Consider the following 144,179-nt stretch of genomic DNA (forward strand, 5'->3'; position numbering starts at 1 on the left):
ACAGTGTCTTGGGACCTCTGTTTGTATCAGATACATGAGTTTCATAAATATATTCAAATTCTTTTCAGCCAGTGATGGCCATCTGCTACAAACCATCCTGTGATTGCCTTTAATTTTTAATATTTCATATTTTCTATATATTTTTATAATTGCTTGTTTTTTGTATGTCTGATATTAAATTGATATGTGATATAGGTATTCTTTTTTATATCTTACTTAAGCCTCCTGTTCATTAACAGACAGCAAACCATATCTATATCATATTATATGTTCACACCGTGTTACAGTGCTTAGCGCAGTAAATCTTGTTTATTGAAACCCCCACAAAACAAGCTACCAATGGGCAGCTGACATTGCTGGCAATGATCTCTACGTGCACAAACTGGTTTTACAGAGGCAAGATGTTGTCGCCATCATCATCTGATTCCTCACCCTCATCATTGTATACATTATCTTCACATAATATTAATTTGTCCCCGCTGGAATCCACCATTACAGGTGCCTCTGTAATTTTTGCACATAATTGACGTAAAGGTCTTTCTCGTAGAATCTGTAGTTCATTTTGATGGACATCATCTTTTCCACATATTGGGGAAGTAGTCTCAGGCCGATCACTGACAAGGTTCCCGGTTGTGCTGAAAACTCTTTCTGAGTACACACTGGAGGGTGGGCAGCTCCAGTAAAGCAAAGCCAGTTTGTGCAAGGGCATCCAAATTACCTTTTTTTTCCTGCCAGTAGTCAAACGGACTGTCTGACATTAATTAATGTTAAAAACGAGCGTTTGGACATGTACTGTGTGTAGAAATAAGTAAATAAATGAACCACGATTTACTTAAAATAATAAATAAAAATCTCCTATACACACTCGTTGTTTATAGCTCTTTTTTGTGACAGAGTGGTATGGAGTAGAATGTCTCAAAGGTAGTCCGGTGAATGCGGGAACATGGGTGTTTGTAGAATAGCACACTGCCCCTACTCTTACCCTATAGTTGCCGTCCCTCCGGTATTCCTTCAGCTGTGCGGCGCGCGGTGTCTCCTCCGTCCCTTTTGGCTTTGGCGTGCTGTGCCTCCTTGCATGGCGGTCAGCAGCGTCTTGGTTCTGGTCTAGTGGGGAGATCAAACGAGCAGCCTGCAAACTATGCCGTCTCCAACACGTTTCGTTCGTCACATACTTTGTCAAGGATGACGTTCGCTTCCCTGGGGGGCCCTTTTATTCCTCCTCCATGGTTTCCTTTTCTTTTTTTCTTCATAAAACTTTATTGATTAAAACAACACTTTGTGTCTTTTCTAAGTTAAATAGTTTCAGTAATCGTGGTTACTATTGGTGTCAATTAAATGTAACTAAAAAAGTTCCAGAGGAATGATATATTAAAAATAGAGCAAGAAATCAATCTGATTCCAGATAAACAAAAATTAAGATATAATCTAACAATAAATGAAAAGAGAGCACTAAAAGATTTACAGAATGACAATACAGTTGTGGTCAAAACTGTGGATAAGGGTAGAGGAGTGGTCATTATGGACAGAGCAAAGTATGAAAGTGAGGTAGAAAAACTACTGGAAGATAAAAAAACTTACAGGAAATTGAATAAAGACCCCACAGGAGATTTTCAAATAGAATTAATGGAGCATTTAGATGAAGGATTAGAGAAGGATATTCTATCAAAGAAAGTATACGATTATATTTACATCAAGAACCCAAGAATCCCTGTCTTCTATCAGTTACCAAAAGTACACAAAGACATCCAGAATCCGCCAGGCAGACCCATAGTTTCGGGAATATCTTCAATTACATCCAACTTGTCGCATTACATTGACCAGTATCTGCAACCACTGGTATCAAAACAAAGAAGCTATGTACGAGACACTGCACAAGTAATACGAATTTTAAAAGACTTTGAATGGAAGAGTACATACAAACTCTGTACCAGTGACATAAAATCTTTGTATACCTGTATCCAACATGATGTCGGCTGTGAAAATGTACGATTTTATCTGTCTACTACCACAGAAATCCCAAATAGCCAAGTGAACTTTATTATGGCTAGTATTGAATACATACTAAAGCATAATTACTTCTGGTATAAGGGAGATTTTTTCCTACAGGTGAACGGGACTGCGATGGGAACCCGTTTCGCACCAAGTTATGCGAATCTGGTAGTCGCAAAATGGGAAGATGAGACCATTTGGAACAACAACCCATTTGCAGGATTCATAAAATGCTGGCACCGGTACATAGACGATCTTCTGTTCATATGGGATGGACCGGAAGAACAATTGAATGCATTCATCAGGTACATTAACAACAACAACATGAATTTAGAATTCACTACAGAGATCAGCAATACCATGGTAGTATACCTCGACTTGGTGATATACGTGGAAGATGGAGGGATCAAAACATGCACTCATCGTAAGAAGGTAGACTGCAATACAATTCTGGCAGCGAATAGTAATAACCACCAAAGATGGATTAATAACATTCCTGGTGGACAGTATAGAAGATTAAAACGGAACTGCACTAATGTAAAAGTTTTCAAAAAACAAAGTGAGGAGTTAACAGGGCAATTTCTGGAAAAAGGGTATGAACTAGAAGTACTTAAGAAGAGTTTACAGAAGACTGAATCAATAGAAAAAGAAGAATTAATTAAAGATAGAAACAAGAATGAAACCACAAATAATTTTGAACTTGTATTCCTGACACAATATAACGGCAACAACAAACACATTGAGGAGATGTTATGTAGGCATTGGCACTTGTTGGAATTAGATGAAGACCTTAAAACTATCCTCCCCCAAAAAAACGAGGATTATATATCGGAGAGCAGAGAATCTGAAACAGAAATTGACATCAAGCTTTATTCCTTTGGAAAAGGAAAGGATCACCATATTGAATAAGGGATTCCACAGGTGTTTGGACTGTAAAGGCTGTAAAAATTTAAAAAAAGAAGATCGCTCCACTTCAGTCATTAAAACATTTACTGTGAATGGACAAGAATTCCGTATTTCAAGCCATATAAGCTGTAACACCGAAGGAGCAATCTACCTTCTGACATGCCCATGTGGGTTAAATTATATAGGTCAAACTAAGAGAAAAATAAAAACCCGCATAGCAGAACATATAAACAATATTAGAAAAGGACTTAGCACACACAGCGTCTCCCAACATTTTACAGATGTGCATGGTAAAGATCCATCAGGACTAAAATTCTTTGGAATAGAAAAAGTTGAAATGAATTGGAGGGGAAGTGACATAGTGAAAGAGTTAAAAAAACATGAAAGCAAGTGGATTTTCGTATTAAAAACCCTAAAACCGCAGGGCCTAAATATAGATATTGAATTAAATGTTTTTTTATAGTGAAGTATCTATTTTTTAGAATAAAGTATCTATTTTTAATATATCATTCCTCTGGAACTTTTTTAGTTACATTTAATTGACACCAATAGTAACCACGATTACTGAAACTATTTAACTTAGAAAAGACACAAAGTGTCATTTTAATCAATAAAGTTTTATGAAGAAAAAAAGAAAAGGAAACCATGGAGGAGGAATAAAAGGGCCCCCCAGGGAAGTGAACGTCATCCTTGACAAAGTACGTGAGGTACGAAACGCGTTGGTGACGGCATAGTTTGCAGGCTGCTCGTTTGATCTCCCCACTCCACCAGAAGCAAGACGCTGCTGACCGCCGTGCAAGGAGGCACAGCACGCCAAAGCCGAAAGGGACGGAGGAGACACCGCGCGCCGCACAGCTGAATAAATACCGGAGGGACGGCAACTATAGGGTAAGAGTAGGGGCAGTGTGCTATTCTACAAAGTCCGCATTCCCCGGACTACCTTTGAGACATTCTACTCCATACCACTCTGTCACAAAAAAGAGCTATAAACAACGAGTGTGTATAGGAGATTTTTATTTATTATTTTAAGTAAATCATGGTTCATTTATTTACTTATTTCTACACACAGTACATGTCCAAGCGCTCGTTTTTAACATTAATTTATGACACTAGAATTTAATTGAGCAGCTTGTTCCGCGAAACACGACAATTACCTTAAATCTAGGACTGTCTGACATGCCTATTTGGATGCTATCATTAAACATTTTGAAATAGTCCTCAACCATTCTTTGAATGGTGACCATATCAGATGGAGTCACGGTAGAGGTATCATTAATTGTAGACCCAACCAGATGTCAAAAGTTAAAACTTGGGTCCTGATTCAGAGGCGCTCACTATTTGCGAGGGCTCGTTCTGAATCAGGGCAGATTTTTTTTTTTATAAAAATCCACCTCCAGGCCGCTCGCATAGCTGTGGTAGGGTCTCATCCACCGCAAGCCCTAGTGAACTTCCTGCTCTAATAGAGCAGGAAGTTCACTACTGACATCACGTGTCAGTAGGGTCGCCCACAAACGGCAGGCGTTCCTTCGGGAACGCCTCCATGTGTGCAGCCACCCCACTGACCCACCTACAAAATGAGGCAAGCTGTCGATCAACATCGACAGCTGCCCCGTTTTGCTGCAAGCCCTGAGCGTGTGAAGTTCTCACTCGCTCCGGGGCTTGCGCACGCACAGTGCGCACGCCGCGTGTGCGCACTGCCCTACTATCGACCAGCTTCCGAGCGCTATGCGCTCACGAGTGGGTCTGAATCAGGCCCTTGGTTCTGTTGACTCATTTGCATCATCAATGGGTGTTTTGAAAGTTTTTTTTTTTTTCTGCAGATGCACTGAAGGAGAAGCTATCGCTGCATCACATGCCACTTGAGCTGACAATTTGCTTACTAACAGCTCTTTACATCTCTTCAGATCTGTGTCCGTTGGGAAGAAAGACACAATCCACTCCCAGCAGCAGCAGGCATGGACACTCAAGGATTCTCAAGAAAGACACAACGTAAGACTTAAACCTTAAATCTTGCATTTGCTCTTTTCGGCTTGTCCACATATCTGTGGTTAAGTGGACATTGGGTACAATGGCAGTTTGGAGGCCACTATGTTTTTTTAATGTCCGTGTTAAGGTTGAGAAATGCTTTTAAGCTGGAATCTTTGCAAAGGATTATTTAACAGTTAATTGTTTTGGAAAGCACTACTAGTAGTCTTCCTGGTCCCCTCCTGGGATGAAAATCCACTCCCAGCAGCAGCAGCAGGCATGGCGCTCAAGGATTTTTCTGGGGCAAGGACTGATGTGAATGAGTAAAATATTTTTTGGAAATGCCTCCCCTCCCCTTCTCCCTCATAAATTTACTTCGGAATAATTTTTTTTTATAAAATTTACTACTAGGGGTGAGCGGGTTCGGATTTCTGAAATCAGAACCCCCCGAGCCCCCCCGGTCCGAGTCCGATCCGAGTCAGGCTCGACTTTTCCCGCCTGACTCGGATTCTGAAATCGAGGCAAAACGTCATCATCCCGCCTTCCGAGTCTCGCGGGTTTTGGATCCTATATAAGGTACCCGCGTCGGTGCCATTTTCTCACTCGGCTGTGGACAGTGAAGAGTAAGGGTGGGAGTTAGGGCTGGCTGGGCTATGTAGTGTAGTGTAGTGTAGTGCAGAGTAGTGTTGTGCTGTGCTGTGCTGAGCTGTGCTGCTGTTGTCCATAAGGGCTGTGTCCACTACTTCAAAGTCCATAGGGGCTGGCTGTGTTGTGCTGTGCTGCTGTTGTTAATAGGGGCTGTGTCCACTACTTCAAAGTCCATAGGGGCTGGCTGGACTGTGTTGTGCAGTCAGTTGTCCATAGGGGCTGTGTCCACTCCAAAGTCCTGTGCAGTGTCCCAGTCCTAAAGGGGTGCTGTAGTGTTGTCCAGGGGGTGCTCTGTTCGTCAGGGGTGCTCCCCCCAAGTGCTAAAAAAAAATATTTTTTCTGTGTTTGTGAATTGTGTGCGCAGTAGCCGCACGTGCATCAATAAAGTAGTGCCAAGCGTGCGCCTGTGTCATAAGTAAAGGGCCGGCTGGCTTGACCGTTAAAGGGTGCTGTAACCCCCAAAGTACACTCCAAACCAAATAAAAAAATATTTTCTGTGTTTGTGAATTGTGTGTGCAGTAGCCGCACGTGCATCAACAAAGTAGTGCCAAGCGTGCGCCTGTGTCATAAGTAAAGGGCCGGCTGGCTTGACCGTTAAAGGGTGCTGTAACCCCCAAAGTACACTCCAAACCAAAAAAATATATATTTTCTGTATTTGTGAATTGTGTGCGCAGTAGCCGCACGTGCATCAACAAAGTAGTGCCAAGCGTGCGCCTGTGTCATAAGTAAAGGGCCAGCTGGCTTGACCGTTAAAGGGTGCTGTAACCCCCAAAGTACACTCCAGTCCAAAGCAAAAAAAAAATTATTTTCTGTGTTTGTGAATTGTGTGCGCAGTAGCCGCACGTGCATCAACAAAGTAGTGCCAAGCGTGCGCCTGTGTCATAAGTAAAGGGCCGGCTGGCTTGACCGTTAAAGGGTGCTGTAACCCCCAAAGTACACTCCAAACCAAATAACAAAATACTTTTTCTGTGTTTGTGAATTGTGTGCGCAGTAGCCGCACGTGCATCAACAAAGTAGTGCCAAGCGTGCGCCTGTGTCATAAGTAAAGGGCCGGCTGGCTTGACCGCTAAAGGGTGCTGTAACCCCCAAAGTACACTCCAAACAAAAAAATATATATTTTCTGTGTTTGTGAATTGTGTGCGCAGTAGCCGCACGTGCATAAACAAAGTAGTGCCAAGCGTGCGCCTGTGTCATAAGTAAAGGGCCGGCTGGCTTGACCGTTAAAGGGCGCTGTAACCCCCAAAGTACACTCCAAACCAAATAACAAGATATTTTTTCTGTGTTTGTGAATTCTGTGCGCAGTAGCCGCACGTGCATCAACAAAGTAGTGCCAAGCGTGTGCCTGTGTCATAAGTAAAGGGCCGGCTGGCTTGACCGTTAAAGGGTGCTGTAACCCCCAAAGTACACTCCAAACCAAAAAAATATATATTTTCTGTGTTTGTGAATTGTGTGCGCAGTAGCCGCACGTGCATCAACAAAGTAGTGCCAAGCGTGCGCCTGTGTCATAAGTAAAGGGCCGGCTGGCTTGACAGTTAAAGGGTGCTGTAACCCCCAAAGTACACTCCAGTCCAAACCAAAAAAAAATTATTTTCTGTGTTTGTGAATTGTGTGCGCAGTAGCCGCACGTGCATCAACAAAGTAGTGCCAAGCGTGCGCCTGTGTCATAAGTAAAGGGCCGGCTGGCTTGACCGTTAAAGGGTGCTGTAACCCCCAAAGTACACTCCAAACCAAATAACAAAATATTTTTTCTGTGTTTGTGAATTGTGTGCGCAGTAGCCGCACGTGCATCAACAAAGTAGTGCCAAGCATGCGCCTGTGTCATAAGTAAAGGGCCGGCTGGCTTGACCGTTAAAGGGTGCTGTAACCCCCAAAGTACACTCCAGTCCAAACCAAATAAAAAAATATTTTCTGTGTTTGTGAATTGTGTGCGCAGCAGCCGCACGTGCATCAACAAAGTAGTGCCAAGCGTGCGCCTGTGTCATAAGTAAAGGGCCAGCTGGCTTGACCGTTAAAGGGTGCTGTAACCCCCAAAGTACACTCCAAACCAAATAACAAAATATTTTTTCTGTGTTTGTGAATTGTGTGCGCAGTAGCCGCACGTGCATCAACAAAGTAGTGCCAAGCATGCGCCTGTGTCATAAGTAAAGGGCCGGCTGGCTTGACCGTTAAAGGGTGCTGTAACCCCCAAAGTACACTCCAGTCCAAACCAAATAAAAAAATATTTTCTGTGTTTGTGAATTGTGTGCGCGGTAGCCGCACGTGCATCAACAAAGTAGTGCCAAGCGTGCGTCTGTGTCATAAGTAAAGGGCCGGCTGGCTTGACCGTTAAAGGGTGCTGTAACCCCCAAAGTACACTCCAGTCCAAACCCCCAAAAAAATTATTTTCTGTGTTTGTGAATTGTGTGCGCAGTAGCCGCACGTGCATCAACAAAGTAGTGCCAAGCGTGCGCCTGTATCATAAGTAAAGGGCCGGCTGGCTTGACCGTTAAAGGGTGCTGTAACCCCCAAAGTACACTCCAGTCCAAACCAAAAAAATATATATTTTCTGTGTTTGTGAATTGTGTGCGCAGTAGCCGCACGTGCATCAACAAAGTAGTGCCAAGCGTGCGCCTGTGTCATAAGTAAAGGGCCGGCTGGCTTGACCATTAAAGGGTGCTGTAACCCCCAAAGAACACTCCAGTCCAAACCAAAAAAAAATATATTTTCTGTGTTTGTGAATTGTGTGCGCAGTAGCCGCACGTGCATCAAAAAAGGAGCTGCGCCAAGCGTGCGCCTGTGTCCCATAAGTAAAGGGCCGGCTGGCTCATTTCTTAAAGGGTGGTGTAACCCACAAAGTGCACTACTCTCCAGCAAAAATAAAAAAATATTTTCGGTGTTTGTGTGCGCCTTAGCCGCACGTATATATCAAATCGATATAACATAAATGGAGGACCAAACTTTCTCCGATAAAAATAAAATAGAGAAAGATCAAGAACCACTTCCTCCTAGTGCAGAAGCTGCTCCCACTAGTCATGACATAGACGATAACATGCCATCAACGTCGTCTGCCAAGGCCGATGCCCAATGTCATAGTAGAAGCCACATACAATCCCAAATGACAAAGTTCAGGAAAATGACCTTAAAAAAAACATTTAAATCATCTGAAGAGAAACGTAAACTTGCCAATATGCCATTTATGAAACGGAGTGGCAAGGAACGGCTAAGGTCTTTCCCTATGACTAGTGTGTGTCATACTAGTATGACTAGTATGTTCATGACTAGTGGTTCAGCTTCACATGACGATGGAAGCCCTCCTCCCGCTAAAAAAATCAAACGAGTTAAGCTGGCAAAAGCACAGCAAAGAACTGTGCGTTCTAAGAAGATATCACAAATCCCCAAGGAGAGTCCAAGTGTGGTGGCGGTTGCGATGCCTGACCTTCCCAGCACTGGACGGGAAGAGGTGGCTCTTTCCACCATTTGCACGCCCCCTGCAAGTGCAGAAAGGAGCACCCACAGTCCACTTGCTGATATGCAAATTGAAGATGTCACTGTTGAAGTACAACAGGATGAGGATACTGGTGTAGCTGGCGCTGAGGAGGAAGTTGGTGAGGAGGATTCTGATGGTGATGTGGTTTGTTTAAATCAGGCTCCGGGGGAGACAGTTGTTGTCCGTGGGATGAAAAAGCCCATCACGTTCATGCCTGGGCAGAAGACCAAACATTCCACCTCTTTGGTCTGGCAATATTTCTATCCAAATCCGGACAACAACTGTCTTGCCATATGTACCATATGTAAACATGGAATAAGTAGGGGTAGGGACGTTAACCACCTAGGAACATCCTCCCTTATACGGCACCTGCAGCGCGTTCATAATAAGTTACTGTCAAGTTCAGAAACTTTGGCTAAGACCGTAAGCAGTCCAGGGACACCTAAATCCCGTTGTCCTGTTCCCTTATCCAAGCGCCTGCAAACCACACCGTCAACTCCCTCCTCGTCAATTTCCTCCTTAGTCAGGATCGGAAGTCGTCCTGCAGGCCATGTCACTGGCATGACTGACTCTCCTATCCGGGATTCCTCCGGAGGATCCTGCATTGCTACGCCTCCTGCTGCCGCTGCTGCTGTTGCTGCTGCTGGGAGTCGTTCATCATCCCAGAGAGGAAGTAGGAACACCACTACTTTTACTAAACAATTGACCCTCCAACAGTCCTTTAAGTATGACAGCAGTCATCCTGAAGCAAAACGTATAACTGAGGCCTTGACTGCTATGTTGGTGTTAGACGTGCATCCGGTATCCGCCATTAGTGCAGTGGGATTTAGACAATTGATGGAGGTAGTGTGTCCCCGGTTCCAAATCCCGTCTATATTCCACTTCACTAGGCAGGCGATACCGAGACTGTACAGAAACGTCAACAAAAGTGTCCTCAGTGTCCTGAAAAATGCCGTTGTACCCAATGTCCACTTAACCATGGACATGTGGACAAGTGGAACAGGGCAGACTAAGGACTATATGACTGTGACAGCCCACTGGATAGATGTATCACCTTACGCAGCAACAGCAGCAGCGTCACCAGTCGCAGCATCTCAGAAACGCCAGCTCGTTCCAAGGCAGGCTACGCTGTGTATCACCGGTTTCAGTAAGAGGCACACCGCCGACAACCTCTTAGAGAAACTGAGGGAAATCATCGCCCAGTGGCTTATCCCACTTAGACTCTCCTGGGGATTTGTGATATCTGACAACGCCACCAATATTGTGCAGGCATTCCATCTGGGCAAATTCCAGCACATCCCATGTTTTGCTCACACAATAAACTTGGTGGTGCAGAATTTTCTGAAAAGCGCCAGGGACGTGCAGGAGACGCTTTGGGTGGCCCGAAAAATTTCTGGCCACTTTCACCATTCAGCGACTGCGTGCCGAAGACTGGAGCGCCAGCAAACACTCTTGAACCTGCCCCGCCATCATCTGAAGCAAGAGGTTGTGACGCGGTGGAACTCAACCCTTTATATGCTTCAGACGATGGAGGAGCAGCAAAAGGCCATTCAAGCCTATACATCTACCTATGACATAGGCAAAGGAGGGGGTATGCACCTGACTCAAGCGCAGTGGAGAATGATTTCCGTGTTGTGCAAGGTTCTCCAGCCCTTCGAACTTGCCACACGTGAAGTCAGTTCAGACACTGCCAGCTTGAGTCAGGTCATTCCCCTCATCAGGCTTTTGCAGAAGCAGCTGGAGAAAGTGAAGGAGGAACTAAGACAGAGCGATTCCGCTCGGCATGTGGGACTTGTGGATGAAGCCCTTCTTTCGCTTTGCCAGGATTCCAGGGTGGTCAATCTGTTGAAATCAGACCACTACATTTTGGCCACCGTGCTCGATCCTAGGTTTAAAGCCTATGTGGTGTCTCTCTTTCCGGCCGACACAAGCCTGCAGAGGTGCAAAGACCTGCTGGTGAAAACACTGTCAGCTGAAGCGGAACGTGACACGTCAACAGCTCCTTCTTCATTTTCTCCCGCAACTGGGGCTGCCAGGAAAGAACTTAGGTATCCTAAGCAACCCGCTGGCGGTGATGCAGGGCAGGCAGGACCAAGGTTGGACATCTGGTCCGGACTGAAGGACCTGGCAACAATTTCTGACATGTCTACTGTCACTGCATATGATACTGTCACCATTGACAGAATGGTGGAGGATTACATCGGTGACAGCATCCAAGTAGGCATGTCAGACAGTCCGTACCTGTACTGGCAGGAAAAAGAGGCAATTTGGAGGCCCCTGTACAAACTGGCTCTATTTTACCTGAGTTGCCCCCCCTCCAGTGTGTACTCCGAAAGAGTGTTTAGTGCAGCCGGGAACCTTGTCAGCGAAAGGCGTAGGAGGTTGCTTCCACAAAATGTGGAGAAGATGATGTTCATAAAAATGAATTATCAACTCTTCCAGGGAGACCAGCCTCCAGAACGTACAGAGGGACCTGTGGTGGTGGATTCCAGCGGGGACGAGTTAATACTCTGTGAGGATAAGGATGTACACAACACTGAAGAGGGTGAGGAATCGGTGGATGAGGAGGATGAGGACGATATCTTGCCTCCGTAGAGCCAGTTTGTGCAGGGACAGATTAATTGCCAGCTTGTTTTGTGGGGGCCCAAACGAACCAATCATTTCAGCCACAGTCGTGTGGCAGACCCTGGCGCTGAAATGATTGGTTTGTTAAAGTGTGCATGTCCTGTTTATACAACATAAGGGTGGGTGGGAGGGCCCAAGGACAATTCCATCTTGCACCTCTTTTTTTTCTTTGCATTATGTACTGTTTGGGGCCTAGTTTTTCAAACGGCCATCCTGTCTGCCACTGCAGTGTCACTCCTAGATGGGCCTTGTGTTTGTGCCGCCCACTCGTGTCGCTTAGCATAGTCATCCATCTACCTCGGTGCAACCTTTTGGACATAAAAACACTATTGTGAGGTGTGAGGTATTCAGAATAGACTGGAAATGAGTGGAAATTCAGGTTTTTGAGGTTAATAATAGCATAGGAGCAGAAAAATCAGCACATTCTGTGATTTTAGCTGTTTTTATGCTTATTTAAAAAAAAATACAGTTCCAAAACACAAAACCCAGAACCCAAAACACCGAAGGGTGGTTTTGGCAAAACCAATCCAGATCCAAAACACGAAGAAAGATCCAGATCCAAAACCAAAACACGAAAAGTGGCCGGTGCACACCCCTATTTACTACCAATCAACTCTTCCTGTCCCTGCCTTCAACACCATACATACTCCAACTCCCTCAGGTCTCTTGAATAATAAAAACATTTGTTTCCTGATGTGCCATATTGGAAGTTGAACTGCCACGTGTTTGAGCCACCCACTGCTGCCGCTTAGCTTAGTCAGCCAGCTAGCTTGGTGCAAATTTTGGGCCTAAACTGGATGAAAACAATATTGTGAGCTGTGAGGTGGTCAAAATTGACTGGAAACCAGTGGAAATTAATGTTATTGAGGTTAATAATACCGTAGGAACAAACACAAATACAAATTATGTGATTTTAGCAGATTTTATAAATGTTTGAAAAAAAAATACAGATCCAAAACCAAACAGATCCAAAAAAAATACAGATCCAAAACACGCAAGGGGCAGTTTTGGCAAAACCAAATCCAGATCCAAAACAAAAGGGAGATACAGATCCAAAGCCAAAACACGGGGGTCGGAGCACTTCTTTAGTTACCATTCTGTGAAGTTTTCGTCCAAATTATGTGATGTCATCCAAATCCATCCAGTGGAAAGCCCTGTACAAGCCCCAGTGACCCCGAGTCAAAGTTCTTCCCAGCGTACATCAACGGTAGGTCCAACCGGGACCTAATCCCCCTAGTATGTCTTCTGGGATCCAGTGTTACCACTCTAAGAAGTTTTAGTCCAAATACATCCAGTGGAAGCCTTAGAACAGGCTTCTCGGGTCAAAGTTCTGCGCAGCGTACACCAACGGGAGGTCCAACTGGGACTCTAACCCCCCTTAAACCTGGCCAGGATCCAACTGGACCACCTAGCATTGGTTTCATCCCAATCGGGGCAGGGGTATCCGAATGCATAACCAGACAGACAGACAACCAAACAGACAAATTAATTTTATATATAAGATTGGATGCTTTTTGTTTTTTAAGCCCCTGCATTGATTCAGGAGTTGGACATATGATGATAAATTTAAGGCACTCTTGCAAGTATTATTCTGGTATGGAGATATTAATATCTTGAGAGTGGACATTTATTCTGTTTATTTGCACAAATTGAGTGCTGTTATATGTGTGGTGTTTTAGATCATTTTTGGAATCATTTATTGTATATATAAATTAAAATATTTTTTTAGCACAAAATTCTCTGCATCCTGAGCACATACTGGAATCACCAGTATTACACTATTATATATTCATTCTTTTTATGGTCCACAATTATCGCACATTTAATTTGGAATGGAGAGGAGAGTCCAAAAATCAAGTATTCTGATACGCGTGAATTACTAAAAAATCTAGTATGCATATCACTATACACTGTGATGGATTTTATACACTGAAGGCACTATTTCTTACCTTTTAATAACATTATTATTTTTTTTTTTTCTCAGAAGAGTATAATCCAATAGGGAGGAAAATATAATAAGGGGGCAGGGTCTAATTGCGGGATGCTTAGCCATGCCCCTTTAGATAGAAAACCTTCCTAGTTGCTGTGCTGGGGAGGGGGGTGCTGTGAGCCCCCCAGCCCGGCACTAATCCAGGGGGAGCACGATCAGTGTGATCACACCCCCCCACAGGCAGAGGAGACGGGATGCAGTCTGGAAGTCGACGGTTGAAATGTCGACCGCCGGCTTCCCGACTGTCAAATCCCTCAGGGTACTAATGATAGGCGTCGAAATCCCAATGCCTGTCATTGTACCTACGCCGGGAGCCTGATGCCTGGCATATCGAACGAAGATAAGCCAGGCAGCGGGCGCGGGGAGGAGGATTAGATTAGGCACCCCCCAGGAGGGTTAGGATTAGGCTAGGGGAAGGGGTGGTTAGGGTTAGGCACCCCTGGGGGGAAGTTAGGGTTAGGCATCCCCCGGTAGACTTAGATTTAGGCTGCTGGGACGGGGGGGTTAGGTTTAGGCACTTAGAGGGGGGATTTGGGTTAGGCACTAGGGGGGAGGTTAGGGTTAGGCACTCCTAAAGGAGGGTTAGAGTTAGGGGGGGGAATAGGGTTAGTAATACTTACCTTTTTAGCTGTCGGGATCTTCACTGCTGCTGGTCTTCCGGTGTCGGGATTTAAACCGCCGAACATAGGTCCGGTGGTATTTCATACTGATCCCGGGGAGACTGCTGTTGCTGAGCAGCAGCGAGCAGTCTCCCACTGACTGCAGCCCAGCACACAGCAGCATGTCCTGGTCTGCTGTCAGGTAAGAGGGAGGGGGGGGCGGCGTCAGACCCGGGCCCCTCCAACAAGACTGTGCCCGAGTAATTAGTACCTGTCCCCCCTCTTGGAGCCCCTGAATGCAATATATTATTATAGCATAAAACAAATTGTATTATACACAAGTAAAACAAAAAGAACAAAGCACATATAATCTTATCTAGTGTATAATTGGGGGCGCAAGTCCTGTACTTGGAATCTCATAGCAAGAGAGTCCTTTTAAATAGTGTCATTCACACAACAGTCCAGGGAAAATGGAAACACCATCAGTGGGATTTACAAACGAGCATCAATGATGGGTGGTAGAGGAAGCTACCCAACACATTTATTTAGTCCTTTTAAGACTTTCGCAGGGGAATAAATTCAAGAGTCCAAAGTGCTAGGTATTTATCCTAGTCAGTGCCAGGTATTTATCCTAGTCAGTGCCAGGTATTTATCCTAGTCAGTGCCAGGTATATATCCTAGTCAATGCCAGGTATCAGTGGCGTAAGTTCATCCTAGATGCCCAGAGGCAAGTTATAATTTGCCACAAGGGAGGAGTGGGACAGGGAGTTGTGGGTGAGGGAGGGGGGGTCGCCATAGTCACACTGAGGAGCAGCAACATCAATGAGCAGGGATGGAAGCGGCATCTGATTGTATGACACTAGTATATGGTTATGGTAGCTTTTCAGGTGCCAGGAAGAGATGCCATGTATTGGGCAGGCATGACGGTACATTATGGGTACATATTTACAGCCCTAAGTGGATGGATGAGATGTCCCTTCAGCAGTGGCGTAACTACAGCCCCTGCAGACCCCGCGGTGGCTTGGGGGAGTGGGGGCTTGTGGGGCGAGGTGGCTGCAGATTCCATGCGGACTAGCCGTCCGCATGGAATCTGCAGAAAACGGCCCCTCAAAATTGGCCGCCGCCTAGGAGGAGACAGATGCTAGAGGTCCTAGTGGACCTCTAGTATCTGTTAGTCATGCAAGCAGGGCGGTAGTGCGGACCACACATAAGTGCCATCCGCACTACACTAGTATAACAAACACACAGCCGCCAGTGACGGCAGCTGTGTGTTTGTTTTAGCAGCTGATGAGAGTCAGACAGACTCTCATCGGCTGCTTGTCTTGCGCCCACTGCCGGAGCCGGGCTCTTCCGGCTCCCGTAGTGGGTGATGATGGGAGAGATGTCATGACGTCTCTCCCATCATGCAGAGCGGGCCTGCCCGGGAGGACGCCGGACAGAGGAGCCGATGCCGGAGCGTTGATCAAGCTAAGTGCATTTTGTGTGTCTGTCTGTCTGTCTGGCGGGGGTGGGGGTGGGTTGTTTACTACTACTGGGGGCATTGCTGGGGGGGTTGTTTACTACTACTACTAATACTGGGGTATTGCTGGGGGGGTTGTTTACTACTACTACTAATACTGGGGTATTGCTGGGGGGGTTGTTTACTACTACTACTACTACTTGGGGCATTGCTGGGAGGGGGGACTACTACTGGGGGCATTGCTGAGGGGGTTGTTTACTACTACTACTACTGGGGGCATTGCTGGGGGGGTTGTTTACTACTACTACTACTGGGGGCATTGCTGGGAGGGGGAACTACTACTGGGGTCATTGCTTGGGGGGTTGCTTACTACTACTGGGGGCATTGCTGGGAGGGAGGACTACTACTGGGGGCATTGCTGGGAGGGAGGACTACTACTGGGGGCATTGCTGGGGGACTACTACTGGGAGCATTGCTGGGGTGGAACTACTACTGGAGACATTGCTGGTGGGGGGACTACTACTGGGGGCATTGCTGGGGGGACTACTACTGGAGGCACTGGTGGGACCACTACTGGAGGCACTGGTGGGACCACTACTGGGGGCACTGCACTGGTGGGACCACTACTACTGGGGGCATTGCTGGGGGAGGACTGCTACTACTGGGGCACTGCTGGGGGGTTAGTACTGGGGTCACTATTTAGGGGGGTCTACTACTGAGGGCATTATATAAGGGGCACTGCATAGGGGGATGACTACCTGGGGCACTGCATAGGGGGACCACTTCTGGGGGCACTGTACAAGGGGCACTACTGTATACTGTAAACTGTCTAGGGGGGTGGGAGCACATTTTCTACTTTTGCACTGGGGGCCAAATTGCATATAAATGGCCCTGTAATTATTTCACCAAAATGCCGAGGGGGGGGGGGCTGGGGGTGGTGACAGAATTTTTTTTGGCAGGGGGGAGCAAAATTTATAGTTACACCACTGCCCTTCAGAGCTGGCCTCCATTGTCTCCCATAGTTCTGCCCCTGCCAGGTATATATCCTAGTCAGTTCCAGGTATATATCCTAGTCAGTGCCAGGTATACTGTATAATCTAGTCAGTGCCAGGTACTGTATATATCCTAATCAGTGGCGGCCAGACTGTAATAATTTTGATAAGCAAATATAGACTTTGGTACCCCATGGTGGAATAAACTACTGCCGAGCTGTCATGAAGTGCTATCACTACCCTCAATGTGTTAGCATATATTAAAAATAGTTTGAGCAGTATAACAATCTAATTTCCTAAACAGTCATGTTGTAATAAATTATATTAGGACGGAGTGCATTTCATATGCAAGGAGTTACAGTAAACACCTGAGCCTGTGGGTGTCGGCCTCTAGACAAGAAGGGGCTAGTTGTTTAGTGAGGTAGTGTTGTTGGGTTGGGTTAGGTTTGGTTAGCCTATAGGATTGGCAGAGGGTGTGTCAGTACTATTTCAGAGTTGCTGCTTGGCAGCCATTTTATAGAAATTTCTCTGGACGGCTGTTTGTGCAGGTGCTGTGCTAGTGACAGGAAAACTTCACTTTATGTGACTTTATGTGACTTATACTTCTATTTATTATCTCTACCTACTTCTATTTCTTTTCTCTGTCTATTCATCTCCTTCTCTCTGTCCCTCTGCATGTTATTCCTGTATTCTGCCTTTTTCTTTTCCCATTTATTTATATATCTGCCTGCATTTCTGTCCTGTCTTCCTTCTTTCCATTGTGTATATATTTAATTATCCTCACTGAGGAGATCACTATTGGTAAACACTCTGCCATGTATAATAGTACAGTATATACACAGTGTGTAGTGATAACATGGAGGTGTACACACTGCCATGTAATAATGGTGCAGTATATACTAGGGGTGAGCGGGTTCGGATTTCTGAAATCCGAACCCCCCCCGAGCCCCCCCGATCCAAGGCCGATCCGAGTCAGGCTCGACTTCTCCCACCTGACTCGGATCTGAAATCGAGGCAAAACGTCATCATCCCACCTTCCGGGTCTCGCGGGTTTTGGATTCTATATAAGGTACCCGCGTCGGCGCCTGTGGACAGTGAAGAGTAAGGGTGGGAGTTAGGGCTGGCTGGGCTGTGTAGTGTAGTGTAGTGCAGAGTAGTGTTGCGCTGTGCTGCTGTTGTCCATAGGGGCTGTGTCCACTACTTCAAAGTCCATAGGGGCTGGCTGTGTTGTGCTGTGCTGCTGTTGTCCATAGGTGCTGTGTCCACTACTTCAAAGTCCATAGGGGCTGGCTGGACTGTGTTGTGCAGTCAGTTGTCCATAGGGGCTGTGTCCACTCCAAAGTCCTGTGCAGTGTCCCAGTCCTAAAGGGGTGCTGTAGTGTTGTCCAGGGGGTGCTCTGTTCGTCAGGGGTGCTCCCCCCAAGTGCTAAAAAAATATTTTTTTTTTCTGTGTTTGTGAATTGTGTGCGCAGTAGCAGCACGTGCATCAACAAAGTAGTGCCAAGCGTGCGCCTGTGTCATAAGTAAAGGGCCAGCTGGCTTGACCGTTAAAGGGTGCTGTAACCCCCAAAGTACACTCCAAACCAAAAAAATATATATTTTCTGTGTTTGTGAATTGTGTGCGCAGTAGCCGCACGTGCATCAACAAAGTAGTGCCAAGCGTGCGCCTGTGTCATAAGTAAAGGGCCGGCTGGCTTGACCATTAAAGGGTGCTGTAACCCCCAAAGTACACTCCAAACCAAATAAAAAAATATTTTCTGTGTTTGTGAATTGTGTGCGCAGTAGCCGCACGTGCATCAACAAAGTAGTGCCAAGCGTGCGCCTGTGTCATAAGTAAAGGGCCAGCTGGCTTGACCGTTAAAGGGTGCTGTAACTCCCAAAGTACACTCCAAACCAAATAAAAAAATATATTCTGTGTTTGTGAATTGTGTGCGCAGTAGCCGCACGTGCATCAACAAAGTAGTGCCAAGCGTGCGCCTGTGTCATAAGTAAAGGGCCGGCTGGCTTGACCGTTAAAGGGTGCTGTAACCCCCAAAGTACACTCCAAACCAAATAAAAAAATATTTTCTGTGTTTGTGAATTGTGTGCGAAATAGCCGCACGTGCATCAACAAAGTAGTGCCAAGCGTGTGCCTGTGTCATAAGTAAAGGGCCGGCTGGCTTGACCATTAAAGGGTGCTGTAACCCCCAAAGTATACTCCAAACCAAATAAAAAAATATTTTCTGTGTTTGTGAATTGTGTGCGCAGTAGCCGCACGTGCATCAACAAAGTAGTGCCAAGCGTGCGCCTGTGTCATAAGTAAAGGGCCGGCTGGCTTGACCGTTAAAGGGTGCTGTAAGCCCCAAAGTACACTCCAAACCAAATAAAAAAATATTTTCTGTGTTTGTGAATTGTGTGCACTGTGGCTGCACGTGCATCAACAAAGGAGCAGCGCCAAGCGTGCGCCTGTGTCCCATAAGTAAAGAGCCGGCTGGCTCATTTCTTAAAGGGTGGTGTAACCCACAAAGTGCACTACTCTCCAGCAAAAATAAAAAAATATTTTCTGTGTTTGTGTGCGCCTTAGCCGCACGTATATATCAATATAACATAAATGGAGGACCAAACTTTCTCCGATAAAAATAAAATAGGGAAAGATCAAGAACCACTTCCTCCTAGTGCTGTTGCTGCTGCTGGGAGTTGTTCATCATCCCAGAGAGGAAGTAGGAACACCACTACTTTTACTAAACAATTGACCCTCCAACAGTCCCTAGCGATGAGGATGAAGTACGAAAGCAGTCATCCTGAAGCAAAACGTATAACTGAGGCCTTGACTGCTATGTTGGTGTTAGTCGTGCATCCGGTATCCGCCATTAGTGCAGTGGGATTTAGACAATTGATGGAGGTAGTGTGTCCCCGGTTCCAAATCCCATCTAGATTCCACCTGCATCCTCAAAGCAGCAGCGACAAGCATACGTCTGTCTGTTAAAGGGTGGTGTAACCCTCAAAGTGCACTCCACAAACAATAAAAATATTCTTCTTTTTTTTTCTGTCTTTGTGAAATGTGTGGGCTGTAGCCGCACCTGCATCCTTAAAGCAGCAGCGACAAGCGTGCGTCTGTCTGTTAAAGGGTGGTGACACCCTCAAAGTGCGCTCCACAAACAATAAAAAAATTCTTCTTTTTTTCTGTCTTTGTGAAATGTGTGGGCTGTAGCCGCACCTGCATCCTTAAAGCAGCAGCGACAAGCGTGCATCTGTTTGTTAAAGGGTGGTGTAACCCTCAAAGTGCGCTCCACAAACAATAAAAAAATTCTTCTTTTTTTTCTGTCTTTGTGAAATGTGTGGGCTGTAGCCACACCTGCATCCTTAAAGCAGCAGCGACAAGCGTGCATCTGTTTGTTAAAGGGTGGTGTAACCCTCAAAGTGCGCTCCACAAACAATAAAAAAATTCTTCTTTTTTTTTCTGTTTTTGTGAATTGTGTGGGCTGTAGCCGCACTTGCATCCTCAAAGCAGCAGCGACAAGCGTGCGTCTGTCTGTTAAAGGGTGGTGTAACCCTCAAAGTGCGCTCCACAAACAATAAAAAAATTCTTTTTTTTTCTGCATTTGTGAAATGTGTGGGCTGTAGCCGTACCTGCATCCTTAAAGCAGCAGTGACAAGCGTGCGTCTGTCTGTTAAAGGATTACATCGGTGACAGCATCCAAGTAGGCATGTCAGACAGTCCGTACCTGTACTGGCAGGAAAAAGAAGCAATTTGGAGGTCCCTGTACAAACTGGCTCTATTTTACCTGAGTTGCCCCCCCCTCCAGTGTGTACTCCGAAAGAGTGTTTAGTGCAGCCGGGAACCTTGTCAGCGAAAGGCGTATGAGGTTGCTTCCACAAAATGTGGAGAAGATGATGTTCATAAAATGAATTATCAACTCTTCCAGGGAGACCAGCCTCCAGAACGTACAGAGGGACCTGTGGTTGTGGATTCCAGCGGGGACGAATTAATACTCTGTGAGGATGAGGATGTACACAACACTGAAGAGGGTGAGGAATCGGTGGATGAGGATGAGGACGACATCTTGCCTCCGTAGAGCCAGTTTGTGCAGGGACAGATTAATTGCCAGCTTGTTTTGTGGGGGCCCAAACGAACCAATCATTTCAGCCACAGTCGTGTGGCAGACCCTGGCGCTGAAATGATTGCTTTGTTAAAGTGTGCATGTCCTGTTTATACAACATAAGGGTGGGTGGGAGGGCCCAAGGACAATTCCATCTTGCACCTCTTTTTTTTTCTTTGAATTATGTACTGTTTGGGGCCTAGTTTTTCAAACTGCCATCTTGTCTGCCACTGCAGTGTCACTCCTAGATGGACCACATGTTTGTGCCGCCCACTCGTATCTCTTAGCATAGTCATCCAGCTACCTCGGTGCAACCTTTTGGATATAAAAACACTATTGTGAGGTGTGAGATGTTCAGAATAGACTGGAAATGAGTGGAAATTAAGGTTATTGAGGTTAATAATAGCATAGGAGCAGAAAAACACACAAATTCTGTGATTTTAGCTGTTTTTATGCTTTTTTAAAAAAAAAATACAGATCCAAAACACAAAACCCAGAACCCAAAACACGGAAGGGTGGTTTTGGCAAAACCAATCCAGATCCAAAACACGAAGAAAGATCCAGATCCAAAACCAAAACACAAAAAGTGGCCGGTGCACACCCCTAGTATATACACAGCGAGTAGTGATAATAACATTGAGGTGTACACACTGCTGTGTGTAATGGTACAGTATATACACATGGTGTAGTGATAATAACATTTAGCTGTACACTCTGCCATGTATAATAGTACAGTATATATACACAATGTGTAGTGATAATAACATTGAGGTGTACACACTGCTGTGTATAGTAGTACAGAATATACACAGTGTGTAGTGATAACATTGAGCTGTACACACTGCTGTGTATGATCATGCGGTATATACACAGTGTGTAGTGATAATAACATTGAGGTGTACACACTGCTGTGTATAGTACTACAGAATATACACAGTGTGTAGTTATAACATTGAGCTGTACACACTGCAGTGTATGATAGTGCGGTATATACACAGTGTGTAGTGATAACATTGAGCTGTACACACTGCCATGTATAATAGTACGGTATATACACAGCATACTTGCCTACCCTCCCGATTGGGTCGGGAGCCTCCCGAAAATCGGGTGCCGCTCCCGACCTCCCGGGAAGGCAGACAAGTCTCCCGGCTGCTGCCGACCCCTCCTGCCCCCCACTGCAATTACAAGAAGCTCCCCGACAGCAGGGGGCCTGTGACGCGATTCACGCCGAAATGCGTAATTTTGGCCCCGCCCCCTGCTTCTCACTGCCTGCCTGCTTCTCACTGCCTGTAATATCTGCCCCGAAAACGCTTGTAGTCTGGGCGGCCCCGCCCCCGTTTGCTGGCCACGCCCCCCAGTCAAGCCGATCTGGCTGCTCCCTCCCGGAAGGGGCAGCCAGATAGTCGGCAAGCATGATACACAGTGTGTAGTGATAACATTGAGGTGTGCATTCTGCTGTGTATAGTAGTGCAAAGTATACACAGTGTGTAGTGATAACATTGAGGTGTACACACTACTATGTATAATGGTACATAGTATACACAGTGTATAGTAATTACATTGAGGTATGCATACTGCTGTGTATTATAGTAGAGTATACATATTATAAATACACACTTGTGCACTCACACTGAAGGAAGGCTGCTTAATAGCTAAGTGATAAACACCAGATCACAAGATACAAATTCTTAAAATATAAAAAGGTCCAAGCGCTCTACCTTAAAAAGGTACTCCACAACCCAGAATTAACGGGTAAGGATAAATACATATAGTTTCAAAGATACAAATATAAGATCTTTGATATATAGTCACGTTTTTCATAGGAAGATAATTTCCTCCGGATAGTGATGTCACCAATACTTCAATATGATCCAGAAAGTCATAAAGTAATCCAAACTTGAATCCTCCAAAAAGCAGTTTTCAATACAATGTGTCCCTTAATATTCTATTGACGTCATAAAAAATATAAGGGGAACACATCCATAGTGTTAAGCAGTAAATCATTTATTGCAACATAAAATACACATGATAAATGGCTGCATACCATTTAAGTCCTTTTTGGAAAAGGTACAAATCAATACATATAGGGGAACTTTTCATTAGCTCCCCCTACTGAGCTGTACCAAAATACTCCACCAATGCATTTCAACCTATAGGTCTTTTTCTAGGTGTGTTTGTATATCAGACCAGGATCAGGTCTTTATAGGGATTCAAGTCTCCACCCATTTCCTGTCTTGTGTGCGGACATAGGTATAAATAAAAATAAACCTCTACACATCCAAAGTACTAATATATAAACTCATCGCTAATTAGGTCCCCTTTTGTTAGTGATAATCATCACTTCCTGTAACTCGAGGACGCTTCCTGCGTGCCTAGTAATGGAACGCATACTGCCGGCCACGTGACCCACGGACATGAAGTGGTGGCGGGGGACTCGGTGTGTGTGCAACGCCATGGAGCACATAACGCAAACTACATGACCACTAGGTCTAACATTACGGCAAAGTACTGGACAAGTCAGGGTGTACGTCTGCGTTCCAGCACTTGTCCGTCCACCGGAAATAACTACCCTGGGGACATCATTGTATAACATGATAAAATGCAAAATAGGTAATTCTCTACTATAATTAGTATATAGCAAACGGCTTTGGTATTCTAAACAATAAATATAAAACTGCATATCAATTATAATAAAAGTGCATTAAACTCCCTATCGGCAGATAATGCGTGCAACCACAAAGTTATTAAACCAAGCTTAAATAAAATAAAGGGACAGACCAAGTATATATGCGATCAAAAATATATGGTCAGCTTTATTTATTTTACAATCAGAGTATGGTGGCATAAGAAAGAGCGGCCAGTAATCTGACGCCCCACACTTGACTTATGCAAGGATGTAAAACACTCACTGAACGGGCCAATATCCCAATTCAAGTGTAATAGTGATATAAAACTTGCAAGGGCCGATATCCCTCTCTGGCAAGTGAGACGGTATCCAGCCCCATCCCAATGCACTATTTTAGCCCTCTCCGACGAGAGGTGTCTCTGACCCCAGTAGGGTAAAATCAGCCTAACCAGTGCATAGAAGGGGGCGCACCGCTCATACTGCAGCAAGGTGGACGCTTTATAGATACTGCCGTTCTTTCCCGCCACGCATGTTCCCAATGATGGAACGTGCCCACCACCATACAACCTACTCTCTAAAACCTCCCCACACTGAACAAAAAACACTCTATAAATGAAATTTGTCCCTGCTAGGCATCTTGTACCCCATTAAAGGGTGATGCTCCACAAATCTCCGCCCCCCCAACCATGCACCTACATCACCAGGAAAGACTAGCACAATATCGGACAAAATTATCACGACATCTGGCCAAAGCCAAGCAACCCACCCAAATCATGACAAATAGTGTGCTGCAAGTAAAGCGACATCTGCCGGCACAAATCATTCCCTCCCAGGTGAATTGCCAAGACCAAAGGAGAACCAAAGTCCTCCGCTGACGTCCGTATACAGGGCACTAATGCCTCCCAACCCATACTAGCCAAGCGGGATTGACCCGCCCAAAATATATACAAGAGTCCGATAAACAAAATGAGCTGTAATCCTGTAAACCACCTGCAATACATGAAACATACATGAGTATGGTGATTATGACATATTGCAGAGGGAGGTGATGGGGGGGAGGGAAAGGGGGGGAAGGAGGACTTGACCCGAGGTAAAAACCTACAAAAAACCTGCTGGATCTTTTTATATTGCTTAGTAATGTCATTCTCATATTTTTGTTATTTGTTTACACAAAGTTAAACAATAGCATTAGCCAAACGTTGTCCTAAGCAGGGCAAAAAATGGGGCAAAATCCCTCGAGACCCCCACCGGAAAGGTGGCAAGTTGGCCGGAGCACTCAAGTCCACAAACAAACATTACACATCATTAGTCCACATGAATACAGGCGTAGGACTTCCATCATCATAGAGCCTGTATCTCCTGCCGCGCTGAGACTACCAGAAAGACTCTCAATGCTGCCACAAAGTCTGATAGGCAATCATAGGACTGAGGAGCCACGGACTGACATGTGAAAACTCTCCAGGCAGCTTGAGAATTGAACAGGGGATCATCTGCGCTGATGACTCCATTCCTGGCAACAACAGAAGCGACAATATCGATCCCTGGGGTGGCGGAAGGAGGGGATCCGGCCACATCGATGTCTGAAACAAAAGAAAAACAGGGGCAGTATTGAAATTCAGGGTCCTTTGCATTAGGCAATGAACCATATGCGCAGGCGCAGCAGTGTAAAGAGCAAACGAGACACAAGGAACAACAGCCTCAAATCATACCTAGCTGTTTAATTAGTGGACTCAGCACGCCGACATATCGGATGCTGGGGGAGCAAACAATGCCAACCCTTGTTGTAAATAGAGCCCCCGACTGTTATGACAGCAGGGGCCTCAAAAACACCCCCACTGACAAAAGCAACACAGCGATGGCTCCTGAATCCAGGGATGTAGTATTCCCCGATATAGACAACCCCGCATAAACACTGACCAGCTTCTCCAAGCCATTAGGAGACCATAACCCACGGCCCGGGGAAACCCAAGCCAGGGGTGTGTCCCGTTATTACATAGGGCTGTGTATAAGATATGGTGTGCTTAGAAGAACGTTGTATGTGGGGGTGGTGGACTCTGGTCAAACCTGTTTCCCTATGTAAGATTTATATATAAATATATGATTAGGTATATATGAATGGGGATCAGATGCAATGTAAGCTGTGTAGCTCACCTAAATCCTATGAACATGTATTTGTAAAATAAAAAGGGGGGGAGTGCGTGTATAAGATATGGTGTATTTTGAAGAGCGTTGCATGTGGGGGTGGACTCGGGTCGAACCTGTATCTGTATATAAAATAAATATATATGTATAGGTCTCAATTGGAATAGGGATGAGACTACCATGCAAAAATATGTAGCTCGCCTAAAACATATGAACCATATTTGGCATATAAAACATTTTCAACACCAAAATGTAAAGTAGAAAACAAATATTCCCAAAGGCCAGATACTGAGTCTGAGGAGGAACTGGACCACTAAGGGGATAATTGAAATCACACCAGCAGTTATCGCATAAATGTACCTTATGTATGACCTCACAATGTATTAGACAAAGCTCTCAAATTAAAACGGTATGGAAAAGCACCCACTCATGGGTAAGAAATACCAACCGCAGGCACCGGCTATAGGGAAAGGGCCAGAAAACCCTACGTGAATAAAATGCAATAAACTACCGAAAGTATAAAGGGAAAATTATACGGACAAAAGAAAAATTATCCCAGAACGAACTGGTCCTATGCATGCACGAGCACCGGCTACATGTAAAGAGCATAAATTACTGTACAGGGATTAATACAATTCAACTACAGAAAGTATAAGGGTAAATCATATGGGCAAAAGAAATATGACGCACCGACACGTGGTGTTCCTATGCATGCACACTTATGACCAAAAGGGTGGTCCAAACATTTTATAACAGAGAAAGAGAGTAAACAAGTGAAGAATAACAGAATAGGAGATGATAGGCTCCTAATACTTGATTTTAGACTATGAGCCCGAGATACCATTCACAAGCTGACTCCAACTTGAGCGCATGGTGGGAGGGGGAGCGGCGCACGTTTCAAGTCCCTACATGGTCATAGGGTCCCAAGACACTCCCAAACTCTATGAAACTTAGGGATACCCATGTAATGTAATTTAGTACATTTATGAAATAGAAAGTATGTAATAGCGTGATATTAGTAATAGTGTGCAAGAACACATTTGTGATCGATTAACTGATGAATACTCCATGATACATATTTTCCTTATCCACACTTCTCTGCCGCACTTATTTTCTTAACTATGTGCATGTCTAAACATGAATGTTTTATATAACTTCATTGTACTTATAATTTTCGAATGTCAACCATGTGCATGACTATAACATGAATGTTTGCTGTAATAAATGTAGGTCATATGACAAAAACTTAATGCAATAATCTAATAAGGAAACGTGCAGAAGAACCGCAGAACAAAGGGCCAAAGGCACCGTGGTTTCTGACATGCTGGCTTACGGCCCTACATGTGTGGAGCCTGCACGTTCTCCCTGTGCTTGCGTGGGTTTCCTCCGGATACTCCGGTTTCCTCCCACACTCCAAAAACATACTGGTAGGTTAATTGGCTCCAAACATAAATTAACCCTAGTGTGTATGTGTGTGAGCCTGTGGTAGGGATCATAGATTGCAAGCTCCACTGGGGCAGGGACTGATGTGAATGGCGAAATATTCTCTGTAAAGCACTGCGGAATATGTGTGCGTTATATAACTCACTGGTAATAATAATAACTGGTAATAATGATAACGTGCTGTAACGCATTTAACATGTATAAAAAATGCACTGCATTTATTTATGTAATAAGTGCTCTACCAATAGTATTGATTAATAAAACTGTTTTGTATGACTAGTAGGGGTGTGCACCGGCCACTTTTCGTGTTTTGTGTTTTGGTTTTGGATCTGGATCTTTCTTCGTGTTTTGGATCTGGATTGGTTTTGCCAAAACCACCTTTCCGTGTTTTGGGTTCTGGGTTTTGTGTTTTGGATCTGTATTTTTTTGAAAAAAAGCATAAAAACAGTTAAAATCACAGAATTTGTAGGTTTTTCTGCTCCTATGCTATTATTAACCTCAATAACCTTAATTTCCACTCATTTCCAGTCTATTCTGAACACCTCACACCTCACAATAGTGTTTTTATGTCCAAAAGGTTGCACCGAGGTAGCTGGATGACTATGCTAAGCGACACGAGTGGGCGGCACAAACATGTGACCCATCTAGGCGTGATACTGCAGTGGCAGACAGGATGGCAGTTTGAAAAACTAGGCCCCAAACTGTACATAATGCAAAGAAAAAAAAGAGGTGCAAGATGGAATTGTCCTTGGGCCCTCCCACCCACCCTTATGTTGTATAAACAGGACATGCACACTTTAACAAACCAATCATTTCAGCGCCAGGGTCTGCCACACAACTGTGGCTGAAATGATTGGTTCGTTTGGGCCCCCACAAAACAAGCTGGCAATTAATGTGTCCCTGCACAAACTGGCTTTACGGAGGCAAGATGTCATCCTCATCCTCCTCATCCACCGATTCCTCACCCTCTTCAGTGTGTACATCCTCATCCTCACAAAGTATTAACTCGTCCCCACTTGAATCCACCACCACAGGTCCCTCTGTACGTTCTGGAGGCTGGTCTCCCTGGAAGAGCTGATAATTCATTTTGATGAACATCATCTTCTCCACATTCTGTGGAAGCAACCTCCTACGCCTTTCGCTGACAAGGTTCCCGGCTGCACTAAACACTCTTTCGGAGTACACACTGGAGGGGGGCAATTCAGGTAAAATAGAGCCAGTTTGTACAGGGGCCTCCAAATTGCCTCTTTTTCCTGCCAGTACAGGAATGGACTGTCTGACATGCCTACTTGGAGGCTGTCACCGATGTAATCCTCCACCATTCTGTCAATGGTGACAGTATCATATGCAGTGACAGTAGACATGTCAGAAATTGTTGCCAGGTCCTTCAGTCCGGACCAGATGTCCAAACTTGGTCCTGCCTGCCCTGCATCACCGCCAGTGGGTTGCTTAGGATACCTAAGTTTTTTCCTGGCAGCCCCAGTTGCGGGAGAAAATGAAGAAGGAGCTGTTGACGTGTCACGTTCCGCTTCAGCTGATAGTGTGTTCACCAGCAGGTCTTTGCACCTCTGCAGGCTTGTGTCGGCCGGAAAGAGAGACACCACATAGGCTTTAAACCTAGGATCGAGCACGGTGGCCAAAATGTAGTGGTCTGATTTCAACAGATTGACCACCCTGGAATCCTGGCAAAGCGAATGAAGGGCTTCATCCACAAGTCCCACATGCCGAGCGGAATCGCTCCGTCTTAGCTCCTCCTTCACTTTCTCCAGCTGCTTCTGCAAAAGCCTGATGAGGGGAATGACCTGACTCAAGCTGGCAGTGTCTGAACTGACTTCACGTGTGGCAAGTTCGAAGGGCTGGAGAACCTTGCACAACATGGAAATCATTCTCCACTGCGCTTGAGTCAGGTGCATACCCCCTCCTTTGCCTATGTCATAGGTGGATGTATAGGCTTGAATGGCCTTTTGCTGCTCCTCCATCCTCTGAAGCATATAGAGGGTTGAGTTCCACCGCGTCACAACCTCTTGCTTCAGGTGATGGCGGGGCAGGTTCAAGAGTGTTTGCTGGCGCTCCAGTCTTCGGCACGCAGTCGCTGAATGGCGAAAGTGGCCAGAAATTTTTCGGGCCACCCAAAGCGTCTCCTGCACGCCCCTGTCGCTTTTCAGAAAATTCTGCACCACCAAGTTTATTGTGTGAGCAAAACATGGGACGTGCTGGAATTTGCCCAGATGTAATGCCCGCACAATATTGGTGGCGTTGTCAGATATCACAAATCCCCAGGAGAGTCTAAGTGGGGTAAGTCACTGGGCGATGATTTCCCTCAGTTTCTCTAAGAGGTTGTCGGCGGTGTGCCTCTTACTGAAACCGGTGATACACAGCGTAGCCTGCCTTGGAACGAGCTGGCGTTTCTGAGATGCTGCTACTGGTGACGCTGCTGCTGTTGCTGCGTAAGGTGATACATCTACCCAGTGGGCTGTCACAGTCATATAGTCCTTATTCTGCCCTGTTCCACTTGTCCACATGTCCGTGGTTAAGTGGACATTGTGTACAACGGCATTTTTCAGGACACTGAGGACACTTTTTCTGACGTTTCTGTACAGTCTCGGTATCGCCTGCCTAGTGAAGTGGAATCTAGACGGGATTTGGAACCGGGGACACACTACCTCCATCAATTGTCTAAATCCCACTGCACTAATGGCGGATACCGGACGCACGTCTAACACCAACATAGCAGTCAAGGCCTCAGTTATACGTTTTGCTTCAGGATGACTGCTGTCGTACTTCATCCTCCTCGCTAAGGACTGTTGGAGGGTCAATTGTTTAGTAAAAGTAGTGGTGTTCCTACTTCCTCTCTGGGATGATGAACGACTCCCAGCAGCAGCAACAGCAGCAGCGGCAGCAGGAGGCGTAGCAATGCAGGATCCTCCAGAGGAATCCCGGATAGGAGAGTCAGTCATGCCAGTGACATGGCCTGCAGGACTACTTCTGATCCTGACTAAGGAGGAAATTGATGAGGAGGGAGTTGACGGTGTGGTTTGCAGGCGCTTGGATACAACAGGACAACGGGATTTAGGTGTCCCTGGACTGCTTACGGTCTTAGCCAAAGTTTCTGAACTTGACAGTTACTTTTTATGAACGCGCTGCAGGTGCCGTATAAGGGAGGATGTTCCCAGGTGGTTGACGTCCCTACCCCTACTTATTTCACCTTTACATATGGTACATATGGCAAGACAGTTGTTGTCCGGACTTGGATAGAAATATTGCCAGACCAAAGAGGTGGAATGTTTGGTCTTCTGCCCAGGCATGACCGTGATGGGCTTTTTCATCCCACGGACAACAACTGTCTCCCCCGGAGCCTGATTTAAACAAACCACATCACCATCAGAATCCTCCTCGCCAACTTCCTCCTCAGCGCCAGCTACACCAGTATCCTCATCCTGTTGTACTTCAACAGTGACATCTTCAATTTGCATATCAGCAAGTGGACTGTGGGTGCTCCTTTCAGCACTTGCAGGGGGCGTGCAAATGGTGGAAAGAGCCACCTCTTCCCGTCCAGTGCTGGGAAGGTCAGGCATCGCAACCACCACCACACTTGGACTCTCCTTGGGGATTTGTGATATCTTCTTAGAAAGCACAGTTCTTCGCTGTGCTTTTGCCAGCTTAACTCTTTTGATTTTTTTAGTGGGAGGAGGGCTTCCATCGTCATGTGAAGCTGAACCACTAGTCATGAACATACTAGGGATCGACCTTAGCCGTTCCTTGCCACTCCGTGTCGTAAATAGCATATTGGCAAGTTTACGTTTCTCTTCAGCTGATTTAAATGTCTTTTTCAAGGTCATTTTCCTGAACTTTGCCATTTGGGATTGTATGTGCCCTCTACTATGACATTGGGCATCGGCCTTGGCAGACGACGTTGATGGCATGTTATCGTCTATGTCATGACTAGTGGCAGCAGCTTCAGCACTAGGAGGAAGTGGTTCTTGATCTTTCTCTATTTTATTTTTATCGGAGAAAGTTTGGTCCTCCATTTATGTTATATCGATTTGATATATACGTGCGGCTAAACACAGAAAATAATTTTTTTTTTGGTTTGGACTGGAGTGTACTTTGGGGGTTACAGCACCCTTTAACGGTCAAGCCAGCCGGCCCTTTACTTATGACACAGGCGCACTCTTGGCACTACTTTGTTGATGCACGTGCGGCTACTGCGCACACAATTCACAAACACAGAAAATAATTTTTTTTTTGGTTTGGACTGGAGTGTACTTTCGGGGGTTACAGCACCCTTAACGGTCAAGCCAGCCGGCCCTTTACTTATGACACAGGCGCACGCTTGGCACTACTTTGTTGATGCACGTGCGGCTACTGCGCACACAATTCACAAACACAGAAAATAATTTTTTTTTTGGTTTGGACTGGAGTGTACTTTCGGGGGTTACAGCACCCTTTAATGGTCAAGCCAGCCGGCCCTTTACTTATGACACAGGCGCACGCTTGGCACTACTTTGTTGATGCACGTGCGGCTACTGCGCACACAATTCACAAACACAGAAAATAATTTTTTTTTTGGTTTGGACTGGAGTGTACTTTCGGGGGTTACAGCACCCTTAACGGTCAAGCCAGCCGGCCCTTTACTTATGACACAGGCGCACGCTTGGCACTACTTTGTTGATGCACGTGCGGCTACTGCGCACACAATTCACAAACACAGAAAATAATTTTTTTTTTGGTTTGGATTGGAGTGTACTTTGGGGGTTACAGCACCCTTTAACGGTCAAGCCAGCCGGCCCTTTACTTATGACACAGGCGCACTCTTGGCACTACTTTGTTGATGCACGTGCGGCTACTGCGCACACAATTCACAAACACAGAAAATAATTTTTTTTTTGGTTTGGACTGGAGTGTACTTTGGGGGTTACAGCACCCTTTAACGGTCAAGCCAGCCGGCCCTTTACTTATGACACAGGCGCACTCTTGGCACTACTTTGTTGATGCACGTGCGGCTACTGCGCACACAATTCACAAACACAGAAAATAATTTTTTTTTTGGTTTGGACTGGAGTGTACTTTCGGGGGTTACAGCACCCTTAACGGTCAAGCCAGCCGGCCCTTTACTTATGACACAGGCGCACGCTTGGCACTACTTTGTTGATGCACGTGCGGCTACTGCGCACACAATTCACAAACACAGAAAATTATTTTTTTTTTGGTTTGGACTGGAGTGTACTTTCGGGGGTTACAGCACCCTTAACGGTCAAGCCAGCCGGCCCTTTACTTATGACACAGGCGCACGCTTGGCACTACTTTGTTGATGCACGTGCGGCTACTGCGCACACAATTCACAAACACAGAAAATATATTATTTTTTTAGCACTTGGGGGGAGCACCCCTGATGGACAGAGCACCCCCTGGACAACACTACAGCACCCCTTTAGGACTGGGACACTGCACAGGACTTTGGAGTGGACACAGCCCCTATGGAGAACTGACTGCACAACACAGTCCAGCCAGCCCCTATGGACTTTGAAGTAGTGGACACAGCCCCTATTAACAACAGCAGCACAGCACAACACAGCCAGCCCCTATGGACTTTGAAGTAGTGGACAACAGCAGCACTACACTACACTACACAGCCCTAACTCCCACCCTCCCTCTTCACTGTCCACAGCCGAGTGAGAAAATGGCGCCGACGCGGGTACCTTATATAGGATCCAAAACCCGCGAGACTCGGAAGGCGGGATGATGACGTTTTGCCTCGATTTCAGATCCGAGTCAGGCGGGAAAAGTCGAGCCTGATTCGGATCGGACTCGGATCGGGGGGGCTCGGGGGGGTTCGGATTTCAGAAATCCGAACCCGCTCACCCCTAATGACTAGATGAATAAAAACTGGTTTGTTGACAATGACCAGCCGCTGTGAATAGACCAAATAAAAAGATGTGCGGAGGTGGGCTGGTAAGCTTCTGAGGAAACGGCATATGGCCGAGAAACAAGATACGCCACGGCCTTGTAGTCGTAGGTTATGTATGAAATGAGCCCTCACAATAACACAAACAACAAGCGAGCATAAGACCGCCGTCTCCTGACATGGAGCAGCGAGGGAACCTCCCAGTCCTGTACATTACATATTCCCACAGCCTAGCCCAGGAGCACGAGGCTGACATGAGCGCTGGAGAACTGCTTTTTGCCTGCAACCAGATATGAATACAGCTGCCTCCCTACAGTCATTTTTTTATATATTAAACTGTTGGCTTACCGATATATAACTTACCACATTCGTAACCATATACCTAATGCCTGAAAGGACCAACTTAATAGCGCCCTTACCACTGTGCGTATCATTCAGCCTGTTATTACTGAATATGCATGCACTGCTAATAGTTTTTGCTTTGAATAAAAGAAAAGGAGGAGGGAGAGGCCACACACATTTTTTAACTGCTGAGCCCATGTGATGTATGCCGCAGGTGCAGCCGAGGTGCTAAGTCTTACCCCCACACCCCCAGACTGCGGAGACCGTAGGGGTGTCAGGGCACCCCCACTGCCACCAACTGTCCAGCAATAGACCCAGAATCCAGTGCGGCAGCACCAGCGCGACCAGCTGGAACTATATCACAATTGAAGGCAATGGGAAACCCATGGCAGCAAGCATGCCTTGCTGCACTGTGAGGGGTGCAGGGCTGTAATAGCTCACATAAACATAGCTCACACAGAGATAGCTCACACAGAGATAGCCCATGCAGTAATAGCTCACATAAACATAGCTCACACAGAGATAGCTCACAGATAGATAGCTCACACAGAGATAGCCCATGCAGTAATAGCTCACACAGAGATAGCCCATGCAGTAATAGCTCATCTAAAGATAGATCAAGCAGTTATAGCTCACACAGAGATAGCCCATGCTGTAATAGCTCACACAGAGATAGCCCATGCAGTAATAGCTCATCTAAAGATAGATCAGGCAGTTATAGCTCACACAGAGATAGCCCATGCAGTAATAGCTCACACAGAGATAGCCCATGCAGTAATAGCTCATCTAAAGATAGATCAGGCAGTTATAGCTCACACAGTGAGGAGGGAAGGGGGGGGGCACTATGAAACCCAGATCTGCAGCATCATCCAGGGAGAAAAAACGGGCATGCCAGGGGCAAGGTATACTGTAGAGAGGAATGGATAGGATAAAGAAACAGCAAAGCAGGAAAGAATAGATCAGAATAAGAAGAATAAGAGATAAAGATGAAAGCAGGAAAGACATGTATGAGAAGAAAAAGGGGGAAAAATACCAAAAACAAAGACCAGAGTATTACAACCTTGTGACTGTGCAGCTTGTAGATCAGATTCCCAAGAGGCAGTGTAACATTGCTGACCTACCCACACTCCTAATAACCACACCCCTTACACAACACTCCACCAATCCTAACCTAATGTCAATCTGACCATAAAACACTAACACTCCCCTACCTCCTGTAACTTTATTAACCCCTCGCATTCCTTCCTAGGGGTTTATGTGCCCTCTGTTCTATCCGAACCTCGGTTATCTATATGTATGTAAACAGTAATAAGATCTATAAAATAACCAGCATAAAAACACAATATAAAAATAATTTTAAATCATGTTATTATATGAATCAAAACCATTTACCATTTAAAAATGTTAAAAACTATAAAAACCACTTTAGTTCGAAATCTGTATTTAAACCCCACGGCTGTAGTGTTTTAATTTCATATATGGATTTCGTTTCTGCCTTCGCTAAAAATGTATCAGTACCTTTTGTTCGCCAATTGCCTTCAATCTTTTTAATCCCTATAATGCTTTTGAAATTTTTGAGGGAATGGTTGGCAACACCTTTTTCAATATTCCGCAGGTGTTCTGCCAATCTGTTTCGAAATCTCCTTGTGGTTTTTCAAATATATTGGAGGCCACAAACATTCGATTAAATAAATACAATTGGTACTGTTGCACGTAATAAAATCTTAAATTTTTAAACATTTGTGTAGTGGCATAAGATGTGATTTCTTAAATTTTTATTGCTTGATTGCTAGGAGAAATACATACATTACAGGACCCACAGCGGAATATCGAATACTGTGGTAAAATGTCTCATAAATGGGATCTTATAGAACATATTGCATATAGTTTTTTACATATAGTTATTTATATAGCTATCGGTAGTGTGATAACACTGGGGTGAGCGCTCTGTATAAGAGCACTGAGTATACACAGTGTATAGTTATAACACTGCTCTGTATAGTAGTACTGAGTTAACATGGAGTATAGTTGTAACACCGAGGTGTGCACACTGCTCTGTATGATGGTACTGAGTATAAAAATGCACATTGTATAGTTACACCACTAAGGTAAGATACACTGCTCTGTATAATTGTGCTGAGTATAGACAGGGTATAGTTATTACACTGATGATGAGCACACTGCTCTGTATGATGTTACTGAGTATGCACAGTGTATAGTGATAACACTGATGATGAACACAACACTCTCTACACAGTGCACTCCGTATAATGATACTCAGTATGCACGGTTTGTAGTTATAACACTGAGGTGAGAACTGATGGTGAGCACACCGCTCTGTATGGTAATACTAAGTATACACGGATAATGGTCACACACAGGGCTATGTGTGTGTTTATAATTAATTTCTTTTGCTCCTCCCCCAGTAACGCCACTCACAGTTCCTGAACCTACTTTTCTCGGATAATTGCATGGTCACACCACACCGTATAATACACTTTGACCCCGTTGGCAGTAGCTGTAACCGCAGCCCCCCCCTTACGATATTCCATGAAGTGAGCCCTAATACCGCTACAAATGCGGGCAATATTCTTACACTCCTTTGTAGGATAGTGCAAGGTCTACAATGGCTGGTCCTGTTGTTCTTTTGGTTTCTGTTTCTCTTTCAGAGACTGCAGTTCCAGAGAATGGTGCTCCCGCTCGGGATGGAGATATAACTGCAGTTTCTGGACATAGCGAACAGATAGTCAGCTCTGATAAGACAACTTTTGCACTTTATGCAGATTCAGTGGCGTACTTGGTCAAAGCGACGGCGAAGGCATAAGCCTAGCAGCCATAGTTTTTCCGTATTGGAGGACCTGGATGAAGCCGTACATTGTTCTAATAGTCTATTTCGGGCCAGGCATACCCCTGGTGTTAGAACATGCTTGCCTATGCCTTGTCGCATTTTGATTAGTTGCATTTTGCGATTTGGCCCTGCTAGCCTAGTTAGATCAGCGATTTTTGCCCTTCTGCTCTACAGCATATTATCAAGCCAGCATGGAGGAGCTAGCATAGCAGTCCTTAGCTCCCAGGACCATGCAATTTATCAGGTTGCTTGGTGGGCATGGCGTTGCATTTTGGCCCATGGAGGGAGCCGAGGTAAGACCAGTTGAAAGCTCATTCTTGCTTTCGCATAGAGCTTCTTTGCATTGGGACAGGTCCAGTGCTATAGTGGTAATAATATTAGCAGGCCTGTCCCAATTTTTTCTGTGTCTTGGGCCTGGAGGAAAAGTGTTTCTTGGTCAAGAGAGCTTTGAAGGGGGTGGGACAAGTTGGTCCCTGCTCCTCCTGTTGGTCAGCGCCCACTCTATTTGCGTCTTCCTGCATGGTTATTACAAGTTTTTTCGGCAGTTTTTTGGTTTTAGAGTACAGATCAGTGCAGCTGCATTGACTATTGCGTCGGGTTTTTTCCATTGATCACAGTTAGGCCATGAGCTGAGGAAAGTCTAGTGCTTAAAAACGTACCTTAGACTTCGGTAAAAATTTTGCTTTACATCCTAACTTGAGGACTAGCTATTCGTCATATTTGGGGGTCCTGAGGAATTTTGTTTTACCACTAGTTTATAACTTTGGCTGCATGCCGGCTGGTGGACGTTTTGTGTTTTGCCTCAGGTCAAGTTAGGATCACCCCTCCCCGCCCTCCCTCTCTCTCCCTGTATTAGGCTTCTGTCTTTGCTATTTTCTTTCCTATTTGTGTTTTTGTTGTGTATTTATTTAATATACAGAATTTATTCCAGTTTTGGAGAGGGTTAGATGGTTTAGGGTTTTTGGAGTGTTCCATTTCAGCTCATTTGGGGACGATCATTGCCATGTGCCCCCTATTGCAGAGTTTTGTGGTTTGATATAATTCCACAGCAGGTCTGGAGAACTGGTTTTGTCTCCTGGGACCCTGTAGGTGGTCAGAAGATGGATAAACCTGGCTGTGAGTTGGAGAACTGGTTTTGTCTCCTGGGACCCTGTAGGTGGTCAGAAGATGGATAAACCTGGCTGTGAGTTGCAGTGTCCAGGGTTTTGGAGGAGTGGTCCTTTTATATGCTTTGATTAGGTCCACTGATTTCCTCTTTAAGGATGGATGGTGCATTGGAATGGAGTTATTGAGGAGTTAGTTAGAAGAAGTCAAGGTGTTGTAGATTAGGGTATGGTGGCGGTGTGGTTCTTAGCTGGGAACCGCTATTGGCGGGAAAGAACGGTAGCAGTCGCCATCTGTCTTTGGAGCTTGAGGTGCTCTCCCTTCCAATACATGGCTTAGGCTGATTTTACCCTACTGGGGTCAGCAGCAACCACCTAACCAGGTGGGCCTCACGTCGTGTCATTGGGGTGGGAGGTGGATACCTTGGGCGTGGTAATGGGCTGGCTGCTCACCTCCCATTTAGAAGATCGATGTGAGTATGCAGTTGGTGATCTTGCATTGTGGGGCCGTTCTTTCTGAGCCACCATATTTTGTCTGTCTTTCTTTCTTATTCTATTAGTTAGTTCAGTTATACATTAAATAGTTTAATTAGTTTAAAATTAAATAAAGCTGACCTTCCTTTCCCCTTATCTAAGTCTCTGTGTCATTATTTCATTATGACTATGGTTGATGATTTACCCTGCACTGTTAGGAGAGACCACTCATCAGGCGATGGGGAGTTTATTAGGACGGAGTGCATTTCATATGCAAGGAGTTAAAGTAAACACCTGAGCCTGTGGGTGTCGGCCTCTAGACAAGAAGGGGCTAGTTGTTTAGTGAGGTAGTGTTGTTGGGTTGGGTTAGGTTTGGTTAGCCTATAGGATTAGCAGAGGGTGGGTCAGTGCTATTTCAGAGTTGCTGCTTGGCAGTCATTTTATAGAAATTTCTCTGGTCGGCTGTTTCCCGCCCTCCCTCCCTTATTCATTGAGTTGTTTGGTGTCAGCTTTTCTTGTGGCGGGAAAGAACGGTAGCAGTCGCCATCTGTCTTTGGAGCTTGAGGTGCTCTCCCTTCCAATACATGGCTTAGGCTGATTTTACCCTACTGGGGTCAGCGGCAACCACCTAACCAGGTGGACCTCACGTCATGTCATTGGGGTGGGAGGTGGATACCTTGGGCGTGGTAATGGACTGGCTGCTCGCCTCCCATTTAGAAGATCGATGTGAGTATGCAGTTGGTGATCTTGCATTGTGGGGCCGTTCTTTCTGCGCCACCATACTTTGTCTGTCTTTCTTTCTTATTCTATTAGTTAGTTCAGTTATACATTAAATAGTTTAATTAGTTTAAAATTAAATAAAGCTGACCTTCCTTTCCCCTTATCCAAGTCTCTGTGTCATTATTTCATTATGACTATGGTTGATGATTTACCCTGCACTGTTAGGAGAGACCACTCATCAGGCGATGGGGAGTTTATGCACCTTGTGTACTTTAGTAAATTAATGCTAAAAACTTGCATTCATTTCACACAGACATGAGCGCTGAGGCTGTGATGTGATGCGTGTTTTAACTTCTCAAATGTGATTAAATTAGGTGTGCACCGGCCACTTTTCATGTTTTGGTTTTGGATCTGGATCTTTCTTTGTGTTTTGGATCTGGATTGGTTTTGCCAAAATCACCCTTCCGGGTTTTGGTTTTGGTTATGGATCTGTATTTTTTTGGATAAAAACATATAAACAGCTAAAATCACAGAATTTGTTTTTTTTTGTTGTTCCTACGCTATTATTAACCTCAACAACATTAATTTCCACTCATTTCCAGTCTATTCTGAACACCTCACACCTCACAATATAGTTTTTAAGCCAAAAGGTTGCACCAAGGTAGCTGGATAACTATGCAAAGCGACACAAGTGGGCGGCACAAACATGTGGCCCATCTAGGAGTGGCACTGCAGTGGCAGACAGGATGGCAGATTGAAAAACTAGGCCCCAAAGAGTACATAGGCCCTCATTCAGACCCACTCGCGAGCAGCTGTCCGCTCGCAAGTGGGTCGATGGTCCCCACTGCGCAAGCGCACGTCGGAGGGAGCTCCGTCGTGCGCATGCGCGAGACCCGATGAGCGAAGGACTTTCCTTCGCTTGGAGTGTCTCATCAAAGGGAGCGTGCTGTCGATGGTACGTCCGGCTCTAAATCAGGGCCATAATGCAAAGAAAAAAAAGAGGTGCAAGATGGAATTGTCCTTGGGCCTGCCCACCCACCCTTATGTTGTATAAACAGGACAAGCACACTTTAACAAACCAATCATTTCAGCGCCAGGGTCTGCCACACGACTGTGGCTGAAATAATTGGTTTGTTTGGGCCCCCACAAAACAAGCTGGCAATTAATCTGTCCCTGCACAAACTGGCTCTACAGAGGCAAGATGTCGTCGTCATCCACCGATTCCTCACCCTCTTCAGTGTTGTGTACATCCTCATCCTCACAGAGTATTAATTCGTCCCCACTGGAATCCACCACCACAGGTCCCTCTGTACTTTCTGGAGGCTGGTCTTCCCGAAAGAATTGATAATTAATTTTGATGAACATCATCTTCTCCACATTTTGTGGAAGAAACCTCCTACGCCTTTCGCTGACAAGGTTCCCGGTTGCACTAAACACTCTTTCGGAGTACACACTAGAGGGGGGCGGCAACTTAGGTAAAACAGAGCCAGTTTGGACAGGGGCCTCCAAATTGCCTCTTTTTCCTGCCAGTACAGGTACGGACTGTCTGACATGCCTACTTGGATGCTGTCACCAATGTAATCCTCCACCATTCTTTCAATGGTGACAGCATCACATGCAGTGACAGTAGACATGTCAGAAATTGTTGGCATGTCCTTCAGTCCGGACCAGATGTCCAAACCAGCCCTTGACTTATGACACAGGGCATGCTTGGCGCTGCTGCTGTGTTGATGCACGTGCGGCTACTGCGCGTACATTTCGCACACAAACACAGAAAAAAAAGAATTGTTTATTTTTTGTGGAGTGCACTTTGGGGATTACACCACCCTTTAACAGACTTATGGGACACAGGCGCACCCTTGGCGCTGCTCCTTTGTTGATGCACGTACAGTGGGCCTGATTCAGAGCCGGACGCAAGTGGCCGTTCGCTCATCCGCCGTACGAGCGGAAATAATAAAATTCAAGCGCTCGCTCGTATGTTCGTTCGCAGCTAATTTTCTGCCCCATAGTCTCCCAACCCCTCCTCTAGCTAGCGAACGTTCTAAATAGCGACCGTCCGTCTCCTCTTTGGTTGCAGGGAATGCTCGCACAAGTCAATTCCGGAAGTGGCCCTGTCAGTTTTCGATTGCCTGCTATTTCATTTAGCAAACATACTTGAATCGATTAATGGCAATCACTATATTAATTAGCTTAATTGTTATTCACGTGTTTGCAATCCTTTTTTTTTCAATGTCAATAAACTTTATTATTGTTAGTGTGTGTCATTGCTTCCGCAGAATACGTACGGTTGTACCAAGGGGATGGTTCTTCAAAATTAAAAGTTGGTTTGAATGCTACTATTGTTTTGCGTTTTTTTTATAGGCCGATTTTTCAACTTTTTTTTAAATATTTCAAGCCTATCATAACTCACATTATATTTGTGAGGGTGTAGGTCGCATGACTCAATAGAACCAATAGAATGGTTTCTGTTAATTTACAAAGTACATTAGCCAATCAAATTTTTTCTAGGACCTTTATTAAAACTGTTTTGTGTAAAAAAAATCATTGCCATCATGAGAGCCGCAGCTTTTTGTAGGCGTGAGCTCTTGGTCCTCACTGATGTGATGGACCGGAGAATCACAGAGCATCCGCCCCCCATCACCAACCTCCAAAAGCGTCTGGCCTACGCAGAGGTGCGCCGTCGCCTACGTTCCATTGGCTATCGCCGAAATATCGGCCAACTGGAAACGCAGGTGGTCGGATCTGAGGCGCAGATCCCCACGCCTGTTGGCCAATTTGCGACAGCAGATCCATGAAAGTAAGTGTTTTTTTTTTTAAATTTAAAATTAAAGCATACCTGCGTGTGCATGTTTCCCGAGAGCCCTGTTTCTTTATTTTGGACATACCTGCATGTGCATGTTTACCGTATAGCTCTGTTTCTTTATTTTGGACATACCTGTGTGTGCATGTTTACCGTATAGCCCTGTTTCTTTATTTCGGACATACCTGCGTTTGCATGTTTACCATATAGCCCTGTTTCTTTATTTTGGACATACCTGCATGTGCACGTTTACTGTATAGCCCCGGGTTTTTTTTAGTTTTTTATTGGTGTGTAAATTTTTTTCCCAAAAAATTAAATATGTAATAATATTAATTTTTCTACATCATTTAGGGGCTGAGCGCAGACTCCAACGCCAGCGACGTCGGGCTCGTCCCCTATCCCCCACTCCTACCCAAACATTCTCTGCCCACTCTTCCCCAAATTCCCCCTCCAACCCAGACCTGGCTGACTGTGAGGCCCCTCCCTCTCCTCACATTCCCATCCCTCCAACTTCACACTCCCCTCCACCCCCCCCTCTCTTTTCCTCACCCTCAACTTCCTCCCAAATAACCCCTCCTCCATCCGTGCTGCACTGGCCCACCTCTGATGAGGACGATTTTGGGGCTCCAGGCCCAGTCAGCATTATGACCGGTATGTTTCCCTTTTAAACTATGGTTGTTTTTTCATTATTTTGTTTTTGGTTGATGTCCTTTTGCCTGTGCAGTTCAAAATTGTAAAGTATTTCTAATGTTTTTGATATATATCTTTGTGAAACAATGTCTAGGATGTTTTCCCCTTACACATATGACACATGTCCAAACACTCATACTTGTGTCTTTCTTGTTTACGGTACCAACAAATGTTGTATATTTGCGTAGTTGTAACTCTCTTTTGTGTTATTTTTGCAAAATATTTTTTGTCTTTTTTTTTCAACAATCTTTTCATTTGGCATTCCTTTTGTTTTGGAGATGTTTTTTTTCACCTTTTTTTGTATAGTCTGATTTTTTAGTTGTTTTGTAAAATATAAATTAAGGTGTCATTTTAGTAATCCGCACATTTTATTTACCCACAGAGGACCAGAGGCGTAACGCAGAAATTTATGCTGGCTTGCAGATCTTGAGGGGCCATGTCATTGCCATGCTTGTGGCCTTGGATCAGATTTTGGCGTCCTGCGCCACTCATTTTTTTTTTTTTCGCTAAAAAAATGTTGTAAAAAATAAAATTTATTTTGATTTATTTAAGTCTCATTCCTTGTGTGTAAATCTTAGATTGTTGAACCTTACATAAGTCTACTATTTGTCCCTGATTTTTAAAGAAATGTAAATTTGTTTGTCGAAAGCTCAAGTAAGTATGTAAGCTTGCACATTAAACACATAACAATACCAATAGGTTTGGAGAAGTAACCTCAAAATGTGATTATTTTTTGGTGTGGGTAATGTTAAACTTAAAGCTACCTGCTTAGGCCTACAATTGCAAACATACTGATTCACCATAATACCTTTGGTGTTTGTTTTTAGCAACAAAGCAGGGTACTAAACTTTTCCAAATAAGAAATTACAGTATTAGGCATTAAGCAACTTTGCATTTTTAGAAACAGGTTACACTTGGTTGTAATTTACGATGGAAATGGTTGGTGAACGTAAAATTTAATTTTAATGCACACAAATAATAAACACCAAGTGAATACACACAATAAATTAAAAAATTCAAAACACACACACAAGTCAAAAACACATGGACATTTTAGGGATTAAAAACAAACAAAAAAAACCCAGTTAAAAGTGTACTTTAAAATATTACATGTCTACATTGTGGCATTTTTAAACATTATGAGGAAATAATTACCTAAAAAATCTGGCCACAACTTCATTGCGTATGGCCCCCCACATACTGACCTCCAACCAACCTCGGGGGGGGCGTCCTCAGGCAAGGCATCCTCTGGCTGCATTGGGACACCACTCCTTATGGTGATGTTGTGAAATATCCCACACAGGACCACAATTTTTGAAACCATAGCCGGCAAATACATGAGGTCGCCACCAGAGCGGTGGAGGCATCTGAATCGGCCTTTTAAAAGGCCGATACAGCACTCCACCACCTGCCTGGTGGCTGTAAGTGCGGAATTATACTGACTTTGTGGCCCTGGTGTGGGAACCAAATAAGGAGTGAGCAGCCAGGGCGTGCAAGGGTAACCACTGTCTCCTGTGAAAATATATTAAAAAAACATCTGGACCATTGTGTAACAAGCTTTGCATTGGTTTCAACAGAAGGTGTCAACTTACCCAGAAGCCACGCATCACCAGCTTGTAGGTTGTTTAATTTGTGCCAAATCCCTGATTGCCGGATGACAAAGGAATCATGTGCACTGCCGGGGAATTTGGCATTCAGGGACAGGATCTGGAGGGAGGCATCACATACCACCATTACATTCATCGAGTGAAAGTGCTTTTGGTTCCTAAATATAGCCTCCAGCCTTGCTGGAGGCTGAAGTGGTATGTGAGTGCCATCCACAACCCCTATGATGTGTAGGAAGCCAGCTATTTGGTAAAAATTAGCCTTCGCCACATTAAGGGAACCCATATCCAATGGCATTTTAATAAAATGATGGAGGTGTTTAAAAAGGGCCTCCATCACTGCCCTCAGGATCCTTGAAAAGGAGGATTGGGATATTCCAGCGACTATTCCCACAGTGGTTTGAAAGGATCCTGAGGCACAAAAATGTAACACCGACATTAATTGCGTAAGTGGTGGTATTGCTGTAGGACTGTCAATTTGCCGTTCAAGATCACTCTCTATTAATGAGAGAGTGTCTATGATGAGTTGTGGCGGAAGATGGTAGCGCCTTAACACCTCATCATCTGGCATTCCAAAAAGGGTGACACGTGTTCTATATATCTGGGGCCTTGCACGCTTACGAGGCCTACGCCTGGGACGAAGTTGAGGTTGGTTGGGTTCTGGAACCATGGCCAATATAATACGACCAACATCAACCTGAAATGTTAAGCAAGGTAGTTATTGGTTTAGACAAATGTGTTAAGAAAAATATACTTATCTTTTCCAAGAAAACCAAAGATGCTTACAGGCCTGGGACGTGTCATGTGCAAATCAACCTAGATTTCAAAATTAGAAAATTTTTAAGATATTAATTTAAAAAACTATGATTGAAAACAAATTTTGGATTCTAAAAAATAGAGAAGGGAGCACACATTAGTTCTCAAAATAGTATGCTACATTTAGTGGTAACACATGATTTTACACAGAAAAATTGAAAACACATTAGTAACGCAAAATAGTATGTTAATTTTACATTTAAAATAAAAAAAAACATTAGTTCACTAAATAGTACGCTACTTTTACAGTTAAAACCACTAAAACATTAGTTCGCTAAATAGTACGCTACTTTTACAGTTAAAACCACTAAAACATTAGTTCACTAAATAGTACGCTACTTTTACAGTTAAATAAGGGCACATTAGTTCGCTAAATAGTACGCTACTTTTACAGTTAAAACCACTAAAACATTAGTTTGCTAAATAGTACGCTACTTTTACAGTTAAATAAGGGCACATTAGTTTGCTAAATAGTACGCTACTTTTACATTTAAATAAGGACACATTAGTTCGCTAAATAGTACGCTACATTTAGTGGTAAGACATGATTGTTCACAGAAAAAAAAAACATTACTTAGCGAAACATATGCTAAGACAAACACATCGAATTTGTAAATTCATGAAACCAAAAACAATTACCAAAAACAGACAAATATCCCAAAGTTCAAAAACGTCACTGGGTCACTGCCAAAATAACTGTAAAAAAAAAATATTCAAAAAATTTGTAAACTATTTACTATTATTTTTTACGGTGGTTTTTTAAAATACTTACTCAAAAATTCAAATAAAAAAAGCCAAACAATAAAAAAAAATGCTAACGGAAAAGAAAGAAGTAAGAAAAAAAACCAAAAGATACAAAAAAACAAGTCCTCCTTCTACACAACAATCACCAACAATCCACTCCAACGCAAAACCTCCAACAATCATAACATGCCACCTCGACTCGAGTCACACCAAGCCATAAATAGGCTTTATTTTCCGCTCAAATTAAGGACGGACAGTAGGAGCACACAAGGAATGATGCGACCGAATAATGCTGACGCATGTATAAAAACATCACTGAAGGCCAAAATCGGTCTGCTACATTGACAAAAAAAAATTAGTACAGAGCAGCAAAGTACTAGCCAACAGGCACCATGTAAGTGTTTTTTTTTTATGGGAAAATGCGTATGTTTAACATTACATTTTAAAACATTTTACTAAAAATCTTTTTTAACATTTTAAAAAAAAGGCGTGGAGGATGCCATGGAAGAGGCTGCTGGCCCTAGTAGGCAAACTAGGGCCAAAAAAAAAGGCAGCCACAATTCACAAGGAAGGAGATGGAGGTTTTGGTGCAAATGTGCAATGACAACCTGCCACAGGCACCAAGGAATATGGATGCAACCCAGAGATGGAAACTGTGGGACGACATAGCCAGTGGTGTCAATGGTGTGGGTGAGTTTGAACGTTCAACCCGGGAGGTCAAACGCCGGTACATAAAAACTACATTTTAGTAAAAAGTGTTTACAGGTCAAAATACTGCAGGAATAATGCCAAATTTTAAACCAACAGATGGAGCGACTTCAAATATCGGCTTAAACAAAAACTGGCTGATAGGGCTAGGCATGCAGGGGGGACAGGTGGGGGTCCCACCCCTGTGTCACTTGAGCTCACAGATTTGGAGGAGCTGGCCCAGGGGTGTGTGCAGGATGAGGAGGTGTTTGGCGTGTCGAACATAGATACCGACATGCCAGACTTTGCGGCTCCTCATGTTGCCCCAGGTAAATGTTGTAATGTTACCAACTCAGAAATGTGTTTTTGACAATATCTAGATTATAATTTTACTATTTTCTCTTTTTTCTCACAGAGATACAGGCGGATGAGTCTGCTCCAGAGGTGAGCTTTGGCCGCAGAATTTCTTCTGGCTCTGCAGGGGAGGAAGCAGTAGATCCGGCTGGTGACCCTGTGGCAGTCAGTCCAGGGCGTTCCCCCTTGCAGGCAGTGGCCCCCCTCATTGATCTCAATGGTAAAACGGATCAGCAGACCGAGATTCTGCTGAGGATGGACGCCAATCTGCTACGGGTGGCGGACGCCCTGGAGCAAAGTGCTGCGGCCAACGTGACCATTGCTAAGGCCCTTGCGGAAAATACTGGGGCCAACGTGCAAATAGCAAATGCCCTGGAGCAGCTTGTTCACCAGCACATGTTGGAGCCGGCCTCCCTTCCTGCCGGAACATTAGGACCCTCCACCTCTGGCACAACAACAGCCATCCCTCCAAATGTGCCTAGCCCTATGCCTAGTCCAGAGGCCACAACATCTGCCTCTGGCCAGGCCAGCCGAAGGACTTCCCGGACCCGTTCAGGCTCTCCCCAACCCCCGGCCAAACGGCCTGAAAGGCGATGACAGCACTGGCTAATTTCCCCACAATCCATCTCTGTGTTTGCCCCATATTCCTGCATGGCAAAAACCTCCCTCTCCTTTCTTGTGAATTGTTTTTATTTGTTTTTTTCTGTTCAAATGCCACTTATTTTGTGGGTGTGTGGGCAAAATGATTTCTAGATTTTGTCCCATGAAAAAAAATATGTTTACTTTAAAAAAAACTTGAAACAAAAATAACAAAAAAATTATTACACTTTGGAAACAAAATTGCAAAAATCTATTCTTGATTTATTCACAAACTGGTTAAAAGGTAATCCCTCTAACAAACTTACAAACAGTACAACGGAAATAGAAACATTTCATATTTTGCCTAAAAAATAAGAGTTAAAATCAATTTATGAGGTTTAATTAACAATTATCCAAAAAAAAAGGACGATTGGTTTCTTGGTCCAAAAAACAAACAAAAAACATGCGTACAATATTGTTTGTCTACAAAATAAACACTTACAAATATGTAAAAAGCACTCAAAAAACCCAAACATTTGTTAGCTAATTGATTGTATGCCCCAGAAATTAGCAGCTGAGTAGTTCACCTGCGTTCGGTTTTAGCTACTAAAAAAGGTCTATTTGCGAAACACCTTAGAAGCTGTTTAGCAATTAAAAGTTAATTGTTTTTTTTGCCTCACTTGATTAATCGCAACAACATCGATGAGTCCGGGGAAGTATGAGGGGACCATCGTCATTGCGGTAGACTATACCAGACCACAAGCTGAGCGAGCAGTCTTAATGGAAATTGGATCACACAGTGACGTGTACAAAATAGCGTCCACATTGGACGTTCGCACAAGATAATACATGTACGCCCAAAAAACGGCTTGCCACGCCTGTGTTTTCTCATCTCCACCCCCGTTACCACCCATAAACGGAACATTCTGTCAATCAAATGACATAGGTCACTTCCTGTTCGCTGTGTATACGAGCAAACGAATGACCGCAATGATCCGGCCGCACATGCGCAATGAGAACCGGACGCATGCGTGGTTTAAAACAATCGAATGCGTACGAGCGAACGACTGATAGCGTCCGGCTCTGAATGAGGTCCACTGCACACAATTCACAAACACAGAAGAAAATGTTTTATTTTTGTTGGAGTGCACTTTGGGGGTTACACCACCCTTTAACAGACAGACGCACGCTTGTCGCTGCTGCTTTGAGGATGCAGGTGCAATGACAAATGTTGGGTTAATCTTAAAGGGCACACACAGGAAAAGTAGAAGACGGGGAAGGGATGGCAGGAATAAACAGTATTGTATTTGATATGTGTCTGCATTGTGCTATCCGCGTAATAATAAGTGATTGTGATAGACCTGGTTCTAATCATACATTTATTAAGTACAAGCATATATTACATGAAAATATATAAAATAACGTAATTGTGTAAGATCTATGTACTCTTCGGTTTTCCTTTTCCTTGATAGAGTGTGCAAAGTATGTGTGTTGATCTAATCTAAAACATACAGTATATGCTAAAACAATGCACAGTTATGTATGTAAGTTCCTTAAAATAGTAGAAGTACTGATAATGTATATTATGGTGTGTAAAAGTGGAGATATGTGGAATATGTGGCAGATAATAAATATGAATAAATACCAGAAAAATGTATCAGAATATACTGTGCACACTGAGGGTCTGATTCAGACCCGCTCGCGAGCGCTGAGCGCTTGCAAGCGGGTCGATGTTGCTCAAGTGCGCATGCGCACGATGGAGGCGGCTCCGTCATGCGCATGCGTGGGTCTCGCACCAAAGGGGGCGTGCTGTCGATGGTGATTGACAGCACGCCCCCTTTGGGGGGTGTGGCTGCCCAGACGGAGGAGTTCCCATGCGAACGCCTACCGTCTGGGGCCGGCCCCACTGACATCACTAGTGATGTCAGTGGGAGTGCTTTTGGCTCTGATAGAGCCCAAAGCACTCCAGGGCTTGCGGCAGAGGAGACCCTACCACAAGGGTGTCGTCGCAAGCCCGATGGTCGCGATGGTCTTGACCATCACGACCATCATTTTGGCCGCTCGCTATAGCTGTGGGAGGTCACCCACAGCTATGCGAGCGGCCGGGAGGCTGCTCCAAAAAGTAAGAGGGACGGCCCTGATTCAGAGCGAGCGCTCTGTCAGAGCGTCCGGCTCTGAATCAGGGCCTGAGTCCTGAAATAATCAGCAACAATGTCGCAGATGCTACTTTCTCTGGCAACAATGTCTTACTTACACATATAAATCTTTTCTGTGGAAATAGCTTCAGTCTCCACAAGTTTTTTATGAGACAGATAGTATCCTTCATGAGTAAAAAATGTGAAGATAAAAAAGGGGGGGGGGGGGTTGGCGAGTCCTATGGGTGCGCGCACCTCTTACCTCCAAATTTTTGTCCCCATTATTTTTAAGGAGTGCATTATTTTTATGGAGTGCATTATTTTTATGGAGTGAATAACCCCTATAAAAATTATTTGGATGAATTAAATCACCCCTTTTTATTTGGAGTGAATATACACAGGGCACAGGGCAGCGTACCCCTATACCACACATTGGAAGGCCCTATAAAAATTATTTGGATGAATTAAATCACCCCTTTTTATTTGGAGTGAATATACACAGGACACAGGTCAGCGTAGCCCTACAGAACACATGGGAAGGCCCTGTAAAATTATTTGGATTAATTAATTCACCCCTTTTTATTTGGAGACTGGAGTGAATACACAGCACAGGGCACAGTAGCCCTACACCACACAGGGCAGCCCCTGTAAAAATTATTTGGACTGAATATACAGCACAGGACAGCACCACTGGACTGGACTGAACTGATACAGCAGAGCAGGTCACCCCCAGACTGATACAGGAGCACAGCACCACTGGACTGACCTGATAAAGCAAATCAGGTCACCCCCAGACTGACACAGCAGCACAGCACCACAGGACTGGACTGATACAGCAGAGCAGGTCACCCCCAGACCGATACAGCAGCACAGCACCACTGGACTGGACTGATACAGCAGAGCAGGTCACCCCCAGACTGATACAGGAGCACAGCACCACTGGACTGACCTGATACAGCAGAGCAGGTCACCCCCAGACTGACACAGCAGCACAGCACCACTGGACTGGACTGATAAAGCAAATCAGGTCACCCCCAGACTGACACAGCAGCACAGCACCACAGGACTGGACTGATACAGCAGAGCAGGTCACCCCCAGACTGATACAGCAGCACAGCACCACTGGACTGGACTGATACAGCAGAGCAGGTCACCCCCAGACTGATACAGGAGCACAGCACCACTGGACTGACCTGATACAGCAGAGCAGGTCACCCCCAGACTGACACAGCAGCACAGCACCACTGGACTGGACTGATACAGCAGAGCAGGTCACCCCCAGACTGACACAGCAGCACAGCACCACTTGACTGGACTGATACAGCAGAGCAGGAACCCCCAGACTGATACAGCAGAGCAGGTCGCCAGTGCCAGATTAAGGTTCACATGGGCCTGGAGCTGAAATTTATGAAGGGCCTATTGCGTGATGCGCAGGGTGTGTGACCAGTGCCGTGGGGGTGTGACTAGTGATGTGAAGAGATGTAGGTTGAAAAAGCGCAAATCTTATATTCTAAATATATACATTGTTGATTATGGTGAAAAATTAATAAATCCATTTTTCACCATAATTAACATTGTATATATTTAGAATGTATATATTTAGAATTATTTTATATACATTGCTGTGAGGGTACTTTGTGACCTAGCAAATTTACGCTATGAGCGCTCTGCTGAAATTGTTTCGATAAAATAATTAAACTAATAATCATACGACTATTCCAACAATACAAAAGATGGCATAATAATAAACGAGGGTCTCATTATGTCACATTTCATAATATGGGCCTGATTCAGATGTGGACGTTATTGCTCAGCCACAAGGAAGCGGTTGTGCAATACTGTGTAAGTAGAATGCAAATGCAGCAGGAGGTACCTGTAGGATATAGACATCTCCTGCATGTATTTGTCCATAGACACTGCCTCGAATCACCATTGTGACCATCTCCCCCAAACGGCCGACTGCGGCTTAGGGAGTGATCACAGGGCCCATTCTGTGCATGCACCATCGAATATGTATGTAAACCATTCGGTTTAACTTTAGCTACATATCTGATTCAGGCCCTGTGGCCATATACTGTGTGTTTGTATATAATATACACAAATGTATACAATACATGGGTGTGGTATAAGAGATAGACAAAAATTAGTTAGACAATGTCTAGATGTACCCCAGTTGTTAGACAGTCAATAGATCGACAGGTACAAAAGGTCGACAGGTACAAAAGGTCGACACACTAAATGTCGACATGTAAGAAGGTCGACAGGTACAAATGGTGACAGAGTCAAAAGGTCGACATGGAAAAGGTCGACACGAAAATGATCTACGCTTTTTTAAATGTTTTTTTGCGTAAATACCATTCGGCCCCTTGCGGGCTCACTTCGCTCGCCACACTGCGGGCACGGTGGCTCGCTTCGCTCTCCACATGGATTTATTCCCCCTCCATGCCCACTTGGATGGTAGGGAATGACGTTGGATGGTAGGGAATTACGTTGGACACTGGCTCATCTTAAGTGCCTAACCCTAAACCTAAAAAAAAAAAAAAGTTGATCATTTTTGTGTCGACCATTTTCATGTCGACCTTTTGACCCCGTCGACCATTTGTACCTGTTGGCCTTCTTACATGTCGACCTTTAGTGTGTCGACCTTTTGTACCTGTCGACCTTTTGTACCTGTCGATCCATTGACTGTCTAACAACTGGGGTCGATCTAGACATTGTCTAACTAATTACTGTCTATCTACAGTCCGGCACCCACAATACATATATACAGTACACAGATTCTGGCACACAAGTATACCTTGCAGAGGCAGCGCTACAGCAGGCTTTTGGAACTCCTGGCTCACCAGGACTGGGTCACGAGAAGGAGGAGCTCAGCTGCTCTATCGATTCAGCCATGGTAGTGGGGTGGCATGACATCACACGCCTGAGGAGGCGCTGAGATACTAGGTGCGCAGGGGGGTCCTGTGAAGCCTTCCCCTGTGCTGCCTTTTGTATTATGGTGACCAAGTGTACAGCATGATTCCTTGGGGGAAACACTCATTGTGGAGGCTGCTGAGCATTTAACCCTGTGCACCCACCAGGCGACAGAGGGGGTGGGGGACACATTTGGGGAAATGTTTCCGCAATTGTCTTAGTAAGTGATGCAGCTGCTGTGGTACTTAGTGGTGCATGAGTGCAAGCTCATTAACCCAGCTAGTGAGAGAGAGCTTGCAGTGGAGATTGCTGAGCAACCCAGGGGCCAGAGCAATTGTTACCTGGGAGAAAGCATTAGTTCTTCATTAGAGGCAGCACTGCAGGCTCTCTAGGTGCCATGCATTGCCCCTTGTCATGGATCTAGCTCCAGTCCCCAACAGCCGCCTATGTGCTGGCTGTATGACTGTGGATGCAGCAGTGGAACATCCCGGCTATCACTGCCCGACTCATCCCCTATACCTCTCCATTCAACTTCAAGCCACACACATACTACATACATACATTCAGGTTACTTACATTCGAAGACGTCCTGCGCAGGCACCGTTGCAACGCCCACTGCTCCTTTATGGGAAGTGTAGTTCTCATGGCCATAGACGCCCATTAGTTACTGCACTCATTGCCGTGCAGGGACACTACAACTCCCATCGGGCATTGCGCGGGTGGGAAGTGACTGATGGAGCTTGGGCTGTAGATGCTGAAAGTTAAATGCAGGGCAGGAACTGTCCGAGGCTGAAAACCCTGGACTCGACTCGACCCCTAGGCAGGCAGAGCGGCCAGGGAGGTGTGTGGTGTCGGATTTCAGTCAGCCGCTGACAGTTTTTGGCAGGATTTTTTTTTTTATTGCCAGCTGATCTGGGATGCTGTGCGCCTATTTTCACTGGGGGCCTGGAGCTGCAGCTCCATCCGCCCCATTGTTAATCCGGCCCTGCAGGTCACCACCCCACGCCACGCTGCTTTCCCACAGACACCAGAGAAACACGTCCTCTCACTACCCTCTCCAGGACTGGAGTGAAGATGGCGGGGCGGGAGGCGCAAAATGTGCAAAGTCCGGGTCTCGCGAGAATCCAACACCAGGATGATGATGTTTTGCCTCTTATCCGGGAACCGGGTCTGGCGAGAAAACCCGAGCCGGGGGCTTGGGGGGGTTTGGATTTCGAAAATCCAAACCCGCTCATCCCTAGATTAAATTAACAATTCACTTTGACTATATGGAACCCTGACTGTTATGTATTTTTCTGCCATCTCACAATCCAACAGTGTTTGAACTAATTAGCGCAGTGTTGTTTGGTTAATTGGATTTAGTTTTCATAGGGTAATTACAAACCCTAAAATGTTTTTTATACAAAATAATATTTAAAAAACGGAAAAAACAATAAAAACTAATACATAGATAAATTGTTTATTGGTGTATATATATCATAACAGCGCCAGGGCCATTGGTTTGTGTTTTTGATAAGCACTGAGGCTGCCTCCCAACTACCTGGTAATACCATAGAAGCATCATTACGGAGAGTGCCAGCTCCTGAGTCACTCACTACCTTACATTGTAGCTATTATCATTATTATTAGACAGTCTGAGGGGCATATTTATCAATATTATTTTTACTACACCCTTTAGAATACATCAGGCTTTCTACACTAGTGTACGGTTTGTTCAATTCCGTATTTCCTAAGGAAGAATTCCACATAATTGTTTAGCTATTCTCCACTATTATCAGATCTCAGGGTTTTGAGTCTGTAACCCGTTTGATTCTCTACAAGTTTCTTGTAGTCTGCTATTTTGTGCACTACTTCAAACTTCTGTCTGATGAAGTATATGTTGTAAAGTCATCAATGAATGCTATAAAGTATATATAAGCACTTATTAATTTGACTTCTATTGCACCACACACATTTGTATGTACATAGGTCTTTTGAAAAGTTCATTTTAATACTTAAATTTAGAGATTTTATTTTCCATAGTTTGATTTGGTCTTTCAGAAATGAAATTAATTTTGTGGCAACAACAAACCCTCCCCCCACCCTATGTTATCTGCTCATACAGTGCCTGATTTCAGAGTTGCACACAAGCCAGCCATAACTGTATTCTCACTGCATGCATGGTACTACATGCTACTGGTGCTGAAAGTGTAGTGCGCTACTGCGCAGACTCCATTTTCCTGTCTCTCAAGGGAGGCTTCATTCCCTGCACCAAGATGGCCACCAAGGTTAGCACCTTGTCACTGTTTTGAGTGTGACAGTGGGAGACGGATGTCTCTTATTTAGCTCCATATAGAGACTCACGATTACCTCTGATAGTGTCGATGTTCTGGCATTCTGCACTGATACCCGCTAGCAGCATACACTCAACGACTGGTGAGCAGTATGAAACCCCGCTCCGCTCAAGTTCCGCTCCAGCTACCAGTGTGCAAAACAGTGAGTATGGCTTTACCTGTTCTGTCTTTTGAAACTACCACCACTGGTTAAGTAACTGGGCTGTTCAAAGTTTAAATGATCTGCTGGTGTGTGTCCAACTCTTGTGCAACATCAACACCTGTACACACAAATCATTTCCAACAACTGGCGTATCTATAATGGGTTTAGAGCAGAGGTTCCCAAACGTGGTCTTCAAGGCTCCCCAACAGTTCAGGTTTTAGAGATATCCATGGTTGAGCACAGGTGGTTAAATCAAATTGACTGAGGCATTAATTAAGTCACATGTGCTCAACCATGGATTTCTCTAAAACTTGAACTGTTGGGGAGCCTTGAGGACCTTGTTTGATAACCTCTGGTTTAGAGCGTATGGACCTCTGGGTCCAGGGGGGCCAACACCGCACACCCTGCACTCATATAGTTATACTCACCTCTCTGGAATTTTTGGTCAGTGCTGCTGCTGCATAAATTACTGGGAAAATGGTGCTGTGGCCATTATCCAGGAGGTTTGTGTATGCACAGTAAGGAAGTAATTGGGAACATGGCGAGGACGCCATGTTCCTTCCTACCTGCACATGCTAAACAAACTGATATGTAGCTCTGCCCCAGCGACACAGAGTTAATTGTAGAGCACACAATGTTCTCCCACAGGGCTGACTAGCATGGTTGATTCATCAAATTTCCCTGTGAACTCAATTATGTTCTCTGTTTCATTTATTTCAGGGAGAGAGAGAGTGCAGAATATTTGGTATTAATGAATGGTGCCGATCCAGTAGGGGTTAATGCTGCTATGAAATTGCCTAGTTGAAAAGAATGTCAACCATTAGCTGAGATCCTGGTGCCTGCAGTATTGTACCAGTGGAATACATTCTTTCCCCTGCTGTCCTGCTGGTCCTCTGAGTTCAGTTAAATGTCAACTCAGCTTTGACAAACTGCAAATTACCAGAGGGCATGTAGTTCTTTCAATCCCACTGAACCCTATCAACAGGGATTTAATACCGTATCACTCACACTGGTTTGGATCTAGGTATATCCCCCATCGGGAATAACCTCCTCCCACCATGCAGAGGTGCACAAACAAGTTTATTGGACAGGTTGGGGGAGGGTTGAACAACACTAAAAGGCACCAAGGACCAAAATTACAAATGCTTTTCCTTTCTCCAAGGAGACCTGTACCTAATTACTGGCTGACAGTAGAATTCACAGGCAAATATATCAACAAAACTGATGATACTTGTAGCTGCTGTGCAAGGAGTACAAATAGCATTGTATACCAGGCAAATAGGGGCTATTTACTAAGCAAATTACTTTTTAAATACCATTGTTTTATATCTCTGATAGTTACAGGACTACAAAGTAGAGATGAGCGGTTCGGTTTTTACTCAGTTATGTTTGGATCTCAAAAGTGGCTTTATATTGGCTATCTGGCTCTCACGTGTTTTGGATACCCAATAAGATAAATCCACACTTTTCCGAACTTGCGATAATTAGGCGATAAGAATATAACTGACCCCGCACATCTCTACTACAAAGCCATTACGAATAAAGTGTACCTGTCGCCTATGCAAAGCAAAGCCAGCTATTTTATGGGCTGATTCTATTCTTTAACCTATCAATTTTTTTATGTTATTGTTTGTTTCTTACCTCTTGTTCCGCGCTGTGTAATCCTTCTGTCGTCTAGCAAATAAAATATCACGTCGATAAGAAATATTTTTGGGGGGCAATTTACTAAAAGTGTCAGGCCAGGTGTATGCAGAGTTCCGGATATGGATGACTGGTCCACCTTCACTCCAGTCTCACCCACTGAAGTTCCTTCATAGTGATAGTTGGCCTCTCTGTGGGTGAGATGTATCAAACCTTGGAGACAGATAAAGTGGAAAAAGAAAAAGTAGCAACCAATCAGCTTCTAACTACCATTTTACAGACTGTAGGGGGATGTATCAAACCTTGGAGAGAGATACATTGGATACAGATAAAGTATCAGCTCGTAACTGACATTTTTCAAAAATGTCAGTTAGAGGCTGATTGATTGGCACTATATTTCTTTCCACTTTACCTCTCTCCACTTTATCTCTCTCCAAATTACATTTGGAAGTTGATTGGTTGCTACTTTATCTCTCTCCTCTTTATCCAAGGTTTGATTCATCTCCTGTGTCTCCCTTCACAAGTCTACTTCTTGCTCTGACACTGATGTTTGAGGGATAATTGGGCTAGCCACTGTATTTATGTGTATACACACACACATATATATATATATATATATATATATATATATATATATATATTAGGGATGTGCGCCAGACCATTTTGCTGGATTTGGAATTGGCTCTGATTTGTCATCTGGATTTAGATTTGCCAAACCTGCTGTGACTGGTTTTGGATTTGGATTTTTTTTACAAAAATTGCCAAAAACAAGCTAAAATCACATAATTTGGTCTTTTTTTGTTCCTAGAGTATTATTAACCTCAATAACATTAATTTACAGTCATTTACAGTCAATTTAGACCACCTTACAGCTCACAATATTATTTTCACCATTATTGGCCAGGCTGCAGTGAGCTGGCTGGTTACTAAGCGACAGAGCAGCGGCACAGACACAGTTTAAAGCACATTTATGAAACATTGCCACACAGCAGTGGCAGAAATGATAGGTAGTGCAAGATGGAATTGTCCTTGGGCCCTCCGACCCACCCTTATGTTGGATATTGAAAAGGACATGCACACTTTAACAACCCAAGCATTTCAGCAACAGGGATTGCCACTTTTGTGGCTGAAGTGCTTGGTTTGTTTGGGCGCCCACAAAACAAGCTACCAATTGGCTTAAGGCAACAGCTCTACAGTGGCAAGATCTCACCGTCATTACCATCCTCACCCTCATCAGTGTGTACATCATCCTCACACAATATTAATTCATCCCCTCTGGAATCCACCATTACAGAAGACTCTGTACTATGACGTAATTGCTGGGAAAGGTCTTCCTCGTGGAATTTCTAGTTTTGATGAACATCATCTTTTTAAATATTTTTCTCTATATCCTCCCACACCTGTGTTGCTTTTAACAGCACATAAGGAGGGAAGGTAATGCTGGGTACACATTGGCCGATATATTGGCCGATCAATTGATCAGCCAATATATTTGCTGGCCGTCGGCCAGTGTGTACAGACGATATGTCTGTGAGCTGTGTCGTTCACAGACATATCGCATTGGCTGTACTGCACAGCCAATGGACAGATATGTCTGCAGACTGCCAGTACACTCACAGCAGTATCTGCGGGGAGGGGGGTGGCCCCGCCTTCTCCCACCTCCCTGTCAGAAGGACCCCCAGATGCCGCATAGATGATGGCTGTTCAGTGTGTATGAAGTACGACCATCATATAAAGATATACAGTATCTGCAGATCACTCGATCTGCAGATATATCTTTCAGGTGTGTACCCTACCCACCATAAAACTTTTTTTCAGATTCCGCAAAGGATTAGTCAAAGTTTAATTTATATCCTGTATGGACCAAATGGGATGATCTCATTTTCAGTGGAGTCTGTATTTTATGGTGATTATTATCTTTATTATACCTGTTATCTTTCACCTTTGTAAATTTGTTTATTGGGAGAGCGCTGGGAGGTGATAGTACATACACTGATTAATTTTAGTGGCCTTTGAGTGGGATTGGTATGGAATGGACGCATGTCTGATGGTTCTAATCCCGACGGCAGAAGACCGGCAGTGAAGATCCTGACAGGTAAGTATTTTATTTATTACTAACCTAACCCCCCCTAACCCTCCCTTAGGGGTGCCTAACCCTAACCTCCCCCCAAGTGCCTATCCCTAATTCCCCTGTAATTGCTTAAACCTAATACCCTTTCCTTGCTTAACCTAAGTCTCCCGGGGGGTGTCTAACCCTAACCCCCCCCTTCCCCTAGCCTAAACCTAACCCTCCCGGGGTGTGCCTAACCCTAAGTCTCCCCCGGGAGCCCCTAACCCCCCCATCCCCCCCGCATGGCTTCGATCTGTATGCCGGGTGTCGGGCACCCGGCGTAGGTAAAATGACAGGCGTCGAGATCTTGACCATCGGCTTCCTGACAGCATCCCTTTTGAGTACTGGGTGTTTACTCCATTGTGTATCACCATTAGCTGCACTTCTCATTTTATTGCGCACTGGTTTTATCATCCTGTTTAATTTAAAGCCTTGTAGAGAGATAAAGTGCAGACGTTGTGCAAAGCAACCAGTCAGCTTCTAACTGTCATTTCAAATACTGTGATAGATAAATGACAGTTAGAAGCTGACTGGTTGCTTTAGGCAACTGCTCCACTTTACATCTCTCCAAGCATTGATACATCTCCCCCATGAATTACTGTATAATACAATGTTTAGGTCTGCAACAGAGACTATTGTAAGGGCAAAAGTACTCACCTGCCTGCATTACTTTGATTGATGCAATTAATGGGGCACCCATAATTTTGAACTGAGGAATTGAGACACTATGGGCGGAGGGTACTAAAGGGGAAAATGCGGTATGTACCCAGTGAGAGGCGGGATGTACGGCATTGCGGATGTGATGCTTAGTACATTCCGCCCTATAAATCTACACCATACTTCATTTCAGCATTTATAATATACTGTTACAACAACATGTGTAAGTCAGTTGGGTTTGTATGTGTTCCTTAATTATGGGAAGAAAAATATTGTGAGATAAAGATTTTAGGCTCTATTTAATACAATCCGCATATTGAATGCAGATTGTAGTGTGATATTAACGACTGAATTTGCATTGCGAATTCAGGCAATATCAAAGGGATTTACTACAAATCCCTTGCAGGGACATAGGGGGTCATTCAGACCCGTTCGCGAGCAAAGGACGCTCGCAAACGGGTCAATGTTGCCCCACTGCGCATGCACACGACGGAGGGAGGGAACGCCAACCATCTGAAGCCGGCCCCACTGACATCACTAGTGATGTCAGTGGGAGTGATTTTGGCTCTGATAGAGCCAAAATCACTCCAGGGTTTGCGGCAGCGAAACCCTACCACAGGGTCTCCGTCGCAAGCCCGATGGTCGCGATGGTCAAGACCATCGCGACCATCATCATGGACGCGCGCTATAGCTGTGGGTGGTAACCCACAGCTATGCGAGCGTCCATGAGAACGCTCCGAAAAAAGGTAGGAGGGCCCTGATTCAGAGCCTGCGAATCCCCTTCGGAGCCTTATCACGGTATTTTCGCAAAAAATACCATGACAAAGTGCCCGCGCATGCGCCGACCAGCCGCCGCTGCTACCCCCCGGTGCTAAGCCCCACCCCCGGTGCTAAGCCCCGCCCCCACGATCGCTGACCCCCCTCGAACCCCCTCCCCCCACGACCTCCCCCTCTCTTAATTACACTTACCTGCACGATCCGGGCCTCCGGTGATGTTCTCCATGCCTCCGGTCAGGTGATCTCCCATACTGCACTGGGGTCCGATCACCTGATGACTGGGCTGCAGTGCACTATGGGAGACCAGCTGACCGGAGGGGAGTCATCACCAGAGGCCCGATCACCGGTCCCTGGAGTCAGGTAAGTACATTTTTTTTTTACCAATTTTTTTTTTTGCAGTTTATCAGCTTGCGGTCTGTTTAGACCACACAGCTGATTACTGGGACCGACTCCCGGCTCTACTCTCCCCGTTAGAGCAGGGCGGGAGTCCAGTAACCGGTTGAGACCCTGGTTAACGCCAACTCCAGGTGGCGTAATTATCACAGGGCTTATGTTTAGTCGCAAAGAGGAGGTGGAGACCTGCGCTAAGATTAGTATGTGTCTGTATATACTCAGTGCTTGCTGCGGACCTCCCTGGGACTACCCAACCCAAATACATGCAGGATTATATAAATTATTAATGGAGGTCGGCGCTACCCTTGGTGTAGTATGTAAGACTAACACAGTGGGTAAAGATAGAAATAGGTATTTTATTGGTAAAATTGGGGGTCACAATGCCCCTGTATTGGGTAAATAATGCAAAGTTTGTAAGTCACAGTGTGAATACCTGGATTCAGGACAGGGTATGGTATGTGGTGGTAGGGGGGTGTATATCAGCTGCAGTCCAGGATCAATCAATGATACTACCTAAGGTAGTGCAAACGTGGTGAGATGCAGCTGTGGTAACATCCACCACAGCTCTTCTGGTTCTGTGAGTCAGTGTGGAGTCTTGATCCGCAGGGTGTCCAAGTCTGTGTCTGGCGGGGCGGCGTCCCGTATCCCCCAGGTGCACAAAACTTACCCTCGGCGTCCTTGTCTATTCACCTCCAGGTGAACGGCGTCCTCTTCTCCCGTCTGGGATCCTCTGGTCCTTTGTTCCACTCTGTAGGGCAGTGTGTGTCTGGATACATGCGCTGCTGGTGAACAGTGTCCCCACCGGCGGTCCGCGAGACTCCCAGATGTATGCACTCTCACGAGATTGTGCAAACCCCCGGGCTCAGCAGACGCTGCGCGGCGGCTCAACTCGTTGTTGCGAGGAGACTAGGGAGTGGGACTTGGCTGTGGTAATGAGTCTGTGATCAGATTCGTGTGTAACTTCCCAATGCGTATCGGCTATTGCCTTCCTCAGGGGTTAATGCTTGCCATCTTGTTTGTGGCTTTTATAGTCTGATGCGGCCACCATCTTTGTTAAGGTCTCATTAGTCGTACAGATGCGGCGGCCATCTTGCTTGTGGGCATATAGGTGTTTATCCAGCATCAGTGTTTGTACTTCCATAGCCTATATTTATATGTTAACTGTCAATCCTCACCATGCCTAAAGCCATATGTACATATATATATATAGAGATTTGTATATACACATACATATTTATGGTACTGGTCTATTGGTGTGATATTATGCACCCTAGTGACACATGTCATCCATAATCAAGAAAGAAAGGGGGGGGGGTTGGTATAGTGTAATAATAGTTTATTGTGTAATAACAGACTTTACTTCGTTGTCTGCATTGAGGCCATGTGGTACCAGAGTTTTAAGTGTGTAAATCCACTTTAACTCTTCTCTATTAAGTGTACCATCAAAATCTCCTCCTCTCCAGTTTTTCTCTACACAGACAATACCCATATATCTCATCCCTTTGGGGTCCTGCCCGTGTACTTCTTTAAAATGTAGGGATAGACAGTGTGTTTCTAGTCCTTTCTTTATATTGCAGCAATGTTCTGATATACGTGTTTTCATGTTCCGTTTAGTCCGTCCAACATATTGGAGGCCGAATGGACATTAAATCAGGTATATATTAGTACTGTTACAGCTAATGTGTTGTCGTACTTTGTATATCATATTGGTGGTGTTAGACTTAAAGTGATCCATTCTTTTCGTGGTGCTATGTCCCTCTCTACAGTTCTTACATGCGCCACAAAAATAGAATCCTTCCATGATACTTGTATTCTCTAGAGTAATCTGTCTTGTGGGATTGATCTTAATATGGTTCCTGACCAATTTCTGTTTCGGATCCGGAGCTTTTCTAAAAATTAGTTGTGGTCTGTCTGGTAAAAAGTCTGAGAGGATATCGTCTTCTTTCAGAATATGCCAGTGTTTGTTTAAAATCTTCCTAAGCTGTTGGGTGTCTCTGCTGAACCTAGTGATAAATGCAGTCTTAAATTGGTTACTGTCATTGTTGTTCTTATATGAAAGTAACTTAGTTCTCTCCGTGTTTGCTAGTTTCTGGTATGCTTCCTCTACTAGTTTCGCGTCATATTGTTTGTGAAGAAATTGTTCCTTCAAATTTTCACTCTGTGTTTTAAAATCATCTATTTTCGTACAATTGCGTCTTATTCTGGTGAACTGACTGATTGGAATGCTTTTAAGCCAATTGTGATGGTGTCCACTACTTGACAGAATATAACTGTTCACATCCACAGGTTTGGTGTATGTCTTCGTGTGGAGTTGATGGTTCTCTATGTATATTGTTATGTCCAAGAAGTTGACACTGGTCTGGCTATAGTTTGTTGCGAATATTAGGTTGTAATTATTATTGTTGATATGTCTCAGGAACTGTGTCAGTGATTCCTCATTTCCCTTCCAAATGAAAAAGACATCATCTATGTATCGCCGCCATAGGACTAGATCCGTGCCAAAGTCATGCCCTGACCAGATGTTATGGTCTTCCCAGAAACTTCCAGAAACTTTGAGGGTACACTTAATAGAGAAGACCTAAAGTGGATTTACACACTTAAAACTCTGGTACCACATGGCCTCAATGCAGACAACAAAGTAAAGTCTGTTATTACACAATAAACTATTATCACACTATGCCAACCCCCCCCCCCCCTTTCTTTCTTGATTATGGATGACATGTGTCACTAGGGTGCATAATATCACACCAATAGACCAGTATCATAAATATGTATGTGTATATACAAATCTCTATATATATATATGTACATATGGTTTTAGGCATGGTGAGGATTGACAGTTAACATATACATATAGACTATGGAAGTACAAACACTGACGCTGGAAAAACACCTATATGCCCACAAGCAAGATGGCCACCGCATCTGTACGACTAATGAGACCTTAACTAAGATGGTGGCCGCATCAGACTATAAAAGCCACAAACAAGATGGCAAGCATTAACCCCTGAGGAAGGCAATAGCCAATACGCGTTGGGAAGCTACACACTAATCTGATCACAGACTCGTTACCACAGCCAAGTCCCACTCCCTAGTCTCCTCGCAACAACGAGTTGAGCTGCCGCGCAGCGTCTGCTGAGCCCGGGGGTTTGCATGATCTCGTGAGAGTGCATACATCTGGGAGTCTCGCGGACCGCCGGTGGGGACACTGTTCACCAGCGGCGCGTGTATCCAGACACACACTGCCCTACAGAGCGGAACAAAGGACCAGAGGATCCCAGATGGGAGAAGAGGACGCCGTTCACCTCGAGGTGAATAGACAAGGACGCAGAGGGTAAGTTTTGTGCACCTGGGGGATACGGGACGCCGCCACGCCAGACACAGACTTGGACACCCTGCGTATCAAGACTCCACACTGACTTACAGAACCAGAAGAGCTGTGGTGGATGTTACCACAGCTGCATCTCACCACGTTTGCACTACCTTAGGTAGTATCTTTGACTGATCCTGGACTGCAGCTGATATACACCCCCCTACCACCACATACCATACACTGTCCTGAATCCAGGTATTCACACTGTGACTTACAAACTTTACATTATTTACCCAATACAGGGGCATTGTGACCCCCAATTTTACCAATAAAATACCTATTTCTATCTTTACCCACTGTGTTAGTCTTACATACTACATCAAGTAGTATCCTGGACTACTCAAGTAGTATCCTGGACTGATCCTGGACTGCAGCTGATATACACCCCCCTACCACCACATACCATACCCTGTCCTGAATCCAGGTATTCACACTGTGACTTACAAACTTTGCATTATTTACCCAATACAGGGGCATAGTGACCCCCAATTTTACCAATAAAATACCTATTTCTATCTCTACCCACTGTGTTAGTCTTACATACTACATCAAGTGTAGCGCCGACCTCCATTAATAATTTATATAATTTATGTTTAGTAACTTTGGCCAGATCACATTTCCCATTACAATTATGGGAAATGCGATTTGATTACTAAAAATAAGTGATACTTAGGGGTTGGAGTAGAATTTTACAAATTCTACTCCAATTGCCCTGTAATAACTATAGGTGATACTAAAATAATGTGAAAGGGGTGTGAAAACATCCTTTTTCACTTTATTTTAGTCAAAATAATGTTAATAAATAGAGCCCTTTGGGTGAAAATAAAGAAAATTGTCCTGGGAAAACGGAGACACATAGGAACTTAGTTGAGAGGGCAAATATTTAATTTTCTATTCATAATATATACTGGTCTATTTAATAAAAAACGTAATAATAGTTTGAAATATATTGTAAGTTATTGCGGCATATCTCAGAGCGAGATTCATCTCCAAGGCGCATGTGCCGACCTGCTGACGCATCTCGTGACATCAGACCAGGCAGAAGGGAGAGGGATAAGTGCACGGCAGGACCCGCTGTGCTGCAATAAGGTAATGACATAATTTCATGTCCAGCTTTCACTGTGTAGATGTATGTTGGTGTATCTTCAATTTTATTTCTTAAAAGAATCGTAACGTCGACTTGCTCTTTGATTGTTACTATATGGCTGGGGATTGTGACCATCAGGATGCAGCTGTCGGTATTGTAACTGTCGGCATTCTGATGGTCAGGATCCTGACTACATCCCATACAGAGTTCTAGGCTCCGCAATGTGAGTGTAAAGTCCCTGGGACAAAGGGCCTCATTCAGAGGCGGTCGGAGGATGCAAGCGGTCGCTCAGAAACTGGGCGGCCGCTTGCATCCTGACCGCCCGCCTCTGTTTCGGTCGTTAGGCTGTGGGTTTACACCCACAGCTCTAACGACCGCTAGGGTGATGGTCGCGATGGTCAGAGACCATCGCGACCATCGGGGCTTACAACGAGACCCTAGGGTAGGGTCTCACTTGTCGTAAGCCCCGGAGAGCTTCTGGCTCTGTCAGGGCCGGAAGCTCTCCACTGACCATCACATCACTAGTGATGTCAGTGGGGCCTCCCCCAAACGGTAGACGTTCCCATGGGAACGCCTCCGTTTGGGCTGCCACCCCCCCGGCCCGCCTTCCAAACGGGGCGAGCTGTCAATCACCATCGACAGCTCGCCCCCTTTGGAAAGAGACCCGCTACGACCGGCGCTGTCGGTCGTAGCGGGTCTCACGCATGCACACGAAGGAGCCGGCTCCCTCGTGCGCATGCGCACTTGACAAACATCGAGGCGACCATACGGCCGCCTCTGAATGAAGGCCAAAGTGCTTGTGTCGGAGGAGCTGAGCCTATCCTTTCACTGCTTTTCTATAAATATTGCTGTAAGCTTATTGAATATTGAGTTCAAATGCCTTCCAGTTTTTTTACAAATAACTTTTTAATTAAGTCATTGTACCGAAATCACATGTAACAAACGCTAGTCTATCCAAATCATATATTATACTGTTATTACCTTTCCCTATCCACAGGTCAGTTCTACTGTATGCACTAAAATACTGATTTACTCTCCAGGCAAGTCAGACCTGTTAAGTTGCTATTAGACTTCATGATTATTGTAACTGCCAATAGTCCTAATTGAAAAGAGTTTAATTTTTATTTTACCAAATTAAAGAGGGCTGTAATTAGCTGAAAACAAGCAGCAGGGAATTCATGATGAGCTGTTAAAGTGAAAATTACAATAAGTGCAAGAGGAGAGATTTTCACTTTCATGAGCAGGGGGGATAGCCTACAGCAATTTCTTTTTTTGCCTTTGAAATACCTCAGGCTGGTATTAAAAATGTGCACTTTTATTAGTAAGCTGTGAGTGGCGCCCAGCAGGACATGTGACCTATTCCTGAGGAGAGAGGCTGCATGCTTAGTTACCGCTGCAGGACAAAAGTGCACAGCTCAGCACTGAGAGACTCAGCCCGGGGGCACCTGCACACCAGGTAACTCCTCATAAAATGCACTTTCATGTCACCTAGCAAACAATAAATTACTACTCTTGGCGGCTTATTTTATAGTGATTGATTTTCTGAAAATGGTAATGTACTAACCATTGGCCCATTATATGGTTCATTTGGAAAACACTTTAGACGTCAGTTTCCTCCCAGGTGATGCTGATGTTACAGCATGTGGGTACTTTTAGCCAGTGCCCAGTTTACATCAACTTAAAAAAACCCTCACTTATTGTGTCAGTGTATTTTTGTATTGTGTGAGACTACAAGGTTTATTTTTAATAACATGATGAAGACAATATACCGTAACTGTACTCAGGGGTGAAACATCATCCCTGTCACCCAAAGGCAAACTTGAGGTTGGTGCCCCCCTTATCTATATCTCCTTGGGCTCTATTTACTACAATCCGCATTGGTAATGCAGATTGTAGTGTGATATTACCGAGTGAATTCGCATTGCGAATTCAGGCAATATCACAGGGATTTACTACAAATCCCTTGCAGGGACAGAGCTTGCGATAAAGCTCTGTCCCTGCTAATCCCCTTCGGAGCCTTGTCACGGTATTTTCGCAAAAAATACGGTGATTAAGTGCCCACGCATGCGCCGACCGGTCGCCGCTGCTACCCCCCAGCGCTAAGCCCTGCCCCCTGCGATCGCGGACCCCCCGCGAGCCCCCCCCTCCCCCCCGCGACCCCCCTCCCTTACTTACACGCATGCTCCGGGCCTCCGGTGATGTTCTCCATTCCTCCGGTCAGGTGATCTCCCATACTGCACTGGGGCCCGATCACCTGATGACCGGGCAGCAGTGCACTGTGGGAGACTAGCTGACCGGAGGGGAGACATCACCGGAGGCCCGATCACCGGTCCCAGGAGTCAGGTAAGTAATTTTTTTTTTTACTATTTTTTTTTCTTTTTTTTTACAGTAATCAGCTTGCGGTCTGTTTAGACCACACAGCTGATTACAGGGACCGACTCCCGGCTCTGCTCTCCCCGTTAGAGCAGAGCAGGAGTCCGGTAACCGGGGGAGACCCTGGATAACGCCACCTCCAGGTGGCGTTGTTATCACAGGGCTTCCCCCGATATTTTTTTCACATTTATTTTTAGTAACTATGGTCAGATCACATTTCCGATTACAATTATGGGAAATGCGATCTGCTTTACTAAAAATAAGTGATACTTAGGGGTTGGAGTAGAATTTTACGAATTCTACTCCAATTGCCCTGTAATAACTATAGGTGATACTAAAATAATCTGAAAAGGGTGTGAAAACACCCTTTTTCACATTATTTTAGTAAAAATAATGTTGATAAATAGAGCCCATTGGGCTCTATTTATTAACATTATTTTTACTAAAATAAAGTGAAAAAGGGTGTTTTCACACCCTTTTCACATTATTTTAGTTTCACCTGTATTTATTACAGGGCAATTGGAGTAGAATTAGTAAAATTCTACTCCAACCCCCAGTATCACTTATTTTTAGTAAAGCAGATCGCATTTCCCATAATTGTAATGGGAAATGTGATCTGTGTGCAAGTTACTAAAAATAAATTGTAAAAAAATACCGGGGGAAGCCCTGTGATAATAACGCCACCTGGAGGTGGCGTTATCCAGGGTCTCCCCCGGTTACCGGGCTCCCACTCTGCTCTAACGGGGAGAGCAGAGGCGGGAGCCGGTACCAGTAATCAGCTATGTGGTCTAAAGAGACCGCAAGCTGATTGCTGTAAAAAAAAGAAAAAAAAAAGAAAAAATTTTTTTTTCACTTACCTGAATCCAGGGACCGGTGATCGGGCCTCCGGTGATGGCTCCTCTCCGGTCAGCTGGTCTCCCACAGTGCACTGGGGCCCGGTCATCAGGTGATCGGGCCCCAGTGCAGTATGGGAGATCACCTGATCGGGAAGCCCGGAGAAGACCACCGGAGGCCAGGAGGATGCAGGTAAGTGTAATGAAGGGAGAAGGGAGGGGGGTCGCGGGGGGGGGGGAGGGGGGATCGCAGGGGTCCGCGATCGCGGGGGGCGGGGCTTAGCGCCGGGGGGCGGGGCTTAGCGTCGGTGGGGGGGTAGTAGCGGTGGTCGGTCGGCGCATGCGCGTGCTCTTAGTCGCGGAATTTTTTCCGAAAATACCGCGACTAGAGTGCGGATGGGATCCGCAGGGACAGAGCTTTATCGCAAGCTCTGTCCCTGCAAGGGATTTATAGTAAATCCCTGTGATATTACCTGAATTCGCAATGCGAATTCACTCGGTAATATCACACTACAATCCGCATTCAATATGCGGATTGTAGTAAATAGAGCCCTTTGTCTCTTTGCATCCTATATTTCAATCAGCTCCTCTGTCAGCTTCACAGACATTGTTACATCATGTCCACAATGTCGCCAGGAGCAGGTAATATACTGGAGAGCTGGGGTGGGCATAATGCAGAAACTGCAGGCTGAAGTCTGGAAATAACCACCTACCAATTATGAAATAATTATTCTGATCCATCTATGGTATGGAAGGTTCAATATAAGCCAGTGATCAATTGGCTGCTTTGACTTTTCCACCTTTGTGCCATGCCATCAATTTTGCAGGTACTCAGATATTGAACTATGTTAACATAACTTTTGCATCTACATAAAGCAGGTGTGAAGTTCATTATGTTAATAGAGCCTAATTCAGAGTTGTACAGATACCCGATGGTTGCATACAACTCCGATACATGTGCAGGATCTGTACTGCGCATGTGTCGATCTGTGGCTGCAGCCATTCAGGGGTGGCGACAGGCTGCGTTTTTGATAGTTATTGGGGGATTGCAGTCAGGAAAATGTATGTGCTCCCAAACTTGCTCCAAATGGTATGTAAAAAAAGGATGGATTCCAACACAGAGGAACACTAAATATAACAGAAAAATATATAGTGGCTGATGAATAGTGTGTACTGCACCAGTTTGTACAGATTCATACTATGCATGCACAGAAAGCGAAGGTACGCCCTTATGGAACTATGCAGATCTCCACAAAATGTTAACAAATCAAACCTTCCAACCAGATGGTAAGTGGCATTCTCATGTAGACAAGCTACAGTAATGCTGGGTAAAATTTAGACCATCCTAGATCATGGTTGATTGGACGACCGATGTAACGATACATTGGTCACCCGTACACACAGAGCGATATAGCGCACAGCGGCCGTATCCAGGAGCATGCCTTCGGCTGCTGGATCATCACATCTGCTGTGCAGAACAGCAGACGGGAGATCACAATCACGGGTACACATTAGAAGTTATGCCCGATATATTGTTCCATTCCGCGTCAAAACAATATACTGTATCGGACGATATATTGTCTAATGTGTAGCCAAACTATATTCGGGAAGATGTTGCATGCAAAGGCTCTGGCACAGTGCCCAGGGGGGTAATTAGGTGTTTGAAGGCCCCATAGCAAAAGTTTGTAAGTGCTCCTATGTACCATCCAATTGTGAAATAATGTATATATCACACATGCAAGAAAAAGAAACAAGGTAGCACTAGTAGACAATATAAAAACAATTTAATATACAAATGTTACAAGCAATGAAAAATAATAAACATAATTTCAATGTGCAAATATGCTGGCAATAAAATGAAGCTGATCAATAGATGACAAAGTCTCTCCACAATTGTAAAAATGTTCCAATGAAAAAATAGAAACCAGTGGATGTAGGGGTTACACTGGATATAGGTGGCAATGCCACTGAATGAATAAATAGTACCTTAATAGGATCCAACACCGTGGTCAATGGCTGAATGAGTGACTCCCCAATAGGAGAAAAGGGCCGTGATGTGAAGCGCTCATCGAATTAGGCAGCCCGCTGTTGGGGCTTCTCCGTGATGATGCTCTCAGCCTGTACACGCTGACCGCCGGGTAGGTCGGTGCGGCTGTGGGTCACGGCCGCGTGGAAGGTCCGTCAAGCACCGACAGGCTGTCCGCTTAAGGTCCCCGCTGTGTGCTGTAAGCCTGTGCACCCTGACTGCCGGGTCTGTGAAGAGGGTAATGACACGGCTGCAGCGTGGTCTGTGCAGCAACAGACGTGGTGTATGGAACCAAGGTGAGTAGTGGCAAACAATGGCGGGTGTGATGTCTCAGCGGTGAAGAGACCCAGAGAAGAAGTGATCAGCTATATATCTCCATTTGTAAAAGCAGCAGCATATAGCCCAATAGCCTTAACGCGTTTCTCTGGGACAACACTCCCGGTTTCTTCACGGACCCGGCGGTCAGGGTGCACGGGCTTACAGCACACAGCGGGGACCTGCCTTACACTAGAAGAGCCCTGACGTCGGATTCTCTCGCGAGAATCCGACATCAGGAGGCCGCCGTTCGGCCCCGAACGGGTATCCGAGTCAGGCGGGGATCACCCGAACAGGGTTCGGGTGGACTCGGATCCCCTATGTTCGGAGCGATCCGAATTCCACAGAATCCGAACCGCTCATCTCTACTTGTAACCGAGTTTGTAGAAACATATTACACTATAAGTCACAGTTCTAAATCAGTAATGGAAAAGGGAATAAACTCACAACTTTATTGAAAATGGCGGATATTATTATAGCTCATGGGAAAAGGGCCAGCAAAAGTGCCTGGTCCTTCTGGCAGTCAAGTGGTTAAGGAGAGCCCAGTGCAAAATAATTAGCTATAAAAATAATTGTTGAATCCGTGGAAACCTGAAGAACAGCAAAAAAATCTTGTAAAGAAAAAAAAAGGTCCAGTCTGCTATCAACTTCAATTACTGTGGGAGTCAGGAGGTGGTATGTGGACTAATTAGATGCCTCTCATTTTGGCTGAAGTGCAGGAGAGCCGATGTCTGTCTGCAGCACAGCAGTTCCTCTATAAAATAGAAGTCACACCAACACTAGTGTCAATCTTAACTGTATTGAAAAGCTGCAGCATTCACCACGGGGTCCGTCAGTGATAAACAAAAAGCAAGTAGTGTACCTCAGCCCTGCCCTAATGTGTATTGTGCAATGAGTGATGCTTCTAGCCTTTATTTCACTTCCATACCACAGCTTGTGCATGTACATCCCTAAAACATCTCCTGCTCAGTCAACAAATAGGAAAACAAGTATGCTTTAAAGGTGAGCTGTTTAAATCTGCTACAGTTATATTTAAATCAATTACAGTTGTTTATTTGGGTCTGTGTAAGACATTGTATACTACACAGTAATCACCTCACTTTGCCTGATGTGTGTGTTAAAAACTATGATGACTTTTTATCATTTGAGCCTTGTCAGGACTTTACATTCAATATTAGACTTCAATATTGGATTATCATAGTGGTGAAGGAAGGAAATGTTTGTACTTAACATGTGCGCAAAATACAGCAGCCTATATGCCACAGCAGCTGATACCACCTGCAGATGGCATTCTCTTTTGGGGCCAAGATGGCGTTATCTGATTGGTTATCTGTCCAAGCCGCAGTCCAAAATGAAACAAAATGGGGACAGTAGTATCCTGCACTATTTAGCTGAACATGGCATATATGTCCTATACAGGATCTCCTGTGCTTAGATGATTTTTTGGGGCAAAAAGGCATTTATAGGCCCCTAAATGAGCTGACAGAAACATTCCCCAACATCTAGAGCAGCATTTCTCACTACTGTGTGCTGCGATACCTTATTGTGTTACGAGTTGGTCCCTGGTGTGTTTTGCACCATGACAGTGGGGTGACATAAAAATAGATGGGTCCTGCAGGACAGGCTGCAGCCAATTTGTACAGCTAACGTGTGCTTTCCCGCTCTCTTTAATAATCTTTGGGACACCACTGAACTGTCTACACTTGCTTGCTTACTTGCTGTGTGCTGTTACAATCAGTTTTACTCCTGATGTCTTCCAATAAGACTAATGAAGTCTTCTTTTTAAACCAAATAAATTACGAAGCAAACTGCTCACGTGCCCAGATGGCCAGATCTTTGTAACCAAGAGGGTGTGAAACTGGAGCTTCTTGTCATATGGTTACAGAGGCCCCAAAATGACAGAGTTACGAGAGTATGTATGTCATAGTACACAACAACACGCAGTGTCAGAGTGTAATGAATTTCCATGAGTGACAACATGCTGGGGGCCCTGACCTTGGTGCCTAGCAAATCTCACCCACTGAGTTATTAATAATGAAAGACATAGTGCTGTGCTGCATGAAACCCCAAACACCCAAAACAATCTAAAAGATTTAAGTCTGAAAGAATAATGTGCGCCATCAGGGTCAGCTGGGCAGCTCTTAAATTCTACAGTACTATTAATAAATCAAAGTCTCTGAACTAACATAGTAGAGTTGACTGTGGATGCCATAAATTTGTATAGAGTATGTAACATAAAAAGCAAAGTCATATACATTAATGCAGTATGGTGCCTATTCATTCATTAATTAGATTTTGTGGGATATACTCCGAAAAGAGTTGTTTTTGTGGGTACCTGCAAATATTAGCAATCCTCCAGATATACCATGGAGGGATCATTGCAGCCCCTCCATTTTTGATGGCAAATGCAGCACCTAAAGGTTTGAAGATGGCACTAGCCTATAGTCTAGCCCAGTGTTGGCTAACCTTGACACTCCAGCTGTTATGGAGCTACATAACCCAGCATGCACTGCTACAGTTTTGCTCTTAGGGCATGCTAAAAAAAACTGTGGCAGGGCATGCTGGGATATATAGTTCCACAACAGCTGGAGTGTCAAGGTTAGCCAACACTGGTCTAGCCTATGGACTACCGTATTGTATATGGGATTTGTTTGGTGCGGGATCCAGATCCCTCTCCATTTCCCCTCACTGACACATGTGCCGGTCGATGGCCGTGCATGCACAGTACGCACACAGTACTCAATGCAGAAAGCATCTCTTATCAGAGCCCATCTCCTGGCAAAAACTTCTTACTAAATTCGAGTTAAAATTAACTTTTTGAGGTTGTGAATTTAGATGTAAAATATTTATCACATCTGCATTTACAATGTGGATTGTGATAAAGATGCCCCTATGTCTCAGAGGAAGACGCCTCCGTGATATGTATGTGCAGAGTGGTCATGTGTATGTTGGACCATTGCTAGTTATACAGCAGATTGCTGATCGATGAAACTGAGCTCTTCCATTTTGGTAGGCCTGATTTGGGGTTTCTCTGTAGAGGAATGTTTTTTCTTCATCTTTGCATTTAGGAACCTCTACATGCCGCCTTATATACAGTATGTTCCTGTTGATTTATCACAAATTGACTTAAAACCTTAAGGCAGGGATGTACTAAGGTTACGGTGAACATATCGCCAGTCACAGCAACCTTACTAATCACATATGTACTAACATATGCGAGTAGTATCGCAAAGGACAGCTCTTGCGATAAGAGCTGCCCTTTGTGAAGCAGCCGACACCGGGTGATGGTGTCTCTGTGGGACCCTGCCCCCTCCGAGCCCTGGGAACTTCCTGCTGGTGACTTGTGCAGGAAGTCCCGGGCTCATCCTCCTCCTCCCTGCACCCATAAGATTAGGAGGAGGAGGCAGAGAGCCCGGGAGGAGCGCGGGCCGGCGACCAGGACACTCAGGTGAGTGGGGGCCAGTGCTGGGCGACTGCAGGGCGGTGAGTCAGCAGTGAAGCGTCGGGTGCTTCTATAGGGTAACGCCAGGTTTTTCTGGCGTTACCCTCTGCACCGATAAAAGGGCAGCTGGGGCTTAGCACATATGGAAATGCGGTAAAAACCCAGAAAACTGTTTTTTTTCCCTGCATTTTTCCATTAGTACATCCCGGTCTAAGAAACAAAATCTTTTGGCCTGTGTGAAAATAAAAATTTATATTTTTCTGATTAAATTGAAAACCTGTACAGCCATGGGGGCCTAATCATTAAGCTAAAAGGGACTCTTATTCCTGTGGAAACACTAGTTTCCGCATATTTTAAACAATGAGCCTTTTTCAGCATTAGTAGCCTGATATGGCCATTTGGCATTTCATCAGCCAATGATTGCAGGAACCGATGGCCTTCATCAGGTGGTATTAGTTCCCAGAGGCCCAACCGTTCCTATTAGAAGGAGTGCCAGAGTATTACAAACTATCCATTTGTAACTTTACACCTCCTCTGGCCCTCCCAGACGCATGTATACATGTAACCCCAGTCATATTTTTTTGATTTGTTAATTTGGTAACCATTGCCGATACTTGTACCAAATTGAAGGATGCCAATGGGTGCCCATTTGCCCATGGTCTGACATGGTTGCTGTGAGATGATGGCCGGCTTCCAGGATGTCGGTCTCAATCTGGGACATAAAACTAATTAGTGTATTGGACGAAAAGTGATTGAGCAGACAATGCTGCAGTCCCAGCAAAGGGATCTTGTCAAAATAATAGTTTGGGGAGGGGTATTAAATGTAAGCCCCTGACATGAAAGTCATATCGCAGCTGCCGACAGTAATGTCATTCACCCATGTTCTGGCTGAATTTTGCTGTGACATTCAATAGGAGGTGAGTACATTTAACTGCAATGTAATTATGTGCTAGGCATATATGCTAGTCTTAGGGACCTGCAGAAAAATGGGGTCCCTTGATGCTGGGCTGCAGGCTTAAATGCTTTGTTCAAATCATGACAAAATCCCCTTTGTTTTATTTGCTGCACACACATAAATTTGCAGTATATTATTGTTGGCGCCGATAGCAAAAGTTTTTCTGTTTTGTATACATATATGGCATTAATATTGCCATGCTGCTGGTACCATGTATGATATGGGTAAAACCGAGCGCGGGCATATTTCTTTTCAGTTTTGTTTCAAAATTTTGCCTTGTGCTATCATGGCAGCTTTCAATTAAGGCTATAAAAGGCCTAGTTGGGTGTGGCTAACAGTCAGCCCTGTATAGATGTGTCCCTCTGTATCTAGGAGGTGAGTACATTTAACTGCAATGTAATGATGTGCTAGGCATATATGCTAGTGTTAGGGACCTGCAGAAAAATGGGGTCCCTTGATGCTGGGCTGCAGGCTTAAATGCTTTTATCAAATCATGACAAAATCCCCTTTGTTTTATTTGCTGCACACACAGAAATTTGCAGTATATTATTGTTAGCGCCGATAGCAAAAGTTTTTCTGTTTTGTATACATATATGGCATTAATATTGCCATGCTGCTGGTACCATGTATGATATGGGTAACCGAGCGCGGGCATATTTCTTGACATTCAATTGGAGAAGCCAGGACTGGAAGTGGGAGGAGTAATGCATGGAGAGGGGAGGAGTCAGGATTAATTCTTAATCCGCCCCCCCTAAAATAAAAAGTCTAGATCCGCCCTTGCTTGGGAGTGGGGGGTTTGTGTCTTGAAGGAGCATGGGGTTCTCGCATAGGCAAAGTTCTGTCAGGCCAAGTCACCACAAAAGCATGCTATGCAGAGTTGGATGTAAGTAGAAAGCGGAGTATCTTGCCAGTGTGCACTGAAAATAATGACTAGTAGCAAACCAGGAGCACACATAGAGACGTTCGCATCACTAGATGTGTATATCTCAGCATCCGGGTGAATTTATACATAATTTATGCATCAGGCCTATACTGTGTTATATTAGGATTCCCAGCGATAACTTCAGTTTCACTTTGTGATAAAATGATTTACACTCGTGCTTTACACAAGACTGCCGCACGCTTATATCAATTTTAATGGATCCCTCACTAACATATGAAACAAAATAATTCTGGAATATAATGTCACATGTCATTTCAGTAAAATAAGTCTTTTTCTCTCACTCTCTCCTCCGTGAAGACTTTTTCCCTGGAAGATGATTAATCGTCACAAATTAGTTCAGCATCATAACTTACTCTTTTGTCCAGAGTAACATAGAGACTTGTAGTGTTCAGCACATCTTGATAAATGCTCGTTTATGGGTAACCTGGAGGCGACTAAACAACCCAGAGAATTGGAGGAGGGAACACTTTCTCAATATCTCTTATTAGAGCAATAACCATAAAAGTTTCCTCTGGATTTCCAGACTAGGCTGAGAGAGTGGATAACAAGTATTGTACAGGCCTCTGCGCAGTAATATATGTTCATACGGAATCATACCAAGGCCTCTTGTGCCTTCAGTTACCAGGGATTGTCTATAGTGCAAATATATGGGTAGGCCAGAGAAACACAACAGGGACATTTGGCTAAAAAAACACACAGGGATGCCAAAATAAAGGACGTATCATTATAATGAAGAGGGTACAACTGCCATAGTGCCTCAGACTGCTTACCCTTGCTCTGCAGAGTTACATATGGAGTTTCCACCAAAATGACCAGATGTCGGTGATTTCGGTGGCAGTGACTTGCACAGATACAGGGCATCTTTGTGCATCGTAGGAAATGTTGTAATGTGTCGACTTCTTTCTTCATAAATTATGTGTAATAGACAAAAATTTAAATTTTGCCCAACAATTTCCCTCCGCCACTTGCGTCATTGGTTAGGAAAACTGCAGCCAGGGGCCGCACATTGGGCTTCATTCAGAAATAGACGCTGTAGCACAGCCGCTGCATCCATGTACGCACTAAATCTCCCACTGTTGGCTTCTCTGATCCGATGCTGCATCCAGATACGCAACCATCGTATCAACTGCATGGGCATCGGACATCTGAGTTATCCTGTTACTCAGGATGTCCGGGTAAATCATGCTTTTCTGGGATCTGTCACCTCCCCTTCCCCGGACACAAACGGCCACAACGTGTCAATCATGTTGCGGCTTAGGGGACACTGCGACCGTCATCGCAGATACATGTGTAGTACAGATCCTGCTCATGCGCAGATCGCAAAACATCGGGGATATATGTAGGCCATCGGGTTTGTGTACAACTCTGAGGGGGAGATGTACTAAGCCTTGTAGAGAGATAAAGTACCAACCAATCAGCTTCTAACTACCAGTTTTCAAACACAGGGGGAGATGTAGTATAGTGGCACGGATCGTGCCGCCATAGCTCTTCCTGCTTCACCTCTTTACCGAAGCGAAGCAGGAAGCAGTACCGACAAGATGTATTAACATCTGGTCTACCGGAGTGGGGGAGTGAAAAATGTCCCCTCTGGTGATCCTTGCCAGGCCTAGTGCTGATGTGCTGTGTCTCACCTCCCGGCCGGCTCCAGTGGGCATGCGTGAGATCTTGCAAGAATCACAAGTTCTTACTTACATAGCCCGACGCCCAGCAGCCGCCACAGCCAGGGACAGTGCTGTCACTGCTGTGGTGGGGCAATCAATAGCTGCAGCTATCGGAACAGTCAGTGCCACTCTCCGTTCATACAATGACTGGCACATTGGCGCGCTATTTTGCATATAGCAGCACCTATAATGACAAGGGAACACAGCGACCCTGTCATTTAACACCCAACCCCACATTAATATATGGAGGAGAAGAAGTATCAGTGCCCATAACGCCCCTTTATACATCTCCCCCACAATCTGTAAAGTGACAGGAGAGGTACTTTATCTCTCTCCACTTTATCTCTCTCCAGGAATTAGTACATCTCCCCCTGAATCAGGGCCATTATACACATTTGTGTACATCATAGCCAAATCTTGTAAAGGCCTTCATCTGCGGGCCCCTTAGCTGCTGCACCCCAAGCACCTGTAGGAGTTACACCCTTGGCTAATGATTCCCCGACACTTAGAAGAACCTCCATGGATTTGTATTGCCAAAATTGTATATATATTGTGACACAGTCAGGTTAGGGGGTCCCTCTCCTGGGTAGAAGGACTCCTTTCTTACACACACCCACAGCAGCAGCAGGGAAGCAGCACACCAGTCTGGATGCAAGTACAAGCTGGTCGACGCCAGTCTTTATTGTACAATGTCAGAAATAACATAAAGAAAACATAAACGTAAATCCTAGCCCTGTCGGGGCACTAACTTCACAGGTAGTTCCCTCACTACCAGAACCTGGCAGGGCCTAATGCCCTCACCAGCAACCAAGGCACAGCACAACACTCACCGTTAGGTTTTCAAGTGTCTCTGAGCAAACTCCCTGTCTGCTCTCCCAGGTGAGACAATCAACCCTCAACACACTAGGCTTATATTGGCCACTCTCAGGTGGAAACCCTAACAAGCCTGTTACCAGGCTAAGAGAACCAAAACCTGGAGTGGCCGTGGGTGGAGCCTTCCCTCTCCTCTCACCCACAACCCCCAGGTCCCAAACTGGCTTTTCAAAAAGCCGAGACTCAAGCCTGCTACACTGCAGACTTTCTCCTGGAGGTTTAAAACACATAAGACAGGAATCTGGGACAAATGTACCTGCCACAGACCACTTTACCAATGATCCTATCACATATCCCCCCCCTTTGTTTCGACCTGTGGGGCGGAACAACTGAAGCCCCCAAACAATGAACGCGTGACAACGCGTCAGCATTGGCCAGCTGGCTTCCTGGCCTGTGTTCCACTGAAAATGTAAAAGTTTGTAACGCCAAGAACCATCTCGTAATTCTCGCATTACTGTCTTTATTTTCGGACATCCACTTCAAAGGGGCATGGTCAGTGATCAATTTGAACTTTCTTCCAACCAAGTAGTACCTGAGAGCCTCTAACGTCCACTTTATGGCCAACGCCTCCTTCTCCACTGTGGCATAGTTTCTCTCATGTACATTCAACTTTCTGCTTAGATAGAAAATAGGGTCTTCCTCACCCTCCTTGTTCTGGGACAGGACCGCTCCTATACCTACTTCTGATGCATCGGTTTGTACTATGAATTCCCTGTCAAAATTAGGAGTCATCAGGACTGGTTGGGAACACAACGCTACTTTCAACTCCTGAAAAGCTTTCTCCACCTCAGGACTCCATTCTACCATGACTTTTTGTTTGCCTTTGGTCAGGTCAGTCAGTGGGACTGCCATGGTGGCAAAGTTGGGTATAAACCTCCTGTAGTACCCCGTAATTCCCAAGAAGGCTCTCACCTGCTTCTTATCAGAGGCCGTGGCCAGTTTTGTATGGCATCAACTTTATTGAGCTGAGGCTTTATCAGGCCTCTGCCAATGGTGTATCCCAGATATTTTACTTCCTCCATGCCTAGACAACACTTTTTTGGGTTGGCTGTCAAACCTGCCTTATAGATGGAGTCCAAAACTGCTTGTACCCTGGGTAAGTGAGACTGTCATTCAGGACTATGAATGACCACGTCATCCAGATAAGCAGCCGCATACCGTCTATGGGGCCCTAGAATCCTGTCCATCATTCTTTGGAAGGTAGCAGGTGCCCCATGTAGCCCGAAGGGCAACATCTTGCACTGAAACAAGCCCTCTGGCACTGAAAAAGCTGTCTTTTGTTTGGCGCTCTCGGTTAACGGTACTTGCCAATACCCTTTGGTTAGGTCAAGAGTGGTTAAATACCTTGCCGTCCCTAGTCTCTCAATCAATTCATCCACTCTTGGCATCGGGTAGGCATCGAATTTTGAAACACTGTTCAACTTTCTGAAGTCATTGCAGAAACGCACACTCCCGTCGGGCTTTGGAATCAACACAATGGGACTTGACCATTCACTATGTGATTCTTCAATAACCCCTAACTCTAGCATATTTTTAATTTCTTTCGACACCGATTCTCTTTGTGCTTCTGGCAACCTATAGGGCTTTAGATTAACTTTAACCCCTGGGTCAGTGATGATGTCATGTTTAATGACCGAGGTTTTCCCAGGTACGTCAGAGAACAGCACCCTATTTCTGATCAGAAACTCCTTGACCTCTTGTTGTTGAATTGCTGACAGGGTTTTTGCCACTGTCACTTCGGAAACTAAGGGCCCTGGACTTACTGGAGGGGCTCGGACGGCCGACAGTGCCGTTCTATCTTTCCAGGGCTTTAACAGATTTATATGGTATATCTGTCCCGGCTTTCTTTTCCCCGGCTGGTAAACTTTGTAATTGACCTGCCCCACTCTTTCTAAGATTTCAAAGGGCCCTTGCCATTTAGCCAAAAGTTTATTTTCCACAGTGGGAACCAATACTAACACTCTGTCCCCAGGAGCAAAGCTGCGTAACCGAGCATTGCGGTTGTATACCCTCTGCTGTGCCTGTTGAGCCTGTTGCAGGTGCTCTCTCACTATCGGCACTACCGCAGCAATTCTCTCCTGCATTTGAGAAACATACTCAATCACGGTTTTGTAAGGACTAGACTGCCCCTCCCATGTCTCTTTGGCAATGGTCTTGGTTGACGTATTGCGCAACGGGATCGCTTCCGGGTACCTGGTAGCGTAATCCATTATGACCAGAATATATTGGTGTCCCCTGGCAGACTTCATTAAGGGTCCAACCAAATCCATTGCTATTCTTTCAAACGGCACCTCTATAATAGGCAATGGAACTAGTGGACCCTTAAAATGTGGCCTGGGAGCATGATACTGACACTCAGGGCAGGATGCGCAAAAGTCAGACACCTCTTTATGAAGCCCGGGCCAGAAAAACCTCTGCATTATTCGCTCAGTGGTTTTCTCTACCCCTAGATGGCCTGCCGTTATATGACCATGGGCCAGATCCAACACTGTTCTTCTGTAGGCTTTGGGAACTATTAGTTGTTCCACAATATCTTCCCCCTTCTTAGTCACCTGATATAACAAATCCTGACACATTGCCATGTGGGGATAGGACAAAGGACTATCAGGGTCTACGGGTTTACCATCAACTACTTTTACATTCTCCCTGGCTTTTACCAAAGTAGGGTCATTCAACTGCTCCACGGCAAAGACCTCTCTTCTGACCTCTAAATCAGGCAGATGATCACCTGGCCCAACAACACTTCCCACCTCAATGGGAGGCACATCAGTTGGCGGGCCACCGTCACGTTCCGCATTCTCTAGTTCGCCAACCATAGTAGAAAAAGGGAATAACTCTGACTCAGAAGAAACTCCCTCCTCCACTACATCGACTACCTTCTCAAATGGATCGGGGTTGTTCACCTCTGGAACAAAACGGCTTTCCCACAACTTCCAGAAGTGAGCAAAGTCTCTCCCCAATATTGCATCGTACACCAGACCATGCACCAAACCCACAGAAACTATAGCAGAGCCACATGGTGTCTCGATGTTCACCTCGGCCGTAACATAATATCGAGTATCCCCATGTATGCAGGTCACACCAACAGTTTTCCCTGTATGCCTCAAGGGGTTCACCAGCTCAGCTTTTATAAGTGTCACCAAGCTACCAGAGTCTAACAGTGCCTCTACTCGGTTGCCATCTACAGTGAGTACACACATGTGCTTATCAGTCTCAGCCTGCCGGTCAGCCGTACAGGCTGTCTGTGCAAAGAAAGACCCCCTGCGGTAGACATGAGCAGTATCACATTGCATAGGTTCAGTTGTAAGTGAACAATTAGCGGCAATATGGCCGAAGCCACCACATCGGAAACACTGAGTCATATTAATGTCTAGTCGTTTACGGGGCAAGAACCTTCCTGGCCTGGCAGGCCTGTCTCCAGGTTCTACACCCTCAGTCTTAGGTACATTCCACCGCCCAGCACCCTTCTCCCCTGGAACAGTCTTACCAGTGTCTGTGGGAGTTCGCCGGTGCGCCATCGGGGCTCGGTGGGGCATACTCATCAGCTCCTCAGCTGCCACGTACCTCTCCCTTTTGACCGTTCTTTCAAATGCAGCGAGATATGCCTCCACATCATCGCCCGAAGTCATCTTTTGAAGGAAGTGACTGGCTCGTACGGAGTGAGTGGTGGTGGGAGGACCAGTATTAACATCTCTGGGCCGGGCGACCAGGTGCTGTACCACCTCTCTTACGGCCTGGCTGTTTCCGCTAAGGCCTGGTGGGTTTCCTCAATGGCGACCTGTTGTTGCCTGGCGGATTCCTGCTGAAGTTTGTTAGTCTCCTGCTGAGCCCTGGTAGCTTCCTGCTGAGCTGCTGTAGCTTGGAGCAAGGCCTTAATAATTTCCTCCATTTTGTCCTGGGGTGTAGATTGGAAGCTGAACCTTGCCTCACTGAGCATTGGCTGATGCCTCCTCTATGGGACTCCAAGGACACAGTGTTATTTCCACACTCACAAATTGGGTGTCTGTCCCTTTAATTTTTAAATGGAAAGTTTTCCTCTTGCTGCAAGTTCAGTGTGTGTGGGTGCCCGCATTCTCCACCATATTGTGACACAGTCAGGTTAGGGGGTCCCTCTCCTGGGTAGAAGGACTCCTTTCTTACACACACCCACAGCAGCAGCAGGGAAGCAGCACACCAGTCTGGATGCAAGTACAAGCTGGTCGACGCCAGTCTTTATTGTACAATGTCAGAAATAACATAAAGAAAACATAAACATAAATCCTAGCCCTGTCGGGGCACTAACTTCACAGGTAGTTCCCTCACTACCAGAACCTGGCAGGGCCTAATGCCCTCACCAGCAACCAAGGCACAGCACAACACTCACCGTTAGGTTTTCAAGTGTCTCTGAGCAAACTCCCTGTCTGCTCTCCCAGGTGAGACAATCAGCCCTCAACACACTAGGCTTATATTGGCCACTCTCAGGTGGAAACCCTAACAAGCCTGTTACCAGGCTAAGAGAACCAAAACCAGGAGTGGCCGTGGGTGGAGCCCTCCCTCTCCTCTCACCCACAACCCCCAGGTCCCAAACCGGCTTTTCAAAAAGCCGAGACTTAAGCCTGCTACACTGCAGACTTTCTCCTGGAGGTTTAAAACAGATAAGACAGGAATCTGGGACAAATGTACCTGCCACAGACCACTTTACCAATGATCCTATCACAATATTTGAATCTATTACTACATGTAATTTTGGATGGGGAGTCAAATGATCATTAAATGAGAACAGACCAATGAAATATAATGGCAGCATCTCTCACATTTGGTCAGTTTTGAGAAATGATCCATAATGAAAGGTTTTTACTGCTAGTCTGCTGTTTCAAAGTGCCCTGGTAAATGTCTTCATGCGGTAGTAGACTAACAATGTATAGTAAATAGCCATGACCGCAACACAGAAACTGGCCCAAGGATAGGTCACAGATAAGTTGACCCTCACATGTGAACTGTGTACATCTAGGTCATGTAGGTCAAAGGCAGAGACAGTAAATTCTCTAATCGAAACCACTAATCAGTAGCCCCTTAAGGCATGACTTGTGTTACTACAAATGTTATATCTCCTACCTACAATGCTAATTATGATAAGTGCATCTATAACCATATATAAACAATGTTAAATGTGTTTTTAGTATTTCTAAGAGGCAGCTCTGAAAAGAGAACTTAAAAATGCACCAAGTAGTGTTTACATAATCTCAGATAATTAATATTAGCATCTGTAACTGAAATCACTTGCCGAGAAGTTTGGTGACTCTTGCCAAACTGATATCCGTATTTGGTCACCATGGGCACTTTTTAGGTATGTTAATATTCGCTTAGAAAGCTTCTGATACTTCTAGTGCACCAATATAGGTCAAAATGACCCAAATAATGAATTCAAATATATTCAAATCTCATTCGATGTCTGTGATTTTACCCTGTTGTGCCCTTTTTAGTCTTCTTACAGATGTTACCATTGGAAATCCCATGGTAATGGTCTGTATAACATTATTTCAATATATGTACAGTATGTCTGGCTACTGACAGTAGTAGTACAGTACAGTAATTAAACCACAATACTTTCAGTTAAGGAGCCCTGGAGTAATATAAAAAGAAACCAACAGATTTTGCTACATATTAGAGAAAGCTTTATTTTACTAACTTTGGAGGGTGTTCATGAAAGCTTGAAGAGAGAAAATTGTAAGCGATAAAAGGGTCTACTTACTAATTCTTGTATAGCGATAAGGTGAACGGAGATAAATTACCAACGAACCAGCTCCTGTCATTTTTCAAGCACAGCCTGTGACATGGCAGTTAGGAGCTGAATGGCTGGTACTTTATCTCTATTCACTTTATCTCCATCCATAGACCTCAAAAGTATCAACCAATCTGCTCCTAACTTGTCACTTTACAGGCTGTGTTTAAAAAATGCCAGTTAAGAGCAGATTGGTTGGTACATTAGCTGTGTCCACTTTATCTCTCTCCAAGCCTTAGTACATAGACCCTTTTATCTTTCACAATTCTATCACTCTTCAAGCTTACATAGATACCCCCCCCCCCCATATTATGAACCCCACAAAACCATGTGGGGTCTTGAAATGACTCACGGAACACAAGCTATTTTTGTAAACAGTAAACTGTTGATAGTGTCAGTGTATGTAGACCAGAAATAATTTGCTTGAGGCAGCTGGTCTTATAACCTACTAGCTGATGTACCGGGTCAGGACAATCAGAGAATCCCCTTGGTAGAATACCAAATAGCGGACTGCCAGAACTGCAATATTGGGTAAATCCAAATCTCATGTGCATGATAATCAGTCTAATCCATCAGAGCTAAAACAGAGGATTGCACTAATAAACGTAATTGTCTCACCTACCTGTTGAAAGAAGCTATATACAGTATGCTGATTTTATACTGGTATACTCTCTGATATCGGTATGGACATAGCAATACTGTAGTGTAGACATATACCTCTGCCAAAGAACGCTCAGATATGGCTCTACAAAAGCTAGGGCCGTCTCTGAGCACTTCATTCGGGAGATGACAACCATCCTGGTTGTTATCAGTTGCGTGGTTCGCGTTTTTTGTTTTTTATTTTAAGAAGACCTTGGCTGCCTACAGGGAGAAGGGGATCAGTCCAGGTAATGTAGGTGAGTATGGGTGAGTGTGTATGTATGTATTAAAAACTACTATCACGGTGTGTGTGTATTGTGTTTATTTAAAAATTTCTTTACAGATGAACTACAGGTACCAGCGGGCCCCTAATGCCCCACATGCTGGTACTTGTGGTTCTCCAAGCACCAGCATGCGGGGGAGGCTTGCTGGGACCTGCAGTTGCAAAGACAATGTATATACTCTTATTTTTTTACACTATACCTACACTGTCAACCCGCCACCAACCGCCCAGGGGTGACGGGGATAGCCCCGGGCTAGCAACCTAGACCAGGGGTGCCCTGGAGAGGGGGACCCCTTTATTGGGGGGTCCCCAACTCCCCAGGGATCCCTGGCCTGGGCTGACTAGCGGTCAGGGCTGATGCTTTGGCTGGGGGGCCCGGTGATAGGGCTCCACTGGCTGTGGCATCAGCCCACCACTAGAAAGGGTCCGGTGCTGGTTCTGGAGATTACAGGGGAACCCTATGCATTTTTTCCCCTGTAATTGCAGAACCAGGACAGGATCAGAGCCCAGTGCTGGTTGTGCTAAGTACAGGGGGAACCCTACGCAATTTTTCCCCTATACTTACACAATCAGGACTGGCTATGAAAAGTCCGGGGCTGGTTCTGTTTTAGGGAGGGACCCCACATAATTTTCTTTTTAAATTTAACTATTTCTAAGCTTTTTACAGTAAGATACAGGCATGCATCTCACTGATATATGCATGTATCTGTGTGAAAACGAACTGCTTATGCTGAAAATGAAAGCATGAAGCAGGTCTATTCAGTCGGGGCTTTGAAGTTCCTTCTTGAAGTGGGATTTGCTGTTTGATTTGTACATGAACATGCAAAATCGAACAGCAAATCACTGTTCAACAATGAACCAAATTGAATTCGATTTAGAAAATACTTCTAAAATTGAATTTTAGTAAATTAGGCATTTGAAATGGGATTTGAAGATTCTATTTGATTTGATTTTGGGTGAGCTAAATCACACATCAAATCAAAATTAAAATCAAATTTTGATAAATATACCCCTATATCTTCAATAGATTTCAGAATGACATCTCTCAGAATTCATTCCAATAATTTACTCAGGACAGGAGGGTATGATTCTTGGTTCTCGGAATTGGTCTTTTTTCAAAGTTTGGTATTTCATCTGCTTTACAAACATTTTCTGCCACTGACCATGAGTAGTTACTAGTAATGCTGGGTACACACTGGCAGATATATTGGCCAATCAATTGATCGACCAATATATCGGGTGCCCGTCGACCACTGTGTACCAGCGATATGTCTGTGAATTACATCGTTCACAGACATATTGTGTCGGCTGTGCTGCACAGCAGATGCCCAATGTATCTGCAGATATATTGGAGCATCGTGCCGTGTATACGGGTGGTCAGACGTTCGCCCGTACACTTGCAGCGGCAGCTGCGGGGAGGGGGCGCGACACGCCCCCGACAAGCGGGACCCATTCCCCCCTCCAACACACAGAACACAGATGATGGTTGTTCAGTGTGTACGAATAACCATCATCTGCAGATATATCTGTTTAGTGTATACTCAGCGTAAGACTATTAATATAAGAAATAGCACTGTATCAATTATGGGACTTAGGCCCTGATTCAGAGCCGGACGCTCTGACAGAGCGGCCTCCTGGCCACTCGCATTGCTGTGGGTTGCCACCCACAGCTAATGCGAGCGGCCAGGATGATGGGCTTGCGACGAGACCCTTGTGGTAGGGTCTCGTGGCCGCAAGCCCCAGAGAGCTTTCGGCTCAAACAGAGCCGAAAGCTCTCCCACTGACATCACTTGTGATATCAGTGGGGCCGCCCCCAATCGGTAGGCGTTCTCCTGGAAATGCCTCGGACTGGCCAGCCACCCCCCCCGGCCCGCCCACCAAAGGGGGTGTGCTGTCACTCAACAGCGACAGCACGCCCCCTTTGGTGCAAGACCCGGAGCGACGGATTGCCCGTCAATATCTGGGTCTCACGCATGCGCACGATGGAGCCGGCTCCGTCGTGCGCATGCGCTCTGGGCCACCATCGACCCGGTTGCGAGTGCTCAGCGCTTGCGACTGGTTCTGAATCAGGCCCTTAGTACCTTTAGCATACCTGGGAGGATGCCTCCTGGGCCACGTGCTTTATTTATCATAGGGGTCAATTTATGAAGATGATATAAGCCCTTTCTCCTGCATTTTTGTCAGAGATTTGACTTATCTCAGCTTGTCACAGTTTAACAAAAGGGGTGTAGTAGGTATATCAAATCCCGACAGCGGCAGCCCGACAAGGGTGAAGATCCCGATCGTCCTAAAGGTAAGTATAAACTAACCTAATTTAACCCCCTAACCCTCCTTTAGGGTGCCTAACCCTAACCTCCCCCCGGGGGTACCTAACCCTAACCCCCCCCTTCCCCTAGCCTAAACCTAACCCTCCCGAGGGGTGTCTAACCCTAAGTCCCCCGGGAGCCCTAAACCTAACCCTCCTAACCACGCGGCTGTCATTGCCCCGCTCCCGGCTTACCTTCCCCTTTGTTCGGTATGTCGGGCATCGGTCTTCCAGCGTCTGGGTAATGACAGGCGTTGAGTTTTCAACGCCTGTCATTAGTACCACGACGGGATTAGAAAGTCTGGAAGCCGGCGGTCGGCATTTAGACCGTCGGCTGCCAAACTACATCCCAACAAAAGGTTTACAGAGCTTTCTAGCTGATAACCTTTGTGCTATCTACATAGACCTCTGGTTGTGGACCTCTGTGATGATGGTGCCCTGAGTCTGTTTAACCAAAGGCAACGTACTTGGAAAATATTTTGGTGTTAGACATGCAGTCTTCTGCTATTGATTTTCTGGTTTCTAATTTTGCTAATCTGATTTTTTTTAAATATTTTTTGCTACATTTCTTGTAATTCCATAAGGAATGTTCAGTCCCCTCCAGTTTTAACAAATAAAGCCCTCTCTTTTCCCTTATTTACCTCTATTGCTGTCATATTTATCCACATTGCTAAGCTTTTATTCCTGGAAATTGTGTTGCCATATGGTACAGTTTACACAAAAGTATCATTTTGATTTTTTCTAAAACATTTCCCATTTGGTCTATGGTCTATTAATTAAGTCTTTTATTTGTCCCCCCCAGTCCCCCATGCACCAAAATATTATCTGGCTTCTGCGGTGGAAGTAACCAATGATCGTTTCTGAGCAAAACTGTGCTGTGTGTGATGCTTAAACATTACATACAAGTAAATGGACCCTTCATCTCCCGGGTCACCTCAGCCGCCTACGCTGCACTCTGTCTTGATCCACCCCCCGCCCCGTCTCATCTCATTATGTTGTACTAACCCTCTTTCCCCGTTCCCACTGCGTGTACCATGCACATTAGATGTGACATGCACATGTGCATCACAACCGAAATTACATAATTTCAATCAGCAGTCAGTTTTATTATATAGATGACATGGCTGTGCTCCCCATATGGAGCAATGTGGCTCTATGTATACTGGGACAGCTGTACACAGAACCAATAGACTTTTAGCTCCCTTGCAAAAAGCTTTATTTAAAAACCAGTAAAAAACAGTCAAATGTTACTATGGTATGTTCACCCTTCCTTAGATGACACCTCAGTTTAGGTAGTTCATTAATTTGTGCCCATTTTGTTGCTGCTATTTTATCTTAATTTTCCAAAAATACATTTGATTAGGTACTAAACTTATTTTATGTTCTTTAAGCGTATTGAGAAAGCTGCTTTGGAGGAGAAGGAATTTGTTAAAATCATATGATGATTTCCAAGTTACCCTGGCTTTCATCCTACTGTCTTTTCCCACTTACAACTTTATCATTATATTTTGTAATATTTGATACCTACTCTGCATGATTTGGAAAAACTTTTCAGCACCTGGTACAAATATAGACACCAGACATTAAATTATCTAATCTAGAAAAGTAAAAAAGTATTTTTATATACCATATATATTAACGCTATGTAAACATGAATTGTTAAATCTAGCACCTCCAAGGTTAATAAAAAAAAAAAAAAAACACAACAGCCCCAGGTCATTGCTCTGTCACAATTCTAGCTGAAGTCTCCAGCTGCCTCTTGGCTCCTGTCATCCTGGGATTAACTCAGGAGTCCACAGAATGGATGCATGACCTCACATTATCCGAGCCACCCCCGCTGTGAGTATATTGTTTTCTCCAAGCACCTGGAGACCTGCTGGCAAAAACTTATTGGATGAGTAAGAATTTTGATTAAAACAGGCTGGAGGGTGCTGGTGACATGAGGGCAAGCAGAAGGCAGAGGAAATTTGAATTATTATTTTTCTTTTTGGTATACTGCAAAAAATGCTCTTACCTACCTTGTTTTGTTTTGTGCCATCTATTAATCATTTAGAGGTATCAGTATTATCTGGTGTGCCTGATACGTAATCCAGGAAGCTGTGGTGGAACGTGGATGCTTACCCAGAGTAGGTGGGAGAATTCAAGCTCTACTTTTATTAACAAAACTGGTGTCTGGAAACTTTACAACAAATCACAGGACTATACATAAAACAATTACACACACATACTCGTATAGCAACCTAACTTCCTACTGCTGTCACTTACAGCTACAGAATAATTGGACATTAAAGATGGCCTAACAGTGCCCTGTGACCTGATGAGGGGCAGTAAGCAGTGACGTGCGGTGCCTCCCCAGCCAGGTAAATGGCTGGGGAGGCACTGGCCAGATTTATATATATATATATATATATATAATATATATATATATATATATATATTAGGGGTGAGCGGGTTCGGATTTCTGAAATCCGAACCCCCCCGAGCCCCCCCGATCCGAGTCCGATCCGAATCAGGCTCGACTTTTCCCGCCTGACTCAGATCTGAAATCGAGGCAAAACGTCATCATCCCGCCTTCCGAGTCTCGCGGGTTTTGGATCCTATATAAGGTACCCACGTCGGCGCCATTTTCTCACTCGGCTGTGGACAGTGAAGAGGGAGGGTGGGAGTTAGGGCTGTGTAGTGTAGTGTAGTGTAGTGCTGCTGTTGTCCACTACTTCAAAGTCCATAGGGGCTGGCTGTGTTGTGCTGTGCTGCTGTTGTTAATAGGGGCTGTGTCCACTACTTCAAAGTCCATAGGGGCTGGCTGGACTGTGTTGTGCAGTCAGTTCTCCATAGGGGCTGTGTCCACTCCAAAGTCCTGTGCAGTGTCCCAGTCCTAAAGAGGTGCTGTAGTGTTGTCCAGGGGGTGCTCTGTCCATCAGGGGTGCTCCCCCCAAGTGCTAAAAAAATAATATATTTTCTGTGTTTGTGAATTGTGTGTGCAGTAGCCGCACGTGCATCAACAAAGTAGTGCCAAGCGTGCGCCTGTGTCATAAGTAAAGGGCCGGCTGGCTTGACCGTTAAAGGGTGCTGTAACCCCCGAAAGTACACTCCAGTCCAAACCAAAAAAAAATTATTTTCTGTGTTTGTGAATTGTGTGCGCAGTAGCCGCACGTGCATCAACAAAGTAGTGCCAAGCGTGCGCCTGTGTCATAAGTAAAGGGCCGGCTGGCTTGACCGTTAAGGGTGCTGTAACCCCCGAAAGTACACTCCAGTCCAAACCAAAAAAAAAATTATTTTCTGTGTTTGTGAATTGTGTGCGCAGTAGCCGCACGTGCATCAACAAAGTAGTGCCAAGCGTGCGCCTGTGTCATAAGTAAAGGGCCGGCTGGCTTGACCGTTAAGGGTGCTGTAACCCCCGAAAGTACACTCCAGTCCAAACCAAAAAAAAAAATATTTTCTGTGTTTGTGAATTGTGTGCGCAGTAGCCGCACGTGCATCAACAAAGTAGTGCCAAGCGTGCGCCTGTGTCATAAGTAAAGGGCCGGCTGGCTTGACCGTTAAGGGTGCTGTAACCCCCGAAAGTACACTCCAGTCCAAACCAAAAAAAAAATTATTTTCTGTGTTTGTGAATTGTGTGCGCAGTAGCCGCACGTGCATCAACAAAGTAGTGCCAAGCGTGCGCCTGTGTCATAAGTAAAGGGCCGGCTGGCATGACCATTAAAGGGTGCTGTAACCCCCAAAGTACACTCCAGTCCAAACCAAAAAAAAATTTATTTTCTGTGTTTGTGAATTGTGTGCGCAGTAGCCGCACGTGCATCAACAAAGTAGTGCCAAGCGTGCGCCTGTGTCATAAGTAAAGGGCCGGCTGGCTTGACCGTTAAAGGGTGCTGTAACCCCCGAAAGTACACTCCAGTCCAAACCAAAAAAAAAATTATTTTCTGTGTTTGTGAATTGTGTGCGCAGTAGCCGCACGTGCATCAACAAAGTAGTGCCAAGCGTGCGCCTGTGTCATAAGTAAAGGGCCGGCTGGCTTGACCGTTAAAGGGTGCTGTAACCCCCAAAGTACACTCCAGTCCAAACCGAAAAAAAATTATTTTCTGTGTTTGTGAATTGTGTGCGCAGTAGCCGCACGTGCATCAACAAAGTAGTGCCAAGTGTGCGCCTGTGTCATAAGTAAAGGGCCGGCTGGCTTGACCGTTAAAGGGTGCTGTAACCCCCGAAAGTACACTCCAGTCCAAACCAAAAAAAAAATTATTTTCTGTGTTTGTGAATTGTGTGCGCAGTAGCCGCACGTGCATCAACAAAGTAGTGCCAAGCGTGCGCCTGTGTCATAAGTAAAGGGCCGGCTGGCTTGACCGTTAAAGGGTTTTGTAACCCCCAAAGTACACTCCAAACCAAAAAAATATATATTTTCTGTGTTTGTGACTTGTGTGCACTGTGGCTGCACGTGCATCAACAAAGGAGCAGCGCCAAGCGTGCGCCTGTGTCCCATAAGTGAAGAGCCGGCTGGCTCATTTCTTAAAGGGTGGTGTAACCCACAAAGTGCACTACTCTCCAGCAAAAATAAAAAAATATTTTCTGTGTTTGTGTGCGCTTTAGCCGCACGTATATATATCAATATAACATAAATGGAGGACCAAACTTTCTCTGATAAAAATAAAATAGGGAAAGATCAAGAACCACTTCCTACTAGTGCTGTTGCTGCTGCTGGGAGTTGTTCATCATCCCAGAGAGGAAGTAGGAACATCACTACTTTTACTAAACAATTGACCCTCCAACAGTCCCTAGCGATGAGGATGAAGTACGACAGCAGTCATCCTGAAGCAAAACGTATAACTGAGGCCTTGACTGCTATGTTGGTGTTAGACGTGCGTCCGGTATCCGACATTAGTGCAGTGGGATTTAGACAATTGATGGAGGTAGTGTGTCCTCGGTTCCAAATCCCGTCTAGATTCCACCTGCATCCTCAAAGCAGCAGCGACAAGCGTGCGTCTGTCTGTTAAAGGGTGGTGACACCCTCAAAGTGTGCTACACAAACAATAAAAATATTCTTCTTCTTTTTTCTGTCTTTGTGAATTGTGTGGGCTGTAGCCGCACCTGCATCCTTAAAGCAGCAGCGACTAGCGTGCGTCTGTCTGTTAAAGGGTGGTGTAACTCACGAAGTGCTCCAAAAAATAAAAAACTATTTTTTTATGTGTTTGTGACTTGTGTGCGATGTAGCCGCACTTGCATCCTCAAAGCAGCAGCGACAAGCGTGCGTCTGTCTGTTAAAGGGTGGTGACACCCTCAAAGTGTGCTACACAAACAATAAAAATATTCTTCTTTTTTCTGTCTTTGTGAATTGTGTGAGCTGTAGCCGCACCTGCATCCTTAAAGCAGCAGCGACAAGTGTGCGTCTGTCTGTTAAAGGGTGGTGACACCCTCAAAGTGTGCTACACAAACAATTAAAATATTGTTCTTTTTTCTGTCTTTGTGAATTGTGTGGGCTGTAGCCGCACCTGCATCCTTAAAGCAGCTGCGACAAGCGTGCGTCTGTCTGTTAAAGGGTGGTGACACCCTCAAAGTGTGCTACACAAACAATTAAAATATTGTTCTTTTTTTTTCGGTCTTTGTGAAATGTGTGGGCTGTAGCCGCACCTGCATCCTTAAAGCAGCAGCGACAAGCGTGCGTCTGTCTGTTAAAGGGTGGTGACACCCTCAAAGTGTGCTACACAAACAATAAAAATATTCTTCTTCTTTTATCTGTCTATGTGAATTGTGTGGGCTGTAGCCGCACCTGCATCCTTAAAGCAGCAGTGACAAACGTGCGTCTGTCTGTTAAAGGGTGGTGACACCCTCAAAGTGTTCTACACAAACAATTAAAATATTGTTCTTTTTTTTCGGTCTTTGTGAAATGTGTGGGCTGTAGCCGCACCTGCATCCTTAAAGCAGCAGCGACAAGCGTGCGTCTGTCTGTTAAAGGGTGGTGTAACTCTCAAAGTGCTCCAAAAAATAAAAAACTATTTTTTTTATGTGTTTGTGACTTGTGTGCGATATAGCCGCACTTGCATCCTCAAAGCAGCAGCGACAAGCGTGCGTCTGTCTGTTAAAGGGTGGTGACACCCTCAAAGTGTGCTACACAAACAATAAAAATATTCTTCTTTTTTCTGTCTTTGTGAATTGTGTGGGCTGTAGCCGCACCTGCATCCTTAAAGCAGCTGCGACAAGCGTGCGTCTGTCTGTTAAAGGGTGGTGACACCCTCAAAGTGTGCTACACAAACAATTAAAATATTGTTCTTTTTTTTTCGGTCTTTGTGAAATGTGTGGGCTGTAGCCGCACCTGCATCCTTAAAGCAGCAGCGACAAGCGTGCGTCTGTCTGTTAAAGGGTGGTGACACCCTCAAAGTGTGCTACACAAACAATAAAAATATTCTTCTTCTTTTATCTGTCTATGTGAATTGTGTGGGCTGTAGCCGCACCTGCATCCTTAAAGCAGCAGTGACAAGCGTGCGTCTGTCTGTTAAAGGGTGGTGACACCCTCAAAGTGTTCTACACAAACAATTAAAATATTGTTCTTTTTTTTCGGTCTTTGTGAAATGTGTGGGCTGTAGCCGCACCTGCATCCTTAAAGCAGCAGCGACAAGCGTGCGTCTGTCTATTAAAGGGTGGTGTAACTCTCAAAGTGCTCCAAAAAATAAAAAACTATTTTTTTTATGTGTTTGTGACTTGTGTGCGATATAGCCGCACTTGCATCCTCAAAGCAGCAGCGACAAGCGTGCGTCTGTCTGTTAAAGGGTGGTGACACCCTCAAAGTGTGCTACACAAACAATAAAAATATTCTTCTTTTTTCTGTCTTTGTGAATTGTGTGGGCTGTAGCCGCACCTGCATCCTTAAAGCAGCAGCGACAAGCGTGCGTCTGTCTGTTAAAGGGTGGTGACACCCTCAAAGTGTGCTACACAAACAATTGAAATATTGTTCTTTTTTTTTCGGTCTTTGTGAAATGTGTGGGCTGTAGCCGCACCTGCATCCTTAAAGCAGCAGCGACAAGCGTGCGTCTGTCTGTTAAAGGGTGGTGACACCCTCAAAGTGTGCTACACAAAGAATAAAAATATTCTTCTTCTTTTTTCTGTCTTTGTGAATTGTGTGGGCTGTAGCCGCACTTGCATCCTCAAAGCAGCAGCGACAAGCGTGCGTCTGTCTGTTAGAGGGTGGTGTAACCCTCAAAGTGTGCTCCACAAACAATAAAAATATTCTTTTTTTTTTTCTGTCTTTGTGAATTGTGTGGGCTGTAGCCGCACTTGAATCCTCAAAGCAGCAGCGACAAGCGTGCGTCTGTCTGTTAAAGGATTACATCGGTGACAGCATCCAAGTAGGCATGTCAGACAGTCCGTACCTGTACTGGCAGGAAAAAGAAGCAATTTGGAGGTCCCTGTACAAACTGGCTCTATTTTACCTGAGTTGCCCCCCCTCCAGTGTGTACTCCGAAAGAGTGTTTAGTGCAGCCGGGAACCTTGTTAGCGAAAGGCGTAGGAGGTTGCTTCCACAAAATGTGGAGAAGATGATGTTCATAAAATGAATGATCAACTCTTCCAGGGAGACCAGCCTCCAGAACGTACAGAGGGACCTGTGGTTCCAGCAGGGACGAATTAATACTCTGTGAGGATGAGGATATACATAACACTGAAGAGGGTGAGGAATCTGTGGATGAGGAGGGTGAGGACGACTTCTTGCCTCCGTAGAGCCAGTTTGTGCAGGGACAGATTAATTGCCAGCTTGTTTTGTGGGGGCCCAAACGAACCAATCATTTCAGCCACAGTTGTGTGGCAGACCCTGGCGCTGAAATGATTGGTTTGTTAAAGTGTGCATGTCCTGTTTATACAACATAAGGGTGGGTGGGAGGGCCCAAGGACAATTCCATCTTGCACCTCTTTTTTTTCTTTGCATTATGTACAGTTTGGGGCCTAGTTTTTCAATGCCATCCTGTCTGCCACTGCAGTTTCACGCCTAGATGGGTCACGTGTTTGTGCCGCCCACTCGTGTCGCTTAGCATAGTCATCCAGCTACCTCGGTGCAACCTTTTGGACATAAAAACACTATTGTGAGGTGTGAGGTATTCAGAATAGACTGGAAATGAGTGGAAATTAAGGTTATTGAGGTTAATAATAGCATAGGAGCAGAAAAACCTACAAATTCTGTGATTTTAGCTGTTTTTATGCTTTTTTTCAAAAAAATACAGATCCAAAACACAAAACCCAGAACCCAAAACACGGAAGGGTGGTTTTGGCAAAACCAATCCAGATCCAAAACACGAAGAAAGATCCAGATCCAAAACCAAAACACAAAACACGAAAAGTGGCCGGTGCACACCCCTAATATATATATATATATATATATATGAACCCGAGAGTTCATGTGGGCATTATACAAAGGTGCTGCAGTATATAGTGCTGGAAATTTGGTGAGATTTGATCAGGGATGTGTGGAAAATACTGACAGGGGAGGCAGTGCCTCACCTGCCATAGACTTTTTACTCCAAAGTCTTGACTATAAAAATTATTACATGCTACAAAGAAGATATTTATAATATTTTCTTCAAAGTTTTGACTATAAAAATTATAAGATAAAAATAGAGTATACCTGAGTATGACAGGAAACGTTCTGCAAAATTGCCTCACCTGACCGCACGTCACTGGCAGTATAGATCTGCAAGTCACTTAGCTGGTCTTTTTTCATCAGTAAAGAAAAACCTACTAAAATGTAAGAGGAGCTCAGAGTGAATTATATTTTACTTTGTATATTTGCCAGAAACCCCAACTTGTCTTTAATAAGTCAGTATGCATTCTCCAGTAAATAACATACATTGTTTATCACCAAGATCACATTGCTGCAACTATCAGAGCATGGTCAGGTAATTCCGGCTGGAGCTATAGGAGATTTTAATATGATCTTTTGTAATTTTGTGCTAATTCTAAGCAATAATAGGTTCAATATTATCTCAAGATGTCACCCCCCCCTTACCCTCCTTTCTCTGTGTCTACAGACCACACATGTGCAGTGGCCATTGCCGGGGGAGGAACCCTCTCCCAGTAATATTTGTGAGGTGTAGCCCATAGGCTACAGCTGCTTATGCCATCTTTATGGGGGTTGTGGTTGCTGTAGGAAATGGAGAGACAGCAGCAGATATGGGAGATATCTGCTGAGATCCCTCCATAATACATTCAGGGGATACTAAATATTTGCGGGTATCCCCCGAAAACGGGTGTTTTCTGTGAATAAACCGCAAATATTTAATGATATATGGGTCCTTGAGTCCCATTTGGAACATAGCAACAATATACAAAGGGGTTTTTTTATGCTGATAGACTTAAATAAAAAAAACAACTGTATATATTACCAACTGTGATCCCTGTTTTATCTAATTGCAAGCTGTATTCACTATATAGACAACGAAGAGAGTGTAGCACTATGGGGTTTATTCAGCATTGCAGGTAAGTCTATGCTGAACGCAGATTCCCAAATATCGGGAATCTGCACGTGTTCAGGACCCTTTCTGCGAATGTGCAGAACAGGTTCCGCGTGATCGCACGCAGCCCTCGCTATGCCTCTGCCTGTATGACAGTCAGAGGCATTTAAGGGCCGGTGTGGGGATGGCCTGCGTTCCTGGAAGCGGAGGCGTGTGTACCCCGTTTTATGGGAGTGGCAAGGCCAGGGGCTGTTTCCACAGACACAGTTTCCTGGCCTCGCAAGCGGGCCAGCCTGCGTAAGCTGAGGCTTACTCAACCTGCCGGCGCCGTCCACCATCGTGAACGATGGTTGCGATGGTTATCCCAGTCTGTGTCCTCGGTCACAGTGCTTCAGGGGTGTCGTACACATCCTGCTGCATTTGCATATAAGTAAGGATGGAATTGCAAAGCTGCTTGTGTGCAGCTTTGCAATTCCTTCCTCTGCTGAATTAGCCCCTGTGATCACTAAAGGTATTCTGGTGTTATGATAAATATATTTACAAATGTTAGACAGCGCATTATATATTTTACTTTGGAATATTGTTTATATAACATTTAGGTAGGAGTTGTTAGAGGATCACTTTAAACATAATCTCGATGACATTCTTCTTCATGTTCCTGATAAGTTCCCTCATGGAGCCAGGAGTGGTCAGCGTCTCTGGTGCTGATGTTTCTCCAGCAGAGCGACTGATGAATGAGAGTCTTAGAGCTCCCAGTGACATCCTTCTGTCTGCTGTCACATCTCAGTGTGTGGATTTAGTGGCCTGGGGGCCTCGGTATGTTCTGGCACCAGGTCTAGTCAGACCATCCTCCTCTTTCCCTGTCGGAGATCCATCTTTCAGGAACTCTAGAACCTAGTTCTGTTGTGCTATGAAAAACAGATTAAACTACAGCTGAGTTGTGGTCATCTCTAGGTACATAATGTTGATATTTCCTGGACAGTGGTAGATTACCCAAGTTATATAAATGGGGTGCACTGCGCTCCTAAACCCAGGATGTATCAGTGTGTCTTAGGGTTAATTATGTTGCTGCCCTGGACACTTGTAGATCTTTCCTACCTACATATTCCTTGTAGTCACAAAATAGAAAAGTTGTATATATCTATTTTTTGGCGCTATCTTATAAGTAACCCTTGCATCATGAATTATTGCTGGTATGCCAGAATTTGTATTTTATATAAATTTAATGTATTGAGAATTCTTATTTTATTACACAATGTATCAGCATATAAAATAATTAACTGACGTGTAAAAAACTGACATGTAGGTGGGGCGCACACCCGCACTTCCATCCCTTATTGATTATTTCAATTACCCACTGTAGAGAATATGTTATAAACGGGATGCAGTCAGGAAGCCTACGGTCGAAATGCCGACCGCCAGCTTCCCGACTGTCTAATCCCGGCAGGGGTCTAATGACAGGCGTCGAAATCCCAACGACTGTCATTTTACCTATGCCGGGAGCCCGACACCCGGCATACCGATCGAAGGTAAGCTAGGTGCAGACAGCCGCGGGGGGGAGGGTTAGGGGCTCCCGGGGGGAGACAGGGTTAGGCACCACCCGAGAGGGTTAGGTTTAGGCTAGGGGAAGGAGGGGTTAGGGTTAGGCACCTCCAGGGGTAGATTAGGGTTAGGCACTGTCCTGGGATACTTAGGTTTAGGCTGAGGGAAGGGGGGGTTAGGTTTAGGCACTTACCGGGGGGTTAGGGTTAGGCACTTGGGGGGAGGTTAGGGTTAGGCTCCCCTAAGGGAGGGTTAGGGTTAGGGGGGGTTAGATTTGTAAATAGGTGAAATACCTGTCGGGATCTCCACTGCCGGTCTCCCAGCCTCGGAATTCAAACCATACCGATCCCGTTATAAACATCCAATTTTACTGCTTACACAACAGATTCACAGATTAATTGGATTGAAACTCACTGCGATAGCCAAAGAAGAATAGTACATAAAGAAAGGCTAATTAATTTCAGTCGGGCTGCTATATCTGATGTCTGTAAAGGGACTTTGGGCCTGATTCAGAGCCGTTCGCTATTTGCGGTCGTTCACTCAAAAACAAGCGGTGGCTAATCAAATGATCCGTTCGCAAATTGCAGTCTGTTCACACCTCTAAGTCTGAACGAGCGAGCAAAACATACGCTCGTTTATTTGTTAAAAACGCCCCCTGGCCACTCGCACCATACGTCATGTCCACTATTTATTAGATTAATCGAGTACATCGACCAGCGTATGAACTGCTCGCTATTCTTGTGGGTGGTTTTTGCTACCACAATTTTGCGAGCAGTTCTGGCTAAAAAAAAACCCAGTGACGTGGTCAATGACGCTGCAGTTTTAAATATGCACACCCATAAAACGCCCGTTTTGACCTTTAAGCACGCCTGCGTTCTGATTTCCACTCCCCGTTTTCAAGCACCTTCCCCTGTTACCACCCACATACGCCTCATCCTGTCACTCAAATTATCAGGCATTCGCTATTTTGCGAGCACATGAATTTCGGCTGCACTGACTGGTTCGCGCATGCGTATAACGATCCGTACGCATGCGCAGATTTGCGAAAATCGCTCGGAACGAGCGTACTGCCGCTAGCGAGTGGCTCTGAATGAGGGCCTTTGAGTCTTACGGGAGAAAAGCGTTATATAAATAAAATTATTATTATTATATGAACTTTGATATATGGACACTGTGTTGCATTTTTACCTTTGAACGTTTATTTTACTGTCACAAATGAATGTTGGTATGGAAGACTTTGTATTTTATTTAAATTTAATGTGTTGATAATTCTTATGTATCAACATACACAAAAATGCCATTCAACAAATATATGATCATACATGAAAAAAATATATGTGTGTAAAAGAGACGGGAACAAGGGGGACCACACTTGAGCACTAGTGCACCAACTCCACTTAATTCAAGAATGAAATGTGAAGATGGAGATAGTAAATGACCATGTACAGATACCCTGACTAATAAACAGAGGTGTTCCCTGGAGAGTAAAATGAGTATACAGGGCGGCAGAGCCGTAACTAGACTTTTTGGTGCCCTGTGCCAGAAAGAGCATTGGCGCCCCCCTCATTTTTCAAAGGGACATAATAAACCCAAAAAAGGGGAATGGCCTCATGGGGAAGGGCCAGGAAAGAGATAAGAGAGGCCAGGAGATGCTGGGGATGAAATAAGAGGAAGCTACAAGTGAGAATGATAATAAACAGAATTTGACAGGCCCAAACAGCGCCCCCTGACCTGTGGTGCCCTGTGCATTGGCACCGGCCGCACTACCCTAGCTACGGCCCTGCAGGGCGGTCACAAGAGAAAAGATACTCTCTCTTTTGTGGGGCACTAATCCACCAATCATAAATTATGAGTAGAAATTAAAACATAACTTTTATTATTATGCAGATAAAATATATGTTCTCACATGTAAGACAAAAAAACAACATTTAAAGTGCATGTCTATATTCCCTTAAAAACATACAAGTGCCATCTCCATGTGCCTCCCCAGCCATTGACCTCACCGCATGTCACTGTAATTTAGAGAATACGTAAAGATAACTGTCCCCAGGCGAAGAATGAAATGGTAATGATAAAGATATATCTATAGGAAAAATCCTTAATTTAAGTCAGCGGCAACCCCCACTGTCATAGATCTAATAACGCAGATATAATGAATCCAAATATACACTAAACAATATAATAACTAGGGGTGTGCACCGGCCACTTTTGTGTTTTGTGTTTTGGTTTTGGATCTTTCTTCGTGTTTTGGATCTGGATTGGTTTTGCCAAAACCACCCTTCGGTGTATTGGGTTCTGGGTTTTGTGCTTTGGATCTGTATTTTTTTTTTAAAAAGCATAAAAACAGCTAAAATCACAGAATGTGTTGATTTTTCTACTCCTATGCTATTATTAACCTCAAAAACCTTAATTTCCACTCATTTCCAGTCTATTCTGAACACCTCACACCTCACAATAGTGTTTTTATGTCCAAAAGGTTGCACCGAGGTAGATGGATGACTATGCTAAGCGACACGAGTGGGCAGCACAAACACGTGGCCCATCTAGGAGTGACACTGCAGTGGCAGACAGGATGGCAGTTTGAAAAACTAGGCCCCAAACTGTACATAATGCAAAGAAAAAAAAGAGGTGCAAGATGGAATTGTCCTTGGGCCCTCCCACCCACCCTTATGTTGTATAAACAGGACATGCACACTTTAACAAACCAATCATTTCAGCGCCAAGGTCTGCCACACGACTGTGGCTGAAATGATTGGTTCGTTTGGGCCCCCACAAAACAAGCTGGCAAATAATCTGTCCCTGCACAAACTGGCTCTATGGAGGCAAGATGTCGTCCTCATCCTCCGCATTCACCGATTCCTCACCCTCTTCAGTGTTGTGTACATCCTCATCCTCACAGAGTATTAATTCGTCCCCGCTGGAATCCACCACCACAGGTCCCTCTGTACGTTCTGGAGGCTGGTCTCCCTTGAAGAGTTGATAATTCATTTTTATGAACATCATCTTCTCCACATTTTGTGGAAGCAACCTCCTACGCCTTTCGCTGACATGGTTCCCGGCTGCACTAAACACTCTTTCGGAGTACACACTGGAGGGGGGGGGGGCAACTCAGGTAAAATAGAGCCAGTTTGTACAGGGGCCTCCAAATTGCCTCTTTTTCCTGCCAGTACAGGTACGGCTGCTGCTTTGAGGATGCAAGTGCGGCTACAGCCCACACAATTCACAAAGACAGAAAAAAAAATAAGAATTTTTTTATTGTTTGTGGAGCGCACTTTGAGGGTTACACCACCCTTTAACAGACAGATGCACGCTTGTCGCTGCTGCTTTGAGGATGCAGGTGCGGTTACAGCCCACACAATTCACAAAGACAGATAAAAAAAGAAGAATTTTTTTATTGTTTGTGGAGCGCACTTTGAGGGTTACACCACCCTTTAACAGACAGACGCACGCTTGTCGCTGCTGCTTTGAGGATGCAAGTGCGGCTACAGCCCACACAATTCACAAAGACAGAAAAAAGAAGAAGAATATTTTTATTGTTTGTGTAGCACACTTTGAGGGTGTCACCACAGACAGAGGCACGCTTGTTGCTGCTGCTTTGCGGCTACAGCCCACACATTTCACAAAGACAGAAAAAAAAAGAAGAATTTTTTATTTTGTTTGGAGTGCACTTTGGGGGTTACAGCACCCTTTAACGGACAAGCCAGTCGGCCCTTTACTTATGACACAGGCGCACGCAGTCGCTGAATGGCAAAAGTGGGCAGAAATTTTTCGGGCCACCCAAAGAATCTCCTGCATGCCCCTGTCGCTTTTCAGAAAATTCTGCACCACCAAGTTTATTGTCTGAGCAAAACATGGAACGTGCTGGAATTTTCCCAGATGTAATGCCCGCACAATATTGGTGGCGTTGTCAGATATCACAAATCCCCAGGAGAGTCTAAGTGGGGTAAGCCACTGGGCGATGATTTCCCTCAGTTTCTCTAAGAGGTTGTCGGCGGTGTGCCTCTTACTGAAACCGGTGATACACAGCGTAGCCTGCCTTAGAACGAGCTGGCGTTTCTGAGATGCTGCTACTGGTGACGCTGCTGTTGTTGCTGCGTAAGGTGATACATTTACCCAGTTGGCTGTCACAGTCATATAGTCCTTAGTCTGCCGTGTTCCACTTGTCCACATGTCCGTGGTTAAGTGGACATTGGGTACAACCGTATTTTTCAGGACACTGAGGACACTTTTTCTGACGTTTCTGTACAGTCTCGGTATCGCCTGCCTAGTGAAGTGGAATCTAGACGGGATTTGGAAGCGGGGATACACTACCTCTATCAATTGTCTAAATCCCACTGCACTAATGGCGGATACCGGACGCACACCAACATAGCAGCCAAGGCCTCAGTTATACGTTTTGCTTCAGGATGACTGCTGTCGTACTTCATCCTCCTCGCTAAGGACTGTTGGAGGGTCAATTGTTTAGTAAAAGTAGTGGTGTTCCTACTTCCTCTCTGGGATGATGAACAACTCCCAGCAGCAGCAACAGCACTAGGAGGAAGTGGTTCTTGATCTTTCCCTATTTTATTTTTATCGGAGAAAGTTTGGTCCTCCATTTATGTTATATTGATATATACGTGCAGCTAAGGCGCACACAAACACAGAAAATAATTTTTTATTTTTGTTGGAGACTAGTGCACTTTGTGGGTTACACCACCCTTTAAGAAATGAGCCAGCCGGCCTTTTACTTATGGGACACAGAGGCGCACGCTTGGCGCTGCTCCTTTGTTGATGCACATGCAGACACAGTGCAGACAATTCACAAACACAGAAAATATTTTTTTATTTGGTTTGGAGTGCACTTTGGGGGTTACAGCATCCTTTAACAGTCAAGCCACCCGGCCCTTTACTTATGACACAGGCGCACGCTTGGCGCTACTTTGTTGATGCACGTGCGGCTACTGCACACACAATTCACAAAAATATATATTTTTTTATTTTTTTTGGAGTGCACTTTGGGGGTTACAGCACCCTTTAACGGACAAGCCAGCTGGCCCTTTACTTATGGGACAGAGGCGCACGCTTGGCGCTGCTCCTTTGTTGATGCACGTGCAGCCACAGTGCACACAATTCACAAACACATTAAATATTTTTTTATTTGGTTTGGAGTGCACTTTGGGGGTTACAGCACCCTTTAACGGTCAAGCCAGCCGGCCCTTTACTTATGACACAGGCGCACGCTTGGCGCTACTTTGTTGATGCACGTGCGGATACTGCGCACACAATTCACAAACACAAAAATATATATTTTTTTATTTTTTTTGGAGTGCAATTTGGGGGTTACAGCACCCTTTAATGGACAAGCCAGCCGGCCCTTTACTTATGTGACACAGGCGCACGCTTGGCGCTGCTCCTTTGTTGATGCACGTGCTAGCCACAGTGCACACAATTCACAAACACAGAAAATATTTTTTTATTTGGTTTGGAGTGCACTTTGGGGGTTACAGCACCCTTTAACGGTCAAGCCTGCCGGCCCTTTACTTATGACACAGGCGCACGCTTGGCGCTACTTTGTTGATGCATGTGCGGCTACTGCGCACACAATTCACAAACACAGAATTTTTTTTTTTTTTTTTGCACTTGGGGGGAGCACCCCTGATGGACAGAGCACCCCCTGGACAACACTACAGCACCCCTTTAGGACTGGGACACTGGACAGGACTTTGGAGTGGACACAGCCCCTATGGACAACTGACTGCACAACACAGTCCAGCCAGCCCCTATGGACTTTGGAGGAGTGGACACAGCCCCTATGGACAGCAGCAGCATAGCACAACACAGCCAGCCCCTATGGACTTTGGAGGAGTGGACATAGCCCCTATGGACAACAGCAGCACAGCGCAGCACAGCACTGCACAACACTACACTGCACTACACTACACTACACAGCCCAGCCAGCCCTAACTCCCACCCTCCCTCTTCACTGTCCACAGCCGAGTGAGAAAATGGCGCCGACACGGGTACCTTATATAGAATCCAAAACCCGCGAGACCCGGAAGGCGGGATGATGACGTTTTGCCTCGATTTCAGATCCGAGTCAGGCGGGAACAGTCTAGCCTGACTCGGAACGGCCTCGGATCGGGGGTGCTCAGGGGGGTTCGGATTTCAGAAATCCGAACCCGCTCACCCCTAATAATAACCAATTTTGCATAAAAAATTCAGCTCCTGAAATGTTCATATTTAAAACTAGCAATCAGTATGATCAGAATCATTTTTGTACTCATGAGAAAAAGAATGCAGAGATACCCTTAGTAGTCAAAAGACCACAGGTGGCTGTTGCATGTCATTTGCACCTTCAGTGAATGACATGTGAGTGGACCTGCTATGATTGTGTCAGGGTATTGAAGAAAGTAAATGAAATCTGCTTTTGGACTGATACTTCTGCAGCGTGTCTGATATGACAAAATATTGCAGACACGCCTGTGTGGTGGAATCAAAGTACAATGAGTGTGCCAGAAATAAGATTTTAGAAAAAATTATGAAGGAAGGGTTAAATCGGTTAGGGTGCTGCTGCCCAGAGTATGTAACAATATACACCCTAAATTCAGAATGCAGATACAGATTAGGTGCACTGTGCCTATCCCCAGGGGCGCAGAGAGGGAGGGGAGTGGGTACTAATTATCAGGGCTTGCTAGAGGCAGGGCCGGCTCTAGGGGTGTTTGACCTTAGCGGATGAACAGGGGGCGCACCCTTCCCCAGCATCCCAATTTCAGCGGGACAGTACTGTCCCGCTGTTCCACCCGTGGGCCGAAGTGGCCCACAGGTGGTCAAATCGGGGGTTTGGAGACCCGGACCGCAGCAGCTGTGCGGCGGTACCGGGACCCTGGAGTCTGAATGGATGCTGCGCACATGCGAGCGGCATCCATTCAGTGCAGTGAGAGGGATGGGGGAAGCCCAGCTAGTGAGGCTCCCCCCAGCCTGACGTTATTTGGAGGCGTGCCATGCGGGCAAGCCCCTGAGATAACATCACATAAGGAGGCGTGGCCTATGGTAATTAGGCCACACCCCCAATTTTGGACACAGCCACACGCGTTAAGGAGCGCAAAGCACTCAGCCGGCACAGGGAGCTATTAGCCCTGGAGCCGGCCGGCCCTGGCTGGAGGGGCCCGGGTCTGGCACCGTTCCCCCCCCTCCTACATCACAGCAGCCCAGCACATGCTACTGTGTGCTGGGCTGCAATGGAAGACTGCTCGCGACTGCTAAGAAGCAGCCACAGCAGTCTCCTAAGCCTGTGGAGGGAGCGATCAAGCTGATCGCGGCCCCCCACTGGTTATATGCCAGGCTGAGGGGGTTCACTGCGCCCCCCTCGCCAGTGCACAGGAAAACTTTTCTTTTTTTTTACCTAAGGGGGCATGACCATGCCTCCCATGATTAAGCCATGCCCCCTTTTACCTGGGCCGAGCACCGCTCTTGGCGGGCCTGCCTATCCCCGTGTCTCCAGGCTGCCTGTTGCAGAGATTTGCAGTGCAGACCATTCTGGGGGGTGTAAGGACACAAAGCACCCACAGAAAGGAAAAGGTACTGTACCTGTCTGCTTGTAAGTATGGAGTGGTTGTCGCGACTGCCAGACGTACGTTTCCCCACATAGGGGCTTCCTCAATGGTTGCTTTCAAAAGGATGAAAAAAAAATGGTACTTGTGTACTTTACGGACTCATTGCAAAGAGAACCCAAGTGTCATACACTCATTATTACTATCAATCATGGTAATGTCTAAATTCCCTTCACGGAGAGGACCCTGACATCATCAGCCAGTGTCAGCATTATTCCCAGTGTCCAGCGTCATTCCCTACAATCCAAGTGGGCATAGAGGGGGAATATAACCTTGTGGCGAGCTGAGTGAGCCACCGAGCCTGAAGAGCACAACGAGCCCGCGAGGGGACAACTTTCTTCTTTAGGTGGGGACAACTTTCAGTACTTGTGTACGTAAAGTACACAAGTACCATTTAAAACATTCATTGGGTTCTCTCTGCAATTAGTCCGTAAAGTACAGAAGTCTGTCTGCAATGACTCCGTAAAGTACCAAAAATATATATCAGCTGGCTATAAAAAAATACTAAAAACTACATACTATGTGGCAAATTCATAAAGTAATTTCAGACAGTGGAATAAACGTTACCATTTCAATTTATATGTTGGCAAATATTATATAGGTACTGCGCCCCTGACTTTTATACTCTAATTATATTGGAATTTCTCCCTCATAGTTAGAATTAGGGGTGTGCACTGGCCACTTTTCGTGTTTTGTGTTTTGGTTTTGGATCTGGATCTTTCTTCGTGTTTTGGATCTGGATTGGTTTTGCCAAAACCACCCTTCCGTGTTTTGGGTTCTGGGTTTTGTGTTTTGGATCTGTATTTTTTTGAAAAAAAGCATAAAAACAGCTAAAATCACAGAATTTGTAGGTTTTTCTACCCCTATGCTATTATTAACCTCAATAACCTTAATTTCCACTCATTTCCAGTCTATTTTGAACACCTCACACCTCACAATAGTGTTTTTATGTCCAAAAGGTTGCACCGAGGTAGCTGGATGACTATGCTAAGCGACACGAGTGGGCGGCACAAACACGTGACCCATCTAGGCGTGATACTGCAGTGGCAGACAGGATGGCAGTTTGAAAAACTAGGCCCCAAACTGTACATAGTGCAAAGAAAAAAAAGAGGTGCAAGATGGAATTGTCCTTGGGCCCTCCCACCCACCCTTATGTTGTATAAACAGGACATGCACACTTTAACAAACCAATCATTTCAGCGCCAGGGTCTGCCACACAACTGTGGCTGAAATGATTGGTTCGTTTGGGCCCCCACAAAACAAGCTGGCAATTAATGTGTCCCTGCACAAACTGGCTCTACGGAGGCAAGATGTCATCCTCATCCTCCTCATCCACCGATTCCTCACCCTCTTCAGTGTGTACATCCTCATCCTCACAAAGTATTAACTCGTCCCCACTTGAATCCACCACCACAGGTCCCTCTGTACGTTCTGGAGGCTGGTCTCCCTGGAAGAGCTGATAATTCATTTTGATGAACATCATCTTCTCCACATTCTGTGGAAGCAACCTCCTACGCCTTTCGCTGACATGGTTCCCGGCTGCACTAAACACTCTTTCGGAGTACACACTGGAGGGGGGGCAACTCAGGTAAAATAGAGCCAGTTTGTACAGGGGCCTCCAAATTGCCTCTTTTTCCCGCCAGCACAGGTATGGACTGTCTGACATGCCGACTTGGATGCTGTCACCGATGTAATCCTCCACCATATTGTCAATGGTGACAGTATCATATGCAGTGACAGTAGACATGTCAGAAATTGTTGCCAGGTCCTTCAGTCCAGACCAGATGTCCAAACTTGGTCCTGCCTGCCCTGCATCACCGCCAGCGGGTTGCTTAGGATACCTACGTTTTTTCCTGGCAGCCCCAGTTGCGGGAGAAAATGAAGAAGGAGCTGTTGACGTGTCACGTTCCGCTTCAGCTGACAGTGTGTTCACCAGCAGGTCTTTGCACCTCTGCAGGCTTGTGTCGGCCGGAAAGAGAGACACCACATAGGCTTTAAACCTAGGATCGAGCACAGTGGCCAAAATGTAGTGGTCTGATTTCAACAGATTGACCACCCTGGAATCCTGGCAAAGCGAATGAAGGGCTTCATCCACAAGTCCCACATGCCGAGCGGAATCGCTCCGTCTTAGCTCCTCCTTCACTTTCTCCAGCTGCTTCTGCAAAAGCCTGATGAGGGGAATGACCTGACTCAAGCTGGCAGTGTCTGAACTGACTTCACGTGTGGCAAGTTCGAAGGGCTGGAGAACCTTGCACAACACGGAAATCATTCTCCACTGCGCTTGAGTCAGGTGCATACCCCCTCCTTTGCCTATGTCATAGGTGGATGTATAGGCTTGAATGGCCTTTTGCTGCTCCTCCATCCTCTGAAGCATATAGAGGGTTGAGTTCCACCGCGTCACAACCTCTTGCTTCAGGTGATGGCGGGGCAGGTTCAAGAGTGTTTTCTGGCGCTCCAGTCTTCGCACGCAGTCGCTGAATGGCGAAAGTGGCCTGAAATTTTTTGGGCCACCCAAAGCGTCTCCTGCACGCCCCTGTCGCTTTTCAGAAAATTCTGCACCACCAAGTTTATTGTGTGAGCAAAACATGGGACGTGCTGGAATTTGCCCAGATGTAATGCCCGCACAATATTGGTGGCGTTGTCAGATATCACAAATCCCCAGGAGAGTCTAAGTGGGGTAAGCCACTGGGCGATGATTTCCCTCAGTTTCTCTAAGAGGTTGTCGGCGGTGTGCCTCTTACTGAAACCGGTGATACACAGCGTAGCCTGCCTTAGAACGAGCTGGCGTTTCTGAGATGCTGCGACTGGTGACGCTGCTGCTGTTGCTGCGTAAGGTGATACATCTACCCAGTGGGCTGTCACAGTCATATAGTCCTTAGTCTGCCCTGTTCCACTTGTCCACATGTCCGTGGTTAAGTGGACATTGGGTACAACGGCATTTTTCAGGACACTGAGGACACTTTTTGTGACGTTTCTGTACAGTCTCGGTATCGCCTGCCTAGTGAAGTGGAATCTAGACGGGATTTGGAACCGGGGACACACTACCTCCAGCAATTGTCTAAATCCCACTGCACTAATGGCGGATACCGGACGCACGTCTAACACCAACATAGCAGTCAAGGCCTCAGTTATACGTTTTGCTTCAGGATGACTGCTGTCGTACTTCATCCTCCTCGCTAAGGACTGTTGGAGGGTCAATTGTTTAGTAAAAGTAGTGGTGTTCCTACTTCCTCTCTGGGATGATGAACGACTCCCAGCAGCAGCAACAGCAGCAGCGGCAGCAGGAGGCGTAGCAATGCAGGATCCTCTGGAGGAATCCGGGATAGGAGAGTCAGTCATGCCAGTGACATGGCCTGCAGGACTACTTCCGATCCTGACTAAGGAGGAAATTGACAAGGAGGGAGTTGACGTTGTGGTTTGCAGGCGCTTGGATACAACAGGACAACGGGATTTAGGTGTCCCTGGACTGCTTACGGTCTTAGCCAAAGTTTCTGAACTTGACAGTAACTTATTATGAACGCGCTGCAGGTGCCGTATAAGGGAGGATGTTCCTAGGTGGTTGACGTCCCTACCCCTACTTATTCCACCTTTACATAAGGTACATATGTTAAGACAGTTGTTGTCCGGATTTGGATAGAAATATTGCCAGACCAAAGAGGTGGAATGTTTGGTCTTCTGCCCAGGCATGACCGTGATGGGCTTTTTCATCCCACGGACAACAACTGTCTCCCCCGGAGCCTGATTTAAACAAACCACATCACCATCAGAATCCTCCTCGCCAACTTCCTCCTCAGCGCCAGCTACACCAGTATCCTCATCCTGTTGTACTTCAACAGTGACATCTTCAATTTGCATATCAGCAAGTGGACTGTGGGTGCTCCTTTCAGCACTTGCAGGGGGCGTGCAAATGGTGGAAAGAGCCACCTCTTCCCGTCCAGTGCTGGGAAGGTCAGGCATCGCAACCATCACCACACTTGGACTCTCCTTGGGGATTTGTGATATCTTCTTAGAAAGCACAGTTCTTCGCTGTGCTTTTGCCAGCTTAACTCTTTTGATTTATTTAGTGGGAGGAGGGCTTCCATCGTCATGTGAAGCTGAACCACTAGTCATGAACATACTAGGGATCGACCTTAGCCGTTCCTTGCCACTCCGTGTCGTAAATGGCATATTGGCAAGTTTACGTTTCTCTTCAGCTGATTTAAATGTTTTTTTCAAGGTCATTTTCCTGAACTTTGTCATTTGGGATTGTATGTGCCCTCTATTATGACATTGGGCATCGGCCTTGGCAGACGACGTTGATGGCATGTTATCGTCTATGTCATGACTAGTGGCAGCAGCTTCAGCACTAGGAGGAAGTGGTTCTTGATCTTTCTCTATTTTATTTTTATCGGAGAAAGTTTGGTCCTCCATTTATGTTATATCGATTTGATATATACGTGCGGCTAAACACAGAAAATATTTTTTTATTTTTGCTGGAGAGTAGTGCACTTTGTGGGTTACACCAGCCTTTAAGAAATGAGCCAGCCGGCTCTTTACTTATGGGACACAGGCGCACGCTTGGCGCTGCTCCTTTGTTGATACACGTGCGGCTACTGCGCACACAATTCACAAACACAGAAAATATATATTTTTTGGGTTTGGACTGGAGTGTACTTTGGGGGTTACAGCACCCTTTAACGGTCAAGCCAGCCGGCCCTTTACTTATGACACAGGCGCACGCTTGGCACTACTTTGTTGATGCACGTGCGGCTACTGCGCACACAATTCACAAACACAGAAAATAATTTTTTTTTTGGTTTGGACTGGAGTGTACTTTCGGGGGTTACAGCACCCTTTAACGGTCAAGTCAGCCGGCCCTTTACTTATGACACAGGCGCACGCTTGGCACTACTTTGTTGATGCACGTGCGGCTACTGCGCACACAATTCACAAACACAGAAAATATATTATTTTTTTAGCACTTGGGGGGAGCACCCCTGATGGACAGAGCACCCCCTGGACAACACTACAGCACCCCTTTAGGACTGGGACACTGCACAGGACTTTGGAGTGGACACAGCCCCTATGGAGAACTGACTGCACAACACAGTCCAGCCAGCCCCTATGGACTTTGAAGTAGTGGACACAGCCCCTATTAACAACAGCAGCACAGCACAATACAGCCAGCCCCTATGGACTTTGAAGTAGTGGACAACAGCAGCACTACACTACACTACACTACACAGCCCAGCCAGCCCTAACTCCCACCCTCCCTCTTCACTGTCCACAGCCGAGTGAGAAAATGGCGCCGACGCGGGTACCTTATATAGGATCCAAAACCCGCGAGACTCGGAAGGCGGGATGATGACGTTTTGCCTCGATTTCAGATCCGAGTCAGGCGGGAAAAGTCGAGCCTGACTCAGATCGGACTCGGATCGGGGGGGCTCGGGGGGGTTCGGATTTCAGAAATCCGAACCCGCTCACCCCTAGTTAGAATCTGGCTAAATACCTAAGCGGAACCATCATTGGAAATTATTTTGTGTTATATATTATTTTGTGCTATGTATACCTAAGCCAGACTACCATGGTATATTATTCTGTTATATATTATTTTGTGCTGTATACAATATACTTAAGACAGACTACCATGGTATATTATTCTGTGTTATATACGGTATACCTAAGACAGACCACCATGGTATATTATTCTGTGTTATATACAGTATACCTAAGCCAGACTACCATGGTATATTATTCTGTGTTATATACAGTTTACCTAAGCCAGACTACCATGGTATATTATTCTGTTATATATTATTTTGTGCTGTATACAATATACTTAAGACAGACTACCATGGTATATTATTCTGTGTTATATACAGTATACCTAAGCCAGACTACCATGGTATATTATTCTGTGTTATATACAGTATACCTAAGACAGACTACCATGGTATATTATTCTGTTATATATTATTTTGTGCTATATACAGTATACCTAAGACGGACTACCATGGTATAATATTCTGTGTTATAAATTGTGTAATGATGAGACTCAATATATGTGACATTAGGCAAATTTGAACTGCTCTTTCTCACATGGCAGCAATGATAATGTTATGAAAACACAGGGACATACAGTCAGGTGCATAAACATTGGGCCCCTTAAAAAGTGGGAGGCACATATAGAAACTGTTGTAATTCCTACACCATTCACCTGATTTGGATGTAATTACCCTCAAATTAAATCTGAAAGTCTGCAGTTAAAGCACATCTTGTTTGTTTCATTTCAAAGCCATTGTGGTGGTGAATAGAGGCCAAAATATGAAAATTCTGTCAATGTCCCAATATTTATGCATCTGACTGTAAATCCCTGAAAATCTAAATTCTAATTGGGATACTTCCCTCTTGGCAATTTGACAAATTAAAAAAAGGCATATATATCTTGTATAAAACCTATTACAAACAAAAGGTGATACACCACAGTAGTCAGCTTTTATTCTATAATTTGACATTTATCACTAAAGGCCTACAGCACATATGAGATTAATATCCGGCATATTGTCAATATTGAACAGATTAGCCATTTAATTTCTCTTTTAATATTTCGCCCTCCTCATTAAGAGACTCAATTATATGTTGTAAAGTACGATATCCTCTCACACAATGGGTGGGATGTACTAACATAAAAATGTGGGCACAAATAATAAAAACTGCAGTTTTCTGAGTTTTGGCCGCATTCCCATATGTACCAAGCTCAAGAATGCGTTACTTTCCGGAGCTTGGACCTGGTGGGCAACGCCATCTATATATGGGTGCTGCCCAATAGAAGCAGCCTATTGGCTTCTCTTTGAATTCCTCACCGAGGGGGATCCAGTGTGATCCCTCCCAGCATCCCCTGCGGCGTGTGTAATATGATGCATGCACAGAGGGACTTCTGGGTCATAAACCTGGAAGTCCCCTCTTCGTAAAGGACAGCTCTTTTTGGATAAGCTGTCCTTTACAATTTGGATCGCATATCTAAGTACATACCATGGTTATTAATGCTGGTATATACCCGATAAGCAGCAGGATGTACCGCATCCAAAATGTGTAGTACATCCCGCCCACAGCCTCTTAATAAACGAGCCACTAGAACTAGTCAATATTATATTGCTCATTCCTTTTAAACTAATATGCATTAATAGTTAAGTTTTATCTAATTTAAAATTGGCATATTTGGATAGACTTTTTTTGTCTCAGTGGTCTATAATCTTAAGTGTGTTCCCAAACAGAGTGTCTGTCCTTTTTCTCTTTGACATGTATATCAAGTACGGGTGATTCAGACCTGTACACATCTCAGTCGGTCCTCCATTTGCGGTTCAGTGGGTTTAACTGCGCATTCACTGGGGACTCATGGGTATTCCATGGTCATGTCTATTGCACAAAGGGTAGGGCTGGTGCAAATGCCCCGTGGCAGCTACTGTTACCAGAGGATGGATGGGAGCTGTGCAGATACAAAGATGACTCTGTATAGAGAAAAGAAAGAAGTCTTAAGGGAAGGAGGAATTACTAGTCAGGGCAATCTGGGACTTTAGTTTCAATATGGCTGTAGAGTTTGTTAGTAGGGGTTTAGGAGCAGAGGTCATCCCAGAAAGTCATGACGTTAGCTGATAATGCCAAAAGCTACAGTACATATCATCCAGTTGCTCAATAGCCAGGCAACGACCCCCAAGGTGGACACCTTGATAAAGACTTAACGCATCGGTGGAGTACAGGAGCTGTTATAATTTCTTGGGACCTCTGAAGGTGGACCATCTACAGCGTGGAGGTGATTTGCCCTGGCTCTCTTGCTTACATGCTGTCTTAGTGGCCCAAGTTGGTATGCAGCAGTTTTTATCATTATTTTTTATTATAACTATATGAATTGGAAGTACAGTATATTTTAACCTTATTTTAAACATGGAATAAATGCTACAATTTGACACTATGAGAAGTGTATATTTATGATTTCTTTGAGGTCCATAGACACAAGTACAATATCAAAGTGACTGAAGTATTGCTGTAGAATATTGTTGGGTCCTAAAGCATATTCAGATCTGGAATTGTTATCTATAAAGGATTTGCTGAACTGGTATATGAAACACATTATATCAGAGACTCACTGGACTGGTGCAGACTTTTTCCTAATTTGGTAGCGCTCCTTCACATCTCTTTATATTGACAGGCAAGCGTATTTACAGCTCCAGCCTCCCACAAGTGTCTAAATTGATAAAAACTGAACATCTACATAGGCTTTATATTAGTCTATATACATTTATATTTATGTGATTTTATATATATATATATATATATATATATATGTACCTGTATATATATATATTTATATAACCACATGAATTTAAATGTATATAGTCTAAGATAACGCCTATGGACACGGAGCTGTACTTACTTGCCGCTGGCCACACTGCAGGGAAGGAGACTATTTGCACTGATATGAAGTGCATGACCAAATAACTAGACGTCGGAGCATTCGCAGAACAAGAAAAGGAAGGGAACTTTGCAGGGACAGTGGTGTTATCGCAACTGCTTTCCCTGCAAAGTTTAATGCTGAATAGTGTGGATAAGAAAGAATAAAATAAAAAAGATTGTGTCAATGTTGCCCGAAAATATTCGAGACAACATCGACACTAATGCTGAATAGAGCCCATGATCTTTTTATTAGGCTTCTTTTTCTCTTTGATTAGTGATATTGGTTCTATTTATGGGAAATGTAAGCTTTTATATCTAACCTGTATGTTCTACATATGCGCATATGTGCTTTAATTAGTAATATAGTTCATGATTTTATAATAGGCCTATATGGATTTGTATTAAACTGCTATTGCCATTTTAATTGTTGTATAGTGTTTATTATTAAACATCAATATATTATTATTTTGCGCTCACTATTTTTGCCTATAATCTATTTTGCGCTCACTATTTTTGCCATATGTCCAAGCCAGCATCGTGAAAGTATCCTGCATATATTTATGTATCTCAGTTTAACGCCGACATTTTGCTGCTTGTCTCTATCCTTTTTTTACTTCAACATTGTCAACATTCTGAGGTTGTTCACATGGTGCCTGTCGACATGTTAAAACATGTTGACATTCTAGTGTTGACATTGTGGTGTCGACATAATGAAAGTCGATGTAGTAACTGTCAACATTCTAATCGGATACCCTTTTTTACAGCATATTCATACGGACACTTATGTTAACATTAACTACTGTTAGTTGATTTATACTTGTATTAAGCATCTGCATATCTCTCCTGTCTTGGATGCTATACTGTTTATATGGGAAAATTTGTAGACCAGTTTTCCTATGCTAAGACATTTGTATTACTCACATGTAACTACAGGTTGAGTCTCCCATATCCAAAATGCTTGGTACCAAGGGTATTTTGGATAATGGAATATTCCGTATTTTGGAATATATGCATACCATATTGAAATGTCTTAGGAATAGGAACCAAATCTAAACACAGAATGCATTTATGTGTTATATACACCTTATACACACAGCCTGCAGGTAATTTTATACAATATTTTCAATAATTTTGCAGCTCAAACAAAGTTTGTGTACATATATGAAATTCATTTATGCTTCATATACACCTTACACACACAGCCTATAGGTCATTTTATACTTTATTTTTAATAATTTTGTGCCTTAAACAAAGTTTGTGTACATTGAACCATCAAAAAGCAAAGGTTTCACTATCTCAGTCATGCAAAAAATATTCTGTATTTTGGAATATATGGATATGGGAGACTCAACCTGTACTATGTAGTTGGTGGATTTTCCATATATATATATATATATATATATATATATATATACTGTATATGTTCGGACGTCATTGCGATCAATGTTGTATTCCATATCTTGGTATATATTTATTTTTCAGTCACCTTTTAGCAGTACCTTTATTGTTTTTATTCTGTGTTATACATTTACAATAGAGTATAAAAAAAAGCCATTTAGTACTAATCCATGTAAGGATAGCACATTATAGCACAGCTTGCTTAAGAAGCAGGATTCAGACATGGCTGATTCAGTTTACCTTTCCTAATCCTTGCAATCCCTTAATTGTACCTGCAAGTTCTTGACAGAATAAATCTTTTGTTACTGCAGCCTAAGAGCTATGGCGGGGCAGGAGAGTGGGGAGACAAATACAGATACAATTAGTGTTAATCTGGTAACACTGGTCTCATCTAATGAGTGTCTGTTGCTTAAACATAAACTTCATATGGGGTGAGATGTATACTAATGCTAAAATGTGTCCAATACTCAGAAAACTGTCGATTTCGGAGTTCTGGCTGCATTACCCATATGTACCAAGATCCGGAATGCAATACTTTCAAGGGCTTGGACCCGGTGGGTAACATCATCTGTAGATGGATTTGCTCCATAGAAACCAATGGGCTTCCTATCTCATTGTGCCCTTGGAGGGATCCAATCAGATCCCTCTAAGCATACCACGTGGCGCGCCTGTCATTCGTTGCCGGAAGTCCCCTCTTCGCAAAGGACAGCTCTTTTCTTTCCTTTGCGATTTTAATTGCAATTCTAGGTAAATACCAGAATTATTAACGCCAGTATGTACCCAATAAGTGGCACAATGGCCAACGTATACATTTTTTTGAGTAAACCAAGACTCATGTGGATACAGCCTATTAAAATGATAACAATTAGTAACTTCACTGAGGAAACCTATTAATTCATTAGAAACTAGCAGGGGCTGATTGGGATGGAAAACTAGCCCGGGAAATTTCTGGAAGCAGCCCTTATGGGTAGCGGGTCTGTTGAGGGGGCGGGGTCTGTGGAGGAGGGCAGGATACTCCCTCGTCTTTGGGCCTGGATGGGCTTTTACAAGCCACTGAGGGGAGCAGGGTCGGCAACAGAAATGTTGGTGAATGATGCACTCTTTTTGGGGACCCCCATCCCGCTGCATTAGGTACAGGCCAATTAGTTTGGAAGTCTTTTTTCTTACCTATATTGTGGTTTCCCTGCAATGGGGAACCTCTAAAGAATTTGAATCTCACTGGGCAGTGTCTTCAGCCGGTATTCACTATTTATTCCTTTAGAATGTAAGCTCTCATGAGCAGGGACCTCGTCCCTCATGTGCTTCTCCTTACACTTTCTTCTACTCCTTACTCCTCACAAGGGCACCTAACACGTCTCTGCCAACTGCCTGCTGCTTATTGTGAGTGTTTTAATCACTACTGCAGCAATGTATATGATATCCTTCACTGTACTATAAGTTACTTTATTTATTTATTTTTGTTCACTTATTAGTTTTATGTACTATGTAAGGCGCTGCGGAACACTTGTGGCGCCATATAAATAAAGGATAATAATAATAATAATTCATGTAGATCACACTGTCTGGAAGATGCCTGTTTACGTAGAAATATAACCAATGTCATCATCATAACCAGATAATGTATAGTAACAAGTTTTTGTGTAGGGCAAAATGTGAATTTCCCTGATCAAACAATTTCTGTGTCTTTCCAGGCCCCCGTGTTACTCCAGACCCCCTTACGTCTCTCCATCCTCAGGCCCCTGGTTCTCCATCTCCAGGCCTCCATATCTCTCTCCAGGACCCCATATGTCTCTCCAGGACCCCCTGCGTTTCTCCATACTCAGGCCCACCTGTAGCTCTCCGCCTCATTCCCCCAGACCCAGTGTGCCTCAGGCTCATTTCTCAGACCCAGTATCTCAGCCTCATTCCCCCAGACCCAATGTGTCTCTTGGACCCATTCCCCCAGACCCAGTGTGTCTCTTGGACCCATTCCCCAAGACCCAGTGTGTCTCTTGGACCCATTCCCTCAGACCCAGTGTGTCTCTCAGATCCATTACCCTGAGAACCAGTGTGTCTCAACCCCATTGCCAAGCCCCAGTGTGTTTCAGCCTCATTCCCCTCAGCCCATGTGTGTCTCAACCCCTTTCCCCAGCCACAGTGTGTGTCAGCTTCATTCACTCCAGCTCCAGTGTGTGTCTCAACCCCATTCCCAAGCCCCAGTGTGTGTCACACTTATTCCACCAAGTGTGTCTCAGCCCTGTGTGTGTGTCTCAGCCCTGTGTGTGTGTGTGTGTGTCTCAGCGCTGTGTGTGTGTGTCTCAGCCCTGTGTGTGTGTGTGTCTCAGCCCTGTGTATGTCAGCCTCATTCCCCCCAGTTCGTGTGTCTCAGCAGCCCCTGTGTATCCCAGCCCCAGCACCAGTGTATGTCAGCCTCATTCCCACCAGCCCCTGTCTCAGCAGCCCCTGTGTACCCCAGTCCCAGGGTATGTTAGCCTCATTCCCACCAGTCCCAGTGTATCTCAGCCTCATTCCCACCAGCCCCTGTCTCAGCAGCCCCTGTGTTCCCCAGTCCCAGTGTATGTCTGCCTCATTCCCACCAGCTCCTGTGTGTCTCACCAGCCCGTGTATACCAGTCCCAGTGTATGTCTGCCTCATTCCCACCAGCCCCTGTCTCAGCAGCCCCTGTGTATCCCAGTCCCAGTGTATGTCAGCCTCACTCTCAGCAGCCCCTGTGTGTCTCAGCAGCCTCTGTGTACCCCAGCCGGGCCAGCCCCAATGTATGTCAGCCTCATTACTACCAGCAACGCCTGTGTATCTCAGGTCCATTCCCACCAGCCCCTGTCTCTCAACCTTACCCCCCCAATGTATGACAGCCTCCCCTAATTTCCACCAGCCCCTGTGTCTCTCACTCCCTAAGCCCCCCCCCTCTGTTGTGCAGCCGATGCCACCGTCATGACCACTTACTTGCAGCTCTGCTGCTCTTGTCTCGGCGGCAGCGTCACTGCGTGCTGGGCCTCAGAGGGGCTGGACAGAGGCGGAGCCGTCAGTGGTGACTGACCGGCTCCGCTAAGGCTTGTGGGAGGAGTCAGCAGCCTTTATCTTTAGCCAGCAGGGTTTGCGCATGCAGCATATGTTGTAGAGCTGCCCGGTCAGAGCTGAGGTCCGATCGCGGCAGCAGGGGTAGGTACTGTAAGTGCAGTGTGGCTGCCGGACACTGTAGGGACCGGTTCAGCGGGAACCGGCCCGGTGTCCCGGCAGCCCAATCCGCCCCTGGAAACTAGTGACATCCCTCCCTGAGCCAATTAATACGTACTTGGTTAAGTATCTCCATAACTGAATGTAGTAATTGCACTTTGGGCACTAAACCCGAAGCTTTAGCCGTGTGGTAAACACCGCAGCTAATTGAATCTGCCCCAATGCAATAATTTCTAGTGCCCAAAGCTATTCAATTATTACACAATTTCCTATGGTCTAGTGCCTTGAAAAAGGATACAGGAGTATCCGAAACGCGTTGCTGCTCTCCATACCAGTTACTGGAGCATCTCCCTATTTTAGTCCTTCTGCTGCTGATCATTGCTAGCCGTCCTGTAATCCCTTTTTCTATTCAAGTTCCTGGGCAGGCACTGTCACAGATTGCATGTGGACACTGGATCTTTATTACTAACAGCTCACAAAATTGGTCCTAATTAGACGGGAGGTATTATCCTTCACCGCCGGCCGGCGGCTCCGCTGTCAGTGTCTACTGCTGGCTCCAACAGACGGGAGGTCATATCCTCTTGCCGTCAGGCGACGTCCTTGCCAGCGGCTTTTACTGGTTGCTCCGTCAGAGGAGACTGGAGGTACTATCCTTCACCGCCAGTCGACGACCACGCTGTCAATTTCTACCGCTGGCTTAAATAGACGGGAGTCCACACTCATTCACCATCAGCCGGCGTCCTCAGCTAACAGCTTTCACTGCTTCTTCAAATAAGAGGAGACACCAGCCTTATTGTTGGTCAGCGCTCCCGGTATAGCTGGTCCTCAGTTGGAGTATTACGCCGACCAGAAAGGAACATTGCCCTGATACACCATTGTCAGCTGTTGGCACACCACGTTGAGCCGCATAAGGTTCATTTTCCTGACAATCAGAGACTGTGCCACCTCATTCTACAGGTATACTACCGGCTTTGCCATTTCTCACCTACAATACTACCTCTTGTGTTGTGCAACATATTATAAAGGATCAGCATCTTTCATTTAAATACAGAGGGCTCTATTTACTACAATCCGCATATTGAATGCGGATTGTAGTGTGATATTACCGAGTGAATTCGCATTGCGAATTCAGGCAATATCACAGGGATTTACTATAAATCCCTTGCAGGGACAGAGCTTGCGATAAAGCTCTGTCCCTGCAGATCCCATCCGCACTCTAGTCGCGGTATTTTCGGAAAAAATACCGCGACTAAGAGCCCGTGCATGCGCTGACCCACCGTCGCTGCTGCCCCCCCACCGACGCTAATTGCCCTATAGTAACTACAGGTGAAACTAAAATAATGTGAAAAGGGTGTGAAAACACAGTTTTTCACTTTATTTTAGCAAAAATAATGTTAATAAATAGAGCCCAGAGTATCAGAATGTACTATCAGCTTTATTTTATAGCTGATTACACCATATGTGACTTTGATACATTTGTTGCAACATTTCAGTGACGGGATATTTGTATCCTAGCCCACTCACTAATAGGGAGTGTTGCCTATCAAATATTAGGCGGTTTTAGTGCATTATTCTGGTTTTCCAGTTATACATTGATTGTTATAGCCAATTAGGTTCTCCAGTTATCTAATTGGTATTGATTTTCCACAGGTGCTATTGGGGACTTATTATCGGAGCCTGATCAACTCATATATATTTGTTTCCTTTCCTGTGTATTTATGTTTTTTATGTCTTTTTATTTATTCATGTTTTTATTAGGGGTGAGCGGGTTTGGATTTCTGAAATCCGAACCCCCCCAAGCCCCCCCGATCCGAGTCCGATCCGAATCAGGCTCGACTTTTCCCGCCTGACTCGGATCTGAAATCGAGGCAAAACGTCATCATCCCGCCTTCCGAGTCTCGCGGGTTTTGGATCCTATATAAGGTACCCGCGTCGGCGCCATTTTCTCACTCGGCTGTGGACAGTGAAGAGGGAGGGTGGGAGTTAGGGCTGTGTAGTGTAGTGTAGTGTAGTGCTGCTGTTGTCCACTACTTCAAAGTCCATAGGGGCTGGCTGTGTTGTGCTGTGCTGCTGTTGTTAATAGGGGCTGTGTCCACTACTTCAAAGTCCATAGGGGCTGGCTGGACTGTGTTGTGCAGTCAGTTCTCCATAGGGGCTGTGTCCACTCCAAAGTCCTGTGCAGTGTCCCAGTCCTAAAGGGGTGCTGTAGTGTTGTCCAGGGGGTGCTCTGTCCATCAGGGGTGGTCCCCCCAAGTGCTAAAAAAATTATATATTTTCTGTGTTTGTGAATTGTGTGCGCAGTAGCCGCACGTGCATCAACAAAGTAGTGCCAAGCGTGCGCCTGTGTCATAAGTAAAGGGCCGGCTGGCTTGACCGTTAAAGGGTGCTGTAACCCCCGAAAGTACACTCCAGTCCAAACCAAAAAAAAAATTATTTTCTGTGTTTGTGAATTGTGTGCGCAGTAGCCGCACGTGCATCAACAAAGTAGTGCCAAGCGTGCGCCTGTGTCATAAGTAAAGGGCCGACTGGCTTGACCGTTAAAGGGTGCTGTAACCCCCGAAAGTACACTCCAGTCCAAACCCCCAAAAAAATTTTTTTCTGTGTTTGTGAATTGTGTGCGCAGTAGCCGCACGTGCATCAACAAAGTAGTGCCAAGCGTGCGCCTGTGTCATAAGTAAAGGGCCGGCTGGCTTGACCGTTAAAGGGTTCTGTAACCCCCAAAGTACACTCCAAACCAAAAAAATATATATTTTCTGTGTTTGTGACTTGTGTGCACTGTGGCTGCACGTGCATCAACAAAGGAGCAGCGCCAAGCGTGCGCCTGTGTCCCATAAGTAAAGAGCCGGCTGGCTCATTTCTTAAAGGGTGGTGTAACCCACAAAGTGCACTACTCTCCAGCAAAAATAAAAAAATATTTTCTGTGTTTGTGTGCGCTTTAGCCGCACGTATATATCAATATAACATAAATGGAGGACCAAACTTTCTCCGATAAAAATAAAATAGGGAAAGATCAAGAACCACTTCCTCCTAGTGCTGTTGCTGCTGCTGGGAGTTGTTCATCATCCCAGAGAGGAAGTAGGAACATCACTACTTTTACTAAACAATTGACCCTCCAACAGTCCCTAGCGATGAGGATGAAGTACGACAGCAGTCATCCTGAAGCAAAACGTATAACTGAGGCCTTGACTGCTATGTTGGTGTTAGACGTGCATCCGGTATCCGCCATTAGTGCAGTGGGATTTAGACAATTGATGGAGGTAGTGTGTCCTCGGTTCCAAATCCTGTCTAGATTCCACCTGCATCCTCAAAGCAGCAGCGACAAGCGTGCGTCTGTCTGTTAAAGGGTGGTGACACCCTCAAAGTGTGCTACACAAACAATTAAAATATTGTTCTTTTTTTTTCTGTCTTTGTGAAATGTGTGGGCTGTAGCCGCACCTGCATCCTTAAAGCAGCAGCGACAAGTGTGCGTCTGTCTGTTAAAGGGTGGTGACACCCTCAAAGTGTGCTACACAAACAATTAAAATATTGTTCTTTTTTTTTCTGTCTTTGTAGATTGTGTGGGCTGTAGCCGCACTTGCATCCTCAAAGCAGCAGCGACAAGCGTGCGTCTGTCTGTTAAAGGGTTTTGTAACTCTCAAAGTGCTCCAAAAAATAAAAAATTTTTTTTAATGTGTTTGTGACTTGTGTGCGATGTAGCCGCACTTGCATCCTCAAAGCAGCAGCGACAAGCGTGCGTCTGTCTGTTAAAGGGTGGTGACAAACTCAAAGTGTGCTACACAAACAATAAAAATATTCTTCTTTTTTCTGTCTTTGTGAATTGTGTGGGCTGTAGCCGCACCTGCATCCTTAAAGCAGCAGCGACAAGCGTGCGTCTGTCTGTTAAAGGGTGGTGACACCCTCAAAGTGTGCTACACAAACAATTAAAATATTGTTCTTTTTTTTCGGTCTTTGTGAAATGTGTGGGCTGTAGCCGCACCTGCATCCTTAAAGCAGCAGCGACAAGCGTGCGTCTGTCTGTTAAAGGGTGGTGTAACTCTCAAAGTGCTCCAAAAAATAAAAAACTATTTTTTTAATGTGTTTGTGACTTGTGTGCGATGTAGCCGCACTTGCATCCTCAAAGCAGCAGCGACAAGCGTGCGTCTGTCTGTTAAAGGGTGGTGACACCCTCAAAGTGTGCTACACAAACAATAAAAATATTCTTCTTTTTTCTGTCTTTGTGAATTGTGTGGGCTGTAGCCGCACCTGCATCCTTAAAGCAGCAGCGACAAGCGTGCGTCTGTCTGTTAAAGGGTGGTAACACCCTCAAAGTGTGCTACACAAACAATTAAAATATTGTTCTTTTTTTTTCGGTCTTTGTGAAATGTGTGGGCTGTAGCCGCACCTGCATCCTTAAAGCAGCAGCGACAAGCGTGCGTCTGTCTGTTAAAGGGTGGCGACACCCTCAAAGTGTGCTACACAAACAATAAAAATATTCTTCTTCTTTTTTCTGTCTTTGTGAATTGTGTGGGCTGTAGCCGCACTTGCATCCTCAAAGCAGCAGCGACAAGCGTGTGTCTGTCTGTTAAAGGGTGGTGTAACCCTCAAAGTGCGCTCCACAATCAATAAAAATATTCTTTTTTTTTTCTGTCTTTGTGAATTGTGTGGGCTGTAGCCACACTTGCATCCTCAAAGCAGCAGCGACAAGCGTGCGTCTGTCTGTTAAAGGATTACATCGGTGACAGCATCCAAGTAGGCATGTCAGACATTCCGTACCTGTACTGGCAGGAAAAAGAAGCAATTTAGAGGTCCCTGTACAAACTGGCTCTATTTTACCTGAGTTGCCCCCCCTCCAGTGTGTACTCCGAAAGAGTGTTTAGTGCAGCCGGGAACCTTGTCAGCGAAAGGCGTAGGAGATTGCTTCCACAAAATGTGGAGAAGATGATGTTCATAAAATGAATTATCAACTCTTCCAGGGAGACCAGCCTCCAGAACGTACAGAGGGACCTGTGGTTCCAGCAGGGACGAATTAATACTCTGTGAGGATGAGGATGTACACACTGAAGAGGGTGAGGAATCGGTGGATGAGGAGGATGAGGATGACATCTTGCCTCCGTAGAGCCAGTTTGTGCAGGGACAGATTAATTGCCAGCTTGTTTTGTGGGGGCCCAAACGAACCAATCATTTCAGCCACAGTTGTGTGGCAGACCCTGGTGCTGAAATGATTGGTTTGTTAAAGTGTGCATGTCCTGTTTATACAACATAAGGGTGGGTGGGAGGGCCCAAGGACAATTCCATCTTGCACCTCTTTTTTTTCTTTGCATTATGTACAGTTTGGGGCCTAGTTTTTCAAACTGCCATCCTGTCTGCCACTGCAGTTTCACGCCTAGATGGGTCACGTGTTTGTGCCGCCCACTCGTGTCGCTTAGCATAGTCATCCAGCTACCTCGGTGCAACCTTTTGGACATAAAAACACTATTGTGAGGTGTGAGGTGTTCAGAATAGACTGGAAATGAGTGGAAATTAAGGTTATTGAGGTTAATAATAGCATAGGAGCAGAAAAACCTACAAATTCTGTGATTTTAGCTGTTTTTATGCTTTTTTTCAAAAAAATACAGATCCAAAACACAAAACCCAGAACCCAAAACACGGAAGGGTGGTTTTGGCAAAACCAATCCAGATCCAAAACACGAAGAAAGATCCAGATCCAAAACCAAAACACGAAAAGTGGCCGGTGCACACCCCTAGTTTTTATCTGTATGTACAATTATTTATTAGTGGAGTTCATTGTTTATCCACTCATATATGGTAATCAATACTGCTAATGTGTTTGTTATAGGTAATAAATAATTGATTAATCACGTGGGTTGCATTGTCCCTGTGTCCCTGCAGTAATATTAGAGCACAGTAGCACTTTCTTTTTTATACACAATTAGAAACTGCCTCATCTGCAGTCCTTTCACATGGTGGTCTCCACTTTACCAACACGATCAGGCCTGGGAGTAGCCCCGGAGGCAGGTTTGGACACTATTAATGTTTTAATAGCTATGGGCAGTGGTTGAAGTAAGATAGTGTTTTGTGATATGCCAAAGTACAGTACAGTAAGGGCATATTGGCGCAAAAAAATGCATCTGTTTGGAGGCTGTTTAGAAGCAGATCACTTGCAGGTCCTCGACTCAAGTACGAAATGCAAACTAATGATGCTGATGATGACGCTTCTGATTAGCTGAATGAATCCCTCCCACTACTGATGATCTATATAATAATTCTGTAACATCTGTCCCATCTCCAACATGCATGTGCAGTGAGAGACAGGGCACATGCCCAAATGGCTTCAACTGCTAGGGAGACAGAACAGACCTAGGAACAGAGGAGAACCCACTGGGGGATCTGGGTATGTATGGGTGTGGGACGAAACAAGACGGGTGTTTGGTGAGGCTGGACGAAGCAGCATAGCGCAACAGAGTGTGGGGGAGTGTACAGGGTTCAGCGGGGTGGGGGGGATTGTGGTGACCCTTTACTAGTATTATCACAATGCTGGTGCTGCAATTTATGGTTACAGTGAGATAAAGCAGCAATAAAGCACATTCCCATTGGTCTTCTATTAGTGAAAGCAATGGGTATATGCATTGATGCAAACTTAATTAAAACTTTAATATTGTCTTTGCATCTTGGTCTAATTTCCTTTTTCATGGTGAATGTGACTTTGAGGCCTATTCATTATCACTTAAGGAAACTCCAGAAAGTTTTTGGAGTTTGATTGCGATAACCAACGCACTGGAGGTCCAGGGTTGTGAAGAGGGAACAGCGAATCTTTCTTTGTTGCTGCACAGCGCAGTCGGCTGGACCAGGCTACTTTTCAGGGTTTCCTTGAAAAAGTCCATTGTGGACGAAACATGTTGGAGCCCAGACCACTACACAAGCCACCAGCCACCTTTCATCAATAGAGCCAGAGGCCAGAAAGATTGCCGGAGGCACAGCGGAGATCGCTGCATGCTGAACTGCAACCCCCGCTAACAGACTGGGTACAGTCCGCTGACAGCAGAGTGGGAGCGAGTACAGCATCAAGCAGTACATGTTCACTAGCAACAAAGGACAAACGCCGCTTTTAGGGTAAGATAGGGACAGTTACCCGTTTGCACAGCACCAAAGCAGCGGGCACCTATCATTCCCACAAAAGGAGTGTAAACATTTATGCTTAAATATCACTGGTACTTTATCAATTTCATTTAATTTTGCACTAGCCACATTTCGTTTTTGTTGTTTGATTTTATTTTTATTTTTATTTTATTTTATCTTAATTTCTATTCAAAGTAACTCATCCTCTTTTCTTCTTTTTAATTTTATTTAAGTATTTACATACCTCCTTTTTATTTGTTCGTTTGGTTTGCAGTTTGATTATTTATTTATTCATCTTTCTGTGGACCAGCAGGTATCAATAGTAATTAGTACATACGAATCCAAAAAAAAAAAAAAAAGCACTTCTTGCATTAACTACTTTTCAGAGCAGCTGTCACCGCGCTGGAGCAATATTAGGTTGCTCTGATACTTGAGTATCCAACCGCCGCAACCGGGCCCTGTAAATGAATTAGCCCCTATATCAATTATTAATAACTCTGTCCAGGCATGTACTATATTGTTTAAGAATTCTGTACTTTGGGGAAGATTTATCAAATCTTGGAGAGAGATAAAGTGAAGAAGTTGCTCATAGTAACCAATCAGCTTCTATTCTAGCACAGCCTTTAAAATGACAATTAGAAGATCTCACTGTGAGTCCACATCTCCTGGTGCAAACCAGGCGCATTAACTACTGTTCTCTCCAGGAGTAAAGTAGGTGCATGTACTCAGGGGTGCTGAGGGGGATAGTGCGGGTACTATTTACCTGGCCCTGGGCTTGCTAGAGGGGCCCGGTGCCACCCCCCCTCCCTCCCTGGGCTGCAGTGGGAGACTGCTCATGGCAGTCTCCTATGCCTGTGAGGGGAAGTGATCACAGTGATCGCACCCCCTGGCTTTGCGCCGGGCTGAGGGGCTCACAGCACCCCCCTCCCCAGAGCGCAGCGACGCTACGCAACGCTGCAAAAGTTTTTTCATTTTTAAGCCCGAGGGGGGGTGGCCACGCCTCCCGCAATTTGGTCACACCCCCCTTTACCTGGGCCCGGCCGGACTCTCTGTGCCCATGCATATACTAACCTTACCGAGCTTTACACAACTTTACATATATATTTGTGATATTTTTTGTTTATTCCTAACAATAACAACTTGTTTATTGTATTTAGAATTCTAGATAGATTGGATCATATTTTCTTCCATGGTAGACATGTACATGTAATTTATAAAGAACAATTGTGATACATATTTCCTGCTAGAACATGTTCAAATTGATGATGTTTAATTTGTCAACGTTGCCACCTGTATTACACAATGTTCCGTAAAAAGGTGAAAAGTTAGTATTAATTCCAGTCTAGAAGATTAGGAATACTTGTAATGCCTAATGTACAAAGCGACACCTCAATAATCTGCTGTAGTAACTACAACACTGAGGAATAAGCTGCCTATTTATAAATAATAAGTACTGACTGCATTAGATATGTGTTATAAAGCCTCTCAACTTCATAAATATGAAAAGGGATGTTTCATAGGATGAATGACAGTAATTAATAATAAAAGGGTTATGTTTTATACAACGATGATAATAAATCAAAAAGGACAAGAATACAACAAAATAAAAAATATCAGAGCATGCAATTAGAGTGATTATATGCAGTTCAAAGAAGCGCAGTTAATGGTTAAGCACGGGTCAAACAGGCTTCATGTGGACAACATGCCTGGCTGCCCTATCACTGCATCCCATACATCACAGATCAAGGGCAGGCTCTGCAGGACGCACAGAGCCAGGGCCTGGCAGGAGGTTGGACTAATGAGAGACGATGGGGCATTCCTACGGCCTGTCTATCAATACAGAACTGGGGCTCGGGGAGACACGAAGACCGGGATGAGATTCTCTTCCAATCAGTGACTGGCATCGAGTTTGCAGAGCACATGAATGGGAAACTTTATTTCTCGTCTTTTCCATTTGTTATGTTTCTTTTGCTTTAAACTGTAAAGTTTTTGTAGATTGTCTTTTCAACAACTTTTAATTATAAAGATATGGGTAGTCTGCTTATTACTATGGCAACCTCATTGCTTTATTTCCTCAAGTGTACAGATGTATTTATCAATTGTTATTAATACAGCACACACAGATTCCACTACACTTTATAAAGAATATGTCAGTCATTCACATCACTTCCTACTCCAAAGGAGCTTCCAATCTATATTCCACACACATATATGCACTAGGGTTTATTTTTGACCAGAAGTCAATTAACCTACCAGTATATTTTTGGATTACGGAAGGTTACCCGAGACTTCAGAGGAAACCCACATCATTCTATACAGGGAGAAGCTACAAACTGCATACACATAGGGACTTAGGGCCTGATTTTGAGATTTACGCAATGCCGATATTTATGCAGATTGAGCGATTGTTAGTCATTACGCATGCACAAAAGGTATTGCGATAACGCTCGCACAGAGGATACACTTGCAAAGTGAGTGACAGGTAGTCAGCGTTTGGGGGAGAGGTTAGAAAAATGCAGACGTGTCTGACTGTTTAAATCTCCTTCACAGCATGAGAGCTCTCAGCGCGTCAGGAGAGCCGCAGTGTTTGGCTGGTCAGACTTGCCACATATGCTGCATTACTGCCCGATCTGTGTTGATGTTACCAATGTTTAGGCTGTTGTACATTGTCGGATGGATATGAGAAGGCAGCAGTGTGCGTCCCTATGCTCGGGTAAGCCTTTAGAGACTATAGCATATTTTCGCTATTGCGGTCGATAAGAGATTGCAGCATTAGCGTAAATCTCGGAATCAGGCCCTTAGTTTGAATGGAACCAAGGACCTCATTGCTATGATGCCACTAACTAATCAATGCGCCACCGTGCTCCCCCAAATTTATTAGTCTAAACCAGGCTGCAGGTACAAATAAATACCATTTAAGCTAAACAATTTATGCTATAATCACAAACAGTCGGAAGCAGAGGTGGTGTTGCACGCAGTGATCCTTTTTATTGTTCTGCGCATCTATGTAGCACTGCGCATGGTGTCCAGGCACGCCCCCCCATAGTCAGAGGCATGCCTCTATTATTTATCTCTCTGTGCAGCTTACTGCCCGTGGTGTGGCCCTGCCCCCAGCTCTGCAAGCAGTATTTGACTATACAGAAGCAAGGCTGAGCTATTGGTGCCTCATCTCTCATCTCCCTGCAGTCCCAGGGAGCTCCACAAAGCAGGTGAATGTTAGCTATAAAAAATTACAATAAACAAAGAAGATGTTTATAAGTTATAAATATCTAATTTGTATTATTATAATCATTTTTATATCACATTTCACGAGTATGACAGAGGAGGCTCTGCCTACCCTGACTGTTCCTGGTGCTGCTGCATCCAACTCAGAATGTATTATATTAAACATAGAAAATTGATTAGTAGATTATTGTAGCATCATTTGCACATCATAGTTACAATCATGGATTTAAATCGTAGAAGATTCTGCAACTCCCATGAAAGGATTATTCAAACTCTGGGGGCTTTTTAGTCCCCTCCCCCTCTCCCAGGTATCTGTGCACAGAACAGATGGCCGTGATGTAAGCCACACTCTATAATATGGGATGCTTCACTGGGCACAAATGAGTTACTTGGGATTTCAGCTTCATATATCTACAATTAACAATTTAACAAATTAAGTTGATCTGTGACAATTAGCAAAAGCATTAGGCCCCATTTACACATTGTTACTAGTTAATCCTTTCGTCAGGTGGGCAAGTATCATATAACATGGCAATCCCTTGTAAACACACCAAATTATGGTACAAATGAATGTAAAACATTTTGAAGGAAAACTGATACTAACATTTAGTTGATCCAAAATGAATATGTGGAAAAGTTTGCATAAGTTCTCTGTATGTGCTGTTTCCAGTCCATGGTGAAGCCCTCTTCTTTAGCTTTGTACATTTCTTGTTGCTATTAATATCTATAGTTTGAACTGTTAATCAGTTTATGAAACTGATTGCATGCAGCAATAATGAAACATCCCGCCCCCTCATCCTCAGTTACAGTGCAATAAACTATCATCTATATTAAATGATCTGCTTCTCAACTTCACTTCTAATTTTCTAAAACAGTTACTAAAGCTAAATTAATTATGTGATTCAAAATACCCTCCTCCTCAGTTATTCAGCACCGGTTACTAGCATAGAACAATCTGTAGTAATGCGATGTAAAGCTTTGCAACTGTGTCGGCTTTAGAACTTTAAGCATATTGCTTTACCACATATGTTTAGGGTTCTAAGGCTGGGTACACACCTGAACGACCGGTAATCGGACCAAATTCATGTCCAAATTCTCTTAAAAGCAGAACACACGACATTGAGCGTACACACTGTCCAATATCGCATACGATCTAACGATATATTATATCGTCTAATCGTATACTATTTATCGTAGCTACCATACACACTAGAACAGCCGTCCAAATCAACAATGACCAAATGGGACAGATACGTCGTCCAGTGGCCGTACACACTGTGCGATTGGCGCCTTATCGCCTGCGATATGTTCCTATTTTCCGTGAAGCACAGACAACCGGTAGACATCGCATACGACCAGCGGGAGTGCGCAATAGTGCATACACACTAGGCGATGTACATGATTTGTCCTGGTGTGTATGCACCTTGAAGCTGCTTTACATCGCATTACTAACTACCATGTCGGCATGCCGGGTTCGACCTAATGCTGCCCCTCTTGTCATTGATGACATTCTGAATGACGATAAGACCACTACTTCCCAGTTGGGGGGTCTGTACCTGTCAGGCTACATTCACACAGGTATTTTTTATCAGGGGTGCTGGTGTAGCGAAGGGTTCCGGAGGCAACACCAGCTTATTTGTGCACCAGCTCCTAACTTTTATTCATATAAATAATCTTTACTAACAAGTAACAAAGGTGATGGATAGAAAGTGGGTAAGTATGGTGAACAAAACCATACTGTATATTGTTGCTTAAAAACAAATGTCCCGATTATTTTGAGCAGCAGTTTTGCATACGCTGGATCCCATTTATGAAGTACACTGGATGTGCAACACGAGACACCTTGGTACAATTGCATACCTCCCAAAAATTAAACTTGCTGAAGCCAGGTCATTTTGAATGAGATTGTTGACATAACATGCTAGGAGGGCATGGCCACAGTGTTTTTGAAGCGCTAAAAACACCTTTAATCACACTCCACATCCACAAAAACAAACCAACATTGCCGTCTGGATCAGTTACAAATGTGTGCGGGACACATGCCTCAACAGCCCTACAGAACTGTCAGAAGTGGCAGCTGAGAGGTATGTACTGCTACTCAGAGCCGAAAATAAGGGTGGCCAAGCACTGCTGCCCCCCAGGATCGTGGGGGCGACACTATCCCTGCCCCGTGGCACCTGTGTTTCGCTTTCAGGGTGCCTGGCTTTCAACCTAATGAACCACCCATAGAATCTTCCTTGTCCTGCGGGTACAGATTACCTGTGCCTCTGTAGGGGCCCGGGAGTGCAGGAGAGGCACCCTGTGGTCTGCGATTTTGCTGCCGATGCGCAGCTTTCACAATAGTAATATATACAACAATGGGGCATAGTCATGCCCTTTCCAGCAGCCACCCCTAAACTCCCTGGCCCATCCAAAGTACTGGTATTATAGATACTGGTGTCAGTAATTTTTGAAAAAATAAACCTATATGTTGGAAAGTGCATTAAACAGGACTAGTCATCAATCGTTCAGATGTTTCCCACAGTCAATATAGTTTTTCCTCCAGCGTGATGCACAACAAATTATTTACAGCTCTTTAGTAGAGCTCTATGGAAAAACTTCTATAGATCTCTATTGAAACACAATGATTCTTCAGATAACCAGGGGTTAATCCCACATGTTTGATTTTGGAAGAATGATTTAAAGTGGATACCCCCTTTAATTGTGACTTTTTTATTACCTGCATATCACCTGCAGGTGGCACTATTGCTATGGCTGTGCATGGGAAGCATTTTGTAAACAGAATCCTCTTAGATTGAAAAACACCAGCAAATGACACATACACATTATATGAAATTAAATGTTTATGAATTATTTCATATTTTTTAATGCTGCAATGATAAAACTGTCATCATTGTAGTTAATAGAAAGCACATTCCGTTATTTGCTATGTAAGCAAGACTTTCTGTTTAGTTTTTCTACATACTTCCTCTAAGCCATACTTACAGTACAGGCTCCCAAAATGGTGGCGCTCTCGGCTGCCCGGAAGAGTGGGCAAATCTCTTGGCTGGCAGCTACCCACCCGCACTGCTGTCCACCTCCTCCCCAAAGCCGCCCACTTATAGAACACAAGTTGGCGGTCTGGGGGAGACAATGATGCAATTTGCGCTGAATCGCATCATTGTGGCCCTGTCCACTGCAGCACAATCTCGGCATTGTATAGCAAGGACAGGGTTGCGATAATGCAGCCACTCCCCCTGCTCCACCATCAATCACGTGTCACGACCATACTTGCCTACCCTCCACCCACAAATGCCAGCCATGCCCCCAATTTTGTCGATCTGGCTGCCCTCTCCCGGTGAGCAGTCTCCCACTGTAGCCCAGCACACAGCAGCGTTTTGGGATGCTGATAGGTGGAAAGACGAGGGCGGCAGCGTCGGAACAGGAGCCTCCACCGGGCTCCTCTAGCAAGTCCAAACCCAGGTAATTAGTACCCCCCTCCCCCTCTCGGCGCCCCTAAGCGTTGGTTGGGATCAGCAGTCATTTTGAGTCCACGCATATACTGATCACTGTGGGTCCACTGCTTAATTGACATGAATATGTATTAATATTTAGCAGAGTTGTGTAAATATCACACAGGCCAAGGCCTAGGGTGCTAAAATTGCAGAAGAGACAGGAAGCCATATGCTTATTAATCGTGATTACATTTTTAATTAGTTGAGCATGCCAGTATAACAAATATGACCATGTTACATTACTGATAGAATATACTTGTCTCTTTATCTATGGTAACCAGAAAAATGTGTGTGTGCATGGGGGGGTATTAATATTATTATTAACATTTATTTATATAGTGGCAAAAAGTGCTTAGTGGGGCTATGTGATCCAGTCATGGGTCAGAGGGATGGGCATGGAACCGAGAGATGGGAATTAATCTGCAAAGAATTTGGGTCAGACTTAGTTTTTTCAAAAGTATTTTTGGAGCCGTAATTCTTCTGGGTTGCTAGTCCTTTTCTCTCCTCACTGTATACAGCCTTTGCTGTGAGACTGATGCTGTGAGGATATCTTCCACCTGATTCTATCCTGTGTTCACCTCAACATTGTGAGCCATTAGTAGCAGGTTGGGGTGGAGGGGGGGCTAAGAGATGGGATAGCCATTCATGATTATATTATAAACTATATAAACCCACATTTGCCAAACCCCTGCTTTCTCCTTTCCACTCCCTCCCCACCCATGTCCCATCACAGCTGTACACTTACCCTATTCCTGGCACAGGGTGAACCTCAGTCCTCTTCAGCTGGTCTGTCCCGGCACTACAGAAGGAGTTGTTGGTGGAGGTGGGTCATGCACTTGTGACTCGTTCCCCGGCACATGTCGGAGACAGAACAGACAGGGCAGCCCATTATTATATAGATAGCTTCCCACACCTCTTAAACTGTAAGCTCTTATGGTGCATGACCATCTTTACCTTCTGTTTTATGTCCTTTGATGTAATTTGTGTACATCATGATCCCCTCATCCCACTGTGTAAGAAGACAGCACATGAATAAATACAACATAATCAGGGCCGGCTCGAGGCATGTTCGACCAGTGTGGTCGAACAGGGGCGCCACCCCATAGAGGGCACAACCCTCCCAACCATACCGATTTTCAGCGGGACAGTCCCGTTTTTCAGGCACTGCCCCGTTGTTCCAGCCGCAGGCCGAAGTGTTCCGCCGGTGGTTGGGAGGTTGGGCACCCCCACCGCCGGCCCTGAAGAGGAGGAATGGATGCTGCCCGCATGCAAGAGGCATCCATTCATGCAGGGAGAGGGGTGGGGACAGCCCAGCTACTGAAGGAGTGCTGGGCTCGTCCCCATTCTGACATTAAATGGGAAGCGTGCCATACTGGCACGCCCCCAATTAACGTCACTTAGGGTGTGTGACCTATTGTAATTATGTCATGCCCCTTTTTTGGACACGCGCAGTGAAGCCGCATGCAGGGTGAGAGGTCGACGGAGTCCCTCTCTGCACAGGGTGCGGCAACACCTGGACCAAGCCCTGAGCATAATAATAATGGCAATAGGGAGTAGTAAGGAAAGTGCAGCGTAGAGAGACAACAAATCTAGCAATGTGCACTCACAGCTTTCATACATAGTCTAATTGACTGCCTTTGACTGATGACCCGACGGCCGAGTTTGGCTCTTAAGTGCTTTTCTGTAGTCCCCCTGCCCCAGCCTACTTCAGAACTCCACTGATACACATGTATTAATTCCCATTCTAACAATATAAACACCAATGCTTTCTATGTAAAAGAGGTAATATACACATTTTTGAATAATGTTTATAAGATATAGGAAGAAATTGTCATTTCTACTATATTTCCTTTCCAACATGTTTGCGTATTGGTGCCAAAAGGACTATTAAGTCTAATTTGAATGGGTCAGACTTGTTCAGGCCACCAGGGCTAAAGAGGAAAGTTGTAGACACCATCACTCAGCTACATACAGTTTTAATATAAATATTTTTAATTTCTCTGTGTGTAGTCTTATAACATTACAAATGCAACACATTTCTTACCATTCCATGGAATGTTATATTATCTGTACCTTGATAAATTCCCACAGTACAATAAAATAACTTATTTATAGGTCTCATATATGCTATGGGGACCTGCTTGGAAAAAGGGGTATTTTCCAATTACTTTAATAGTCAAATCAAGTCTGTCTTAATGTGTGTAAATTCTAAATAAATATGGTGTTAAACCTCATGACTTCCATGTGCTGCAATATACTGGAGTCATAAAACACATCTTAGCTTGATAGTAATATTGGTGTTCTACTCCAAGTGAGCTCTGCCCCTCCCTCCCCCCCCCATTCCCCATCAAAATAAAACCTTAAAATAGCAGAGAAACAACAAGTTGTAGAAGTCATGACACCTCCGGATCACAGAAGAAGCCTCCTGGCATTTCACCTATGTCACTCACAGCTCAGGCATCACTGCACCTGTTACCCAGCAGAGGTGGACAGACTGTTACTCTATAGAACCATTGCCTGGGGCCAGCATTCTTTGGAATAAGGGATGCTGAAGCCTATTCAGTGATGCTTATCTTATCCTGTCAGAGTCTCATCCGGACAGTTAGGTCAAGTGAGTGTACCAATGTATACAAACTGTATGTGAGGTATCCAAGCTGTCTGCTTTATATGTTGTTGTATGGAAAATATAATCTAACTGTACCATTTTATATCAACAGATACCTTATTAGTGATAGGTCTCCATTTATACCTACCTAGGAAAACAATAATAATAAAAAAAACGTTGCTAGAAACTACTACAACTGTAGGCCTCAGGCGCGACTCTCTCGCCACTTGTCAGGGAAGAGATTACTACGAGATGGATATTTTTGTTCTAAGCTCTGTCCTTTCAGGAATACAGATTCACCTGAAAAGTATCTTCTACCATGAATGAGCTACAGTAGCTGACATAGGCCCATATAGGATGACATAGTGAGATAAGGGTATTAAGCTATAAAAGAGATACTAACGTTACTTGCCTGAAATGAAATAAAACAGAAATACATATAAAATGTAACACCTAATATGGCCTAGAGCAGCTGTTTGCTTTCTTTTTGTACTGAATGTCAATCGGTGACAGGTGTAACTGGTGGCCATAGAGGTATAGCCCATTTGTATAGATGAGATTGGGAGAAAGACGCTCATAGTGCTAGAAGGCGAGGAGGGTCTTCTGTTGGCCTTTTTTAAAAGAAATGTAAACAAACAGACAACTAGAATAACAAAATGTCCCATTCTTTTAGTAATGGTAGTCCCTAGATCAAACGTATTGACCAGACAGGTCAAAACACAACCCAGCTCTAGCCAACACAGCTTAGCACCATAACCAGTGCCAGAGAATAAATAACTATCAACACAAGGTTATTCTACTTAAATCAGATAAACTGTGGTCCTGTCATTTCAATAAACAGTTTTATTCCAGGTTAAATTGCTCTTTTTGTCATTCATTCTTGAGATGAGAAGATGCTGCGATGACATATGCACAGATTGGCCTTTAATTTGCTGCTTACTTTGGCCTCCACCTGGGAGCAAAAACACACTTAAAAGATAAAATGGTCTGAGTAACCACTAAACTGTTTATTAGGAAACACTGAGGCTGTGTGCACCCAATTTTATTTTGGCTCCTGGCAACATCCCTAACACCACCTCATCTGGTCAAGCTATAGGGCCTATCTCTCCTCTACATTTACTGTTTACATGCTAGGATGTCTGGCAGGAATAAGTCTGGCTGATAATCGTACCAAAACAAAGTCGTATTCCGAAAAACCCATAACAGTATACAACTCTCAGAATTCAGGCTGTTTGTCTTATAAATTCTTCAGTCTGTCATTCTACAACTGATAAAGGTTGAAGGCCTAGGTTTTCAGCCACAGGCCGCAAGCCTTTCCCCAAACTGTGATGACAATACAACAAAATTAACTAGAGCTGTTTTCAAATATCTTTTCGGCAGCAGTAATACAGTACAGATGGTGACAATGTGAAATAATTACAATAGTAAAGCCCTAAGGAAGCTACGCAAAAATACATAAGTAATAAGTGAATATTAAAACCCCCTGAAGTCTGGGAGCAAACGCCAAAGCCTCCCAGTTATCATAGACACAAGCAAATGAGGAATGACATATCACATTAACCTGGGGGTCTAGATGCAGATCGTGGAAGAGCTGAGGGTGGTGGTGACATAGTCAACTGAAAGTGGTTACGAAAAAAATCCTTTCTTTCTTTGTGTAACTGGCAAAGACTAATCTTGGAATATTAGTATGCGAGCATCATCTGTGATCAATTGTGGACATTTTCGATTAGCCAGCAAAATTCATTCTTTGACACTAAAACCAAGGAAATTTGCTATCACTGGACAGGGCTCAACAGATGCTCCTGTCCTTTCAGGACCCATGTGGGTACGCAACATGATTATGGAGGCATAGGGCATCAATTAGAGTGGTAGAAAGATAATGAAATAAGGTAGCTGACACTGCGATTAAAATGAATGGGGAAGCGCTGACTGGCTGAGAGCGTGGCACGGTTGCTAAGGCAGTTTCCACTCTCAGCCACTCCCCATTCATTTATATGGCAGTGTCCCCCAGTGACCTGTCATTTTGTGTTAGCACTGTACACATTGGGTTCCGCTCATTTTGTTATTTTACCAAGACCATTGGATGCCTACTTGGACCAAAGAAGAGCCCATCCAAGGAATTTGTAAGCATATAATTGGTTTATTAGGGAGGTGTTTTTTTTTTTGTAATAAAATATTTATTACAAGTCGGTGTCCGAGTCTTGTGGTTATTTTAATATTTTCTTTACATTCGGTAAAGATTTAGTGACCTCTCAAACTTCAAATTTAATTTTACGAAGTTTTTAGCTTTAAATAAATCCATGACTGTATATCTATATGAGAGTCTTAAATGGCATACCCTTTTAAAAGGCGACCTACCCAATTAAAGTACCGCTGGGTCATCCTGATGAAAGACAATGCTAGCTTGTTTATCTTAATTTTCTACCTTATTCAGATCTGATTTCCACAAGTGGTTATCATGGGCCTGTCTTGGCTGGGGAGACTTAACACTGTCAAAATGAACATACTTCCGAAGGTTTCATATGTCCTTTAGGCCCTTCCTGTTTCTATCCTTATCTCTTTTTCGGGGAACTACAGGGAATGGTTGTGAAATTTGTTTGGGGCAATAAGAGGCTGAGACAGGATGTCTTCATCATATGTTGCTCTGAAGGGGGTCTCCAACTACCACATTTCCTCAGTTATTACCATTTGGGAATGGGTGACTGAGATGTCTCGCATACCTTCCCTTAAAGAATGGCCTCTCATTGAGGAACGTTCAGCCAGTGTCCCTTCCGATGTGTTACCATGCTCAAGATCCTTAGGCTCCGACATCCCACAGTCTACCCTACACTACAATGCTGGAAGAAGTTTACACAACTTTCTCAATTTGCCCCTGACGCATCTAAGCTCACTCCCATAGAGCCTAATTCTGACTTCCCCCCAGTGATTCTCCCAACACACCTTTCATCTTGGTCCCCTGATGGCGTGTACCAGCTCAGCCAACTGGTATATTCTGTCAGAGTCGGTTCCTTTATGAATGTCCAATGCTCTCTCGACCTTCACCCACAATCCTTTTGGATTTATCTCCAAATCAGATATTTAATTCATTCCTTATCCTGCTATCACTCGCTTCATCGGACACCTTTGCCTTTTGAGTCCCTATGCCTAGCTAAAGTTCCCCTTAAACACTTGATCTCTAAATCATATAAACTCTGCTTAGATAGATCGTCTTCTTCATTGCCTGCATGTACTCATGAGTGGTATACAGACTTAGGTATGGAGCTTACTGATGAATAGGAGTCTCAAGTTTCCTGTTATATTCATGCCACCTTCTGTTCTGTAACAGTTCTGGAGCAGATGTTCCCAACCCTTTTGGATCTTTGTTGGTGTTGTGGACTTGGCCCAGGTACACACCTTTATATCTGGTGGCACTGCAAACTGTTGCACTATTGGCAAACGGCGAGGAGACTTTTAGAAATAATTTGGCTTCAGCCAAATCGAACTCCACAAACTGCTGGATGCGACAAACCCACACACTCGAGCGATGGAGACGCTGTGGCTTTTTGTAGATCACTCTATCATTTTTTAATTTCTGATTAAGTTTAACATGGTTTTAACTTAAAATGCGGTCACCATTTATTCTTTTTATTTTTTCTCCACCTGGTTGTTATACTTCCGCTACTTGCACACCCTGCTAGATGTAACCTATGCAGTGCGCCCCAGATGGCTGCCTCGGATGGTTCATTCTTGGGCAGGATGAACAAACACGTGGATCTATTCATTCAGTGTATTTCATATTTCAAATGTTTCAGTCACCCGTAAATCTCATGCCCGAACTGCAGCACTGTTTGCTGTATTTACTATTCCCTGTTTTGTAAAATGTACTTCAACCCCACTGTATGCTATACTGGTGTGCTATACATCCCCTGTATGCTATACTGGTGTGCTATACATCCACTGTATGCTATACTGGTGTGCTATACATCCACTGTATGCTATACTGGTGTGCTATACATCCACTGTATGCTATACTGGTGTGCTATACATCCACTGTATGCTATACAGGTGTGCTATACATCCACTGTATGCTATACTGGTGTGCTATACATCCACTGTATGCTATACTGGTGTGCTATACATCCACTGTATGCTATACTGGTGTGCTATACATCCACTGTATGCTATACTGGTGTGCTATACATCCACTGTATGCTATACTGGTGTGCTATACCTCCACTGTATGCTATACTGATGTGCTATACATCCACTGTATGCTATACTGGTGTGCTATACATTCACTGTATGCTATACTGGTGTGCTATACATCCACTGTATGCTATACTAGTGTGCTATACATCCACTGTATGATATACTGGTGTGCTATAACTCCACTGTATGCTATACTGGTGTGCTATACATCCACTGTATGCTATACTGGTGTGCTATACATCCACTGTATGCTATACTGGTGTGCTATACATCCACTGTATGCTATACTAGTGTGCTATACATCCACTGAAGTGCATCCTGCATGGGCAGGATGTACTTCATGTGGATCTATTCACAAAGGGTATATCATACTGCCACACATGTGTCAGTTTTCCCATATATTCCTTGTGACCTTGTATGGTTTATCTCCCACAGTGCAACCTTCGTAGTGCGCCCACCATGGCTGCCTCACCTGGTACACTCGTGAATGGGATGAAAAATACATGGACCTGACTATTATGTTGGGACCCTACTCCTAGCATCAGGATGCTGCAACCACCCATTTTGTGTCATCTCTTCTAGGCGTAACCTATTCCACCCAGGGTAATCCTACGTAGTGTGCCAAAGAAGGCTGCCTCATTTGGTACTTTTTGTGGGTGGAATACATAAACCATGGAAGTTATTTCCCAAAATGTCTGCACCAACCCCGCAATATGCTTATTGTGATCTCTAGGTTTCGGTTGATTTTAATTATCTCGGTGTGGTTTTCTATTCTTTTGCAACACCAAATCCTTGTACAATGTGCCATGTTTTCTGATGTCTGTAAAGCGACTTTGAGTCCTATGGGACTATCTATCTATCTATCTATCTATCTATCTATCTATCTATCTATCTGTCTGTCTGTCTATCTATATCATATCTATCTATCTTACATAACCCGGCTCCTCTCTGCATCTCAGGGATGTATTATTATTATTATCCTTTATTTATATGGCGCCACAAGTGTTCCGCAGCGCCTTACATAGTACATAGAACTAATAAGTGAACAAGAAACAAGTAACTTACAGTACATTACAGTGCAGGACAAGGATACAATTTATATACATTGCTGCAATAGCGATTAAACACTCACAATAAGCAGCCGGGAGTTGGCAGAGACGTGTTAGGTGCCCTTATGGGGAGTAAGGAGTAGAAGAAAATGTAAAGAGAAGCACAAGAGGGAAGAGGTCCCTGCTCGGGAGAGCTTACATTCATATATACGGGAAGACAGCGCGCTGCCTGATTTACATAACCCAGCTCCTCTCTGCAACTCAGGGATATATACGGGAAGACAGCACGCTGCCTGATTTACATAACCCGACTCCTCTCTGCATCTCAGGGATATATACGGGAAGACAGCACGCTGCCTGATTTACATAACCTGGCTCCTCTCTGCATCTCAGGGGTATATACGGGAAGACAGCACGCTGCCTGATTTACATAACCCAGCTCCTCTCTGCATCTCAGGGGTATATACGGGAAGACAGCACGCTGCCTGATTTACATAAACCAGCTCCTCTCTGCATCTCAGGGGTATATACGGGAAGACAGCACACTGCCTGATTTACATAACCCGGCTCCTCTCTGCATCTCAGGGGTATATACGGGAAGACAGCACGCTGCCTGATTTACATAACCCGGCTCCTCTCTGCATCTCAGGGATATATACGGGAAGACAGCACGCTGCCTGATTTACATAACACGGCTCCTCTCTGCAACTCAGGGGTATATACGGGAAGACAGCGCGCTGCCTGATTTACATAACACGGCTCCTCTCTGCATCTCAGGGGTATATACGGGAAGACAGCACGCTGCCTGATTTACATAACCCGGCTCCTCTCTGCATCTCAGGGATATAGACGGAAAGACAGCGCACTGCCTGATTTACATAACCCGGCTCCTCTCTGTATCTCAGAGATATATACGGGAAGACAGCACGCTGCCTGATTTACATAACCCGGCTCCTCTCTGCATCTCAGGGTTGTATACGGGAAGACAGCACGCTGCCTGATTTACATAACCCGGCTAATCTCTGCATCTCAGGGATATATACGGGAAGACCATATGCTGCCTGATTTACATAACCCAGCCCCTCTCTGCATCTCAGGGATATATACGGGAAGACAGTGCGCTGCCTGATTTACATAACCCGGCTCCTCTCTGCATCTCAGGGGCAGGGGCGCCGAGAGGGGGCAAGGGGGTACAAATTACTCAGGCCCGGGCTTGCTGGAGGGGCCCGGTGGGGGCCTGGGTCCGGCACCGCTCCCCCCCCTCTTACATCACACAGCAGCCCAGCACACGCTGCTGTGTGCTGGGCTGCCCTGGAGACTGCTTGCGGCTGCTACAGTATGCCTGGGGGGGAGCGATCAAGCGGATCGCGCCCCCCACTGGTTATGCCCCGGGCTGAGGGGACTCACTGCGCCCTCCCTCGCCAGCCTGCAGCGCTGCGGCAAAACTGTTTTGTTTTTTTTATTTAACCTAAGGGGGCATGGCCATGCGCGCCCGAGATTAGGTCACGCCCCTTTTTTTACCGGGGCCCTACACAGGTCTTAATGGGCCTGCTCAGGGGTATATACGGGAAGACATCACGCTGCCTGATTTTCATAACCCTAGCTCCCCTCTGCAGCAGCCGTGTGAGGGTTGCCGTCGGATTGCCCGATCACTGTGACCAACAGTAATCGTTAGACACTGTGGGGATCCAAGTGTGCAGAGGCGCTGGAAGATTCTGAGATTGGCAGCTCCATCAGATGCGACCATGTCAGGGAAAGTCCAGACTGGCGTGGTGACGCCAGGCAAGTGGTTATGGACACTGAAAAAAAAATATTACCATCTAACTACCAAATACTTGATATGCTCTGGTACTCAAGCCATTTGGAATGAAAATGATGTAAGGTTTTACCTAACTATTCGAAGATTGACAAAATGTTGAATACTTTTGATTGCATTGAATTGATTTTATATGAACAAAACCTGCTGTTTTGAATTTAGACAACTTTGGCAAGTTGTTGTGCATCTTATATATACAGTGCCTTGCAAAAAGTATTCACCCCCCTTTGCATTTTTCATGTTTTGTTGCTTCACAACCTGGAATTAAAATGGATTATTTGAAGGTGTGCATCATTTCATTCACAAAACATGCCTACAACTGTGAAGTTGTGTTTTTTTTTATATTGTAAATCAAACAACATTTAGGACAACATAACAGAAAACTTCAGCGTGCATAACTCTTCACCCCCCTAAAGTCAGTACTTTGTCGAGCCACCTTTTGCAGCAATTACAGCTCCAAGTCGCTATGGATAAGTCTCTATGAGCTTGCCACATATTGCCCCTGGGATTTTTGGCCATTCCTCAAGGAAAAACTGCTCCAGCTCCTTCATGTTGGATGGTTTCCGCTTGTGAACAGCAATCTTCAACTCTGACCACAGATTCCCAAATGGATTGAGATCTGGGCTTTGACTAGGCCATTTCAACACATTTCCCCTTAAACCACTCGAGTGTTGCTTTAGCAGTATGCTTCGGATCATTGTCCTACTGGAAGGTGAACCTCCGCCCCAGTCTCAAATCATAAGCAGACTGAAACAGGTTTTGCTGAAGAATATCCCTGTATTGAGCACCATCCATCTTTCCCTTGACTCAAATCAGTTTCCCAGTCCCTGCTGCTGAAAAACATCCCTACAGCATGATGGTGCCACCTCCATGTTTCACTGTGGGGATGGTGTTCTTGGGGTGATGGGTTGTGTTGGGTTTGCACCAGACATAGTGTTTTCCTTGGTGGCCGAAAAGTTCAATTTTAATCTCATCTGACCAGAGCACTTTCCTCCATACATTTGGGGAGTCACCCACATGCCTTTAGGCAAACTCAAATCGTGTCTTCTTATTTTTATCACTAAGTAATGGCTTTTTTCTGGCCACTCTTCCATAAAGCCCAGCTCTATGGAGTGTATGGCTTGTTGTGGTCACATGCATTGATACACCAGTGTGGTACCCCGAATGTTGGGAGTACCCCTAAATACCAACGAATGACCTGTAATACAGTATTCATAAAGAGTATATTTATGTTGCTGAGTTGGGGATCGGGAAAATGTTTATTATTGACGTGTTGGTTATGTATTATTCAGATGATTGGCCTAGCCCGGAGGTAATGGTCAGCGCACGAGGCAGGAACCCCTAACTGAACTGTAGGGGGGAGCCCTGCATGTCCTCGCGGCAGTGGACAGCTGCCAATAGGGTTATAAATCAGCACAGCACGCGACCCCGGCGGGAGTGGAATGGCGCGTGCGAAAAGGACCCGGAGGGAGCTGTTATATAGAGGACCGCCGAACGACGGTTGAGGTTCCTGAGGCAGCGGCAGCAAGAGGTGGATGTGTGTCGAAGGGCTTACCTGAAAAATGGCTGTGTGTGCGGTCTGCTGGCTGTCTGGGCGGCTGGAGTTCCTGAGGCTTCGTCTGCCGTAGGAGGAGGTCTGTTCCGGAGTGAGGCGGGAGGCAGAGCTGTCAATCGGACAGTAACGGAGGTGGACTGTGGGCAGAGAGTCGCGGTGGCTGGGTCCGTCCTCGGAGATGGAGAAGGGGCGGTAACGCAGCAAGGAGAAACTCCCATCTTCGTGTGGGCAGCACAGGAGAGGTCTGTACCTAAAACAAGCACAAGCATCACCCAATATTACTACTGTGCCCCTCAGCTGCCAGGCTATAGTTACACAAGCGGCTATAACAACTTAGACAGCCAGAATTGTTCACCTAACTGACTACCAGGGACAGTATAGCTAACCCTGCAACCCAGAAAGCCAGTTGAGAAGAGCAGTCAATGTGTTTTAATAGTGTCTAGGCTGAGTTCTCTACATCAGTTGCAGCCACTGCCCAGAGACATATCATATGTATATCCTTATCATATGTATATCCTTAACACTGTCCGCCCCTGCAAGTTCAACTTTTAGACCAGCAGTGGAGATTAATCAAGAGCTCACCATAAATACAGGGAACTTACCCTTCTTGAACTATACAGGACAGCACCGCTGCATTTCTAGTGAGACTCTGCCAAATACTGTAGCTACCCTTGTACCCTGCAAGGTAATCCACAGCTTAGACAGTGTCACATCCTATATAGCCCGAATACTGCACCCTGTACATTAAAGGGAGAGGACTAAATTAGCCACCGTGCTCATAGTGCAGAACAGGGTTACAAACAGCAACTTTGTTGACAGACAGTATGAAGCAAGAATCCTCCCGTGCCTAATTAAACAAACAGGCAAATAAAGATAGACAGGATAGTGCAGCGGAGATAATCGCAGGAGTTATTCAGTTGCTCAGCGCAAGTCATCTACCTTACTCATGAGGTTATAGACTCAGTGGAATAACAATTGTGCACCACCGTTAATAATTTAGCTGGCCAGCCACCTGTTAAGTGAACTATT

The sequence above is a fragment of the Taudactylus pleione genome, unplaced genomic scaffold (genome assembly GCF_031769625.1).
Source record: "Taudactylus pleione unplaced genomic scaffold, aTauple2 ptg000264l, whole genome shotgun sequence".
Classification (NCBI taxonomy): domain Eukaryota; kingdom Metazoa; phylum Chordata; class Amphibia; order Anura; family Myobatrachidae; genus Taudactylus; species Taudactylus pleione.